Source organism: Sus scrofa, chromosome 13, assembly GCF_000003025.6.
Source record: "Sus scrofa isolate TJ Tabasco breed Duroc chromosome 13, Sscrofa11.1, whole genome shotgun sequence".
Lineage (NCBI taxonomy): Eukaryota > Metazoa > Chordata > Mammalia > Artiodactyla > Suidae > Sus > Sus scrofa.
The window spans coordinates 79,304,067-79,414,029 of NC_010455.5; the positions used below are offsets into that span (position 1 = coordinate 79,304,067).

General features: G+C 39.1%; 2 protein-coding genes across 11 annotated transcripts; one reads left to right on the forward strand and one right to left on the reverse strand.

The window, feature by feature from the left end:
* Positions 1,612-82,880, reverse strand: CEP70 (centrosomal protein 70). 4 transcript variants are annotated; one of them, XM_013982061.2, is made up of 19 exons: positions 82,718-82,874; positions 80,726-80,828; positions 55,896-56,021; positions 53,455-53,545; positions 53,207-53,330; positions 52,727-52,907; positions 43,571-43,740; positions 38,008-38,064; positions 28,735-28,816; positions 28,498-28,586; positions 26,718-26,792; positions 26,039-26,044; positions 19,187-19,292; positions 9,911-10,081; positions 7,311-7,457; positions 6,971-7,139; positions 6,695-6,809; positions 5,527-5,606; positions 1,612-2,348 (listed from the first exon to the last, which is right to left on the reverse strand). In XM_013982061.2, the coding sequence occupies exons 2-19, from the start codon at positions 80,732-80,734 to the stop codon at positions 2,287-2,289; spliced, it is 1,860 nt and encodes a 619-aa protein (XP_013837515.2). In that variant the 5' UTR covers positions 80,735-80,828; positions 82,718-82,874; the 3' UTR covers positions 1,612-2,286. The 4 variants fall into 4 exon arrangements, with proteins under 4 accessions (XP_013837515.2, XP_003358621.2, XP_003358620.2 ...); XM_003358572.5 differs by lacking the exon at positions 26,039-26,044 and having other exon boundaries at positions 1,622-2,348; positions 82,718-82,880; XM_013982062.2 differs by lacking the exons at positions 26,039-26,044; positions 26,718-26,792 and having other exon boundaries at positions 1,622-2,348.
* FAIM (Fas apoptotic inhibitory molecule) lies at positions 93,581-107,851 on the forward strand. Of its 7 annotated transcripts, XM_021068456.1 has the most exons (7): positions 94,105-94,159; positions 98,410-98,468; positions 100,180-100,273; positions 100,402-100,534; positions 100,892-101,120; positions 103,581-103,630; positions 107,402-107,851. In XM_021068456.1, the coding sequence occupies exons 4-7, from the start codon at positions 100,424-100,426 to the stop codon at positions 107,546-107,548; spliced, it is 537 nt and encodes a 178-aa protein (XP_020924115.1). In that variant the 5' UTR covers positions 94,105-94,159; positions 98,410-98,468; positions 100,180-100,273; positions 100,402-100,423; the 3' UTR covers positions 107,549-107,851.

Below are 109,963 nucleotides of genomic sequence, written 5' to 3' on the forward strand. Positions count from 1 at the left end.
AGGGAATTACATTCAATGTTCTGTAATAAACCATAATGGAAAAGAATATGAAAAATAACATATATATTATAACTGATTAACTTTGCTGTATAGCAGAAATTAACACAACATTGCAAATCAACGATACTTCAGTAAAATTAAAAAAAAAAAACTTATGCTTACCAAAGGGGAAAGAGAATCGGGGAGGGATAAATCGGGGAGTTTGGGATTAGCAGAGACAAACTACAATATATAAAATAGATAAACAAGGTCTACTGTATAGCACAGGGAACTATATACAATGTCCTATAATAAACCATAATGGAAAAGAATATGAGGAGTTACCATTGTGGCGCAGTGGTTAACAAATCTGACTGGGAACCATGAGGTTGCGGGTTCGGTCCCTGGCCTTGCTCAGGGGGTTAAGGATCCAGCGTTGCCCTGAGCTGTGGTGTAGGTTGCAGACGCAGCTCGGATCCCGTGTTGCTATGGCTCTGGCGTAGGCTGGGTGACTACAGCTCCAATTTGACCCCTAGCCTGGGAACCTCCATATGCCGCAGGAGCGGCCCTAGAAAAGGCAAAAAGACAAAAAAAAAGAAAAGAAAAGAATATGAAAAATAATATGTACATATGTATAACTGAACCAATTTTCTGTACACCAGAAACAATACTGTAAATCAACTATACTTCAATTTTAAAAAATTGTATTTCTTCCTTTCAAAAACTGTTGGATTTCCAAACTGGCTCATAATAATTTCTTGGAATAATCTAATCAACTAAGAGTATTTATATAATTGAATATGCAAAACTTTTTCTAACCAACCCTCAAAGACACAGGTTCTTTCATAAATTGTAGGCTAGTGTTCAGAAATGTAATTGCAGGCAAATAAAACAATTTTAAATCATCTAGAAGGAACTTAAGATACTACCTTATGTCTTATCCCTCAAAGGTCACCATACTTAGGATCTGGATCTTATTTACTGACATTCCACTATGCTGCTTCCTAGAAATTATTTACAATAGTCTACAAGACAATGAATAAGAATAAGGAAGAAGGGAGAAGTCTTCCTAGGCTTGCTACTTATAAAAGTGGGGGTAAAACGTGAGGAAATGGCAGTAACCCAGAGGTCTGTTCTCATGGATGTGAAGCAGAACACTTGACCTTTAAGAAAATCAGAATGGGAGTTCCTGTCGTGGCTCAGCAGTAATCCAACTAGTATGCATGAGGACATGGGTTCAAAACTTGGCCTCGCTCAGTGGGTTAAGGATCCAGCAGTGTGGGGAGCTGTGGTGTAGGTTGCAGACTCAACTCCGATCCTATGTTGCTGTGGCTGTGGTGTAGGCCAGCAATTCTGATGCTATGTTGCTGTGGCAGCGATACAGGCCAGCAGCTACATCTCTGATTCGACCCCTAACCAGGAACTTCCATATGCCATGGGCGTGGTCCTAAAAAGATAGAAAGAAAAAAAATCAGAATGAATATTGAGAATAGAGAGTAAGTAGAAAGCAACAGGAAAACTATTCTTATGAAAAATGCATCAAGGGTGAACACGTTGCCCAAGGAGGTCTCAGCCTAGTAAGAGAACATGACTCATTTGTGAAGAATACAAATAAATCACTGAGAACACTTATGCTTGGAAATTCTTTACAAAAATTTTATTTAAGATCTCATGCCTTTATAAAAAGTACATCACATCAAGATAGCAAAAAAGATACTTTTTTAATGAGAGACTTCTACCTACTCATCTATTTTATCTCATAATTCATTTCCTACCCTAACACAATCAAACACTTTTTCCTTCTTCCTTTTCTTCCTTCTGCTCTGAAAGGGCAAGTGTTATGAGAGATATCTAAATAAAAAGTGCCATTTCCTTTCCAGGAAAGCAATAGCTTCCTGCTGGCTGGACTACAGAGAGCCATTGGCATTCCTTGCTCCCAGAACCAAAAAGATTACTAATCTCAGAACTTAAATGCAACCTTTCTATACTTGCACTATCACTCCCTGAGTTTCTCTCTTATTCACACACTGTACTTTAAAACAATCTTAAATTGTAAGCACTGAAGAATTGCTTAAGGAATGATTAAAGGATCTAAAGTTAATTTACTACTTAAACTTAGCTACTGTTTCCTATAAAAGAATCTCAGAGTTAAAAATTGTATGGATGAAGAAGGATCCAATCCAAACAAGGGGGTGAATTCTGAGAGTAAATACATTTTATAACCCTTGTCTGAAAGTAAGATCAACCTTATAAAATACTTGGAATGTTAAGAATGCAATTTACACAGTAAAATGATTTGATTTGTTTTCAGTATGAAAGTATTTTTAATTTCCTTACTGCAGGTACAATGGCATCCAAGTCATCAATTTCTGTAACAAAAAAAAAAAAAAAAAAACAAGAATAATAAAAGTAGCTTTATCCAGTGTTAGGCTTAGATGAAATGAAAATCTCTATGCAAAGGTAAACCTCAAACACAAAGGCAACAACACTAGTGCTTTCATGAATGTGAAATTTTTCTCCAGTAGTGTTGATAGCAGTATCACTAATTCAGGTACAGATGCTTCTTCACAGGGCACCTATTTGTAAAAGCTACCACATACCTACAAAAGCACCCTCTGACTCTGATATTAGCAATGTGCTCTTATTAACAGATCCTACTAGCCACATTTATGATATTACGCTACTGCCTCTCTAATTACATGGGTGAGCCCACATGGTGAAATCCCCAACAGACGCCATCTCTCTCCTGAGCCCCCATCTAAAGATGCAGGGATTTCTCCTCTTGGAACACAGTCCTATCCTACTTCTGACAAAGATTTCACCTTAGTAGGATAGCTCTTAGGTCTACTTTTTAGGATGAAACCTATCTACCTAATGTAAGGTGTGAAGTGTCTCAGAGTACAGATCTCAGATGCAATGTATCATAGAGCTTAGCCTCGTCCAGCTTACCAGATAGTTCGGGTTCTTTCTGAATTTGATTTCTCTTCCTAAAACTATCTTCTTCCAACCAGACTATGTTAGAAATCACTGTCCAAAAGCTTCTGACCACTGAGGAAGGAAGGTCCTTCCTCTCTTTATCCAGACTCCAGCCCTACTTAAGGTAAGTCTCTGTGGCAGGTTCTCCAAATGCTCACCTACTTTTTTCTAGATTATTCTGCTAGGTCACCGTTCGTAAACTCAATTCTTTAACATAAAAACATGCTTCCTTAGATTCTATCTCTCTTCCTCTGTGTTTAGCTGGATTTTGGTTGTTCTTCCTCTAGCCTAAACACACGACCCATGCTGTTTAAGCTCCTGACTTCAGTCAGAATTCCTATCTGAATCTACTTATAAAGCATAAAAATATAGGAAAGGAAAAAAATATAAACAAAACTACAACAGAGAATTTGGTTCACACTGTATATTGTGGTAAGGTACGAGATCATGTTATTTCCTGACCTCTATTCTAAAAATCACACCTGTTTTTTCACTAAATGAGAAATCTGCCTTATAAATGAACCTCACAGAGAAGGATCTTGTCTGATACGAGAATTTTCTCAGCTGATCATACCACTTACATGAGAAAAAAGAAAGTCCTTCTCTATATCTGAACACCACTCTGGAGTTCTAGATGCTTAATATGACATCTAGTAATAATAAAAATAGCCATGGTTGCCAAAACAGATTTATCTTTCCAATGTTAAATAAAATATTTACTCCAGAATTTCAACTGTGACCAATATACAGAGTTATCTGGTGGATAGTGTAGATGAACTATCTACATTGAAGCAAATGATTCCACATGAACCTTGCTCAGAATCTTATCTGAGACAAAGTTTCTACAGAAAGATGCTGAAATAAGTGTTACCAGCATACCTATTAAAATATTCATTAATGACAAGAAACACATTAAGTTAGTTGCTACTCTAAAGCAAGTAAAATCACATTACTGCATGAAACAAGGCTCTTTGAGATACAAGGCAACACATTTCTACAATTTCACATCTCAAGTTAAACTTTCAAATTACATTGTCCCTTGCATGATCTTTTCAAATATATCAGCATAGCTAAAACATATTCACCCACTGTCTCTCTCGCTTTCAGTCTACATAAAATTGGCCACAAAAATTTATGTTCAACCTGGCTACATACTCCAGTCAGATACTTATTTCATTTATTCATCCTCTTACCAAATTTTAATGTACTCATTTCTTTATCTTCTACTAAACCTCATCTCCTCTTCTAATTTAATCTTGTAAGTCAAGGAAACATTCTTAAAAAAAAAAAAAACTTCCAATTTCTTTTTTTTTTTTTTTCCTCTTAGGATCACACACATAGCATATGGAAGTTCTGAGGCTAGGGGTCAAATCGGAGCTGCCAGCCTACGCCACAGCTACAGCAATGCCAGATCCAAGCTACATCTGTGACCTACACAGCAGCTCAAGGCCAGATCCTTAACCCACTGAGTAGGGTCAGGGATTGAACCCGCATCCTCATGGATACTAGTTGGGTTCGTTACCAATGAGCCATAAAGGGAACTCCAAAACTTTCAATTTCAAATGGGCTATTCAAAAGAAAAAGAAAAACCTGAATTCATTAATGAATAAATCAATTTAAACTTTTTTTTTAAAAAAAGAAGTCTTAACAGTAAGATAAATTACCGTTAGTCATATATAACCACATTTAAAGTAAGGACCTCGGTCTCTATTTTGCCTATGATTCCTAAGCAAATTACCTTTTTTCCCCTTTAAGAGATATTACTATTAATAAAGCCCTCAACCTGACCAAGAGTGTAAATGTATCTCTTTCCTTCTACAGATTTATAAATTTATCTCCTCCTCTCTACAGATATTTACTTTATATTACTTTTCATTACCAGAGAAGAAAAGTTAATTTGTATATTTAAAAAACAAGGTAGGGAGTTCCCGTCGTGGTGCAGTGGTTAATGAATCCGACTAGGAACCATGAGGCTGCGGTTTGATCCCTGGCCTTGCTCAGTGGGTTAAGGATCCGGCGTTGCCCTGAGCTGTGGTGAAGGTTGCAGATGCTCGGCTCGGATCCTGTGTTGCTGTGGCTCTGGTGTAGGCTGGGTGACTATAGCTCCGATTTGACCCCTAGCCTGGGAACCTCCATATGCCAAGGGAGCGGCCCAAGAAATGGCAAAAAAAGACAAAAAAAAAAAAAGAAGAAGAAGAAAAAGGAGGAGGAGGAAGAAGCAAAAAAAACCCCACATAGCTTCCAAGATCATAAATTCTGTGTACATTTCTCATTAGGCAATGACAGATTCAGGGTTAAATTGCACCTAGCCGGGGTAAGGCCATTTCTTATTTAAGTCCTAAAACGAAGGCAGCCTCCAGCTCTTTAAAGGATTATGTACTTCTCTGTTTTGTAAACTAACCCCAACCAACTTAAACTGCAAGTTAGAAGTTTGTTTCCAGAACTGTTAGTGGTTTCCGGGCACTTTCTACCACTCTAGGTAAAACACTAATCCAGTGACTAAGAAATACTCTTTCTTTAAACCCACTGACATCTTGAGACTCAAAATTTAACCACCACCACCAAGCTTACCTAAGATTTCAAGAAGATCATTAGTAAATGCCTGAAATGCTGGGAAAAATTCCTCATGTTCTTCCAATTTGTTGATAATGCTTAAAAAAAAAAATGCACAGTTTACACTGAATTTTCTTAGGGTTCTTGCATCAGATTGAACATAGAACATTTCAAGATGAAAAGAAAGTGTCCTGCTAATTTAAATATAAGTTTAATGATCATTTACTGCAATCCTTCCTTTTTGAGCTCTTTGTTCATCTAGTAACAATTTTCTAAAAAATTTCTATTATCAGTGTAATTATCTGTTCCAACGTTAAATCTATACAACATTTCTAATATAGGAACTTTCTATTTGGCTTGAGGATTCTTAAGAGACCATGCTTTTATAATATTTTCTAAAAATAACTGGCTTTTATATCCAATATTCTATTAAATATTAAGAATAAGTATCAGTAATAAGCAAAATCGCAGGAAGGAGAAAAAGACCAACAGTTCCTTTAAAAAGCATCAAGTATCAGAAAATTCAAGTTTCAGATTTGGTAAGGGCTCTTTGTGGAAAATATGCAGCATGTTTGTAATAAGTGTTATATGTATGCATTCCCTTCCCATATGCTGCAGTATAGAATCTCGGGGAGGAGGCAGAGGAAGAGTAGAGCTATAATGTTTTATTATTTTTTTTAAATCAGGTTTTAAATTAGAGATGCCTAGCTTTAAAAAAAAAATCCTTAATCCCTACTTCTTCTAATCAAATAATACACATACTGTTTGTGATTATTCACAGATACTCTATTAGACCTCTGTTTCTCTTTTTAAAGTTTTTATTAATGTACTAAAAATTACGGTAATGTACTAAAAATTGGACTTGCTCATATATTCTGTGCTCATGAAGTTGCTAACAAGGTTTGAATTTCTCCATATATATATATAAAATTTCCCTTGGGAACAAGCTTATAGCAATAATGCTGGAGTCCTGACCCACCCAATGTAAACTTACAGGCCCTAGAATCTATTTTTATCTTGAAAACACCTGACATTCCCCCCATCACAAAGGTCTTGAGATTATTTTAGATTGTCAAGTTACTTAAAAAATGCTGCTCCAAAAGGAAAGGTAAATAATTTATGAAGTTTTTAATTTCACCACTCCAAATATTCTGGATATTTTGCAACCTTTTTTTTAAATAAATACCTTTGGAGGTCTTCAGGTCCCAATACCTGCATAACCTTTTCAGTCACATCTTCATTAATCAGCCTACACAATTTTCCAACTGTGCTCACCAGTACACACAATGAGGATGAACTATCTGCAAAAGAGAAATAAAAGGATAGAATATTTTTAAAAAGAATTTTTAAAATCATTAAATCAAATATTTTATGCTTCAAATAGCCTCAATTTTTTAACCTACTTTTTCTTGATTTATTAATAATAATTCTTAGGGGGCCAAGAATGACAAAAGGTCATCACCTAGTTCTAAGAGTTCTTGGAGGTTTCTCACAGCATTGTTCATTTCTCCAAGCCTAGTATAAACTTCATTCATTCTTGGATACACTCCAGTTAAAGAAGGCACATCAAATAATTTTTGGAAGTGAGAAACAATTGCTTGCAAAATTTGAAAGTCTGGCATATTACTGTCCTGCCCAAAAGAGAAGAAAAAAAAGAAAGATAGCTTACATCTTTAAATTATTCCAAATCTTTAATAAAAACTTTAAAAAGAGAAACAGAGGTCTAATAGAGTATCTTTCTCATTATTATCAGTTTCCAAGATAACAGTACATTAAAATGTGAACATTTATATAAGTTTTACCTTTTCTTTATTTTCAAGTTCTTCTAACATGGTATCTACCATAAACAACAGATCTTCAACTTTGATACCTTCATTTTCATCCTGCTTCTTTAAATTATGCCAAGGCATCAGTTCTGCTGATAGTATTTTCAAGGACTTATACAAATCCTTCATAAAAAAAAAAGATATGCTATTATTGATTTTTAAAGTTTCCATAATAACACTAATGAAATATAATTATCCAGGCAGGTTTTATATATATAAACCATCATCAGTTGTTGTTGTTTTTTAAGTACCATTACCAGGTTTGTCTTGTTTTGTTTTGTTTTGTTTAGATGGCTGCACCTGTGGCATAGAGACGTTCCTGAGCCAAGGACTGAATCCAAGCCATAGCTGCAGCCTACATGGCAGCTCTGGCAGCACCAGCTCCTCTGACCCACTGCACCAGGCCAGGGATTGAACTCACATTTCTGCACCGACCTGAGCTGCTGCAGTCAAATTCTCAACCCATTACACCACAGCAGGAACTCCACCATTACCAGTTTAGAATCCAGATGCTTAAAGCAATTACATGTTATTTATTAGTAGCAGATATTTAATTATTCTGAATTATTGACAAAAAATAAGCTTATGCTTTCTATTCTGTGCTCGATATTTATTTATTTATTTTTCCCTTTTTTGGATGCACCCATGGCCTATGGATGCTCCCAGGCCAGGGATCAAATCCAAGCCACATTTCAGCCTGCACTACAGCTGTGGCAATGATGTATCCTTAACCCACTGCTCTAAGCTGGAGATTGAACCGGCAATGCCACAGAGACAGGCTGGATCATTAACCCACTGCACCACAGTGGGAATACCCATGTCCTTGATTTTTTTTAAATAACAGATTAATTGAGATGTAATTCACATACCATAAAATTCATCCTCTTTAAGGGTTCAATTCAGCAGTTTTTACTTATTTACAGAGATGTGCAACCATCACCAGTAACTAATTCTGGAACATTTCCATCACTCCAAAAAAAAAAAGAGAAAAAACCCTGTATCCATGAGCAGCTATTCTCTTCTGTTCCCAGCCCCTGGGTAACGACTAATCTACTTCTGTTTCTATGGATTTACCTATTCTGAGGATTTTACTTAAAAAAAAAAAAATAGAATCATACAGTAAGTGGCCTTTTGTGACTGGCTTCTTTCACTTAGGATAATATTTTCAAGATCCATCCATGTATCTCCAGGAAAGTTTTTAATTCAAGAGGAGGCCTAAAATAATTCTACTTAATCTTCATGACAGCCTACTTAGTTTTCTTGGCCTAGCCATTTTGTCCTATTTAAAACTGCACAAGCAAGGCTCCTAAAAGTGTGGAAGTCTAAGAATAGACAATCAATAAATATTTATAGAGCATCTACTATGCACATGGTACACTGTTTGGTCCTTTAGAACAATTTTGTCCAAAAGAAATGTATGTCACAGTAATATTGTCTAGTAGCCACATTTTAAAAAGTAAAAAGAGGAGTTCCCTTGTGGCTTGGTGGGTTAAGGATCTAGTGTTGTCACTGCTATGGCTCTGGTTACAGCTGTGGACCAGGTTTGATACCTGGCCACAACCTGAGAAGCTATGGAAGTCTGGGAATGTTTGTATGCCACAGGAGCAGCCAAAAAAATAAGTAACAAGAAACAGGTGACATTAATTTTAATATATTTGATTCAATATATCAAAATATTTTTACTTAAATAAGCAGAAATTAAATGCTGCTGCCTTTATCAATTAACCTATCCATGAACTACTTAACAAAAACTGGAAAAAAAAAACCTAGTTATACAATCAAGAATACAGAATATCTCTGTAAAGTGAAGAAATGTTAATCTTCCATGGATAGACAGTATACGTAATAGTAGATATCTGCTCTAGAGAACATATAGAGGTGGAGATAAGCTCAGTTTTGAGAGAAGGAAAATAATTTAAAATATGAAGAGAGAGAAAACATTCTCAAATAAAATGAAATAAAGGATAAGATATCATATGTGAAGAGGACTAAGAGCCAGGAGAATCTGTAGTACAGGGATACCAAAGAGAGGGAGATGGAGGGAGAACTGGGAAAGGCCTAGAAATACAAAGTGGGGAGTTCCCATCTTGGTGCAGTGGTTAACGAACCCAACTAGGAACCATGAGGTTGCGGGTTCAATACCTGGCCTTGCTCAGTGGGTTAAGGATCTGGCGTTGCCCTGAGCTGTGGTGTAGGTCACAGACGCAGCTCAGATCCTGCGTTGCTGTGGCTCTGGTGTAGGCCGGCAGCTACAGCTCCAATTAGACCCCTAGCCTGAGAACCTCCATATGCCGTGGGAGCGGTCCCAGAAAAGGCAAAAAGACAAAAAAAAAAAAAAAAAAAAGAAAGAAATACAAAGTGGATCCACTACAGATTTTCAACATGGCAATAGGCCTAAAAAATGTCTTGTTTGGTAGAACTTTATAGGAGGCAAAGATGAATAAGTAGCAAGATTCAAGTTTGAGATAAACTAAGCCTTTTTAATAAGCAAACAAAAAATTAAGGCTAGTCCTATTAATGAAGCCCATAGACTTCAAGAGATTTTCAAAGCATGTAAAGAATATTCAACCCCTTACCTTTAAGGAAGTCAGTTGATCTGCCCACATTTCTATGATAGGAACAAGATGCTCAAATCCACAATCTTGAACAATATCTTTACTAAAATGTTGGGCTCCACCTTTGCTCTGTTTATAAATTGTTACTGGAGCTCTTGGATTGTGAATTATTGAATTGATACTACTCAATACCTTTAAAAAAAAAAGCAAGTGTTTTTAGTTGAAATGTTTATCATGGTCCTAACAAAGTGACATGCGTTAAAGGAGAGTTTTACTTTATAAATGAAACATCATTTTCTGAGTTAATTTTAGGCATTAAGACGGTCTTTAGTTAAGACTGACACAAGTAATGTTTTGAAAATACAATCATCAACATGCTTAAATAAGAACCACAGACTTGGGAGTTTCCATGTGGCACAGAGGGTTAAGGATCCAGCATTGTCACTGCAGTGGCTTGGGTTGCTGCTGTGGCCCAGGTTTGATCTCTGGGGAACTTCCTCATGCCATGGGTAAGGCCGGGCAAGGGGGGCAAGAACCACCAACTTCACAGAAGAAAAAAAAAAAAAAGTGTTTTTGTTCTTTTTTGGCCACACCCACAGCATATGGAAGTTCCTGGGCCTGGGACTGAATCTGGGTTGCAGCTGCAACCTAAGCCACAGGTGTGGCAACACATGATCCTTAACCCACTGTGCCAGGGATCAAACCCGCACCACTTCAGAGACAATGCTGGATCCTTAACCCACTGCACCACAGTGAGAACATCCAAAAATGTATTTTTAAGTGATTTAGATTTGAAAGTCATTATGAATGGCCTATTTCAATCCTCATAAGGAAGAATAATCATCCAGACAGCCCTAGCTAGAGTCCCACATTTCCCTCTTTCCTTACATTTAAGCTAAATCAGATGTTAACTGGCATTTCCTGTTGTTTCATAGATGCAGTTAAAGTTCAAAGAAGGGACAATGAACGAAAGTCCAACACATTCTTTTTTTTTGCTTTTTAGGGCCACACCTGCAGCATATGGAGGTTCCCAGGCTAGGGGTCGAATTGGAGCTGTAGCCTCCAGCCTACGCCACAGCCACAGCAATGCTAGATCTGAGCCTCATGTGCAACCTACACCACAGCTCATGGCAATGCTGGATCCTTAACCCACTGAGCAAGGCCAGGGATCGAACCTGCAACCTCACGGTTCCTAGTCAGATTTGTTTCTGCTGTGCCACACCCGAAACTCCCAATACATTCTAAAGAGAACCATCATGCAAATCTTGCTAACAGATGATCCAACCGATCCTGGATAGTGACCAGCCTATCACTGGACAGGATTCACCAAGACAAGTGTCTTTCAAAGGGCTGTATAGAACAAGTGAGTGAAAAATGTTGTGTCATTTTTCTTTTCTCCCTATAGAAAGCTACAGGTTCCCTGAGAATTTGATTTCTGATGCTTTTTTACAAGATGTTTTGTTATTGTTTAGTTTAGAACATACATTTTGGGAGTTTCCACTGTGGCACAGCAGAAGCGAATCTGACTAGTATCCATGAGGATGTGGGTTCGATCCCAGGCCTCCTTCAGTGGGTTAAGGATCTGGCGTTTCTGTGAGCTGTGATGTAGGTCACAGACACGGCTCAGAGCCCACATTGCTGTGACTGTTGCATAGGCCAGCAGCTGTAGCTCTGATTCAACCCCTAGCCTGGGAACTTGCAAATGCCACGGGTATGGCCCTAAAAAGCAAAAAAAAAAAAAAAAAAAAAAGAAGCATTTCAGTGTATCACTTCTATTATGGTTAAACTATACTTTGAATACCATTTTAATGGAAAAAAACATTAATCCTCCTCTGTTAAATTATTAATAAAAACAGGTATTCCTTCTCCTCATGCCTTACATCTAAGGAGGGTAGTAGAACTCCTAAAAGAGATCAGGGAGCTGATATTAGCTGAGCTTCAGAAGTTCATAGCACATTTCTATCATATGAAGGTGGTGGTGAACCAAGGGAGATTACATATATGTCTAGAGTATCTATTCATACTTTGTAGTTGATTGTTTGCAAAAATTATTACAATTATTTCTGTTGGTTCTCCCATAAAGAAGTAGAGTCTAGGAGTTTCCTCGTGATTCAGGAGGTTAAGGATCTGATATTGTCACTGATGTGGCTTTAGATACAGCTGTGGCAGGTTCAACTCCTGGCCCAGTAACTTCTGCATGCTGTGGCCTCAATTGGGAAAAAAAAAGGAAGGAAGGAAGGGGGAAGGGAGGGAGGAGGAAGGAGGGAGGAAGGGAGAAAGGGAAGTAGAATCTATTTTCTACTCCTTGAATCTGGGGTGATCTTGGGTCTTGCATTGGCCAATAGAAAAGGAAGCAATGATATGCCAGCTTGAAGCCCAAGATTCAAAGGGCCTTGATTACTTCTACTCTCTCACATTAGCTCTGCTGCCACATGGACGAGCCCAGGCTAGATGGTGAATGGTCAAAGACACATGGCCCTGTCATCCCAATCACTCTGATATTCATCCAACTCCAGAGTCACTTGGCTGATTTGTATCTGATGGCAGATGCATGAGGGAGTCCAGCCACAATCAACAGAACTGCCCAAGCACAGTAATATTAAAGGGTTGTTATTTTAAGTCACTAAGTTTTAGGAGGGTTTGTTACACAGTAAAAATAAATACACATATAAAGACAAAGATGGAACAGAGCAGGAGAAGAGGCAGCAACATGAGAAGTCTGCCCTTTTACATTATGGTAGGGTCAGAAAATACCTTGTGAACTAGCGGACATTTTATAAGGCAGTCAAGCTTTGCTTTCACGAAGGAAAAAAAACTATCTATGGCTGGAGGAGCCTAGGAGAGTGTTATCTGAATAAGAGGAGGAAAGGGATCTGTAAGATATCAGTTGCAAAATATATGACCCACAGAATGAATGGTACATTGCCAAGGTCCCTAGTTGGTAGGGAGGAAATAAGTGCACACGTACGTGTGCACACACACACATGCACACTCATTTCATGAAAGAGAAAAACAGGTAGTATTTGGTCATCAACCACACAAAGGGCACCAATGCTAGACTATGGCAGGACCAGTCAAGAAAGATCCTACCAGGAGTTCCCGTGGTGGCGCAGTGGTTAACGAATCCGACTAGGAACCATGACATGGCAGGTCTGATCTCTGGCCTTGCTCAGTGGGTTAAGGATCCAGCGTTGCTGTGAGCTGTGGTGTAGGTTGCAGATGCAGCTCCGATCCCTTGTTGCTGTGGCTGTGGTGTAGGCCAGAGGCTGCAGCTCCAATTCGACCCCTAGCCTGGGAACCTCCATATGCTGCAGGAGCGGCTCTAGAAAAGGCAAAAAGACCAAAAAAAAAGAAAGAAAGATCCTACCATTCTGCTCTCTGTTCTCACTCAACATTCACCCTAACTGCCAACTCAGAAGAAGCCAGATACAGCAGAAGACTAGAAGAGAAGGGGAGAAGTAAAAATAAAGAAACAGACCACATTCCCTTGCCACACTGCTTATTTGGAGAAGTATAGGTCAGGCATGAGATAAAGTAAGCATAGGTAGGAGCTTTATACTAGATGAGAGACTGAAGTTTTTTTGTTTTTTGGGGTTTTTGTCTTTTTGTCTTGTTAGGGCTGCATCCGTGGCATATGGAGGTTCCCAGGCTAGGGGTCAATTGGAGCTGTAGCCGCCAGCCTACGCCACAGCCACAGCAATGCCAGATCCTTTAACCCACTGAGCGAGGCCAGGGATTGAACCTCCAACCTCATGGTTCCTAGTTGGTTTCGTTTCTGCCGCGCCTCAACAGCAACTCCAAGACTGAAGTTTTGATTGAGATTTAAACGGCTTTTTCTCCCAATTGTTCATCAAGAAAATGTTGAAACATACAGAAAATAAAAATATAAACAATAAATACTATACCTGTCAGTGTTCTCCAGAGAAAGAGAACCAACAGTATGCTTGTATGTGAATATGTGAGTGTATTTATTATAAGGAATTGGCTCACGCAACTATGGAAGCTGCTAAGTCTCGAGATCTGCAATCAGCAATCCTGGAGACCCAGAAAGAGCGAATGGTTCAGTTCAACATTTGAAGGCAAGGAACAAAACTGATGTCCCAGATCAAAGGAAGTTAAGCAGGGAAAAAGTTCCTTCTTCCTCTGCCTTTTTGTTGAACTCAGGCCTTCAACTGATTGGATGAGGCCCATTCATGGTAGGGAGGGCAATCTGCTTTACCAAGTCTACCAATTCAAAGGTTAAATGTTAATCTCATCCAGAAACACCCTCGCAGACACACCCAGAACAATGTTTAATCAAATATCTGGGCATCTTCTGGCCTAGATAAGTTGATACATAAAGATACATTCAGATCCCTCAGTAGATGATTAATTTTAATTTCTCAGGTCAGTCTTCAAAGCTATACGAAGACAAAAGAAATAAAAGCAAAAAAATAAACAAATGTGACCTCATCAAATTTATAAGCTTTTTTTTTCCACAGCAAAGAAAACCATAAACAAAACAAAAAGACAACCTATGTACTGGGAGAAAATATTTGCAAACAATGCAACCAACAGGGGCTTAATTTCCAAAATATACAAACAGCTCATACAACTCAGTAACAAAAAAGCAAACAACCCAAACAAAAATGGGCAGAAGACCTAAACAGACATTGCTCCAAAGATGACACACAGATGGCCAATAGGCACATGAAGAGATGTTCAACATTGCTACTTATTAGTGAAATGAAAATCAAAACTACAATGAAGTATCACCTCACACTGGTCAGAGTAGCCATCATTAAAAAGTTCACAAACAATAAATGCTACAGAGGGTGTGGAGAAAGGAAAGCCTTCTACATTGTTTTTGGGAATGTAAATTGGTGCAGCCACCATGCAAAATAGTACGGCGGTTCCTTAAACTAAAAACAGAGTTACCATACAGTCCAGCAATCCCACTTCCTGGGATATATCTGGAATATCTGGAAAAAGATGAAAACTCTAATTCAAAAAGATACATGTACCCCAAGTTCATAGCAGCACTATTTATAATAGCCAAGACATGGAGGCAACCTAAAAGTCCATCAACAGAGGAATGGATAAAGAAGATGTGCTGTATATATATATATTTACATATATGTATATATATGTACACACAAACACATATACACACAATCTGGAATATTATTCAGCCATAAAAAATAATGAAATAATGCCATTTGGACATGGGGATGGAACTAGAGATTATCATACTAAGTGAAGCATAGGAGTTCCCACTGTGGTTCGGCAGGTTAAGAACCTGGCAAGCATCCATGAGAATGTGGGTTCAATCCTTGACCTTGGGTTAAGGATCCATCATGGCTGTAAAGCTGCAGTGTAGGTCAGAGATGCAGCTCAGATCTGGCATTACTGTGGCTGTGGCATATGCTGGGAGCTACAGCTCAGATTTAACCCCTAACCTGGGAACTTCTGTATTTCATGGCTGTGGTCCTAAAAAAGACAAAACCAAACCAAATAAAGCAAAAATACTAAGTGAAGTAAGTCAGACAGAAAAAGACTAATATGTTATGATATCAATTATATGTGGAATCTAAAATATGATACAAATGAACTTGTTTACAAAACAGAAATAGACCCACAGACATAGAAAACAAACTTATGGTTACCAAAGGGAGAGATAAGTCAGGAGTTGGGGATTAGCAGATACAAACTATATATAAAATAACAATATATAAAATAACAAAGTCCTACTTTGCATAGGGAATTAGATTCAATATCTTATAATAACCTATAATGAAAAAGTACACACACATATGTATAAAGCTGTATCACTTTGCTGTACACCAGAAACTAATATAACGTTGTAAAACAACTATATTTCAATTAAAAATGAAATTAAAAATAATAATTCCTTAGTATCATCAATGCCTGGGCTGAATTTTAAATCTCTTAATATGTATGTGTCTTGGAGTTCCCATCGTGGTTCAGTGGTTAACAAACCCTACTATTATCCAGGAGGACGTGGGTTCAATCCCTGGCCTTGCTCAGTGGGTTAAGGATCCAACATTGCTGTGAGCTATGGTGTAGGTTGCAGACATGGCTTGGATCTGGCATTGCTGTGGTTGTGGCATAGGCCAGCAGCTGCAGCTCTGATTCAACCCCTAGCCTGGGAACCTCCATATGCCACAGGTATAGCCGTAAAAAGACAAAAGACAAAAATGTAAACATATATATATATGTATATGTCTGTATAAATCCCCTGCTTAAAGCTATGAGTTCTATATATTATTCAAGGAGAGGAAAGGGAAACCCAAAACAGCCAGCTTAAAGAGAGACAGTAAAGCCATTTCCCTATTTTCCACCATCAAGCCCAGATGATAAATAGTTATACAAGTATAAAGACAAGATACTATTTTGATATTAAATCTTCGTCCCTACTCATACTTCAAGCTTATAACTCACAGTCTCCTGGTAATATGACTTAAGATGTTTATTGCGTAGCTTTTTTTTTAGTTCAAAAGAATGTAACATTCAACATTTCACTTCTCTTATATTTAAACACATTCTTTTAATGGAAAAATTAATTCCCCTCCACTGAATTATTATTGATAACAGAGTATATTCTCCTTTATGATTTAACCATACTCGGCTGACTGGCAGCAAAAGATGTATTAACAAGGAATAAATGGGAGTTCCCTTGTTGCTCAGCAGGTGAAAGATCGGGCACTGTCACTGTTGTGGCTCAGGTGGCTGCTGTGGCATGGGTTTCATCCCTGATCTGGGGAACAGCCACATCCCATGGGTGTGGCCAAGAAAAAAAATATTTTTTTAAATGAACAAATGGAAAAATAATTTCCAGAGAGACTAGAATTTAAAAAAGAAAGCTCATAATATAGATCTTATCTTATTTAGAAAGAGTTTATAGGTACTAGACAAAATATTTTTTTTCCTTTCTTTTTCAACAAGCTCTTGGTATGGGTAAAAAAAATACATTTGTAAGGGCAATCATTACAAGAAAAGGAAAGAATTAAGATGATGACTGTCCTAAGTACTTGAGGAAAAAAAGAGCAAGGACATCTCAAACCTAGCAAATGTCAGGAAAAGAAAAGAACAGAACAAGAAACCATGTAAACAGAAAACTGAAAGTAAGACATCAGGAAAAAAAAACCAGGTATGTCCACGAATGGTATAATCCCCATTAAAAAGAACAAAGCCTCTCAAAGTAAACCTAAGAAACAAAATGAAATTCAGTTAGATACTGGATAAAAGAGAGTTATCTAAAACAAGACAGCTTTCATAAAGGTGCCTAGACATAAAATGCACACAGAGATATGTGAAAAGCCAACAATAATCAATTAGAAAATGTATGGGGGAGTTCCCGTCGTGGCGCAGTGGTTAACGAATCCAACTAGGAACCATGAGGTTGCGGGTTCGGTCCCTGCGCTTGCTCAGTGGATTAAGGATCCGGCGTTGCCGTGAGCTGTGGTGTGGGTTGCAGACGCGGCTCGGATCCCGCGTTGCTGTGGCTCTGGCGTAGGCCGGTGGCTACAGCTCCGATTGGACCCCTAGCCTGGGAACCTCCACATGCCGCAGGAGCGGCCCAAAGAAATAGCAAAAAAAAAAAAAAAAAAAGAAAGAAAATGTATGGGAAAAAAGACCCCATTCACAGTAGCAATTAAAGTTATAACTAGATAATCTAGGAAATAAACAGAAAATTTGCAAGAGCTAAATTTAAAAATATATAAAACTTCAATGAAAGCAAAAAGGAAGACGCAAATGAAATTATATATATTTCTGAGTGAGATGACTCAAAACTATAAATGTGTTATTTTTCCAAATAGTGATCTAAAAAGTTGTTCCATTTCAGTTCATCTCAATGGGATCTACTTTTGAATTTGACAAATTGTTCATACATAGGAATAAATGTGCCAAAAATATAGCCAAGGAAATATTTTAAAAGAACAGTAACAGAGTTCCCATCATGGCTCAGCACAAACAAATCTGACTAGTATCCATGAGGATGCAGGTTCTATCCCTGGCCTTGCTCAGTAGGTTAAGGATCCAGCATTGCTGTGAGCTGTGGTGTAGGTTGCAGACATGGCTTGGATCTGACGTTGCTATGGCTGTGGAATAGGCCAGTGGCTACAGCCCCGATTCAACCCCTAGCCTGGGAACCTCTATATGCTGTGGGTGTGGCCCTAAAAAGACAAAAAAGACTAAATAAATAAATAAAAGAACAATAACAAGATAGTAACCCTAAAATGCATTAAAACCTACTATAAAACTATAGAAATTAGTACAGAAATGGAAGACACTCGAAAGTCTAAGGAAAAAACCTATGTGTCTAAGGGAAAATGGTACGTGATAAAGGTTTCGTTTCAATAAAGTAGAGAAAAAATGGTCTATTAGAAACTGTAAACTCAGAAGTTCCCTTTGTGGCGCAGTGATTAACGAATCCGACTAGGAACCATGAAGTTGCGGTTCGGTCCCTGCCCTTGCTCAGTGGGTTGACGATCCGGCGTTGCTGTGAGCTGTGGTGTAGGTTGCAGACGTGGCTCGGATCCCGAGTTGCTGTGGCTCTGGCATAGGCCGGTGGCTACAGCTCCGATTCAACCCCTAGCCTGGGAACCTCCATATGCCGCGGGAGCAGCCCAAGAAACAGCAACAACAACAAAAGACAAAAGACAAAAAAAAAAGAGCATAAATGGGTGAAGCAAGGATGGGTTGGGACTGTGGCAGGAAAAAAGCCTAATTCTGCATGATAATGACTATATGAGAATCTGTTGCCAGATTTCCTGGCTTTTTTAAGAAAAACTAGTAGAAATAAGGACTTAAATAAAATTTCTTAAATAAAAAATTAGCAATTAATTCAAAGTTTAAAAAACCCTACATGGGCCCAATAAACATGACTGCAGGCCCAGTTCAGTCAATAAACTACCAGGCTTAATTACTCATTTATTTGATAATAAATGGTCTATAAATCAAGGAGTTATATCACTATATCACATCAACCACAAAATTAAATTTCAGATGAGCTAAATATCTAAATTTTAAAAAGCATACAAGGACCTTAAGAAATAGACTTACTCATCCTGCTCTGAACTAGGCCTAAGTCTCTTTTCAAGGGTAAGACAACTTTTAGCCAAGTAGGCATATCATGGCAAGACAGGACAGGCTAAGCACACAAACACAGGGTACAAGTATTTCTTTTGCTTTCTTTTTCTTTTTTTTTTTTTTAGTATTTCTTACCAAATGATAATTTGTTACACTATAATTGAAACCGAAGTTCACTGTAAACACCAGTCTTTTTGTCAATACCTGAAAGTATCTCTGGTCCATTAGAGCCTGATGCTGTTTATCTCTGCTGGGCTCATCTTTTTCCTCTTTGTCCTCAGCCTTTTTTTGACTGATAATATCTTGTAATCTAAAGGGGGAAAATACCAAGATAAAACAAAATGTTTTTACCAGACATTGGATTAAGATAACAAAATGAGCCAGTAATCCAGCTACCCTCCCAAAAGCTTTATGTCATTTTACACATACGTGTGTATGTTCATGCACACACATGCATATACTCATACACAATTTTTTTTTTAATTTTAAGCCATACTGTCCCTACAGAACAAGAAGTCCCTCTCAGTCAACACAAATTAGATGGAATTCCTGGAAAAAAAAAGAATCTGACTAATGAACAAAGTTCTAACCATTCCCCACCACTTGCAAAAAAATAGAAGAGGAAAGAACTATAGTAAAAGACGAAAGCAACTTCCAAGGTGCTCCAAGATTAGATGCTTTAATAAGGGGAGCAAGAAACAATGGGTAGGGCAAATGGTTTGGGCACTACAGCAGCAAGAGCTAGGCAGTTTGGTCCTTCCTTCTTCATACTCTACTTGTGTCAAAGAGCAGACAACAATAATACCTGGGCCAAGCAAGATGGCATGAAAACTCATTTCCCAGGTCGCTACTAGAACTCTGGGGGAGAGTCTCTTTGCCCAGAAACCTAACACACATGGGCGTATTCACCTAGAAGCAAATGCTTGCCCTTCTCCAAACATCTCTAAAGTCAGCTGTGGTAGACATTTCTCTCCTACCCATCATGCCTTTGAAAGAAATCCCTTATTCAACCCACTTCAAATCAACCATCTTAAATTTGAGTTGTCCTTCTAGTTTCTTGTGAAACCCTAACCCATTAAACTGATTTCATGACTCATTAATAAGCTTGACTTGTTATTTATAAAACAGAAAAGCAATACTGGAATCATGTTATTTGCCTACTAAAAAAACAAAGGCTTCTCACTTCTTTGTGAACTAAATATAATCTCCTTGGATTAGCAGTTGAATTTTTCCATGCTGTTAATCCTAACCCAATATTCCTCCCAACTCCCTTCTTAACTCATCTCTTACCCTACAATTATCTCCTCCACTCACATGTATTCCTCTTGATCTTCTATCAAGCCTTTCTCTGCTTTCTGGTGAGCATATACCAGAAACAAAATAGCTCTAGAAAAAAGGTCATCCTCCTTCCTCTAGTAGATGCAAAGACCTCAGAATCTATCTTCCACTTGACTTCCCACCTATTTACTATATTCACATACTTAACAGTTTTGCCTAGAGGTACTGCCAGGAGCATATAGCCTAGTATACAAAAGCGACATAAAGAAGCCAATGTACTCTCTAATAGGACTACAAGTAAACTGATACATCTGAATTTAAATGTTAGTTATTCTTTCATTCAGGTGAAAATGCAAGTCTGATTAATAAATATTATACAATGGATATTTAACATTATAGCTACCAGTATAGTTACTTAAACATATCATTGCATGTACTAGCTACAGTCACTCTAGGAAATGAAATGTGATTCAATTAACTAATGAATAAAGAGATACTTTTATTTAATAATGACAACATCATACACTTGGAGCCTGGTGATGATAATAATTAGTATTTATAGAATCTTCTTCTAAGCACTTCACATGTATTAATTTATTTAACCCCACTGCTTTTCTAAATTTGTAGAAGATTTGTAAAAACTAAGGACTCATGGGAAATTGACCTTTAGATCACCTAGTCTCACAGTAAGTATTTGCCATAGCATAATATCCTGAAAACCTTTGTATTCCATAAAATTACTCATGAAAAAATAACAGGGTTCAGGAGAAAAGTAAAATCAGAAACCAGACCATTTTAAAACTGATAAAGATTTGTAACTAGCCAAGTAACAAAAATAATAATTGGTGCTTCAGAAGGTGAGTTAGTTTAAGTATTTCTGGAGGTTGACTATTACAAAACTCTTATCCAACAGAGCAGAAATGCTGGCTTGAGGATGCTAAGACTATGAAGATGGAAGCAGAGCTCCTGGCCAAAGAAGCTAAGGTTAACTTAGGTGGGGGAAGAAATGCAACTTTCCCACAGCCTACAGTCTGTCTAATGCTGAGGCTCAGAAAGGGACGCCTAGGTGCAGTTTCTCATTTTAAATTTTCTTGAAACTGAACTGAAAGGGCAATTGCCTGTGTACAAGCAAAACTTACTCCCTCCCCAAAGTATAGTATACTGCCCTTCTAAATCCTTATACCTAAGTAAAAAGTGCATGTAAATAATATCAATTTCTATACTATTAATCATTCCCTTATTTTCCAATTGTATATGATTCAATTGGTGTTTAAGAAACTTGTGTCTGAACAGAATATGCTGTGCTGAGAAATATATCAGGGTGATTTCGTAGTCTCCAGAGGAGTAAGCAGAGCCTGAAAGCCATAAAAATCCCCTAAAATGGCTAAGGAATTCTTTACATACTTAGCAGATATCAATTCCTTGTAGCCGGCAGCAAGAGCTGTGTTTCTTTGTGGGATCTGGGAAATCCAGAAAAATGCACTTCCAGCTTAAAACACTGTGTTATATCTCCTGTTTTCTATAGCCATCTTCATAAGATAAGTTTCTACGTACAGACACTTCACAACTTTTAACTGTCTGTTCAGCTTTTCCATCTCATGGTGACTCCCATTACAGAGTTCTCTATAAGTCGTGGGGGCGCAGTAGGGCTTAACTAAAACTCTTCTTCCATTCTGACTCAGTATTTTTCCACTTCTGGCCCTTCCCCTAGGCCCATGAAACAACAGGAGTCATCTGTGCAGCATATCACTGACCTCTGCCTGGTGCCATTCCATGGGGAAAAATGGGAAACCGAGGAGCTAGCTAGCCCTTTTCTTTTTTGGTCTCTTCCTTATATTATTGCAGTAAGTAAATAAAGCCTTGATTGTTTATTTTTCAGTTTGCCTCATTTGTCTTAAATAACCACCTCAACTCCTGTCAGCTCAACACTAGGGTGATGATATTCTGATTTTGTTTTCTTCTAGCAAAATACAAATAGTACTGAAAAATTTAACAGAATTAAGAGTAGTACCACTGGTTACCTTTCACTGCCAGACCTACTGGATCATTTTCTAGCAAGAAAATTTTATAACCAACTTGTTTGTAATATTAACTCAAACAAGAGGTTTTCCCATGTTAAATTAATAGCCTCATTTGATACTGAAGATTGGTTAGTGAAAAGGTAACTGCAGATTTGAAGGAAAAAATTTAATTTTCTCTGCTTATAAAAGGGAAAAACTTTCCTGACCTTTTCTTGTAGTATTTCCTTTGGAAAACTTGTAGTTGTAAATCCTTTCTCTAAGAAGGTGAGCCTCCTGCCAATTTTATATCTTAGCAATGATTTGAGAGCCTTAGAACTATCTCTCTGAAATGTGGGCATCAGAGACAAGGGTGCCTTGTCTCCTTTTCCCTGTTGGAGTTTAGCCTAGGCTCCTGACTCTAAGTTGTAACTTCCTCTTTGTCATGAAGATACAAAAAGTTTTATTTTTCCTTTGGAAAAAGACAATTAACATGTATGTAATGGACTGTATCTGCCTGTAATGTACTGTATCTTATATCAAAGGGTGAGGTTTCTTTCTGTCTTTTCAATCTCTTTAGCAGATTGACTCTAATGAACACTGCAATCTAGTTAGATGTTTATTCCAACTGTTACATAAAACTGTTAATTTTTTTTCCCTAGAATGTGGAGAGGACTCACTGGGTTGACAGAATTTTATTTTTATCTTTGATTATTTCCCTAACATCAGTAGTTCTTTGAAAAAAAATATTCTACCTCTGCCTCTGCAGAAAATAAAAATTTGAAAAGTATTATATTGAAAAAGTTTTTTTCACTGGGTGTTTTGTTTGGTTCTAATTATTAGTGTGGTAGTTAAGAGTGTGCACTTGAGAGTCCAAATGCTTGGGTATGGTTCTGATTTCTTTCCAAGATCTTCCACGTACCACCTGTGCAATATGGGCAAGTTATCTAACAGTCCTAATTCTCTGTCTCACATCAAAATACTACAAAAGTTCCAAACTTAAAAACAAATTAACGATAGACTTGCTCTACATCTAAATTCCAAATGTAGGAGTTCCCGTCGTGGCGCAGTGGTTAACGAATCCGACTAGGAACCATGAAGTTGCGGGTTCGGTCCCTGCCCTTGCTCAGTGGGTTAACCATCCGGCGTTGCCGTGAGCTGTGGTGTAGGTTGCGGCTCGGATCCTGCGTTGCTGTGCCTCTGGCGTAGGCCGGTGGCTACAGCTCCGATTCAACCCCTAGCCTGGGAACCTCCATATGCCGCGGGAGCGGCCCAAGAAATAGCAACAACAACAACAACAACAAAAGACAAAAAGACAAAAAAAATAATAATAAAAAAAAATAAAAATAAATAAAAATAAATTCCAAATGTAAGTTTCCAAAAACACAAATCATTTCTTCGAAACAAAATAATGTCTTCAAAATTCAGCAGAAAAATATATCAAGGATTGGTTCTAAATCAACATTTTAAAGTCTAATAGTGAAAAGTCACTCCAAAAACCAAAGCCCAGGAGTTCCCACTGTGGCTCAGTGGATCAAGGACCCAACATTTTTTCTGTGAGGATGTGGGTTCAATCCCTGGCCTCACTCAGTGGCTTAAGTATATGGCACTGCTACAAGCTGTGATGTACACTGCAGATTTGGCTCAGATCCACTGTTGCCATAGCTATGGTGGAGGTCTCAGCTGCAGCTCCAATTCAACCCCTGGCCCAAGAAAAAAAAAACACAGAGCCCAATTGAACAATAAAAAATATATACAGCCAATTATTCATTAATTATTCTCATTATTCATGATAGTTATATTCTATAAAGTGGTCATATACACTGAATTAGTAAAGACTGAACCACTGCTACAGGGTCAGGTTCCTGTGCACCTCTGGTCACATTTTCCTCAATTGATCAACATATAACCCTTGTTTTATGTGTGATAATGTTTTAAGACATCTTATTTAATATCATTGTTTCATTAACACTGGACTTATGGCTAACAGCACCATATCACATGCCTAAATGAAGTTTCTTTTTTTTCTTTTTTCTTTTTGCTTTTTAAGGGCCTCATCCATGGTATATGGAAGTTCCCAGGCTAGGGGTTGAATTGGAGCTGCAGCTGCTGGCCTACACCACAGCCACAGCAACTCAGGATCCAAACTGTGTCTGCAACCTATACCCTAACTCACGGTAATGCTGGATCCACAACCCACTGAGTGAGGCCATGGATTGAACCCACATCCTCATGGATACTGGTATAATTCGTTTATACTGCGCCACAATAAGAACTCCCTAAATGAAGTTTTTTTAACACATGTATATTCTCTGTAAGGTACCTCACAGCCTTCTTATGTGCAGAACACTAGCACTTCAACATTATGCTTAGGGACCATCTTGGAGAAATCATCAACAAAAAGCATAAAATGAAAAAATAAAAGTGGCATATGACAACAAGAATGACTGTTTACATTATGAAAGCTGAAACAGGAGAGCAGAGCATGATCTTATTCAACACTTGGAAATAGTGTATTGTGCATGTCCAAGAATGATTATTAAAGTGCCACAACTAATGATTTGGAGATTAAAAACAAATTTTAGTAGGTAGGCAAATTCACAAATACACAATCTGTCAATAATGAGGAATGACTAGACATCTCTATGAATATAATAAGTATTTATGTGTGTATCTTCACTGACACATTTACACTGAAGCCAATAAGATCCCTTTGAAGGGGATTAGGATATGCCACTCTAAAAATATGTCACTTTGACATAAGAAATATTTTAAACTGAAAGAATTTGAGAAATGGCAGGTGCAGGAAGGAGCCTCTGACCTCCCTCTTCTCCCCTAAAGTAGGCTGTAAGACCACGTGACAGGAGCCCTTCCTGTACTCAGAGGAAAGAAGCATCTTTATCTCTGAAGACAGAGGAGCACCAAAAGGAATCCGAGTTTTCCCCAGTTTATTATCCTTAGCTTATACCTTTTTGTACTATCACATTTTCTCAAAACTTTCCATTCTTCATCAAATCTAGTATTAAAATGCTCAGGCTTAACTGTTTCTTTGAGTCTTCATTTCTTCTCATGTCATGTAAAACTTAGATTAAATAAATTTATAAACTTTTCTCACATTAATCTGTCCTTGTCAGTTTTTCAGGTCCAACCAGATATCCTAAGAGGGCTGAGAAGTTTCCCCCTCCTACACCTTCTCCTCTGACTTTTTAACTCCCTTACATCCTCCTTTTCTGAGTTGCTTGTGAACAATTTTCCTATCTCAGTTAACACTCCAATAATTACCTAGTTATTCGGGCCTAAAATTTAGGCATCTTGACTTTTCCACCCCCTCAGCTGCCTATATCCCCAAATCCATCACCAAGTCCTATCATAACACCATGTCCTCCAACATCCCAAACACTTCTTACCACATCCACTACTGCCACCTTTGACCATGTTACCACCACCTCTTGTCCAAACTCACACAATAGCAACTCTCATGCTATTTTACCTTTGGTACTTATGCTATATCACAATTATCTTCTTTTTTCATTGCCTTTCCCCCTTCATGTAACCTCCCTGAGAGCAGGGACATTTTTACCACTGTAATTTCGGTATCCAGAATGCCAAGCAGAGAGAAGAGATACTATAGTTATCCAAAATGTCAAGCAATAGGAGGAAGGACAAAAACAGTAATTGAATGAATGAATGCAACATTTTCGAACCTTCCACTTCTCTTTCTTTTTTTAGTTTCCCTACCCTACTATGAACTCAAAAATCCCTGGATGGCCAGAATACTTACCTTTCTCTGTGGCATGTGTTGCCATAAGAAGGAAAAAACATAGCTGTCACTGAAAATTCAATCAACATATGCTAATTTAACTGATTTAATACATTTAATGCACATATTAACTCATGCCATTTTAAAAATATTTCATCCCAATGCTTACCTCACTGCTTCAAGTCCCATTTCCTCAAATCAAAGAATACACATAGCTAATCTTCAGAAAATACTATTACTATTTGAGGACCAACTTTTGTAAACTCCTCTGAGTACGTGCCTTTCAAAGTCATAAAAGATAAAAGTAGGGGATATGAATGGCTCACTGTATCCACCCTGGTACCTTTAGTTTTAAAGTATGATAAGGCTATGTATTATTCAGGTCATGACTAATACTAATTTCACTGATTCTCTTAGAATTCCTCCATGACTTCCAAAGATAGTTTTCTAATTAAAATCTTTGGCTTTTATTATATCAGGCAATTAAATTTCCCTTGTTCTTATTTAAGATGAATATATAGTAAAATCCAATACAGTAGAAACTTTTAAAACTATGGAACCAGAAATGTCCCTTTTTAATGTTATTTTCCCCCTATTAATTTTAAGCCAAGGCCACCTTGACATAAGCTGACAGGTAATAAGAATAAATTATAAGATATAAAATACTAATAAATTCTTAACTTTAGTAAACTATAATTACTTGATGTTTTTCTTAAGAGCTTTCTCCAGCTTCTTCACCTGTTGTTTATAAAGTCTTAATTCATGCTGTGTGGGCCTGTAGAAAATAAATCATGTTGAAAGCATTCAATTTATTAACTATAAATGTGCTTAATAATAAACAATAGAGTATATCCTGCTACTTGTCACAAATATGCTTAAAAATTCTTAAAATATTTCATGACTGCTAACAAGGTATTTATTTATTTACTTACTTTGTGGCCGTCCTGTGGCCTATGGGACTTGCCAGGCCAGAGCTGTGACCTACACCACAGCTGCAGCAAGGCCAGATCCTTAACCCTCTGTGCCACAGTAGGAACTCCCACTAATGACGTATTTATTGGCCATTTGATTTCTTCTTCTGTGTATTCCCTGTTCAAAACTTTCTAAACATTTTTATTGTTATTAATCTATTACTTGCTTTTATAATGAGTTATCTCAAAAATACAGACAAGAAGAGAGAACAATAAAACAGTGGTCTGTCCACTCCTCAAGCTTTATCAAAGTTGAAAGTAATTTGTTTCAAATTGTTTCTTTTAACTAAAACATTATACATGTACTTGAAACTCCATGTGTCTGTGTCTCTTATTACTGTCATTGCTCTCCTTCCCATACCACAGGTAATTACCATCCTAAATTCACTGTTCTTTAAAGGTTTTTAAACTTTACATAAATGTTTATACTGTATAAATCAGTCTCCTCTCCATTAAAATAAAAGCTTTAAAAGAACAAAGTATTTGTTTTGGTCATTATATATATATATTTGGTCATTGTATACATAATATATTGCACACAGAACTTTAGACTGTTTCTAACTTAAAATACATATTCAACAAATACGTGTTGAATGTAAAAAGTGTCAACAATGTGTATTTCTCCTTACTTTCTGTCAATGTGTAGAGTGACATCCCTTTGTGGTAGTATTCTGTATGTAGATAACCTTTCTGTTGTACGCCATTTAAACTTTAAAATTTTTCTCTCTTCCCACAATACAGGCATATGATAAAATACTAAGACATTCTAAAGTAGCTTGGAAAAAAAATAAAGTGATTTAGGAATGGGGAACCTGCTGTCATAAGACAATCTATTCCAAGTTCCTGCCCAGTTTTACCTTCTTCCTATTTTACCACTTTCTTTACCTACCTACATATGTGTTTTTGTTATTTTCATCATGAGAGACAATTGACTAAAATAAGTGTAAGAGTATGAGGTTCCCAACATTAGTTTTAGAGTAAATGGAGATAGAATGATTTAACATTCAAAATTCCAGTACATGCTTAAATAAAAGTTAAAAATAAAGAGGAAAAAAAGGGAGTTCCCATTGTGGTTCAGTGGGTTAAGAACCCAATGTAGGGGTTTCCATTGTGGTGCAGTAGTTAACTAATCCGACTAGGAACCATGAGGTTGTGGGTTTGATTCCTGGCCTTGCTCAGTGGGTTAAAGATCTGGTGTTGCTGTGGGCTGTGGTGCAGGTGGAAAACGTGGCTCGGATCTGGCGTTGCTGTGGCTCTGGCGTAGGCCAGCAGCTGCAGCTCCGATTAGACCCCTAGCCTGGCCTCGCTCAATGGGTTAAGGATCCAGCATTGCCACAAAGCTGCAGCACAGCTTGCAGATGTGGCTCAGATCCCATATTGCTGGGGCTGTGGTGTAGGCCAGCAGCTGCAGCTCCAATTCAACCCCTTGCCCGGAACTTCCATATGCCACAGGTGTGGCTGTAAAAAGAAAAAAAAAAAAAAAAGAAGAAGAAGAAAAGTTTCTCTCACCTGGTTTCTAAATCTTGCTGGAGATTCAGCTTTTCACTTAAAAGTGCATCTATCTTACATTTCGATTCCCTGAGTTGATTCTGTAACGACTGCAACATATTTCATAGAAAAACAGTTAACTTCCCTAGGGGATTATTTAGATTATTATTTTACTTTATAAAAAAGTAAGTAGCCATAGAGTATATTATAGTCATATAGCCATATGGCATCTATAGTATAGTCATATAGTCCCCATACCATTAGAAGACCTTTATAAGTGGGTGAGGCACTCAGACTTATGTAGTCATCTTCTGACTGACTTTCATCATCTTTATATTGCCTATGAAAAGATACATGCGTGAAAAATTTTATCTTCAAAGAAAGAATCTAGCTTACAAAAATTAAATCAATAAGAGTCTGATAACCTAAACATGAGCTAAAACTTGAGCCAAATTTCCTATTTATTCTCACAGAAAATGGTATTAGAACATACTACTTACTAGCTGGCACTATAGTATACACTTGTTCATTAAGCCTTAATTGGAATGTAAGATCCAAACAGACAGAACTCTGTCTTGTTCACCACTGTATCTCACCGCCCAGAATGCAATGGGAGAAAATATTTGCAAATCTGATGAAGAACTTGTATCCAGAATTAATAAAGAACTATTATTCAAAAATAAAAAGACAAAAAACTCAATTTAAAAATGGGCAAAGGGTAGTCGCCCCTGTTGGCACAGGAGATCAAGGATCCGGCATTGTCTCCGCACCATAGAGGTTTGATCCCCAGCCCCTTGTAGTGGGTTAAGGATCTCGAGCTCAGATTCAGATCCCTGTCCTGGGAACTCCCATATGCCATGGATGAAGCCAAAAAAAAATGGGGTGGTGTGGGGGGAGAAGGACCTGAATAGGTAGTTCTCTAAAACAGATACGCAAATAGACAATAAACAAATAAAAAGACACTCATCATTAGTCCTTCAAGAAACACAAATCAAAACTACAATGAAATACCACTTTACAGTATTCACAAAGTTGTGTTACCACCTCCACTGTTAATTTTATTCCCCCCACAACTTTCTTTTTTTGCTCTTTAGGGCTGTACCCATGCCATATGGAGGTTCCCAGGCTAGGGGTCGAATCAGAGCTACAGCTGCTGGCCTACACCACAGCCACAGCAAAGAGGCATCTGAGCCATGTCTGCCACCTACACCACAGCTCATGCCAATGCCAGATCCCCGACCCACTAAGCAAGGCCAGGGATGGAACCCACATCCTCATGGATACTAGTTGGATTCGTTTCCAATGTGCCACAACAGGAACTCCTCCACTGTCAATTTTAGAACACACTCATCACCCCACTGAGAAACCTCATAACCAGTAGCAATCACTCCCGACCTCCTCTCTGCTCTGAGCCCCTTCTCCACTGCAATTCAACCCCTAGGTAAGCATTCATCTACTTTCTGTCTTATGGATTTGCATATTCTGGACATTCTGTGTAAATGGAATTGTGTGTTTTGTGATGTTGGGTTGCAGTGGAGTAGGGGCTCAAGACAGAAGTGACTGCTAATGGGTATGAGGTTTCCTGGTGGGGTGATAAGTATGTTCTAAAATTGACTGAAGACGGTGACACAATTTTGTAAATATCCTAAAACCACTGAATGGTGGTTTAAAATGGTAAATTTTATGGCAAGTGAATTATATCTCAATAAAGCTGTTATTAAAAAGTTGTTACAGGGGGTTCCCACTGTGGCTCAGTGATAACGAACCTGACTAGTATCCATGAGGATGTGGGTTCAATCCCTGGCCTCACTCAGTGGGTTAAAAATCCACGGTTGCTGTGGCTGTGTCACAGGCCAGCAGCTGCGCTCTGATTTGACTCCTAGCCTGGGAACTACCAAAAAAATTCTTATATAAAAAAAATCTTTTAAGATAATAAAGTAGGTAATGAAAGAAGCATTTTCAGCAAATATAAGGAATATAATGTTTCCTCTTAACAGTCAAGAAAGAATAGAAATCAGAGTTCCCTTGCAGCTCAGTGGGTTAAGGATCCAGCAGTGTCACTGCTGCGGCACAGGTATGATGCCTGGCCAGGAACTTCCACATGCCATAGACATGGTCCAAAAAAAAAAAAAAAAAAGTAGTTACTGAACTAAAAATTATCCATACAACAAAAACTTTAGGAGTTCCTGCTATGCTGCATTGGGTTAAGAATCCAAGTATAGCGGCTCAGGTCACTGCAGAGGCATGCATTTGATCCCTGTCCCAGGGCAGTGGGTTAAAGGATCCCACATTATCACAGCTGTACTGCAGATAGTAGCTGAGGCTCAGATTCAATCCCTAGCCCAGGAACTTCCATATATTGCAAAAGAAAAAAAAAAAAAAAAACTTTTAAAATAAATTTTTAGTAGAATCTGAGCCTTTAGCTTTGACAAGCTATAAATCATTTTGAAGTCTTGCACAAAAACAGAAACTATCCTTACATGTAAAGATGGTAAAATAAATTGTTATGGAAATTGTGTTGGGAAATTATGAGAAACAACAAAAACAGATTATTTTATAAAAAGTTTAAGATCTTCAATTAAGCCTACAAACAACTGCCTGGAGAATACAAGACCTTATAATATCAAAAGTCAATTGATTTAATTTGAAAAATTGCAAGTACTTTATCTTTGGATGAATCATATGCCCAATTAACACATGGAGGTTTTGTCTCAGAGGACTTTAAGATTTACTAAGAAATGCTGACAATTTGAGGCCTTAAAAAGAGAATTATATATAATATCTCAAACCTGGGAGTTCCCATTGTGGCTCAGTGGGTTAATAAGGACCCAACATTGTCTCTGAGGATGCAGGTTCAATCCCGGCCTTGCTCAGTGGGTTAAGGATCCAGCACTGCCACAAGTTTAGGCCTAGGTTGCAGATGCAGCTTGGACCTGACATTGCCATGGCTGTGGAGTAGGCCTGCAGCTGCAGCTCCAATTCAACCTCTAGCCCAGAAACTTCCATATGCTGCAGGTGCAGGCCTAAAAAGAAAAATAAAATAAATAAAAAAGATGAAGAGTTGCCATCACGGCTCAGCAAAAACTGTGTCCATCTGACTAGTATCCATGAGGATGTGGGTTTGATTCCTGGCCTCACTCAGTGGGTTAAGGATCTGGTGTTGTCATGAGCTGTGGTGTGGGTCGCAGAAGTGGCTCGGATCTGGTGTTGCTGTGGCTGTGGCTGTGACCAGAGGCTACAGCTCGATTTGACCCCTAGCCTTTAAAATTTTTTTTCCTTTAATATTTGTATTCATGTTTATAAAACTGGTCATCTTTTTTTGTCTTTTTAGGGCGCACGCATGGCATATGGAGGGTCCCAGGCTAGGAGTCAAATCAGAGCTGTAGCTGTTGGCCTACACCACAGCCACAGCAACGCTGGATCTGAGCCATGTCTGCAACCTACCCCACAGCTCACGGCAACACTGGATCCTTAAGCCACTGAGCAAAGCTAGGGATTGAACCTACGTCCTCACGGATGCTAGTCAAATTCGTTAACTGCTGAGCCACGACGGGAACTCTGGGAAATGCGAAATTATATATGTGGCTTGCATTACATTTCTATTTGAGAGAGCTGTACTAACATAAGGCTTAGATCTTCTAAAACACATGATAGTTTTAAATGACTATTTTAGGAAAGACAACAATGATGAGGATGACTGAGTAGCTTCTCTATAACAAGTAATAAGATAGATGTTTTATACAAACTATTTCACACTTAACAAGTGAGGAAGCAATGCTTAGAGAAGTTATTCAAAATCTCTCTGGCTTCAAAGCCTATGCACTCACATCATTCCCTATATATACTCTAAAATACCTGCCATTATGCCTATACTAGTTCTCAAGGGAAACCTAATATATGAATATAGTAGAAGAGACCACTTTTAAATGTATGCAGACCTAAAGGGAAATGAGTTTCAGTAAAGAATATAGTCCTTTATTTAGCATTGACAGATTTTGTGGTTTTCCTGAAGTAAAAAATTTCTAAGCATCCACAAACTCTCATTTGAACTTGGGATCCCCACAGTCAAATTCCTCCCCACCCCTTCTCCAATGGCTTCCAGAAGCCTTAGGAGGGACCAAGTGTTAAAGATCGTGCTTTTTAGGAGTAAAGAGAAAAGGGTAAAAATAAAGAAAAGAGCAAAAATAGAGAAATCCCGTGTTTCATTTTCTTCCCTAGTCCAAATCATGTCTGATCAGAGGTGAACCTTAAAGCCACCTGCTTCCATTTCCAAGATGGTTTTAAAAATTTCTATCTAAAGAGAAAGATGGAATTAGACAAGGGGACTTCCCTTTACTAATTCACTATAAAAATACTTTCCCTGAGGTAACTCCAAATGTCTCTGGCATCTCAGAAGAAATTCAATCCAAGCCTTGGAGGTTTTATTCCTATGTTACTTTCCTTGGCTGTTTAATCCTACCTATCAAGGTAGCCAGGGAATATTAATAAGAAAATCTAGCAATATATCCCATGTAATCTATACTGATATACTAACACTGGGTAAAGGGAAAAAGTAGGTAAAGTAACACATCTGAGAGCCTATCATTTTAAAACTTACTTTCCCTCATGTCTGCAGTTTTCTAAGACTTCAATTGCTTGACTTGTATTCAAATTTCTACTGCCTTGATTGCTGCTTCCTTTGCATTCCCTGAGTTTTCTCATGTACAGAGACAGAAAAGAAATACCAGTCCATAGTATTGAGAAATTGCCCTTTACAAGTCTCTCTGAAGGATTTCTCAAGCCTGCACCCTAAAATACAGGCCCCAGATGGTGTGCCACAGGTGTGCTGTGCCAAGATATTCATCTCCCTCAGCCTCAGGACAACTGGCCAGAGGTTTTCAGCCAGTGTGGTATACAAACATCACTTCCTGTGTTTCATGATGAAATAAACTTGGGACAATGCTGCCCTTAAAAAATGGGTGTCAAGTAGAGGGATTCTACCTCTGCAAGAGGCCCATGTCCCATCTGTCTTGCTCTGCTAGCTCCTTGGGTACATACGTCCTTTTCCTGAGCTTCCTGTTTATCACACTTAGGCCTCCAAATTGTAGCCCATCTTCCTTCTTTTTCTCTTTCACCTCTTTCATCTTTCAACTCTTCCATCTCCTTTTTTTTTTTAGTAATATATGTGTCAGTTAATTATTACACCCTCTTTTAAGTACTACTGTTTCTTCAGGTGATACTAATTTGCAGATCTCAAAATTTACCTTGAAGTGGCTATAATTGCTCTATCAAGTTAGTATTTACTCTTAGAGATGGATAAACTCAGCTCAGTCAACGAACCATGAAAAATTCCCTACTTAGGACAGACTGCAAAGTATAAATGCCTTCTAGTTTCTCATCTATGGGAACATTATGTATAATGCAGCTCCTATTTTCTTCCTACATCCTCCCTTAATGAGAGGCTGTCAATCCAAGTATCTGACCTGAGCATAATTTGTACAGGCCAAAGTATTTCAATTCAGCTAGACCAGTGCTAACAGGAATGCTAAGCAAAAAAGTAATTCCTTTCCCCCAAGATTCTTGCTCCCCAATCTCAGATTTTCACTACAAATTTATGACAAAGTCGATACCACCACCCCCAAAAGCCTCAATCCTTTTACTACATTTAGTCAGAGGACCCCAGTTTGCACAACCTCAGAGGGAACTTCTCACAGCATATTCTACATGAAAACTTTCAATGACGGCTATGGTAAATCTTCTCTAGTCTTATTACAAATCCCAAATTCTCTCTCTTCATCATCAAATCAGTTGTCAGCAAACTGCTGGTAGCATCTAGCAGGGTTTTTGCAACTAATGTTTTATGGAATACAGTCATATCCATTCATTGACACTGACAGTCTATGGCTGATTTTGTGCTCAATAGTAGAGAAGAGTAGCTGCAAAAATACTACATAGACTAAAATACCTAAAATATATACTCCCTGGCTCTTTAAAAAGTCAACCAGATCCCGTGGCCAGTTAACGAATCGACTAGAACATGAGGGGGTTCGTTGTGTCAGGGTAAGGATCGGCGTGGTGAGCTGTGGTAGGTGCAGACGCGGGATGGTTGTGGTTGGGGGGGTGGTACAGCTCGATTCAAAGCTGGAACTCATATGCAGCAAAAGTACAAAAAAAAAAAAAAAAAAAAAAAAAAAAAAAAACCAAATCCTGAACCTAGTCAGCAATTACTAAAGAAACAGACCAAAGATCTGGACCATAAAATATTTTTAGAGCATTGAGTTTTAATTACAAACATTAAAAACCTGATTTTATTTCTAAATCTAACCTTCTAGGTTCTCAAAAAAAACAGATTTAGCCTTAATAGGCTCACATTCCTGAATGGCATCACCTGGCTGAAGCGTACAGTAGTTGCCCCCTTAAGACAGATGGTACACAGTTCTCCAGTTTGCCCAAGTTCCCATCTAATCTGCTTCACTCGTTTTCATTATTTTCCTGATTTTGTAAGCATAACAGTTTGCAACCTCTCAAGCCATGTAATTCTTCATTGCCTTTCTCTTTACCCTTATATACTGTGATTGTTTAATGTCAACTTGGTTAGGCTATGGTGCCTAGCTACTTGGTCAAACACCAGTCTAGATATTGCCATGAGGTATTTTTTTAGATGTGACTAACATTCAAATCAATAGACTTTAGTAAAGCATATCATCCTTCATAATGTGGGTAGATGTGCCTCATGCAATTAGTTAAAGGTCTTAGGAGCAAAGACAGACATCCAAGAAGTGAGGTTTTCTGCCTCCAGAGTGCCTTCAGCCCCAACACTTCAAAATTAACTCTTCCCTGGGTATCTGGCCTACATGCCAGCCTCACAGATTTCAGACTCACCAGCCTCACAATCACATGAACCAATTCCTTTAAATCTCTCTCTATATAAAAATGTACATTCTATTGGTTATGTTTCTCTGTAGAACCCTAATATACATACCAACAGCCCCATCGCCCAGCTTTTCTGTATCAAAGGAAAAAGCACCTTTATTCTTTCTAAGGCAAATGATGTCATTTATTATAGCTTACTCTTGAATGATTGCTCTCCATAAGTTACTACCTCCATGAACATAATTAACAAATCCCTTGAAGTCCAACCAAAATGGTTTAATTACAGTGCCATAAAAAATTCCACTCTTTTGTATCTATGAACTTTTACTCACAGATAAGCAGTCTAAAATTGCTTTACCTTTTTTGGCCTTACTGCTTTCCCAAAATTTACTAATTTTCAAAGCTTAAGCACAAACCCCATCTGCTTTGTAAAGGCTTCCCTGGCTACACCATCCACAACAAATTCACTCCTGTTATCAACTCCTGTCTTACTTACTATTTGTATAGTTTTTTAGTAATTACTCTATTGTGACATTATGTATTAGAGGCTTTTAAGTCTCCTATTTTTCTCAATTATTAACGTGTTTACATTTAATCTCCCTTACTAGACTGCAAGTTCCTAGAAGGTTAAGAACCATGTCCAAAACGGTCTTATCTCTGCAGAATCCAACACCATGCCTACCATCTAATAGACAGCTTCATTTGGAAATCAGAAGGTCCCTGAGTTATCTGATATAACGTTTTATGAACAGAAAGAAGCAAGGAGTTGCTCTATCATTAGTTGTTCTTTTCTTGTCTTCCCTCCCTCCCTTTTTCACTTCTTTCTTCCCCCTCTTCCCTCCATCCTGCTTTTTTTTTTTAAGGGTCTCCAAGGTTCTAGAAGGAATCAGCAACCAGCACAGATCTGCCATTAGTCCTACTGGTTTGTGGAAAGTCATTATTCTTGGGGCAAGAGTACTAGACAATGTATGCTTGATAAAAGCAAAGAATTTATCTGCTTTATTCTAGTTTACCTATTCTATCTGTTTAGTACCTTAAAAAGAACATGTCTGGAAATAGGTGCTCAAATAAATATTTCTTCAAAGAACTGTTTCATTTCATTTATAAACAATGAAAACAAACAGCCACTGTTTTAATGACCTTATATTCAAGCAGTTTAGATTATTTGGCCTTGGATATCTCTCAGCTATTTTTGGTTAGTCAAAGACCAACACTTGATTCATTTTTTTTAATTTTGTTTTTATTAGGGCTACACCCACGCATATGGAAGTTCCCAGGCTAGGGGTTGAATCAGAGCTGCAGCTGCCAACCTACACCACAGCCATAGCAACATGGGATCCGAGCCATGTCTGCAACATGTGCCACAGCTCACAGCAACGCTGGATCCTTAACCCACTGAGCTAGGCCAGGAATCGACCCGCATCCTCATGGATACTAGTTGGGTTCGTTAACCACTGAGCCATGATAGGAACTCTGCAACAATATGTTTTAACATAAGTAGTAAAAAAAATCTCGAAGAGCTTTATAAAAAAGAAATTTGAACATGTATTAATGGCAATTTTTGGCATTAATTACAAAACCACTTTAGCTTACATGCAAGATCTACATTATTTTTATTCTTTTGAAATAAACTCAGCTACTGCAAGCTGTATTTATTCCCTTCTCTAAATATGATTGAAGTATCTAGAGACCTCTTTCACAAGGGCTCCATATTGCTTGAGACTATATTCTGGCTTGTCCTAGCCTCTTTCAAAATATTCTGAAGAACTACAGGCAAGAGTCCCAGTGCTGACTAATCAGATAGCAAAAGGCAAGACATGTTGGAAATGTAGTACTTGAACTATTCACTATCCTCAGTGTTATTGGTGCATCCTGTGTAAATGGGAGCTGAATTTGATACCAGGTGCTTTTAACTAGGCATAAATTAAAAGTCTTCACTGCAAGAATAGGATACCTATACCTCTAAAAGTATAATGCAGTGCTATTTTGCCCACTTGTGTCTTAGGTGTTTACTGAAGCTTTATTAAAACTAAAGTATCAAGAATATTGATACTTCCATAGTATCCTTAAAGTTATGTCCATGCTTTAAAGAGTTTCTCTGTAGGAGAGAAATGGCATCTATACCATGTTTTAAAATTCTGAGACATTTTAGCTGCTTTCCAGGCTTTTAAATTATTAAGCAATTCAGCTTGTTATTGGAAATACAAGTCTATGATGTCATCCAGGAAGCCCTTTTGGGGAAACTGCAAAGTCACAGTGTCACTGCCATATAGCTTCATTAGAATTCTTGCGCCACAGCTGAAACGAACCCCCTATTTTTTCAGTTCCCCCAGATACCATTTAGAACTTTAAAAGTGGTGGGTAAAAACTTAAGGAGCCTTTTCCATTATTTTAGGTTACAGAAAACTTTGTAGATTTAATACAGTGTGTATCTCTAATTTACATTAATCACTATGCTAATGAGTATGTAAAACATTCTTTTGCATTGATGCATTTTGTACCTCCCTCCATTAAAAGCATAATAGCAAAAAAGAAATTTGTAGTTACATATTAGGTAGATTATTCATATATCAGGTAGATTTCCAAAGCATATTTAATGTTTCAAAAGGTCATAAAATCTTTTGTTATAATTCTTACTATGCAGTAACTTTAATAACTGTAATATAGGACTAGTCATACCTTTGTCTACGAAGTTTTCTAATTTTAGATTCATAGTAATCAATTAGGCAAAGCAACCTAGAAAATAGATAAATTGAATTATTTTCAAAATGCTATATTGGAACATTTACTATTCTCTCTACACAATTTCAAATTAGTGATAAACATACAGGTTATCTAGCATATTCACTAAAAATTTAAGTGATGATTGTGGAAGCAAGTATCATACTATGCCACATATTTTTACTTTAATATATAGATTTTATAATAACCACAACTATTAAATCTCAACATATTAAACATATAGTCTTCTTATCCAAACAATTCTACCTCTAGCAATCACTCCCACGGAAATATTTTTCCAAGTCTGTAACCCAAGATGAACAAAGTTGTTCAATGCACCATTACTAATGAGTGAAAACTCAGAAACAACCTAAATATTCTTCAACAAGGGAAAAATTAAATAAATAATGGCATATCTAGGAGTTTCCATTGTGGCTTGGTGGGTTAAGAATCTGACTAGTATCCATGAGGATGCGGGTTCGATACCTGGCCCTGCTCAGTGGGTTAAGGATCTGGCATTGCCTTGAGCTGTGATGTAGGTCACAGACGTGGCTCAGATCCCATGTTGCTGTGGTTGTGGTGCAGGCTGGCAGCTGCAGCTCTAATTTGACCCCTAGCCTGGAACCTTCCATGTGCCACAAGTGTGTGGCCCTAAAAATAAATAAATAAATAATGGCACGTCCATACTATAGAAAATGATGATGCATCAGAAGAGAGAATGTAAATTTGTATATCCTAATGAAAACTGATAAGGGAAAAAAATTAATGTTGCATAGCCAAATGTATAGTATTACTCTTTTTTTTAAGGAAATAACTATATAAATCTGTATACGTATTGAAAAGAACATATACTTTTATGGGTTCTTAACTAGGGAAGAGTGTTGGTTGTCACAATGAATAGCTGGGAAGGAGGCAGGATGCTAAAAGCTCATCAATGAACATGAGAGCCCTATGCGATGGAGAATGGTCCACCCAAAAAGCCAACAGCACTCACATTGTGAAACACTCAAAAGGACATAAACCAAACTGTTAAAAGTGGTTATCTCTGGGACGTGAGAATCAGGAGGGGTAAGCAGGTCTATAACATTTTACTTTACATACTTCTATGTTGTTTGAATTTTTTCTAAGAATTTATTGCTTTCGTAATTTGAAAAAATCCTCAAAGAAAAATAACACTATACTTTCACATATTATTATCTTTAAAGCAAGAATTTATATTGCTTTCTAACTCCTATCTTGGGAAAATTACTTACCCGTCTCCTTTTTCAGAGCTAATTCAACCAACTGTTTTTTAAAAATACCATAACTTTCTGAATTATCCTTTCTCTTCAAACTTTCCCCATCCCAACACATAGCAGTTCTCATATTATCCCTCAAATATGCTTTAATTTCTTTTATATACTTCATAAGCCCCTTATTTCTCCCTATGCTACCATTCCATTTCTATCTTTTTCCTTTGTGGCAAACTTTATTCATTCTGAATGACTGTTACCTTCAGCAAACTTTTACAGAGGACTTAATGTATGTCAGGCCATGAATTTTGAACAAATAAGAGAGTGGGAAGGCACCATGTAACACCTCTCACTACCTTCTTCTGGAAACACTCTTGTTTCTTGGTTAGCCAGACACACAAATGTAACTCATCTTCTGCCTCTTTATCTAAAATTTAGAAGTTCTCTGGAGCTTGGCCCTTCTAATTGCAGGTCTGATACCTCTACGTGGCTAATAGAAGGTACTTAAGCACATGTCTGTAAAAGAAATCTATCATCCTCCTTTCCCATTCCCCAATCCTACCTTGAAATCTGACGATCTTTGATATTCTCCTTCTTTCATCATGTACAGCCTATCAATTCCTCCCCATCTCCTTTCTTTTGGCCCTAAAACTAACCTTCATTATCTCCCAACTAGATTATTAAAACTGATTACTAAGTTAACTGTCTCTGGGTTTAACTTCTTTTTACAATATTCTGTCAATTTCCTTTGTAAAGCAAAGCGACCCAGCTATTTATATACATACACACACACACACATTCTTTTTCTCACATTATCCATCTAGTTCCCTGTGCTATACAGCAGGACCTCATTGCTTAATTTCTCTCTCTCTCTTTTTTTTTTTTTTTTTTTTTTTTTTTTGCTTTTTAGGGCCACACATATGGCATATGGATGTTCCCAGGCTTGGAGTCAAATCAGAGCTGCAGCTGCCAGCCTACGCCAGAGCCACAGCCACTCCAGATCTGAGCCATGTCTGTGACCTACACTACAGCTCACAGCAATGCTGGATCCTTAGCCCATTGAGCAAGGCCGGAGATCGGTCCTGCATCCTCATGGATACTAGAAGGATTCGTTACTGTGGAGCCATAATGGGAACTCCTTCATTGTTTAATTTCCTTGCTCAGAAATCCTGAGGTTTTTTTATCCTGCTACACAGAAAGGAGAACCTAAACTCTTCAGCCTGGAGTTGAAGCCCCTCAAAGTTCCAGCACCTTTCCTTCCATATTGTCTCCTAAGATACCATCATCTCATGCACCCTGTGTTCCAGACCTCTTGGATTACCTGGCCTACTTGCCACTCCCAAATGCAGTTTTCCTGCCACCATATTTCTCTAACTAAAACACCCTTTTCCTCATTAATACTTATTAAAATTCTACAGTTCCTAATAATCTAGATTACAAATTGCCTCTTTCATGAAGCCTTTCTGGTCATCCCTATCTTCCTCAATGGAAACTAATCTCTCCTTATGCCACATCCAGTTAGTATCCTGTTTGCCTTTTTGTTACAGAACATACCACAATCTGTCCTTTATTTCACTTACCTAATAAGTATGTGTCTATCTACCCAACTAGACTATCAGATCTATAAACACAGAAAACATGACTTTACTCATCTGTGTATGTCCTATAAGGTTTTGCCCAATGCCTTTGAAACTTATGACAGGAGCTGCAGTGGCTGTAACTCATGCATTACTAATAAGGTTAATTCACAATTTTTATGTTCTTTACTCAGACTGAAAATTTATTAAAAACCAAGTAAAGTGGATAATCTATAGGCCGTTAATTTCATACCTCAATTAGCTTGACTTCATCTGGCACTTGGTAAGTTCTTTCAGTACTTCTCTCTTTCTTGTCCTCTCACTCACTCAAATTGGCTATTATTTTGTTTTTGTTTTCATTCTTTTTCCTCTCTCTTAGTAAGCTTATTCTCCCACTGTAATTATCTCTCTCCTTTTTGTTCTTCCGTACTCCTACCTTTTCTTTGCTTTTCTATTCATTCACACTTACTTCCAACTATATTTTGTTATTATTTATATTTTTATCCCTGTTCTTCCTTCAAAAAGATAAAAATTGTATATATATGTGTATATATGTTGCATATCTCTCAAATAATTATCAAAACAATCTATAGTTTTAACTTGTTTTTAACTTATATGTGACCTCACTTATTTTTATAGTAAAATAGGAATATCTAATTAGTAAAGATCACCAATTCTACTATGTAAACACATTAAGACTAATTAAAATGTAATTAGTATATACTATTACGTGAAAGTGGTGGTGCTACATTTATACAAAAAAGGAGAAGTATGAATGTAATATTCATACTGCCTGTATTTGCTAAAAAAAATAACACTAAGCATTTAAATTTCCTATAGGGAGAAGTAAGGAGTAGGGTTAATAGGACAGGAATGAAAACACAATTTCTTCAAATATAAGTAATTAGGGTTTTGACTTTAGAACTGTATAAATGTCTCACATATTCAAAAGTATATACATTTAAAAAGCCAACCCTAAAAGCTGAAAACAATCTGAGACAAATAAATGTAACTATATATAAATTTGGTGTAACAAACATATGGAAAATAAATATTTCAAGATATTTTAGAACACTGTAGAATATATTATTAATGTCAAAGATAATTGCAAATAAATTTAAATTTCATTCAGTAGGCTTATTGTTAGTAGCAATTCTGGTATTACTATTTTGAAACTAATTTTATATATTATAGGATAAAGCAAATAATTATGATAGTACTCTTAGGAATAAGGATTTTCAGTGTAGAAGAAAAGAGTTACAAATGTAAAATCAGAGTTTAAATAAAAGTCCTGTAATGTCAGTTTCCATTGGAAAAAAATCATTAGTGGTTTGTCTTTTTTCCCCAGAAAAGTTCCTAGTACTTGCTACTAAAAAGTCCTAAAATCAATGACAACACAAATAAAGGTAAGCAACCTAAACACCCAAACTGTGGTATCTAAAAACCATTCCTGACTAAAAGGAACCAGAGCTCTTTTGAGAAATATTGAATTAATTAACTTTAAATTAGCTGATATTAAAATGTTTAGTGTTAGTCTTAACAAATACATAACTCCATTCCTCAAAAGAACTCTTAGAGCAAAAACATACAGGATGTGCATTCTGCCTAATAAGAAATCTAACCAGATTAACGGAGCTGGGTCAAAAGGATATAGTACCAACATGAAAAAGTTCCCACTGGACAATGACAGAATAATCTGATTATTAAATCCCATGAGTTAATAACATTTGAAAAAAAGAGATCAACAAATAAAAAATCTTATCACTTATCATTGGAGATCATTAGGACACCAATTCCTTACTCTAAAAAGTGAAAATTAAAATAAAAGAACTGAGCATTGCTCGGTGGTTAACGAACTTGACTAGTATCCATGAGGATGCAGGTTCAATCCCTGGCCTTGTTCAGGGGGTTGGGGATTCGGCATCGCCATGAGCTGTGGTGTAGGTTGCAGACGTGGCTCAGATCCCACATTGCTGTGGCTGTGGTGTAGGCCAGCAGCTATAGTTCCGATTTGACCCCTAGCCTAGGAACCTCCATATGCCGCAGGTACAGCCCTAAAAAGACAAAAGACAAAAAAACAAAAACAAAAAACTGAGCATTGCTCTCACCTTCCCTGTAACAAATCAACTAATACAACTAAATAGCCCTACTCAACAGGAAAAATTATTTCTTATGGAAGAATTCCAGGAAAAAAGAAAAGAGAAAAAAAGAGCAGAATTGAAAACAATCTTGCAAGATCATCAATGGGTGAGACAATTAGTTGAAAGAATGATGGGAAACTTTACAGTGGAAGGATCAGATTATTATTTGAACCCCCTCAACAATCTTAACATCCCTAAAACAATCTTAGCATCCCTAAAATTATGTGCCTCCTGATATAATTAGAAGCATACATCACCACCTTAAATATTTCATCAAAAATACTTGCATCTGAATTTAGTTCTAACTTCCTATTTAGAGGAAAAACAGGATATAGAAGGATAAATTAATCACATGGCAAGAAAGCAATAGATAAATCTAGCATGTACTTCTCCAAAGACAAATGACCATTTTCTTCAAGTTAATGACATAGAAAAGAAAAAAAAAAAAATGCAGAGAAGAGGGAGAGGAAGACTTCTCCAGTTTAAAAGAGATATAACCACATCCAAGATGAAATCTGTTTTTAAAAAATTATGAATCTAGCTACATATCAATTTATGTAGCAAACATTACTGTCTATCCAAGATGGTATGAGGAACTCTTTTGCAGAGATAGGAAAACACTCTGTTTTGAGTGACAATGCGCTCTTCTTCCTCCTTTGTTAATCTATAGATATCCTTTTGCAAAGAAGCAATAGTCTCTTGTTGCTCCATTCGTTTTTTCTTATAATGCTGACATTTTGCCTGTAAGAAATTTTTCAAAAAATATAAATTATGATTAGATACAATTAGGACATACTATCTTAACAATATTGTATACACCTATCTTCACAGTTTCTATCAAGCTGCTTCATTTAAGAACATCAGAACTGAGGCTGTTTCAAATGGATGCCAGCTCCAAGAACACTGAGAAGTCATAAATGCAAAAATTGTAACAAAATCAGAGTAAAAATGGGAAAATACAGCTTATACTTGCATGCATTCAAGGTTTCATAATAAGTAAAAGGACTCAACTTCTAAAACTGATATAATTTTATATATAGGTTTAGATGAAAATAATAATCAGGAAGGGATCAATATTAGGAATGTTAAAAAGAATCAAAAATTAAAATTAAGTTATAAATGATCATTCAGGATCTCAGGTGTTTTAATCAACTTAGGGATTCATGTATTATGGGAGGCTGAAAATTCCGAGTAAGTCCCTAACCAGTAATTTTTGTTTTTTAAATGGCCACACTTGTGGCACATGGAAGTTCCCAGGCTAGTGGATGAAATGCAACTGCAGCTGACAGCCTACCATAGCCACAGCCATGCTGGAACCAGGCCACATCTGTGACCTACACTGAAGCTTTGCAGCAATGGGATCCTTAGCCCACTAAGTGAGACCAGGGATAGAATCTACTTCCTCATGTTTACTAGTTGGATTCTTAACCCGCTGAGCCACAACAGGAACTCCCTAACCAATAATTTATTAATAAATAATATGTTCCCCAAGATTTATATGAGGGAATATAAATTTTATTTTATTTTATTTTTTTGTCTTTTTAGGGCCATACTCATGGCATATGGAAATTCCCAGACTAGAGGTTGAATCTTATACCACAGCCACAGCAACACAGGATCCAAGCCATGTCTGCAACCTGCACCACAGCTCACAGCAACATCAGATCCTCAACCCACTGAGCAAGGCAGGGACCAAAGCCACGTCCTCATGGATAATAGTTGGGTTTGTTACTGCTAAGTCACAACGGGCACTCTGGAATATAAATCTTGAATACTCTCTTGTCTTCAGTGAAATATCACTGGTCTGGTTTTCCTTTATTCCATAGCTTTCATCCCTCAGTGTCTTTTGAAAGCTCATTATCAACAGCACAATCACTGTTACTATTAATACACTTTTTATAAAGCTCAGGAGAAAACTCTATCCCTATCTGGCCTGAATAATACTAAGATATACCACTTTCAGAAGAGGATGCCATATCTAAGCACAGTTTATCTGCTGTGTCAAGTGTCAAGTTTGTGGAGACTTTGGGGGGTAGAGGGGAGACTCAGCTTCAGGTCCTATACCATCTCCCAGTAACTACCAGCTATACCCAGAACTGATCCTCGGCCTCAGCCCCACCCTGAAAGCCAGGAAGTAGCTCAACAGCCAAGTGACATAGGTCCCAGTTCCACCTCTATCTACAAATTAGCCATGAAACTAGAATAAGTAAATTTTGCAAGGTTTCGAGATGTAAAAGATATAGGAATCAATTGTATTTCTCCTGAGTCATTCTATGAGGCCAGTATTCCCTACTACCAAAATCAGACAACACAAGAAAAGAGAACCACAAATCAACATCCTTTAAACGTTGATGCAAAATCTCAACAAGTTACTAGCAAACCAAATTTAGCAGCATAGCAAACCAAATTGAGCAGCATAATTAAAAGGATTATATGCCATGTCCAAGTGGGATTTATTCCTGGAATGCAGGAATGGTTCAACATATGAAAAAACCAATGTAATACACTACATTAACAAAATAAAAGGGAAAAAAAAAAGCCATCTCAACTAACGCAGAGGCAGTATTTAACAAAATCCAACACCCTTTCATGATAAAAACAGTCAGCAAACTAGGTAGGAAACTACCTCAACATAACATTAGCCATCTATTTGAACATCATACTCAACACTAAAAAACTGAAAGCCTTTCCTCTAATATCAGGAAGCAGACAAAGATGCTTGCATTCACCATTTCTATTCCACATAGTACTGGAGGTCCTAGCCAGAGAGTCAGAGCAATAAATAAATAAATAAATAAATAAAGGCATCCAAATTGGAAAGGAAGAAGTAAAATTATCTCTGTTCACAGATGATAAGATTATTGAATCACTGTGCTGTGATTCATTCTAAAGAATGGAACATGGAATATTCCATATGGACTATCGAGGGACCCCACATAGCCAAAACGATCTTGAAAAAGAACAAAGTTAAAGCTCTCACACTCCCTGATTTCAAAGTTTACTACAAAGCCAAAGTAATCAAAACAATGTAGTACTGGCAGAAAAAACTAATGGGGTAGAACAGAGACCCCAAAATAATCTGGCAGATATATGGTCAAGACCATTCAGTGTGAGAAAGAACAGGATTTGCCCAACAATTGCTGGTGGGAAAACTAGGTATCTACATGTAAAAAATGAAACTGGACCCTTATCTTACACATATACAAAAATTAACAAAATGGACCAAAGGTCTAAATGTACAGGCTAAAACTATAAAACTCTTAGAAGAAAACATAAGGCAAAAGCTTCATGACACTGGATTGGGCAATCATATCTTAGTTATGACACCAAAAGCACAAGCAACAGAAGAAAAAATAGGTAAATTTGACTTCATAAAAATTTAAAACTTTTGTGCAATCAAAAGGATACTATTGGAGTTCCCGATGCAGCATAGCAGGTTAAATATCCTGCTTTGTTTCTATAGCAGAGTGGGTTTGATCCCTGACCCAGAACAGTGGGTTAGGGATCTGCTATTGCTGCAGCTGTGACTCAGATTTGATCCCTGGCCCAGGAACTTCCATACACCATGGGTGCAGCCAGCAAAAATAATAAATAAATAAATAGGATGTTATTAACAGAGCAAAATGGCAATCAACAGAATGAGAGAAAATATTTGCAAATAATATATGTGATAAGGAATCAATACCCAGAATAAACAAAGAACTCCAAGTCAATAAAAACATAAGTCTGATTTTAAAATGGGCAAAGGGGAGTCCGCATTGTGGCTCAGCTGTAAGGAACCCGACTAGTATGAATGAGGACGTAGGTTCTGTCCCTGGCCTCGCTCAGTGGGTTAAGGGTCCAGCGTTGTTGTGGCTGGGGGGCAGGTTGGCAGCTGCAGCTCTAATTCGACCACTAGCCTGGGAATTTCCACATGCCGTGGTGCAGCCCTAAAAAGACAATAAATAAATAAATAATAAAATGGGCATTGAATAGACATTTCTTTAAAAAAAGATACACAATGGCCAATAAGCACATCACTAACCATCAGGGAAATACAAATTAAAATCACAATGAGGGGAGTTCCCACTGAGTCTCAACAGGTTACAAACCCGACTAGTATCCATGAGGATGTAGGTTTGATCCCTGGCCTCACTCAGTGGGTTAAAGATCCAGAGTTGCCACAAGTTGTGGTGTAGGTTGCAAATGGGGCTCAGATCTGGCGTTGCTGTTTGGCTTTGGGGTAGGATGGCAGCTGCAGCTCCAATCCAACCCCTAGCCTGGAAACTTCCATATGCCCCAGGTGCAGCCCTAAAAAGCAAAAAACAAAAAAATCCACAATGAGATACCACTTCATAACCATTAGGACAAGCACTATTAACAAGAACAGAAAATAGCAAGTATGGCTAAGAAGTATTTGGAGAAATTAGAATCCTTGTGCATTGCTGCTGGGAATATAAATGGTATAGCCTCTCTGGAAAATAGCATGGCAGTTCCTCCAAAAATTAAGCACAAAACTACCATATAACCCAGCAATCCCACTTCTGGGTATACACCAAAAAAGAATTGAAAGCAAGCACTTGAGCAGATATCCATACATCCACATTGAAAGCAACATTCACCATAGCCAAAAGGTGGAAACAACCCAAGTGTCTATTGACAACTAGTATTATTCTATAATGAATAAACAAAATAACATGTGAATTAATGAATATACAAAATAAACAGGTGACCTCTGAATAATTTGGGAGTTGAGGCACCAATAATCAGTACAGTTGGAAATTCATGTATAACTTATAGTCAACCCTCAGTATCCACAGTTCCTCCACATCTGTGGATTCAACCAACTGCAATTATGAAGTACTGCAGTATTTATTACTTTAAAAAAATCTGCATATAAGTAGATATGCACAGTTCAAACCCATGCTGTTCAAGGGTCAACTGTACATACAAGGGAATATTATCCACCCTTAAAAAGGAAGAAAATTCTGACACATGCTACAACATGGATGAATCTTGAACACATTATGCTAAATGAAATAAGCCAGTCATAAAAGGACAAATATTGTATGATTCTACTTCTGAGGTAGAGTAGTCAAATTAAAAGAGACATAAAGTAGAATGGTGGTTGCCAGAAGCTATAGGGAATGAGGAACGGAGAGTTACCGTTTAATGAGTATGGAGTTTTAGTTGAGAAGATTAAGAAAGTTCTGCATGAATGGTGAGAATGGTTGTATAACAATGTGAATATATTTAATACCACTGAAATGAAACAGGAAATACAAACATTTACACTACCATCCAAAAATGTTAAACCCTTAAGAGGTAAATCTGGTAAAACATATAGAAGACCAGTACACTCCCAATTATTAAACACTGATGAGCAAAGTTAAGGAAGACCTAAACAAATGGAGAGACATATCATGTTCATGGACCAGAACATTCGATATTATTGAGATGCCAATTCTTTCCAAATGGATCTACATATACAATAAAATCCCAGCAGGCTTTTTTTCCTTTTTTTTTTTTTTTTTTTGGTAGAAATCAACAAGCGGGAGTTCTCTGTGGCACAGCAAGTTAAGGATCTAGCACTATCACTGCAGCAACTTGGGTCACTGCTCTGGCACAGGTTTGACCCCTGTCCTGGGAACTTTTGCATGGCATGGGTACTGCCAAAAAGAAAAAAAGCTAACACAATATTGAAAAAGAACAAAAGTAAAAGACTTAGAGTGCCTGATTTCAACATTAACAGTAATCGAAGCAATATAGTTCTGGTGTAAAAGCAGATACGTACATCAATGGAACAAGACAGTCCAGAAATAGACTCACACACATACATAACTGGATTTCCACCAAAGATACAAAGATAATCTGGTGGAGAAAGCATAGTCTTTTTAAAAATAGTAGTGGAATAATAGGCATGGTAACCTTGGGCTACGCAAAGTTTTTTTTTAGACACAAATCTAAAAAACAATCTATTAAAATAAAAATAAGTTGGAACTTCATACAAATTTAAGAACTCCTTGAAAAGACCACTGAGACAGAAATGAAGTGACAGCAATTTAAAAAGTTAAACATATACTTATCATACAACTCAGCAACTCTAGTCTTAGTCTACCAAAGAAAAATGAAAGCACATGTTCACAGAAAGACTAACAGAAATGTTGTAAGAGCTTTATTTGTAATAGACAGAAACTGGAAACGTCAAATGTCCATCAACAAGTAAATCAATAAACTACAGTATATCCATACAATGGAATAAACTGTTAATACATCCAGCAACATGAAGGAATCTTGAAATAATTACATTGAGTAAAAGATGATCAATGATTTTGATACAGGAAGACAAGAATATAGCCATTTTGGAAAAGGACTGTGAGGAAACAACCTTGAGCAAATGGCTTTGACAGACCTGGTAAAAGAAAATGTCTCAAGGCTTGGGCCTCTGAGACAATACCCAGGGACCCAGAAGAATAAAAGATTATCTCTGTTCCACTGATATATGAACATAGTTTCCAAAGGACAACAGTAGAACCATAAATCCACCACAAAGTAAAATCACCGAACTCCCAGTTCCCTGAAAGATACAGATAAGGCCTAACACACATTCCTAAGTTGTTTTTGCAGGAAGCAGAACCCCACCAGATGTAAGCTGATGAATGCAAGCATGTAGACCCTAAACTGGCTGAAATTAGAATGTTGATGATACTCAGACTCAAAACTTCACCTCGATGGCAATCAATCTGAGAATTGAGCTGACCAGGCACCCTGCACCCCCCTCATTTACACTGCCTTTCAAACCTCTTCTCTGAAAGTCCTCTAGAATTTGGTACTCTTTTCTACCTTCTCCCTGTGTATAAGCTATCCTTTCAATAAAAATCTCTGCTTGCCTAAGAATCTTGTTGGAGCAATATTCATTTCTATGATATTATTGTCCAAGAATCTGGAGAAGGCCCAGTAACAATTTAATAGGCTATATCATCCTTCCTGTATTTCCTTCCTCCTACACCTAGGTATCAATTATTTCTAAGATAGTCATGTATTAGGAATATCTTCCTTACTTTAATATACTTTAGATCTATTTTCTCATTTGGTCCTAAGAAACTCAGTCTCATTTTTTCCATGAGTTTTTTTTTTTTTTTTTTTTTTTTGGTCTTTTGTCTTTTTAGGGCTGCACCCGCAGCATAAGGAGGTTCCCAGGCTCGGGGTGTAATCGGAGCTACAGCTGCCGGCCTACACCACAGCTATAGCAATGAGGGATCCAAGCTGTGTCTGCGATCTACACCACAGCTCACGGCAACACTGGATCCTTAACCCACTGAGTGAGGCCAGGGATCAAACCCGCAACCTCATGGTTCCTAGTGGGATTTGTTTCCTCTGTGTCACTATGGGAACTCTTTCCACAAGTATTTTGGAAAGCTAAAGTCAAGAGAAGAATTCAACGCAAAGTAAAAAAAAAAAAAAAAAATTGAAGCTAAAGAATTTGTGGAGAAGTGTATAAAAGAGCTTTGTGGCTTTACCCTGGGTGATTTGGATAACACATAATAATTAGAGCAGAGAGTATAGCACTGGAATTTTTTTCCTGCTTTTTAAAAGTTTTAATAATAAGGAAATATTTTGTGTTATTTCAACTTTCAATAGTAAATAAATATATAGAGAAAGAATAAAAATAAACATGGAATTGAATTACTTTATGATTGTTACACTGCCATGGATAAGGTTAAAATTATAAAGTAGCATTAGATTTTGGCAAGAAAAGAATGCTTATTTTAATATTTGAGGTAAACACTAAAAGAACAGTAAAAATCAGTTTCCTGATCCATATATTCCCTATGAAGAAAGAAGAAAGACAGACATTCTGATCTGATTACACTGACTTAAAACTAAAATTAGCTGCTTAGAACTTTAGAGGGCCCAAAAGTTTATCAAACTATATCCAAAGAAATTAACACATTGGTCTAAGTACAGAAAAAGGAAAACTGCACTGCAGAACATAGAAACTGCAAATACAAGTTGTCTTTTAGTTTCTGCATTTTCCCAGCAATCTCTCAATAACAATCTTTTTATGGTCAAACATGTTATTTTTCTTGATCTCTTAGCCACATATATACAAAAATCAATGTTTCCTTTCTCTCAACTGCAAAATATGCAGCACTAAACCACTCTAAAATTGGAAGAAGCATATGCCAAAAAAAAAAAAAAAAAAGAAGAATATGGAGTTCCCATCGTGGCTCAGTGGAAACAAATCTGACTAGGAACCATGAGGTTCGATCCCTGGCCTCGCTCAGTGGGTTAAGGATCCAGAGTTACCATGACCTGTGGTGTAAGTCGCAAACGAGGCTCAGATCTGGCACTGCTGTGGGTCTGGCATAGGCCAGTGACTACAGCTCCGATTAGACCCCTAGCACGGGAACCTCCCATATGCTGCTGATATGGTCCTAAAAAGCAAAAAAAAAACAAAAACAAAAACAAAAAAAAAAGGAAAGAGAATATGCTTCAAGCTGTACCATAATTGTTTTCCAGGAGCACTTTCATCTTCAAGAAAGCACAGATTGACTGGTATAGAACGGAATACATGACTAGTCTGCAAAAGAGTTCCCATTGTGACTCAGTGGGTTAGGAGCCTGACATAGTGTCTGTGAGTATGCAGGTTTGATCCCTGGCCTCATTCAGTGGGTTAAGGACCTGGTGTTGCCACAAGCTGTGGTGTAGGTCACAGATGCAGCTGATATGAGTGCCAAATGTAAGTAGAGTAGTCAAAAAAGGAATCCCTGAGAGATGGTGATCTAACACCTCAGTAAGAAATTACAAACCATGCAGCAATTGTTAAAAAAGCATACACTGGGGTTCCCACTGTAGCTCAGTGGTAACAAACCCAACTAGGATCCATGAGGATGCAGATTTGATCCCTGGCCTTGCTCAACGGGTTAAGGATCTGGTGTTGCCGTGAGCTGTGATGTAGGTCGCAGACAAGGCTCAGATCCTGCATTGCTGTGGCTGTAGTGTAGGCTGGCAGCTGCAGCTCCAATTGGACCCCTAGCCTGGGAACTTCCATATACTGCCCTAAAAAGCAAAAAACAAAAGCCAAAAACAAAAACAAAAAAACACCCCACAAATTCCCTGAGGTGAGAATGCTAAAAAAAAGCAAGAATGTCAATGTGGTTGGAGCAGAATAAGCAAGAGGTACAGTATTAAAGTCAGAAGGTAACATGATGCCAAATCGTATTAAGACCAAAATAGGAGAAAAATGAAGGTGACTTGGACCAGAGTGGAGACCAAAAGAAGAAAGTTTGAGGAGGAAATTCAGGAACTCGGTTTCAGACATGTAAGTTCTAGGTGCCTGTTAAACATCCAATAGAGATATCAAATATGATGAAGGATGTGACTCTAATTAAGACAAGAAGTCTGGGCTATAGATTTAAAGGTGCTGTGAGTTAGACTGAGCATCACCAAAGGAGTTAGAATTTATAGAAAAGAGAGAAGGTCTAAGGAATGAATTGTGAAATCTCAACACTAAGAGGTTAGGAAGATGAGAAGAATCAGCAAAGAAGGTGAAGAATAACCAGTGAGGTCAGACGAAAACCAGAAGAGAGGATGTTCTGGAAACCAAGCAAAGAAAGAATTTCAAGGCAACGACAATGATAGGTCAAGTAAGATAAGGACCACTGAATTAAGCAACATAGAAGTCATCTATGACCTTGACAAGCTGTTTCAACACAATCCTGTAAGAAAATGCGTAACTCAGTACCTGCAAAGCTTTATGCTCCTTCTGAAGCTCTCCTATTTTATTCTGTTGCTGGCAAACCCTATTTAGAGATTCATCCTCCATTTCACCAATTTTTGATTTCACACTCTCCATAATTTGTTCCAAATCATTAGCTCGTTGTTCCTGATCTGCTGCTCGGCTCTGTTCTAGCTGAAGTTCATTTCTAATAACAGACAAACAATTCCTTCTCTTAGTAATAAAAATAAATCATTCCAACAAACATATCCATCTAACAACATAATGAGTTTATAAAATTTCTTATAACACAAACCAACAGAAGAAATATAGGGAACCATTACATATCTAAGCTAAGTAAAAGACCTACTTACCTTTCAAAAATACTTTTTAACTTAATATTTAACCAAAGTGGAAAATTAAATTTCAAGATTCTTTTCAAGGGTTTAGAATGCATACCACTTGAACAGAAACAATTCAAGAGATTTTTTTTTTCCATTTTCTTACTTAAGCTGCGTATTAGTTTCTATGAGCTCCCGGATCATGTTCTGTTGACGTGATGTTTCTTCCATCAAAGTTTTTAAATTCTCTCTCATCCTTTGTGATGACTGTTTGTCAAAAATGATGAGATCTACATTTTTTGAAATGTAATACACATAGTAAAGATAAAGGTGAGGAAAAAAATTTTAAGATCAAAAATTTTTAAAGCAAAGAGAAATGTTTTTAATCTTAAAAAACAGTTAAGATCTGATTACCTTTCATATCTGTTCTTTTAACTAGAGATAACGGTTTCAAGCCATGTGTCATCAACAGCACATTTATGCTTTCCCATTCTTCTTCTTCCCGCTACAATTACAAGGAGAGAGAAATGAATCAACCTTAAAGTGAAGAAATACTCTCTTATATATAATTTCCTTTGTTTTCAGAATAACAGACTTTTTCTCCAAAAGCTTTAGTATGAACGTTTATACACATATAATGACTAAAATTAAAACAAAATTGGCAAACAAAAAGGATGCAAATAAGCACACATAATTACATTATGTAATTCCAGAATACTTATATATAGGCTTTGGTGGATAAATTAAACAAAAAAACTGGTAATTTCAATGAACCAAACAGACCTTAGGTTTTTGACTTAACTGAACCAGACCAGGCCCCACTCAAAATAATACAATCTAATTTGCAGTTTTAGTTTAACTGAATAGTAAAGGAAGGGTGAGTCACTCAGAAACAAGTGTCACCTCAACAATGACTAGGGTCCAAGAAAATCAAACTGTAACTGACTGGTCAGAGCCAATAATTTAAACAGTTCCTTGTAGAGTAGACAAGGTCTAACTTATGAAAAGGAACCTCACCATCTAGGTAATGATTATAGTAGAATCATTCTGAAAGACACTCAAGATTTGTATTTCTGATTCTAAATGTGTATTTATACCATAAACCTGAGAGGGGAACTCTAACTCTCTAGATTAAGTAAATAAAAACCTAAAAATGGGAAAAAAAAATAAGAATATGATATACAGCTGAAAACAGAAACAGAAATGACTTTTTAAAATGACACACTTAGGAGTTCCCGTCATGGCTCAGTGGTTAATGAATCCAACTAGGAACCATGAGGTTGCAGGTTTGATTCCTGGTCTTGCTCAGTGGGTTAAGGATCCGGTGTTGCTGTGAGCTGTGGTGTAGGGCGCAGATGTGGCTAGGATCTGGTGTTGCTGTGGTTCTGGCGTAGGCCAGCGGCTATAGCTCCGATTAGACCCCTAGCCTGGGAACCTCCATATGCCGCGGGAGCGACCCTAGAAAAAGGCAAAAAGACAAAAAATAAATAAATAAAAATAAAATAAAATGACACATTTAAATCCATGATATTAATACTTTTATAATGGGCTCTTTAAGTATAAAGCTCAATTTTGAAATCACTGTGTGAAGTATTTTGTGTGCTTTTTAAAATACCTTAACTATCTTATGTAGTATAGGTATAACATAAGTACATTTGTGAAAAGGTAATTTGAGTGAATTTTCAATCTATTTAAATGCCTAAAGATACATTTTATACACTTTTACTAGTGTATAGTATATAAATATTACAATAGCTTTAAGTTTAAAAATTTAGATAATTCTTGAAAGTACAAATAAAAGTATTACAACTCTCCACATCCATATGCCCCTCAGACATTAAAAGTGTACCAAGATAGATAAGCAACAAGGATATATCATATAGCAATGGAATTATAGCTATTATCTTATAATAACTTTTAATGAAGTATAATCTATAAAAACACTAATTCATGAGTTCCCGTTGTGGCTCAGTGGTAATGAACCTGACTAGTATCCACAAGGATGCAGGTTCAATCCCCAGCCTCGCTTAGCGGGTTAAGGATCCAGCATTGCCGTGAGCTGTGGTGTAGGTCACAGATGAGGCTCGGATCTGGAGTTGCTATGGCTGTGGTGTAGGCTGGCAGCTGCAGCTCTAAGGACCTCTAGCCTGGGAACTTCCATATGCCGTGCACACAGCTTAAAAGACAAACAAACAAACAAAAAAAACGGATTCACTACATTGTACACCTGAAACTAACATAATACTGTAAATCAACTATACTTCAATTTAAAAAATTATTCTGATGACTCTCTGATAGCACTATGACTCACAGTGCCAAACAACATTTTCCCTTATTTATATCTTCTAATCATAAAGATTAATGACACACAACTACAATTACTGCTGCTATATGTTTAGGAGCCAAAAGCTCTGTGTGGATATACAAGTAGATGTCTACTATGACTCGTAAGAACAAAATGTTCTATAAATAATGTTGTGCACTGTGAATGACCAAATTACACATATTGTTCCCTGATAGCTCTTTAAATAGAAAGAATAACATAACTGTTGCCAAATTCTGAAAGTAGTTGAGAATGGCATTTTCCAAAGTATGTGCTACATAACATCAGTCTACAGAAATATTCATCAGATTAGTGTTAAGTAAGTAGGAAATACTATATACTAAAGCCTGCTTTTGGAGACTGATGGTATTGTGAAATCTTAGAATATTGCTATCATGTAATAGTCTTTAACCCATCATTTCCCAAGATGATTTTATTAAAGAAGGCTTTATTAAGTTTTTTCACATTTGTAAATGTGGGATTCTTTGACATATACTATGAAAAACACTGGTTTCAAATATTTCAAGTTTACCTGTTTTTCAGTCATGACACTGGTTGATGATTTGCTGGATTCCTGGGCTTTAGGGGCTGCTGTAGATACAGTTTCTTTTGTAGAATCAAAAGACATAAAGACTGGCAATAAAAAATTGTGAGTTGCCTAAATTAAAAAAGAAAAAAGAGCATTAAAAGAAAAAGGTATTGAAAAGAACCTACTACTCATAGGCAATTTAAGCATTCCCGTGTCAAACTCTTATAACTTCTAAGAAACCGATTTTTAAGAATTTTATAATGGAGTTCCCACTGCGGCTCAGTGGTAACAAATCCAACTAGTATCCATGAGGATGTGGGTTCAATCCCTGGTCTTGCTTAGTGGGTTAAGGATCCAGTGTTGCCATGAGCTGTGATGTAGATCACAGACATGGCTCAGATCTGGCATGGCTGTGGCTGTGGCTGTGGCTATGGCTGGCAGCTGCAGCTCCAATTGGATCCCAGCCTGGGAACTTCCATGTGCCACAGGTGTGGCCCTAAAAAAAAAAAAAAAAGAGAGAGAGAGAATTTTGTAATTTTATAATGTTCTCTTCTAGAAATAAAACATAGAGTTTTACACATACACACAAAGAAAACTATTTGTTTTAAATAGATAACGTGAAAAGCAAGCAATGCTAACAAATAAACTTATTTTTTTGGAAGCTGCTTCCCAAAAAACTAAAAGAACTGTATCTGATCCAAGGTTACAGGCCAGTCTAACAATTCACTAGATTAACTCTAGGGCAAATGAAGTGCCACATTCTTAGGTGGTCTCTTTTTATAAGTGGATCAAAAGCTAGCAACAGAGGATGCTGTTTGGCACACATAAAATTTATACTCGGTCTACCCTCTCATCAGTACTCTTGCTGCCTAAGACTCTGCCATTCTATAGGAAAAAGTTTTTTTGGATTCTTTGATATCTAATTCCTCCTTTCCAAAGGTACAATCACATACGCTTTCATTAGCATGATGGAATCTTAAGAGTTTGAAAGAACTTTGGTAAATCTCTAGCTGTACATAGCTGGCAGGACAGAGTGTTGGGAGAACTGTACCAATATATCAGGTGCTTTAACTATCTGAGACCGAGAGAAATAAAATGATCTTCCCAGGACTCACTAGAAGTAGGCTTCCCTGCCTCAGTTCCATATTTCTTGCAAAGCATCCTCTGTACTCCTATGACTTCTTCAGATATTGAAATCCAACTAAACAATTTTCTAGTCACCAATAATTCATTTTAAGCTAAACCTAGTAACATGTTACAAATTATCAAATTCTGCCATTTTTGCTGCTTGACATCATAGAGTACTCTCTCTCCTTAAACTGTGGCTTCCTTCAACAACTCAATCACCCACTATTTTCATTCTCCACCCCCCCAAACTTTTTTTTTTTTTCAGCCTTTTCAAGGGCCGCACCCACGGCATATGGAGGTTCCCAGGCTAGGGGTCTAGTCAGAGTTGTTGCTGCCAGCCTACGCCAGAGCCACAGCAATGTGGGGTCCGTGCTGCGTCTGCAACTACACCACAGCTCACGGCAGTGCCGGATCCTTTGTCTTTTTAGCTATTTCTTGGGCCACTTCCGAGGCATATGGCGGTTCCCAGGCTAGGGGTCAAATCGGAGCTGTAGCCACCGGCCTACGCCAGAGCCACAGCAACGTGGGATCTGAGCCGCGTCTGCGACCTACACCACAGCTCATGGCAATGCCAGATCCTTAACCCACTGAGCAAGGCCAGGGATTGAACCTACAACCTCATGGTTCCTAGTTGGATTCGTTAACCACTGAGCCATGACGGGAACTCCCCAAACTTTGTTTTAAATATACTTTTGCAAAATATCAGCCAACTTACTACCTTTTGGCTAGTTTTTAAACTTTTTATCAGAACTTTTCAAAAATACATAGGAGTAGAGAAAGAGTACAATGACCTCTTAATGAAATAAGAGTATTTCATTAATCCAACTTCAGTGATAACCAATATTCTTCCATACTTATTTCTTCTTCACTCATAGTTCAATATACATCTCTAATAAATATACTCTTTTAAAACATAATACCATTGTCACAACCAACTATATTAAAATAATTCCTTACTATCACTTAATATCTATTCCGTGTTCAATTTTCCCCCCAAATGTCTTAAAAAGTCTTGATGTTTGTTTGTTTTTTCAAATCAAGTCCACATACAGCACTCCTAATTTTCTCTTTATCTGTAACAGTCTCACTCATCTTCTTCCACTCTCTCTTTTTTTAAAAAAACCTGCCATATTTGTTGAAAAAATACGCCATTTGTCTTACACAATTAGCCACATTTCAGATTGGGCTTGTTGTATCCATATCATTTAACATACTTCTTCATTCCATATGTTTCTTGTAAAATGGTTACATGTAGAGGTTTTATTATATTAGGTTCAGTATTTTTTGGCAAGAATGCCTCAGAGGTAATGCTGTGTTCTTTCTACTGCACCACCATCAGGACTCACCGAGTTTTAAAGTAGGAAGAATATGTCTGTAGACCAGACATAAGGGAGGCGAATATCAATGTAAGAGAATCCCCAAAGTGTGAGAAGCTACATATTCTGATAATCTTCCCAACAGCCACACCAGATCTCTTTCAGATCTTCAAAGTGTCAGCCCCCTCTAGGTTCAAAGCCCTAGGCGCTCTTATCCTCTTCACTTGGTTAACTCATACTTGACCTTCAGATCTCGATTTAAATTTCCTTCAGGGAAATCCCCCCTGATCCCATGACTAGATTGGGTCCTCTTGTTATATGCTCTTGTAGCACTATAAAGAGTAAAGTATAAAGGCTTAGACTTCACAGTCCAATGGCTTGAGTGACTATTACCTTAATCATTTATTAAACTGTGTGATATGGCCAAACTCATTAACATCTTTGAGCTTTGATTTCTATCTTCGTAAAAGAGAAAACAGAGTACTACCTGTATCTCATAGGTAGACAACATATAGGATTAAGTTAAAAAACATATAGAAAGTATTTAGAATAACTACCTGGAACATAGAAACTTACGAGATAACTGGTAGTCATTGTCATATATATATATGCACACATACAAGTACACTGAATGAAATATATCTTACCTAATCATACCATTATATATATATATATCTTGGACTTTTCCTACAAATCACAGAACTAATTATGTGATATAAGTTATTTTACAAGAATACATTCACATAAGACTAAATTCTATAACCTAACTAGTCTACTTTTTGGTAATAGTGTAGGCAACTCTGCCTCTAAAGACAACGAAGAAAGCTGAATAAAATGTGTTAAAGATGTTTCTTTCTTACAAGGCTTAAACAACTAACAAATAATGATGAATTACCAAGAGGGGAAGAAAAAAAATCAAGAAGATGAAAACTGTTTCCATAATGGCAAATCCAAAGCTGTGAAAATGAATGCTAAAAATCAAAATCATGCCCCTATTTAAAGTTGTTGCCTAGAAGGGCAATAACTCAGGATAAGGGTGAACTAGAAGTAGATGAACTCTCCCATGAACTGAAACCTGTCTTTCTCTCCTCTCGGTCATTTCAGTATCTCAAGAAGATCTCAAATTAACAGTGCTTCCATTTTTTACCAATTTTCAAGAAAATGAATTGGCTCCATATCTTCTGAAGATAATTCTTTCTAAAAAATCTATTGGGAGTTCCCGATGTGGCATAGCAGAAATGAATCCGACTAGTATACATGAGGATGCAGGTTCAATCCCTCACTTTGCTTAGCAGGTCAGGGATCTGGCATTGCTGTGAGCTGTGGTGTAGGTTGCAGATGTGGCTCAGATCCCACATTGCTGTGCTGTGGCATAGGCTAGCAGCTGTAGCTCCAATTTGACCCCTAACCTGGGAACTTTTATATGCCACGGGTGTGGCCCTAAAAAGCAAAAAATCAAAAATTTAAACTAATTTTAAAAATCTATTATCAGTATAAGGTCATGAATTTAAACATTTAATGGATTTCAGTTCATTGCAATTACTATTCATACTATTATTATTGAAGCTCATATGGTCTCATCTTTTGCTGGGAGGAACTTTTTCAAGCCTATCCTTTTGATATGACCCTACTAGTCATTAGTAGCTTCCTTGCTGTCTGATATCTTGAGCCAGTTACATTCCAAATCTGAAATCATCCATTTCTTCAAGATCAGAAGGAAAAGATTCTGGGAAGATGACAGACAGGGGAGATTCATTCCTCGTTCTTCCTATTCTGTCATCTTCCCAGACAAAGAGAGAATCTTAAAAATAGCAAGTGAAAAGTGACATATCACTTAACCAGCAGATTTCTCTTCAGAAACTAACAGAAGGTGCCCAAATGATTAAGTGCTAAAAGAAAAAAACTGTCAATCAAGAATGCCATATGTGGAATTCCCGTTGTGGCACATCAGAAATGGATCTGACTAGGAACCATGAGGTTGCGGGTTCGATCCCTGGCCTTGCTCAGTGGGTTAAGGATCTGGCATTGCCATGAACTGTGGTATAGGTTACAGAAGCGGCTCAGATCCCACGTTGCTATGGCTGTGGTGTAGGCCGGTAGCTGCAGCTCTGATTTGACCTCTAGCCTGGGAACTTCTTTATGCTGTGGGTACGGCCCTAAAAAAAGGACAAAAAGACCAAAAAAAAAAAAAAAAAAGAAATCCCATATATGAAAAAAGATTTTTAAAAATCCGTATCTGGCACAACTGTCTTTCAAAAGGGAGAAAAAAACTAAGACATTCGCAGATAAACAAAAACTGAAGGAGTCCATTACCATTAGACCATTTCTTTAACAAGAAATGTTAAAGGGAGTCCTGCAGTTTAAAATGAATGGACACTAGACAGTAAATCAAAGTGATATGAAAAACTAAAGATCTAAGAAGAGGTAAACGGTATGGTAAATACATGGGCAATTATATGACCTTCTGTTATTAAACAAAGATCTGTAACTCAATTTTGTGTTTTCTACATGATTTAATAAACAATTTAGAAAACAACAATTATTAATCTAAAAACCAAAACTACTCTAACTTTGGTTTGTAAGTTCACATCTCAGTTTCCACCTAATTTAAGAAAATTCAGGAGTACCCATTGTGGCTCAGCATAAAATGAATCTGACTAGTATCCATGAGGATGCAGGTTCAATCCCTGGCCCCGCTCAGTGGGTTAATGATCTGGCATTGAGTGAACTGCAGTGTAGGTTGCAAACATGGCTCAGATCCCGAGGTGCTGTGGCTGTGGGGTAGGCTGAGGGCTATAGCTCCTATTCAGCCCCTAGCCTGGGAACCTCCATATGCCGCAGGTATGGCCCTAAAAAGATTAAAAAAAAAGAAAAAAACCTAAATTCATTTAAAGTAGTTACTAATTTATGTTTGGAGGCACACATGTATAAAGATATAATTGTGGGAGTTCCTGTTGGGGCTCAGCAGGTTAAGTACCCAAACTCCAAGAGGCTGCACATTTGATCTGTGGCTTCACTAAGCAGGTTAAGCATATGCATTCCTACAATCTGCAGGATAGGTCTCAGATGTAGCTTGGATCTGCATGTTGCCATGGCTATGGCATAGGCCTGCAGCTGCAGCTCTGATTTGACTGCTACCCCAGGAATTTCCATATGCCACAGATATAGCTATAAAGAGAAAAAAAAAAAGGATGTAATTGTGTAACATCAACAACTGAAAAAGGTGAGGATGAAGCTATAAAGGAACAGAGTTTCTATACGTTATTTAAATTAAGCTGTTATAAATTCAAATTATAGTGTTACAATTTTATGTTAAATGTAATCCCCATGGTAACCACAAAGAAAACAGTGACGAGTTAATCCTGAGACGGGATTAAGATGGCAGAATAGAAGGACTAGAGCTCAACTTCTCCCCTAAAAACAGCAAAATTCACAACTAAAGACTGAGCACTCTTCACCCTAATGGACCAGAAACCTTAAAAAAGATACCCTACTCCAGAAGAAAAAGAGGAAGACACATCAAGAGGTAGGAGGGGCGATTGTGCAATATAAACAACCCCATACCTCCTGGGTGGGAAGCCCCACAGACTGGAAACTAACGGGTTCCCAGAGACTCACCTACAGGAGTGAGAGCTCTGAGCCCCACATCAAACTCTCATGCGTGGGGATCTGGCACTGGGAGAAAGAGACACTGAAGCATCTGGCATTGATGGCCAGTGGGGCTTGTGCACAGGAGCTCCACGGGACTGGGAGAAACAGAGACCCCTTTCTTAAAAGGCGCACACAGACTTTCATGTGCACTAGGTCCCAGGGCAAAGTCTCCGTAGGACTCTGGGTCAAACCTGACTGCAGTTCTTGGAGGACATCCTGGGAAAACAGAGGTGAACATAGCTTGTTGTGAGGGAAGGACACTGGAAGCAAAGCTCTCGGGAATATTCAGCGGCTGTGCCTTTCTCTGGAGGGGGCCATTTTGGGAAAATTTGGCCCCACCTGTCAGTCAGTGCTGAGAAGCCTGAGGGCAAACAACAATCCAAGTGGGATCACAGGCCCCCCCCATCAGTAAACAGACTACCTAAAGACCCCTCAGGCACAGAGCTGCCTCTAATCCCATCCAGGGACTAAGCCCCACCCACCAGAGGGATTAGAATCAGCTCCACCTACCAGGGGGCAGGCATCAGTCTCTCTCATGAGGAAGCCTACAGCAAGCCCCCATACTGACCTCAGCCACAAGGGGGGCAGATACCAGAAGTAAGAGAGGCTACAACTCTCTTATCTGTAAAAAGGTCACCACACCAAAAACCTATAAAAATGAAAAGACAGAGAACTATAACTCAGATGAGGGAGAAAGGAAAAACCCCAGAAAATCAGCTAAGTGAGGAGGAGATTCTCAGCCTCCAGGAAAAAGACTTTAGACTGTTGATGCTGAAGATGATGCAAGACATTGGAAATAAACTGGAGGCAAAGATGGACAATTTATAGGAAACACTGAGCAAAGAGATACAGATATAAAACTTAAACAAGAAGAGATGCAAAATACAATAACTGAAATACAAAATTCACTAGAAGCAGCTAACAGCAGAATACAGGAGGCAGAAGAACAAATAAGCGGGGGTGGGGGAGGACAGATTAGTGGAAATTACGGATGCAGAACAGAAAAGAGAAAAAAAAATTGAAAACAAATGAAGAAGAGTCTCAGAGAACTCTGGGACAAGGTGAAACGCACCAGCATCCATATTATAGGGGTGCCAGAAGGAGAAGAGAGAGAGGAGATAGAAAAAATATTCCAAGAGATAATAGCTGAAAACTTCCCTAATATGGGAAAGGAATCACTCACTCAAATCCAGGAAGCACAACGAGTACCATATAAAATAAACCCAAAGAAGAATACACCAAGACACATATTAATCAAACTGACCGCAATTAAAGACAAAGAGAAAATCTTGAAAGCAGCTAGGGCAAAAAAGCAAATAACATACAACGGAACCCCAATAAGATTATCAGCAGATTTTTCAGCAGAAACTGCAGGCCTGAAGGGAGTGGCATGATATACTTAACATGATGAAAGGAAAAACCCTCCAACCGAGACTACTTTACCCAGCAAGGCACTCATTAAGATTTGAAGGAGAGGAGTTCCCATCATGGCGCAGTAGTTAACGAATCCGACTAGGAACCATGAGGTTGCGGGTTCAGTCCCTGCCCTTGCTCAGTGGGTTAACGATCCGGCGTTGCCGTGAGCTGTGGTGTAGGTTGCAGACGCGGCTCGGATCCTGCGTTGCTGTGCCTCTGGCGTAGGCCGGTGACTACAGCTCCGATCTGACCCCTAGCCTGGGAACCTCCATATGCCGCGGGAGCGGCCAAGAAATAGCAACAACAACAACAACAAAAGACAAAAAGACAAAAGACAAAAAAAAAAAAAAAAAAGATTTGAGGGAGAAATCAAAACCTTCAGAGATAAGCAAAAGCTGAGAGAATTCAGCAACACTAAACCAGCTTTACAACAAATACTAAAGGAACTTCTACAGGCAGAAAAGAACAAGAGAAGAAGGAAAGGAAAAAGAGCAGCAAAAACGAATCCAAAGCAATTAATAAAATGGCAATAAGAACATACATACTTACCTTAAATGTGAATGGACTAAACGCCCCAGCCAAAAGACACAGACTGGCTGAATGGATACAAAAACAAGATCCGGAGTTCCCGTTGTGGCGCAGTGGTTAACGAATCCAACTGGGAACCATGAGGTTGCGGGTTCGGTCCCTGCCCTTGCTCAGTGGGTTAACCATCCGGCGTTGCCGTGAGCTGTGGTGTAGGTTGCAGACGCAGCTCGGATCCCGCGTAGCTGTGGCTCTGGCTTGGGCCGGTGGCTCCAGCTCCGATTCAACCCCTAGCCTGGGAACCTCCATATGCGGCGGGAGCGGCCCAAGAAATAGCAACAACAACAACAACAAAAGACAAAAAAAAAAAAAAAAAAAAAAACAAGATCCATACATATGCTGTCTTCAAGAGACCCACTTCACTTCTAGGGACACATACAAAATGAAAGTGAGAGGATGGCAGAAAATATTTCATGCAAATGGGGATCAAAAGAAAGCTGGAGTAGCAATACTCATATCAGATAAAATAGACTTTAAAATGAAGACTATTTTAAGGGACAAAGAAGGACATTACATAATGATCAAAGGATCAATCCAAGAAAAAGATATAACAATTGTAAATATCTACGCAGCCAACTTAGGTTCACCACAACATATACGGCAACTGCTAACAACCTTAAAAGGACATATCGACAATAACACAATCATAGTGGGGGACTTTAACACCCCACTTGCAGCGATGGACAGATCAACCAGACAGAAAATCAATAAGGAAACACAGGTCCTGAATGATGCATTAAACCAGATGGACTTAATAGAAATTCATAGGACATTCCATCCAAAAGCAGCAGAATACACATACTTCTCAAGTGCACATGGAACATTCTCTTGATCACATCCTGGGCTACAAATCCAACCTCGGTAACTTTAAGAAAATTGAAATCATATCAAGCATCTTTTCCGACCACAACACTATACAACTACAAATAAACAAGAAAAAAACTGCAAAAAATACAAACACGTGGAGACTAAACAACATGCTACTAAACAACCAATGGATCACTGAAGAAATCAAAGAGGAAATTAAAAAATACCTAGAAGGAAATGACAACAAAGATACAACACTCCAAAACCTATGGGATGCAGCAAAAGCCTTTCTAAGAGGAAAGTTTATAGCAATACATGCCTACCTCAGGAAACAAGAAAAAGCTGAAATAAACAAGCTAACTCTACATATAAAGTGGCTCAAGAGAGAACAGACAAGACCTAAAGTTAGTAGAAGGAAAGAAATCATAAAGATCAGAGCAGAAATCAATGAAATAGAAACAAAGAAAACCATAGAAAAGATCAATGAAACGAAAAGCTGGTTCTGTGAAAAGATCAACAAAATTGATAAACCCCTAGCCAGACTAAAATCAAGCAAAAAAGAGAGAGGACTCAAATCAATAAAATTAGAAATGAAAAAGGAGAAGTACCAACAGACATCACAGAAATACAAAGGATCATAAGAGACTACTGTATGCAACTATATGCCAATAAATCGGAAAACCTAGAAGAAATGGACAAATTCTTAGAAAAGTACTATCTTCCAAGAGTAAACCAAGATGAAACAGAAGAGATGAATGGATCCATCACAAGAACTGAAATTGAAACAGTGATTAAAAAAACTTCCAACAAACACAAGTCCAGGACCAGATGGCTTCACAGGTGAATTCTATTAAACATTTAGAGACGAGCTAACACCTATCCTTATGAAACTATTCCAAGAAGTTGCAGAGGAAGAGATACTCCCAAACTCATTCTATGAGGCCACCAACACCCTGATACCAAAGCCAAAGATACCACAAAAAAAGAAAACTACAGGCCAATTTCACTGATGAATATCAATGCAAAAATCCTCAACAAAACACTAGCAAACCACATCCAACAATACATTAAAAGGATTGTACATCATGATCAAGTGGGATTTATCCCAGGGATGCAAGGATTCTTCAATATCCACAAATCCATCAGTGTGATACACCACATTAACAAACTGAAGACTAAAAACCATACGATCCTCTCAATAGATGCAGAAAAAGCCTTTGACAAAATCCAACACCCATTTCTAATAAAAACCCTTCAGAAAGTGGGCATAGCGGGAACCTACCTCAACATAATAAAGGCCATATATGACAAACCCACAGCTAACATCATTCTCAATGGTGAAAAGCTGAAAGAATTCCCCCTGAGATCAGGAACAAGACAAGGATGCCCACTCACACCACGACTCTTCAATATAGTTTTGGAAGTCCTAGCCACAGCAATCAGAGAAGTAAAAGAAATAAAAGGAATCTAAATTGGAAAAGAAGAAGTAAAACTATCACTATTTGCAGATGACAGGATACTTTACATAGAGAATCCTAAAGACTCCACCGGAAAACTGTTAGAGCCCATCCATGAATTTGGCAAAGTTGCAGGACACAAAATCAATACAATACACAGAAATCAACGGCATTTCTACACACTAACAATGAAAGAGCAGAAAAAGAAATTAGGGAAGCAATCCCGTTTACCATTACATCCAAAAGAATAAAATACCTAGGAGTAAACCTACCTAAAGAGACAAAAGACCTGTACTCTGAAAACTGCAAAACACTGATGAAAGAAATCAAAGATGACACAAATAGATGGAAAGATATACCATGCTCATGGATTGGAAGAGTTAATATTATCAAAATGACTATACTACCTAAGGCAATCTACAGATTCAATGCAATCCCTATCAAATTACCAAGGACATTTTTCACAGAACTCAAACAAAATATTTTAAAGTTTGTTTGGAAGCACAAAAGAACCAGAATAGCCAAAGACATCCTGAAAAAGAAAAATGGAGCTGGAGGAATCAGGCTGCCGGACTTCACACTATACTACAAAGCAACAGTCATCAAAACTGCATGGTACTGGCACAAAGACAGACATATAGATCAGTGGAACAGGATAGAAAGCTCAGAATTAAACCCATGCACCTACAGCCAACTAATCTATGACAAAGGAGGCAAGAATATACAATGGAGAAAGGACAGCTTGTTCAATAAGTGGTGCTGGGAAAACTGGACAGCCACATGGAAAAGAATGAAATTAGAACACTCCCTAACACCATACACAAAAATAAACTCCAAATGGATTAAAGACCTAGATATAAGACCAGACACTATCAAACTCCTAGAGGAAAACAGAGGCCAAACACCCTCTGACATAAACCACAGCAACATCTTCTCAGGTCCACCTCTTAGAGTAATATGTAAAAACAAAAACAAACAAATGGGACCTCATCAAACTTCAAAGTTTCTGCACAGCAAAGGAAACCCTAAACAACACAAAAAGACAACCCACAGAATGGGAGAAAATCTTTGCAAGTGAATCCACTGACAAGGGATTCAGCTCCAAAATTTATAAACACCTTCTGCAGCTCCATACCCAAAAAACAAACAACCCCATCCAAAAATGGGCTGAAGATCTAAACAGACACTTCTCCAAAGAAGACAAACAGATGGCCGAGAAACACACGAAAAGATGTTCAACATCACTCATCATTAGAGAAATGCAAATCAAAACCACTCTGAGGTACCATCTTACACCAGCCAGAATGGCCATCATCCAAAAGTCTACAAACAAAAAGCGCTGGAGAGGGTGTGGAGAAAAAGGAACCCTATTACACTGTTGGTGGGATTGTACATTGGTGCAACCACTGTGGAAAACAGTATTGAGATGCCTCAGAAAACTCAACATAGAACTACCATTTGATCCAGCAATCCCATTCCTGGGCATATACCCAGAGAAAACCATGCCTCGAAAAGACACATGTACTCTGATGTTCATCGCAGCACTATTTACAATAGCCAAGACATGGAAACAACCTAAATGTCCATTGACAGAGGCGTGGATCAAGAAGATGTGGTACATATACAGAATGGAATATGACTCAGCCATTAAAAAGAACGAAATACCGGCATTTTTAGCAACATAGATGGACCTAGAAATTATCATGCTAAGTCAGTCATACAATGAGACACCAGCATCAAATGCTTTCACTGACATGTGGAATCTGAAAAAAGGACTGACTGAACTTCTTTGCAGAACAGATGGTGACTCACAGCCATTGAAAAACTTATGGTATCCGGAGGAGACAGTTTGGGGGGGTGAGGGGACGTGCTTGGGCTGTGGGATGGAAATGCTGTGAAATCAGATTGTTATGATCATTATACAACTACAGATGTGATAAATTCATTTGGTAATAAAAAAAAAGAAAGAAAAACAGAAAACAGTGACAACACATACAAAAAGAAATAAGAAGGGAGTTACCATTGTGGCTCAGTGGGTAAAGAATCTGACGAGCATCCATGAAGATTTGGCTTCGATTCCCTGGCCCTGTTCAATGGGTTAAAGGATCCCGCATTACCTCAAGCTTTGGTGTAGGTTGTGGATACAGCTTGGAACTGGTGTTGCTGTGGCTGTGGTGGAGGCCTATGGCTAGGGCTCTAATTCAACCCTAGCCTGGGAAACTCCATATGCCACGAGTGTGGCCCACTTAAAGCAAGAAAGAAAGAAGAAAAATGAAAATTTTTATAAACATTTCACACACAAAAAAATAACCAAAGATGACAGTAATACAAGAAATGAACAAAAAAGCCGTAAGATGTTATGGAAAATAGCAAAATGACAGAAATAATCCCCATCCATCAGAAATCACTTTAAATATAAATGGATTAAACTCTTGACAAATAGCCAAAATGAATTTTTTTAAAATATGATACGACTACATGTGTCTAAAACAGACCCACTTTATATCCAAAGATAAAAAGACATTGAAAATAAAAGGATGGCAGAATTCCCACTGTGGCACAACAGAAACAAATCTCACTTGAAACCATAAGGTTGCGGGTTCAATCCCTTGCCTTGCTCAGTGGGTTACAGATCTGGCATTGCCTTGAGCTGTGATGTAGGTCACAGACTTGGCTGGGATCTGGCATTGCTGTGGCATAGGCTGGCAGCTGTAGCTCCTATTGAACCCCTATCCTGGGAACCTCCATATGCTGCAGGTGTGGCCCTAAAAAGCAAAGGAAAAAGATGGTAAAAGATTCTCTACGAAAATAATAATCAAAAGAAAGTACAGTAGTCAAGACAGTGTGGTACTGGTACCAAAACAGACATATAAACCAGTGGAACAGAACAGAGAACCCAGAAATAAACCCGGACACCTAACAGTCAATTAATCTTCGATAAAGAAGGCAAGAATATAAAATGGGGAAAAGGCAGTCTTTTCAGCAAGTATTGCTGGGAAAACTGTACAGCTGCATGTAAATTAACGAAACTAGAACACACCCTCACACCATGCACAAAAATAAACTCAAAATGGGAGGTCCCGTCGTGGCAGAGTGGTTAACGAATCCAACTAGGAACCATGCGGTTGCAGGTTCAATCCTTGGCCTTGCTCAGTGGGCTAACAATCTGGCGTTGCTGTGAGCTGTGGTGTAGGTCGCAGACACAGCTTGGATCCTGCGTTGCTGTGGCTCTGGCGTAGGCCTGTGGCTACAGCTCCGATTAGACCCCTAGCCTGGGAACCTCCATATGCCACAGAAGCAGCCTCAGAAAAGGCAAAAAAAACAAATAAATAAATAAATAAATAAACTCAAAATGGCTTAAAGACTTAAACGTAAGACAAGACACCATCCCACTCCTAGAAAAGAACATAGGCAAAACATTCTCTGACATCAACCTTACAAATGTTTTCTTAGGTCAGTCTCCCAAGGCAACAGAAATAAAAGTAAAAATAAACCAAAGGGCCCTAATCAAACGGACCTTTTGCACAGCCAAGGAAACCATAAAAAGAAAACAAAAGACAACATACGGAATGGGTGAAAATAGTTTTAAACAATGCATCTGGTATTGAAGGCCAGTGGGGCTTGTGCACAGGAGTTCCACAGGACTGGGGGAAATAGAGACCCCATTCTTGAAAGGCTCACACAGGCTTTTACATGCACTGGGTCCAGGGCGAACTAGAGACTCCATAGGAATTTGGGTCGGACCTGACTGCAGTTCTTGGGATCTCCTGGGAAAACAGGGGGTGACTGTGGCTCATTGTGGAGGAAGGACATCAGAAGAAAAGGTCTAGGGAATATTCATCAGCTTGCCTTCCTCTAGATGTGGCATGGCCGTGTTTTTTGGGGAAAATCTGGCCCCATCCACTAGCAGGGAAAAGCCCCAGGCCAAACAATAATCCAGGTGGGATCACAGCCCCACCCATCAGTAAACAGACTGCCTCAAGACCCCCTAGGCACACAGCCACCTCTGATCTTACCCAGAGACAAAGCCCCACCCACCAAAGGGTTAGGAATCGGCCCCACCTACCAGTGGGAAGGCACCAGTCCCTCTCATCAGGAAGCCTACAGCAAGCCCCTCTAATGAATTCAGCCACAAGGGGGGCAGACATCAGAAGCAAGAGAGGCTACAACACTACTGTCTGCAAAAAGGAGACCACACCAAAAACCTACAAAAATGAAAAGGGAGAAAACTATAACTCAAATAAGAAAGAAAGAAAAAACTCCAGAAAAACAGCTAAGTGATCTGGAGGTTATCAGCTTCCAGGAAAAAGACTTTAGACTGATGATGCTGAAGATGATGCAAGACACTGGGAACAAACTGGAGGAAAAGATCGACAATTTACAGCAAACATTGGACAAAGAAATACAAGATTTAAAACTTAAGCAAGCAGAGATGCAAAATACAATAACGAAAATTAAAAATTCATCAGACGCTACCAACAAGCAAATACAAGAGGCAGAAGAACGAATAAGTGAGGTGGAGGACAGACTAATGGAAACCACTGATGTGGAACAGAAAAGAGAAAAAAGACTGAAAAGAAATGAAGACAGCCTCAGAGAACTCTGGGACAACGTTAAACACACCAACATCCATGTTATTGGGGTGCCAGGAGGAGAAGAGAAGAGACAAAGGGACAGAAAAAATATTTGAAGAGATAATAGCCAAAAATTTCCTTAACATGGGAAAGGAACCACTCAATCAAATCCAGGAAGACAATGAGTACTATATTAAAAAAAAAAAAAAAACCCAAGCAGGAACAGCACAAGACACATATTAATTGAAATGACCAAAATGAAAGACAAAAAGAAAACACTGAAAGCAGCTGGGGAAAAGAAACAAATAACATGCAAAGTAACCCCAATAAGGTTATCAGTAGACTTTTTAGCAAAAACTGCAGGCCAGAAGGGAGTGGCACAATATACTTAAAGTGATGAAAGGAAAAAACCTCCAACCAAGATTACTTTACCCAGCAAGGCACTCATTCAGATTTGAAGGAGAAATCAAAAGCTTTACAGAGAAGCAAAAGCTAAGAGAATTCAGCAGCACTAAACCAGCATTACAACAAATACTAAAGGAACTTCTCTAGGCAGAAAAGACCAAGACTAGAAACAAAAATACCACAAATGACAAGGCTCAACAGTAAAGGCATATATACAGTAAAGGTAGGAAATCATCCATGCGCAAATATGCACCAAAATCAGAAATTGTGAGAAGAGGAGGGTACACATGCAGGTCACTGGAGATGCACTTGCAATTAAGAGACCAACAACTTAAAACAATCTCATAAACATATAGATTCCTATACCAAAACTTCAGGGTAACTGCAAACCAAAAATCTACAATTGATACACACACAAATAAGAAAAATCAATTCAAATACAATGCTAAAGATAGTCTTCAAACCACAAGAGGAGAGAACAAGAGAAGGGAAGAAAAAAGAGCAACAAAAGCAAATCCAAAACAGTTAATAAAATGGCAACAAGAAAATACATATCAATAATTACCTTAAATGTTAATGGACTAAATGTCTCAACCAAAAGACACAGACTGGCTGAATGGATTAAAAAAAAACCAAGACCCATATATATGCTGTCTTCAAGAGGCCCACTTCACTTCTAAGGACACATACAAATTAAAAGTGAGAGGATGGAAGAAAATATTTCATGCAAACAGGGATCTAAAGAAAGCTGGAGTATCGATACTCATATCGGACAAAATAGACCTTTAAAATAAAGAATAGTATAAGAGACAAAGAAGGACATTACATAATGATCAAGGGATAAATCCAAGAAGAAGATATAACAATTATAAATATACATGCACCCAACATAGGATCACCTCAATGTATAAGACAACTGCTAACAACCTTAAAAGGAGAAATTGACAATAACACAATAATAGCGGGGGACTTTAGCACCCCTCTTACAGCAATAGACAGATCATCTAGACAGAAAATCAACAAGGAAACACAGGCCGTAAATGATGCATTAGACCAGAGGGATTTAATAGATATTTATAGGACATTCCATTCAAAAGCAGCAGAATACACATTCTTCTCAAGTGCACAAAGAACATTCTCTAGGATTGATCACATTCTGGGCCACAAATCAAGCCTCAGTAACTTTAAGAAAACTGAAATCATATCAAGCATCTTTTCTGACCACAACACTATAGGACTGGAAATCACCAAGAAAACAACTGCAAGAATTACAAACACATGGAGACTAAACAACATGCTACTAAACAACCAATGGATCACTGAAGAAATCAAAGAGGAAATTAAAAAATACCTAGAAGGAAATGACAACAAAGATATGACACTCCAAAACCTATGAGATGCAGCAAAAGCAGTTCTAAGAGAAAAGTTTATAGCAATACAAGCCCACTTCAGGAAAGAAGAAAAAACTCAAATAAACAACCTTTTACAGCTAAAGCAGTAGACAGAGAAGAACAGATACGACCTAAAGTTAGCAGAAGGGAAGAAATCCTAAAGATCAGAGCAGAAATCAATGAAATAGAAATGAAGAAAACCATACAGAAGATCAATGAAACGAAAAGCTGGTTCTGTGAAAAGATCAACAAAATTGATAAACCCTTAGCCAGACTTAACAAGAAAAAAAGAGGACTCAAATCAATAAAATTAGAAATGAAAAAGGAGAAGTTATAATGGATGTCACAGATACAAAGGATTATAAGAGACTACTACATGCCAACTCTAAGCCAATAAAATAGAAAACCTAGAAGCAATGGACAAATTCTTAGAAAAGTACAATCTTGCAAGACTAAACCAAGATGAAATAGAAAAGATGAATGGACCCATCACAAGTACTAAAATTGGAACTGTGATTAAAAAACTTCCAAAAAATATGGAGTTCCCTCCAAAAAACATGGAGTTCCCGTCGTGGCGCAGTGGTTAACGAATCCGACTAGGAACCATGAGGCTGCGGGTTCGATTCCTGGCCTTGCTCAGTGGGTTAACGATCCAGCGTTGCCATGAGCTGTAGTGTAGGTTGCAGACGCGGCTTGGATCCCGCGTTGCTGTGGCTCTGGCATAGGCTGGCAGCTACAGCTCCGATTCGACCCCTAGCCTGGGAACCTCCATATGCCGCGGGAGCAGCCCAAGAAATGGCAAAAAGACCAAAAAAAAAACTTCCAAAAAATAAAAGTCCAGGACCAGATGGCCCCACAAGTGAATTCTATCAAACATTTAGAGAAGAGGTAACACCTATCCTTATGAAACTTCTTCAAAAAACTGCAGAGGAAGGAACATTCCCAAACTCATTCTACGAGGCCACCATCACCCTGATAGCAAAACCAGACAAAGACGCCACAAAAAAAAGGAAATTACAGGCCAATTTCACTGATGAACATCGATGCAGAAATACTCAACAAATTACTAGCAAACCACATCCAACAATACATTAAAAGGATTGTACATCATGATCAAGTGGGATTTATCCCAGGGATACAAGGATTGTTCTATATCTGCAAATCAATCAGTATGATACACCACATTAACAAACTCAAGAGTAAAAACAGTATGATCCTCTCAATAGATGCAGAAAAAGCCTTTGACAAAATCCAACACTCATTTCTGATTAAAAACCCTCCAGAAAGTGGGCATAGGAGGAAGCTACCTCAACATAATAAAGGCCACATATGACAAACCCACAGCTAACATCGTTCTCAATGGTGAAAAGCTGAAAGAATTCCCCCTGAGATCAGGAACAAGACAAGGATGTCCACTCTCACCGCTATTATTCAACATAGTTTTGGAAGTCCTAGCCACAGCAATCAGAGAAGTAAAAGAAATAAAAGGACTCCAAACTGGAAAGGAAGAAGTAAAACTACCACTATTTGCAGATGACATGATACTATACCTAGAAAATCCTAGACGCTACCAGAAAACTGTTAGAGCTCATCAATTTGGCAAAGTTGTAGGATACAAAATTAATACACAGAAATCGACTGCATTTCTATATACGGACAACAAAAGATCAGAAAGAGAAATTAACAAAACAACCCCATTTACTATTACATCAAAAAAAATAAAATACTTAGGAATAAACCTACCTAAAGAGACAAAAGACCTGTACTCTGAAAAATGTAAGATGCTAATGAAAGAAATCAACAGATGAATGGATAAGCAAAATATGGTATAGCTATACAATGGAATATTATTCAGCCTTAAACAGAAAGGAAATGTTTATATTAAAGATACAACACTAAGGACATTAGCCAGTCCCCAAAAGAGAAATGTTGTACGATTCCACTTGTATAAAAAGCAGCATCGTGGTTGCCTTGGGGGAATGGTGAGTTACTGTTTAATGAGTATAGAGTTTCAGCTTTACAAGATGAAGAGTTCTATAGATAAATGGCGGGGATGGTAGCATATTATGATTGTATTTAACACCACTGAATTATATAAACACTTAAAAATGGTTAAGACATTAAAAGTGTGTATATTTTACCACAATTTTTTAAATTGGGGGGGGGGGGATGCTGATGGTTTAACATCAAAGTATTGAAGGGTTAGTGAATAAATGAATAAAAACCCAGCAGCATTCACCCAAAGTTTAACTATCCCAACTCATGAACCTGTAAAAATTCTGGTGAAATCACTGAAAAGGACCAGGTTCTTCCATGAGATTCCTTAGCACTTTCTGCTTCTGCTTAGAATAGAAATACCATGACAGTAATTTTTTTTGCCACCCCCATGGCATGAATAAGCTCTCAGGCCAGAGATCAAACCCATGTCACAGCAGTGAACTGAGACACTACAGTGACAACACTGGATCCTTAACCCACAGATCTACAAAAGAACTGCAGTATCATTTATTTTTGTCCTGCAACATTTCAACACTCCTGGTGCCATCTGGAAATGAAGAACAGAGGGAAAAGAAATGGAAAAAAGAAAGACATGGCTTAACTTTTCTTAACCTACAAGTTACTTCAGCTTTTATATGAAATTTAAAGTGGTTGAAGCCAATGCCTACGCCTGGGAAACCTACGATGACAGAAGTTCCCTCCACTGAGGTTCTGGTAGAAGATGGCTATTGAAAATAAAAGTTCAGGGTGTACCAGAAGTAGAATTTTTTTTTTTTAAAGGGCTGCATTTGTGGCATATGGAGGTTCCCAGGCTAGGGGTCTGATTGGAGCTACAGCTGCTGGCCTATACCACAGCTGCAGCAATGCCAGATCTGAGCCATGTTTGTGACCTACACCACAGCTCACAGCAATGCCAGATCCTTAACCCACTGAGGGAGGCCAGGGATTGAACCCACAACCTCTTGGTTCCTAGTCAGATTCATTTCCACTGTGCCACAATGGGAACTCCCAGAGGCAGAATTTAAATCATTTATTCAATGAGATGAGTATTCTCTTGTTCATAGTATAGTATATTTCATATCAGTCCTTTACAAGATGTGTGAGTAGATCAACTACAGAAATAGCCACATCCTCAAATCTATAAATGAAAGATTAGTACTTTCCTGGGAGAGGTGGGGAGTAAAATAGAGAGAAATGGGGAATGATGGCTAATGGGTACAGGGTTTCTTTTAACAGTTAAGAAAATACTCTAAAATTGATTGTGGTAATGTGTGGCTATACCAAAAACCACTGAATTTAAATGGGTGAATTCTGCGTTATGTGAATTACATCTTTAAAAGATATAATTGCTCTATCGATTTCAGGAAAATTAATTTTACACAGAAATAAGAAAAACATTGAGGTCTAATCCCATCAAAAGTTAATATAAAAAAGGAGAGTAACATCCCTACAGACAAGAAGAACATGATTCATAAGCCTGCAAAGAGATCAAACTATAGCCTGTTATTTTAAAGCAAGCTATAAAATTAGGAAAAGTCTATAAAGACATGAAAGAATAATATAAGTCAAAATTAGAAAAGCTTGGAAATGAGGAGTTCCCATCATGGTTCAGTGGTTAGCAAACCCAACTAGCATCCATGAAGACACGGGTTCGATCCCTGGCCTTGCTCAGTGGGTTAAGGATCCAGCGTTGCCATGAACTGTGGTGTAGGTCATAGATGAGGCTCGAATCCCGAGTTGCAATGGCGTAGGCTGGCAGCTGCAGCTCCAATTGGACTTCTAGCCTGGAAACCTCCATATGCCACAGGTGCAGCCCTAAAAGACAAAAGGAAAGAAATAAAGAAAAGAAAGAAAGAAAAAGAAAGCAAGCAAGCAAGCAAAGCAAAGCAAAGCTTTGAAATAAGGTTGACAGAATCCAGGAAAGAACAAATAATTTTAGAAATGAAGAGTAAGCAAGAAGGAACACAAAAGTGAATAAACACACAGGTAATGTCTTAAGGGAAACAGAAGTTAAAGGAAAACAATTTTCAAAAATTAAGTTGGGCTTCATAAAAATAAGAACTGTTCTTTAAAAGATACTATTATGAGCAGGAAAAGAAAAATTACAGAGAAAATACTGCAATTCAAAAGAACCCATATCCAAAATAAAGAACTCTCAAAACACAATAAGAAATCAAAGAACCCAACTTAAAAATGGGCACAAATTTGAATAGACATTTCACCAAAGAAGATATACAGATGGCAAATAAGCACATGAAAAGATGCTTATTTGAATGTCTTGGACCAAGGGTCTAGGATGTAAAGGAACTGGAACTCTGATACACTGCTGATGGGAATGTAGTACAGGACAGCCACTGTGGAAAACACTTCGGCAATTTCTTAAAAAGTTTAAAATACACCTACCATAAGATCTAGTCATTCCATCCCTAGGTTCTCAAGAGTAACAAAAGCATATGTCCACACAAAAACTTGTACATAAAGTTCCTGAATGCTGTATTTGTAATAGCCAGAAACTGGAAACAACTCAAATGTCTATCAGTGGGTGAATGGCTACACAAAGTGTGGTATACACATACAATAGAATATTTCTCAGCAGTAAAAAGGAATACACATGTAGCAACATGGATGAACCTCAAAATACTCAAGTAAACGAAGCCAAAGAGTACATACTATATGACTCCATTTATGTAAAACTATAGAAAACAAAAAACAAATCTACAGTGACAGAAAGATCAGTGGTTGGGGAATGGGAGGCTGGAATGATGGATTACCAAGCAGAACAAGGAAATTTGGGTAGTGTTGAATATGTTCACAATCTTGAATATGGTAACAGTTTCACAAGTATATATGTACACCAAAATTATCAAATAGTTCATTTTAAATATGTTCAATTTATTGTATATCACATATAGGCTCAAAAAAGTTGTTTAAAAAATAAAGCTTTCTTTGGAGTTCCCACTGTGGCAATGGAATTTGTGGCATCTTGGGAGCGCTGGGACAGCAGGTTCAATCCCCAGCCATACACAGTGGGTTAAGGATCGAGCGTTGCCACAGGTAGCTTAGGTCAAAACTGTGGCTGGGATCTTGATTCCTGGCTCAGGAACTCCATATGTCACGGGGTAGCCAAAAAAGGAAAACATTTACAAATAAATAAATAAATAAATAAAGTTTTACTGAAATTAAAAAAACAAAAAAGACCTGAAACTGAAAGAATATATCAAGTACTGGAGAATACTGATCCAGAACAACCAAGACACATTCTAATAAAATTACTGAACTTTAATAAAAGGAAAAAAAAATTTTTTTAGGGCCACACCAATGGCATATGGAAGTTCCCAAGCTAGGGGTTGAATCAGAGCTGTAGCTGCTGGCCTACACCACAGCCACAGCAACATGGGATCCAAGCAACATCTTCGACCTACACCACAGCTTAGGGCAATGCCAGATCCTTAAACAACTGAGCGATTCCAGGGGTCGAACCCACATCCTCATGGATACTAGTTAGGTTCCTTTCCACTGTGCCACAATAGCAAGCCCAAAAGAAAAAATTGGTCATCTATAAAAAAAAGGGAAAAAATGACTTATAAAGAGAAAAAATTAGATTATCATCTGGCTTTTGATACCAAAGAAAAATAAAACACTTAAGAAACTCAAGGAAAAGAAGTGTGAGCAAAGATTTTATATAAGCAAATGTGACTTTCATGTATAAAGGGCACAAACTTTTATTAACATGCAAGAATTCAGGGAATATTTTTTTCAGACGAATCTAACAGACACATCAGGTAAATAAAATGCCTAGAAAGACATCAACATAAACACTGGCGGTAAACATTACATACACCTGTTGAACTAAGGATGGATAAATGAAGGCTAAGAGGAAAAGCAGTGTATATAATGACTATATGCTCTGACAATATAGATCTAATAAAATGATTTTCTTTAAAGGAGGAAAGAATGGGAAAAACAAAAAAAAGTTCAATGTTTTCGGTAATCATATTGGCGGTGACATCGGTAATTTATGTCTAATACTGTGATGTGTGTAATATGAGATAAAACAATCTGGATATAGTGGTGGTGGTTATACAACACTATGAATGTACTTACTGACACCAAATTATAAAAGTGTTATGGTTTTTTTTGTTTGTTTGTTTGTTTGTTTTTAGGGCCACACCTGCGGCATATGGAAGTTCCCAGGCTAGGGGTCCAATTGGAGCTACAGCTGCTGGCCTACACCACAGCCGCAGCAGCCCAGGATCCGAACCTCATCTTCAACCTGCACCGCAGCTCACGGCAATGCTGGATGCTCAACCCACTGAGTGAGGCCAGGAAGCAAACCTGCATTCTCATGGATACCACTAGTCAGGTTCAAAACCTGCTAAGCAAGAACAGGAACTCTGAAATGTAAGTTTAAAAGGGTTAAAATGGTGGTGGGGGGGAACCACCAAGTGAAATGAGTAATTATGGGACATTCTAATTCTATCATCTCCTAAATTCATAAAAACCAATATTTTTGACAAGGAAAAAAGAGATTACAGGTATAATAGAGAAAGTAAGTAAAAACTCGGAGTCCCAATTCGAACTGAGAGTATTCGTATGAACTCATGAGATATTTTATCTATAATGTGTGTGCCTATAGAAAGGGCTAAGATACCTATGTCTAGCTGTCTACTGAAAAGCCTACAAACAGTGACTGACTCAGGATCCCTAGTATATAGATGATGATCTTGAAGTGCCATTTCCTTCTAAAAGAAACCAGAGTTTCTTGAAGAAATGACAATTTCAGATTTGGAATAGAATTTTTTCAAGGTATCAGACAACAAGAAAACTATGAAGGACTAGTTGGGTCATAACAAAAGGACAGGATTGAATAATGATAATAACAACTGCAATGAAATGAAACCCATCAAATGTTTAAATTCATGACCTCTTGCTCATATTAGATTTTAAAACATAGTTGTCTTCAGAAGGAACCAATTCACTTTCTCAAAAATTGGTATATAGATGGAAAGAATCCAATATTGAAACTGCCTTTCTTAAAGGAATTGTACTGCTGTGTATACAAATGATAGATAAGGGACTAATATTCCAACTAATAAGTAAAAAAGACATTATCAAATTAGAATACCATGCAACCTTCAATAAACATAAATAGGCATCAAGTATCAACAAGTGCTGAAAACATAAAGAGGAACAAAGAGACATTCCACCCTTCCTATGGTCTTGCCAAATATCACCTAGAGAATTATCCTCTCCAGCCATATCACCCTGAACAAGTGCCTGATCTCCTCTGATCACGTAAAGTGAGCATTAGGGTCGGGCCTGGTTAGTACTTGGATGGGAGAATCACCAAAGGGATTGAATGTGATTTTGATCCAGTCTTGGATACAGATACCACTGTACAGGAATTAATTACCCAGGGCAGAGGAACATAACAAACTGTAGATGAGTATGCGATCTGCAAAATCCAGACTATAGGACATATAGGTCAAATGACCAAGTTCTTCATTAGATAAATTATAAGGAAAAGAAAGGAATAGGGAAACAATCTACAAGAGATTTTTTAAAAATTTTAGTGAGCAAGACTACATTATAGTGTCAAAGAATATGGATTTATGAAAAAACTAACACAAGGAGGCGACTAGTATAAAAGTCAGAAAAATAGCTACTAATGAGAGGACAAAAGCAGTTGTGATTGGGATAAGCAAATTCTTGGCATGGCTAGCTAGCATAGTTCTCCACCCTACCCTGGGTGGTATCAGATTTTAATAATTCATTAAGCTATACATTTGGTATATGTGTTCTTTTCTGTTTGATTTCATAATAAAAAGTCATTTTTTAATAAAAACATTTTGTTAAATAACAATAAAAGCAAAAGGAACAGTGCCTGGCACACAGCAAGACAGGTGGTGATCAGAGTTGGTGACCAGCTACTTGTACTATCTTAAATAGTTACTTAACCTCTTCAGTTTCCTTGATTGGGTTTAAAATATCTGATAGGATTATGAAGAGGTCAAAAGGAAATAAATACATAGTATTCCATAATTAGTAGATCCTTTCCACAGCCTCTCAACATCCAGAGGGAGTTATTTATTGCGTCAGACATACCTCAGTCATAGCACGTTCCTCTTACACTTTTCACCTGGTCATTCAAGTTGATCAGAATGAAATGATCACCCAGTGAGCCTCACGTCTGAAACTGCATCTTCATCTAGGTTTCAAAAAGATAAACAGGCCCACATCTTAAACATTCATCTCCTATTAAGAATGATTTGTGTTATCCTCAGAGCAGGTATTCTTGGTGTTAATGACTGACTACAGGGAGCTGCATCTACTGAATCAACTGCTAATGGACTCCAGTGCTCACCACCACGTGCCTTCACCCTTGCCTTCTCTCCCCTTGTCTTTCTTTGTTTTGTTGAAACATATACCTGAGAGCCCAACTCTATTATCATCTAGCATCAAATCTGATTCTGACTTCAAAGGTATTCAAACAATATTCTCATTGGCAAGGGTACTCTCAGACAACTGGTACTGAAACACAAAGACAAGGAGAACAACTATCAATTTCACCTGTGACAAAGCCCTTCTTTTCAGAGGTCTATGCTGTGAAATTAATGTTACAGATAGTTTGCAGCAGCATTTTCCCCACTACGGGCTATGCCAGGACACAGGTCTGTGAGTCACCAGAAGAGACCCAGTGCTTCCCAGGACCAAAGCAGATGGTGTGGCTTGCTTTAAGCAGTGTCATAAGATACCTAAAGTAAAACTGTGGGAAAAGGAGTTGCGGGGTAGGAGTTGGTTCATACACACCACAGAAAACCAAGCACAGAGAAGCCAAACATAGTTCTGTTTGCACTGTCTAGGTTTCCCAAGAGCCCTTTGGTAACTTACCCCTTATAGGTTTGGAGCCCCTGGCTCATGCCCCATACATTAAAATGTAGTTGCTTTTCACTACTTTTTTGGGGACAAGCTGGGAATAAAGCATGGCTGGTAGCTGTTCTTTTTTGAGTCACCTCAAAACCTGTAATTAGCTTTCTCAAAAGCACATATTTCACTTTACTGCAATAAATGGAATGTGCAATGCTTTCAAAGTCTCTATTGTCTGTTAAATGCAAAAGCGCCATCCCAAAAATATACCAATACACTGTTTAACGTTCCTAAGAAGCGAATCTAAGGAAACAGAATTAGGATCGGATCTTACCTCGATTAAATCATCCTGCCCCAGGAGAGGTTACATAAAAGGTTAGAATAGGCCACTAAGCAGAAGCTGCGGGCAAAACCCTAGCCAGCCAGCCACCTTTTTCCCAAGGTGAGGTGGGGAAGGCCCGGGTCTACTTGACAATACCAAAAGTAAAAACAAAACAAAACCTCATGCAGAAGAAGATTGAGGCCAAAAGAGGTAATGCCCGCACAGTCTTTACCATTATTATGTATAGAAAATAAAGTGGTACAGAAACCCTTCTACATTTCAACATTTCCATCTCACTGATTTTCTTAATAAAATCATATTAGATTCCACATAAAGAGACTCTCCAACTCTGCAAAGATTACTTAAACCAGAGAAGGGATTACTCACCTACCCCTTTGTGTATCCCCCACCTTCTGCTACGAGCCTTCACTCGCCAAGTTACCTTCCCAGGCACCTAGATTCTGAAACGTGGGGCGAGACCCCCCGGCCAGCGCATGGGGACGGAGTAACTACCAACAACTATCCAGAATCCAGGCTGCGCCAGGTATCCGTCCAAGCTTCACACTCACTACCTCAATTAACCTTCTCAACCACCTTGTAAGGAAAGATTTACCAGCTGTCGTCTACAACTGAAGAAACTGATGCGCTGAGATGTTAAATGAGGAGCCAAAGATCACAAGGGGCGAGGAGCCAGGACTAGGACCAGGTCGATCAGGTTCCCCCCACCCGCCCCCAAACTCCTTATCCAGGGATTTTTAACTGGCGCCAACCCGTCCCAGGCAGCTCCTCTCTGGGGACCCCAGTAAGGGTCAGTATGACCACTCGCATTGCGCAGACGAGACCATTTCCGGTGGAAGCTCAAGCAGGGGCTCCAGGCAAAGCCTCTGTGAACCCCGAAGGCCGCTTACCTTCCTCAGCTGCCGCCTCTCTACAGCAGCTCGCCCAGCCCGGCCGGCTCAGCCGCCTCCCGCCCCGCCTCTACGACCGTTACTCCACCGTGGGAGGCCAGCCAATCGAGCCCGAGCTCATCGACGAGCCCGATTCTGCTCCGGCTCTGAAAGCCCTAGCGACTTTCTCAGACCGCCCAGGAAGGCTGGGATTGCTCCGTGCCCTCTGGTTGGCTCTGCTGCTGGGGGCGGGGCTTACCATTAAAGTGAGCGATAGTTTGCTGTTGCGGCTTTGCCGTCTGTGCTCCACAGCTGCTGGACCCCTTCTCCTCGCAACTGCTGTTCGCTTACCTGGGTCCTCATTTGCCAGGAAAACTTCAGAAATCCACATTTGAGGCGGTCGGCGCGCGAGCGCGTGCGTACACACACACACACACACACACACACACACACACACACACACACGGAAATAAGTATGTCTTGAGGACATTTTACCTTCCCATTCAGCATTTGCCAAATTTCCGCCAAATGTCAGGCCATAAATCGCGTTCCAGAAATGCAAAAGTGGCTGACTGGGGATATTCAGAGGCTAGTTAGGGAGCTAGATATACACCCTGAAAAGAAGGTGCAATGTGATAAGACATGATCAGGAAAGGTATGCAGGGCACGGAAGGGAAAGAAAGATTATTTACATCCGTCGCTAAAGTCTTCACCCCAGCTGTATATTAGAATCACCTGAGGAGCTTCGAAAATGATGCTCAAGCCCAAAACAAATTAAATCAGAATCTGCAGGGCGGAACCCCAGCTTCAATAGGTGATTTCCAAGGCAGAAAACTACAAACCTAGAAATATGCATAAGAATGATTTGGAATTATTTCCCCAGTAATACAGATAGGAGAAGGTATTTGGAGAAACCTCATGTGCAAATTAATAACTCCAAACCACTTTATTACAATGCCTAGCTCACAAGTGCTCAGTAAATCTCACTTTTTTTTTTTTCTGTAATTAAACCTGAGCTCCTTGGTACAGGTCATATCTGCCCTCCCCAAAAGCCTAGCTCCCAAAACATTGGCAAATATAATGGGCTTCTTAAGGAAGCTAAGGAGTGTGTTGCATATTGGAGAATAAGAGGAAGGTCTTAGCAAATGTGCTGAAGAGCTGGGACTTTATCTTGGAGATGATGGGGAAACATAGATCAATTTTCAAATGGAATATAAAATGGAAAGGGTTTAATTTGGGTATCTTCAAACACAGCTTTCATGCATAATTTGTTTTATATATATGTAAAAACTATATATGTGTTATATAGTAAACCAGTAAAAACTATTTACAAAACTGGGTTTAAAAAAAAAAGTCTCCACAGTGCACAAATATGATCACTGATCTTTTTTCCCACAAAAAGAAATCAACTAAATCCTCTATTTATCACTTTAATAAATTCATCATCTACAAATAGGGCCCCTGCCCAAAATTTTCAAAAATTCATAGCTGGTTAAGTGACCCAAAAATTCTCAGGGGAAAATCCAGCTGCCACATACCTAAGGCGAAGGTCTGGCGGCCATTGTCATTGCATCTTATAGCCACACGGTGTCGCTGTTGACAACCCGTAGTTTCCAAATAGTCAAAAGATGAAGGTCTACAGCATAGCAGGTGGCACAATGGTCTACAGGGATCTCACACAAAAGGCATTAGCTAAGGTGTCTCTTACAAGGCGGTCTTAGGGGCCGCAGCTTTTACAATTCAACTTCAAGTCCATACTCAGCTTCTAGGCAGCTGGAGCCACTGTGCATTTGATGCCTGTGTTTGTTTGCCCCATGCAAATGTGTCCTTACCCCACTGCCACCCCCTGCCTTTTCCATAGTTATTCACACTAGCAATGGCTGTTAGATTTTTATTTATTTATTTATTTATTTGGCTTTTTGCCATTTCTTGGGCCGCTCCCGCGGCATATGGAGGTTCCCAGGCTAGGGGTTGAATCGGAGCTGTAGCCACTGGCCTACGCCAGAGCCACAGCAACGCGGGATCCGAGCCGCGTCTGCAACCTACACCACAGCTCACGGCAACGCCGGATCGTTAACCCACTGAGCAGGGGCAGGGATCGAACCCGCAACCTCATGGTTCCTAGTCGGATTCGTTAACTGCTCGCCACGACGGGAACTCCTATCGTTATACTTTTTATTTTTTCCATTATTGTTGGTTTATAGCGTTCTGTCCGTTTCTACTGTATAGTAAAGTGACCCAGTCACACATACGCTTTTTCTCACTTTATCCTACATCATGTTCCATCACAAGTGACTAGATATAGTTCCCTGTGCTATACAGCAGGATCTCATTGCTTATCCACTCCAGATGCAATAGTTTACATCTACTAACCCCAAACTCCCAGTCCATCCCACTCTCTCCCCCTCCGCCTCCCTCTTGGCAACCACAAGTCTGTTCTCCAAGTCCATGATTTTCTTTTCTGTGGGAAGGTTCCTTTGTGCCATAAATGAGATTCCAGATATAAGTGATATCATATGGCATTTGTCTTTCTCTTTCTGACTTACTTCACTTAGTATGAGAGTCTCCAGTTCCATCCAGGTTGCTGCAAATGGCATTATTTTGTTCCTTTATATGGCTGAGTAGTATTCCTTTGTGTATATATACCACATCTTCTTAATCCATTCATCTGTCGATGGACATTTAGGTTGTTCCCATGTCTTGGCTATTGTGAATAGTGCTACAATGCACATACAGGTGCATGTATCTTTTTTTAAGGAAAGCTTTGTCAGGATATATGTCTAAAAGTGGGACTTCTGGGTCATATGATAGTTTTATCAGATTTTCACTTTTAACTCTTGGAACACAAAAAGTCTCACTGCTCGCCTTTTCTAGGAAAATAGAGTGATTTGCTCACTCTTCTGAGTGTAGCTGCCCTAATTACGGCCTGGAGGTTAAACATCACTGGTCAATTAAGATTATTTTGGGAGTTCCCTTCATGGTTTAGTGGTTAACGAACCCACTAGGAGCCATGAGAATGCAGGTTCGATCCCTGGCCTCACTCAGTGTGTTAAGGATCTGGTGTTGCAGTGGTTCTGGCATAGGCTGGCGTCTGTAGCTCCAATTTGACCCCTAGCCTGGGGAACTTCCATATGCTGCGAGTGCGGCCCTAAAAAGCAAAAAAAAAAAAAAAAAGATTATTTTCACTGGAGTTCCTGCTGTGGTGCAGTGGGTTAAGAATCCCTCTTATCCCTGCAGCAGCTCAGGTCACTGCAAGGCAAGGGTTGGATCCCCAGCCCAGTGCAGTGGGTTAAGGATCCAGCATTGCCACAACTGTGGCATAGGTAACTACTGCGGCTCAGACTCAACCCCTCGCCCAGGAACTTCTGTATGCTTTGGGTGTAGGGGAAAAAAAATTATTTAGGGGGCAAATAGAATAGAAAACCAGATTCAAAATGATTTGGGGAGTTCCTGTCATGGCTCAGTGGTTAACGAACCTGACTGGCATCCTTGAGGATGCAGGTTCGATCCCTGGCCTCACTCAGTGGGTTAAGGATCCGGCATTGCTGTGAGCTATGGTGTAGGCAGGCAGCTACAGCTTCAATTGGACCCCTAGCCTGGGAATATCCATGTGCTTCGGGTGCAGCCCTAAAAAGACCAAAAAAAAAAAGTTTTTGTAAACAATAAGGAAATTATCTCACATAATAATAAGTCCAGAGGCAAGATAGGCTTTGGACTATGTTGATGCAGTGGCTCAACAAGTTATCAAGGACCCAGTTTTCTCTCTGTTCTGCTGTGACATAGTAGGTTTCAAATTCAAATGAGGGTGATTTTCTAGATGTCTACCAGGAGCAATCAGGACCACATGCTTTCCTTTCCATCTAAAATCTTTACTTCTGGTTTTTCTTTTGAGCCAATTAGGTCACACAGGCACATATTCTCCCTCCAGTCAGTAACTGCCTGGAAGATGTACAGATGACTTAAGCCTGGGTTCCAGAATGGAAAGGGTTACCATAATTGGAATTAGTGGTGGGATGGGTACAACTCGAGTCACATGGATTGCAAGGTGGAAGCATGACTACTTGGATAAAATTGGAGTCCTGTAGGGGCAGGAGGACAATGGATGCTGGATGGATAATCACCAGTATCCAGTATCCTTCACAATCCTGAAAGTACAAAAAGGCTGATTATCTCTATTTCTGAACAATGGAGCCTCCTTGACATCACTCCTGTGTTTTGCATGTAGCAAGAGAGCAAACTTTATAGCGCTGTCCTCTGAAGGGTCCCTTATTATGAACCCTAAGTTCTTCCTAGCACCTCTCTTTGCTTGAAAACAAAAGGACACCAAAAAAAAAAAAAAAAAAAAAGCACATTTCAGTCTTTAGCTCATCATCCTGCTACACTGGTCTCAAGAGTTTTCTATGGGCCTCATCTACCCACCAAGATTCTAATGGTTCTAACGCTCATTTACTAGTCATTCATTTACAAACATTTATTCAGCTGTCATGAACCAGGGACTGAGCTAGACACTGTTTAGAGTCTGAGTAAATCAGCTGTGGTTCCTGCCCTTATGGAGCTTATAATGTAGTTGAGGAGAGAAATATGGAATAAATACAAATAAATAATAATTACAATAAGCGCTTAGAAGAGAACAGGGTATGTGGCTGTGCAGGAGTCTCTATGAGGAAGTGACATTTAAGTTGAGATCCGAAGCCTGTCTTCATGTTGGCTTACTGCTTTCCTCTGTGTTTTGACTTCCCAGTATAAATTATAGCCTACCTTAGCAATTAAAACAGATCTTCTAATTTCTAAACTTCTAAATTGATTCTCAAATTTCCTCTTGGGTATATACAACTGTGAGGTCTCCCCACAACAAGGAGTATACCAAATATCAATGGCATTTGGTGATGAATTCTTGAAGACTCTTCCACTCACACATCCTTTATTTTATTTGTCTTTTTTTTTTTTAGGCCTACACCCAAGGCATATGGAAGTTCCCAGGCTAGGGGTCGATCAGAGCTGCAGCTGCCAGCCTACACGCCACAGACACAGCAACACCAAATCTGAGCCACGTCTATGACCTACACTGTAGCTTGCGGCAACACCAGATCCTTAATCCATTGAATAGGGCCAGAGGTCACACCCGAGTCCTCACGATACTAGTTGGGTTTGTTACTGCCGAACTATAACAGGAACTCCTCACAAGTCTTTTAGACTTAGAATCCTTTATTACACTAATACCTTTACTTTGCCTCTCCCACAAGAATCTGAACTCCGGAGGACATGGATCATACCTCACTAAACTTTTTCCAGCGCCTAGCTTAGTCCGTGGCACATAATAGGTGCTCAATACAGTGTTGAATTGTATTGCTCCATTTGAGTCAGATGTATATAGGGGAATTCACTTCAGTAGCCATTTTTCAGTATGAAAGATAAGCCAATAGCTCAAATATATTAATAATAAATGCTTAAGAATCCATACAGGGAGTTCCCATCATGGCTCAGAGGAAACGAATTTGACTAGCATTCATGAGGACGCAGATTGGATCCCTGGCCTCACTCAGTGGGTTAAGGATCTGGCGTTTCCGTGAGCTATGGTGTAAGTCACAGACGTGGCTCGGATCTGGCTTTGCTGTGGCTGTGGTGCAGGCTGGTGGCTAGAGCTCCGATTTGACCCCTAGCCTGGGAACCTCCATATGCTATGGGTGCAGCCCTAAAAGACAAAAAAATAATAATAATAATAATTCACACAGTATAACAATCGTTATACGCATTGAGCCCTTAAACATGTGTCAGGGAGTTCCTGATGTGGCACAGTGGCTTAAGAATCTGACAGTGGTAGCTTGGGTCACTGTGGAGATGTGGGTTCAATCCCCAGCAAGGTGCAGTGGGTTAAAGGATCTGGTATTGCCACGGCTGTGGCTCAGATTCAGTCCCGGGCAATTGAACTTCCACATGCCACGGGTGTGGCCACTAAAAAAGAAAATTATCAGGCTCTGGGCTAAGTACTTTCATTTTCTAACCTGTCAACTCTTCACAAGTTTAACATAAGTACTGTTATTATCTTTATTTGACAAATGATCTAATTAGAAAATAGACATTTTGGAGTTAATGTTGTGGCTCAGCAAGTTAAAACCCAACTAGTATCCGTAAGGATGCAGGTTCCATCCCTGGTCTCGCTCAGTGGGTTAAAAGATCCAGGGTTGCTGTGAGCTGTGGTGTAGGTTGCAGACTCTGCTCGAACCTGACATTGCTGTGGCTGTGGTATAAGCTGGCAGCTGCAGCTCTGATTCAATCCCTAGCCTGGGAACTTCCATATACCACAGTTGCAGCCCTAAAAAGAAATTTTTTTTAATTAAGAAAAAAAAAAAAAAAAAGACTTGCTAAGGTCACACCACTAGTATGTGGCAGAGCCAGGATCCAGGATCTAAAACCAGCATGCAGGCTCCATTAACCACTGCCCATACTACTTCTCATGATGGGCATCTCTCTACCATAAGACTAGTATATGCACATGTTCCAATTTGCAATTATTTCATCTGTCTGTGTATTAGTTACCTATTTATGCATAACAAATTACCTCTACCCACAGCAGCTTAAAGCAAACATTTATTATCTCGAAGTGTCTGTGGGTGAGGAATACAGGAATGGCTTAGCTGGATGGTCTGGACGAAATCTTTCATGCAGTCAACCTGTTGCCAGGGCTATAGACATCTCCAGTTTCAAGTGGACTGAAGGATCCATTTCCAGACTCACTCATGAGGTTGTTGGCCAGCCCTCAATTTGTTCCTTGTCAAGCGGACCTCTCCACAGGCTGCCTGAGTCTACACACACACACAGCAGCTTCCCACAGGGGGAGTGATAAAGAGAATGTGTGCGCACCTAAGACGGAAGCTGAGGTCTTTTTTATACCTGATCTTGGATGTAACGAAGCATTATTTCTGCTGTATGCTACTGAGCACACACATCAACCCTGCAAAAAGGTGGGCTCGGATGACGCAAGAATTTGAGTACTAGGAAGTGGGGCTCTTAGGGAGCCATCTTGGAGGCAACCTACCTCAGTCCATGCTCATTTTTGTGACTGCCTTCTCTGCTAGAATGTAAAAAAAAAAAAACAACATTGTTATCTCCCCTCACACTGTGCATGCCATATAAGATTGTCAATAAAGACTGAATAGGTGTTCCTGCTGTGGTACAGTGGGTTAAGAATCCGGCTGCAGTGGCTTGGGTCACCTCAGAAGCAAGGGCTCAATCCCAGCTCATCACAGTGGGTTAAAGGATCAGGCACTGATGCAGCTACGGTGTAGGTCACATTCATTCCTTGGCCTGGGAACTTCTGTATGCCATGAATGCAGCCATAAAATTTTTAAAAATAAAAAATGACAAATAAAGACTGAATAGGTGTAATGATGATGGTGATATGAATTCCAAAGGATGAGTGTCCTTGAATCCTTTCTTCTCTCACACAAATTCCAAGTTGCCACTTACGGTACTGTGTAAATATTTTTTTTTCTTTTTAGGGCCGCACCTGCAGCATATGGAAGTTCCCAGGCTAGGGGTCGAATCACAGCTGCAGCTGCCAGCCTACGCTACAGCCACAGCAATGCCAGATCCAAGCCATATCTGTGACCTACACCAGAGCTCACGGCAATGCCAGATCCTTTAATCCACTAAGCAAGGCCAGGGATCGAACTCGCTTCCTCATGGATACTCGTCAGCTTTGTAACCCACTGAACCACAACAGAAATTCCAATAATTTCTAAAACCAGAACTAGGAGTTCCCATTGTGGCTCAGTGGAAACGAATCTGACTAGTATCCACGAGAACACGCGTTCAATCCCTGGCCTAGATCAGAGGGTTAAGGATCTGGCATTGCCGTGAGCTGTGGTGTAGGTTGCAGACGCGTCTCGGATCTGGTGTGGCTGTGGCTGTGGCTATAGTGTAGGCCAGCAGATGCAGCTCAGATTCAACCCATAGCCAGGGAACCTGCATATGCCAAGGGTGCAGCCCTAAAAAGACAAAAAAAAAGCAGAACTATATCAAGCCCAAGAACATTTACTCCTATATATAGTTTCTATATAGCTATAGAAGGTGGACTTGAAAGCAAACACACCAAATTCATAAGAATGTTGGCCTTTTGGGGAGGAAAAGAAAGTAATAATGTTGGGGATGAAAGTCAAATAGGGCTTTATCTGCAACGTTTTCTTCTACTGGGATTTTTTTTTATTGAGCCAGTATCTACTGATGGTCAATTATGGGTAGTGAGAATATGGGTATTTTTCTATGTATTTTCCATCTTTTAAAAATTTCTCCAAATAAACTAGATACAAAATTTTAAGTCTTAACCAATTGGAATATGTGCCTTGGAATGGTCCTTAGGATCTGCTCTAATTCAGGATATATCTACAAACTCCACTCTCCAGAGGACTCAGACCAAAACCTGTTTTCTCCTGAAACGGTCAAACTTTTCTAATTTGACGTTCCACAGAATCACCTTGGTTCGCTGCTTCTCCACTTTCTGTTTGTGTAGCTAGGGCCAGAGCCTCCCTGTATTGACGGAAAGAGGCCCAGGCAGCAGTAGCCCAGCTGGCAGCAGGAGACTGTGGTTTCTGGCACTGGTGCAGATACACAATCCTTTGAGCCAGAATCCTGGGCCCTTGGCTCATTTGAAAAGCACTGGTGCCTTTTCCTTTAACACACAGCCAATGGTCATGCTAGAAGGACACACTGGAAAGTTTTAAACCGGTAGGTATCAGATTATGTAACTTTTCCCTTTTATTTTGATGCCCACTCATGTATAAGAAGTTCAGAAAATCAGTCAACTCATCAACAATTGCCTTTTCCAACAGTCCAATGAAACCATAAACTATAGTGAATGAAAGCAGTTTTAGCTGCCTTCTTAAAATAAATCACTAATGTCTATAGGCAGGTTGATGAGAGGCAGCTTAAGAGGTTAGAGCAGCATCTAGGTACTTCCTGGGAAATAAGGAAAAAATCTGAGAGTGGAAATAAAGTCAAAAGCAGGGTCAGCCCAGATGAGTACATTTTACATTTAGTTCAATACCTTTCAATGTTTTGTTCAGACTTTATTTCTTCCCATAACAATCCTGTTTGATAACAAGTGACCATTCCTACCTCCAGTGCCCTGGGCCCAGGGAATGAGTAGGCAGAAAAGATAGGCAAAATTGGTAGGTTCCTTAATTCCAGGAATCCCAGAAACCATACACAAGGAGGATATATTGGCACAGAACCAGCCAGTGGAGGAATCAGACTGCCTTGCTTATTCTGGAGGCAGACTTGGGCACGCTTCATGAGTGGGCTGAACCCCACTGCACTCTGGGGCCCCTGGGCAGAGGGGCTCCCCAGGCCTTTAAGACAGGACCTATATTTTTCTTCAAACATATTGAATACTTTTCTAATAACAGGCCCTGTTAATATGAACTTTGCAAATCCCACAGGCCTGGCTCTGCATGCTGGCCCTGTAACTTCTGAAGGGCTTTGGGTCTCCCTGTAAAAAGAGTGCAAGTATAATCACTGGACTGTTGCGACAACAACAGGCAATGATACAGGAAACAAAAAGCAAGCATTCAGTAAATTACAATGTATTGGTCTTATAAAAGATATTCTGAGTCTCAAAGTTTTACAAGAAAATATGATTCTTCATTAAAAAATATTTTGAGTTGCTGCCCAACCAGGGTTTCCTGGTCCTAGCCCCAAAACTCACAACTGTTTCTCAGAAGAAGCAAGGACTAGGAAAAAGGAATTAGGGAGGTGTCTTTAACTAGCTCTGTCCCATATCTGGAAATTTCGACTCTGAGGCCTTATACCTTTCCCCCCTCATTCATTCTTCTGACAAGCATTTATTGAAAAACCTTCAGGACAGTGGCACAGAAGAAAATACATATATGAAAAGTCTTGGTCTTCGGGGAGTTTTCAACATAGGATAGCCAATAAGAAATCAGTGCTCTCGGAGGGGTTACAAACCCCACTAGTATCCACAAGGATGAGGGTTCAATCCTTAGCCTTCTTCAGTGGGTTAAGGATCCAGCATTTCTGTGAGCTGTGGTATAGGTTGCAGATGTGGTTCTGATCCCGAGATGCTGTGGCTATGGCACAGGCCAGCAGCTGCAGCTCTGATTTGCCACCTAGCTTGGGAACTTTCATACGCCGCAGGTGTGGCCCTAAAAAAGTGAAAGAAAAAAAAAAAGAAATCACTCTGTAAGCAGAATCCCTGTAACATAATCTATTCAGGAATTCAGTCATTACTACTTTGCAGACCAGTTAACCCAAGCAATAGATTTGTTTCTTATTCTCAACTCCTCTTCTCTGACATACTTGCTCAGCATCCGTGCTACCAATCCCAGAAGTCAAACTAGGCTTCTTTACATTAACATCAAGGGCAGGAAGAAATTACACAATGGGGCCTGTATGCTGCTGTGCCCTCCAAATCTTCAGGGCTCTCAGGACCCCTGGAGAATCCTTTCACATGTCCTATTTTGTTGCTGGGCCTACTCTCTAGCAGATGTGGGGAGGCACAAGAGCTGGAGAGACCATGGTCCCTGCTTTTGGGGATCTAGGTCTAAGTTGCACCTTTAGCAAAGATCACACAAACACTTGCACACCTCAAAGGGAACTGAGGAGAATTACAGGTATTGCAAGTCTTCGGGGCCAGGACAATTTTCCTTAAGAAACGATATTTGAAGACCAATCTCAACAACAAAATGGAGGTTAATTAAGGGAAGAAGCGGGCAAGAATGGGCAAAGAGCATCTGCAGAGGCCCTGGGACGAGAAGGGCCTTGCATCATTTAGGGGTTAAATGAAGCCAGGTGAAGCAAGAGCAAGATCATATATAGGGCCTCATTCCCCCCACCCGCCAGGAGTTCTGCTCTTTAAAGGAGTAACCAGAAGCCTTACTGAGTTTCAAGGAGGGAATGCCATGATCAGATTTCCCAGCCCGGCGGCTTCAGAGCAGGCAGGGTCTGTTTTCTGCCCACCTAGTTAACTAACCCCAGCGTCCGGCCATTGCCGGCTATCAGCTGGTTCTTGCCGCTGAGTCTCGGGAGAGGGTGAGGGCGCTAAGCCGGCCGCGGGGCCAGCGGGCGGGGGTTGGGTCGCTGCGCGGGGAGGCGGGCAACGGCCTGCGCGAGGCACCCCCGGGGACCTGAAGCGCGACAGAGTCGGCGCTCTCGGGACTCTGGCCTGCCGAGCTCTCGCTCGCTTCTGCGGAGGCTGCGTCGGGTTCTTGGCGAAGGGACAAAGCCCCGCGGCCTAAGTGGCCGAGTCGGAGAAACCCACGGGTACCCGCGGCCCTCGGAGCACAGGTGAGCCCCGCGGCCCAGGTGGGGCGACCCGGGCGGACCGGAAGCCCCCGCGCGCACCCCCCGCGGCCCCGGCTGCGTCGCGGGCGGTCGCCATCTCCAGGCGGCGGCGGGAGCCAGCGCGCCGAGCGGTGGGTGGTGTCTCCGTGGCGGTGCGATCCCGCGGTGAGACCCGGGCCCTGGCGTCTCGCGGTGGGTGGCGGGGAGACCCGGGCAGGCGGCGGGGCGCCCGGTCCTCGCCAGGCCTTGAGAACCGCGACTCCGGCCTCTTCCCGACTATAAATTCATATTTCTTGCCGTCGGGAAAGTGGAGCCGAAAAGCACAAGGAAGGAAGTGCAGGAACCAAGTCCCCACTCCTGGAAGTCACCGGGTTAACATTAAGGTGTATTTCTTTCCAGTCCCTTTCCTCTTATAAACATGAGCAGGCTGTATTTTTGCAGAACCTGTATCATAAAGGGCTGCAGATAGGCTTCTTTGTCCTAGTACATCCCATGCGTCTGCCTGTGGCTTTTAATGTTTTCCTCCATCCTTTTTATTGGCCGCGCAAGACAGCCTGGTGTGAGCCAGGTTGACCGCTCCTGGCCCCGGCCCCGAGTGGCAGGACCATGATTTACTTAATGGATTATCTTCCTGATGGCCAACATACAGGTGGTTTTCAGTTCTTAGCTATTTTGAAAAGCAGTTCATTGAGTACAGTTCCATCTAGGGGTTTAGAGCATGATTATTTGTTTAGAGTGAATCCCTTGTAATGCTTGTCCGTGGCTCAGAAAAGTTTTTCTCCTTTGGGGGCCTTGCATTTGGGAATAGTGGTTCACACCTTGCTGGACTTCACAGTGCCTCACAAGGGATCAAGGGGACAGCTTCAACACATCTTTGTTTTGCCTTGTGGCGGCCTCATGTAGAGCTTTTGCTGGGAAGGGAACTCTGAGTACATTAGCAATTTTAAAAATGATTTAGGTTTAACTTGGATAAACCACTACAGTCTCCAATATGATTAAACCTAAGTTAAAGCAAAATTCAAGCTGGCGTTAGACAGTGGAAATGTTTTAATGTTTAAGTCATACTCGGAAACATGGATGTTGTGTTGCTAGGGAAGGGATTTCGATACTGCACTGATATGTCACTCAGAAAGCTTCTTTGAGGAGTTCCAGTCAGGGTGCAGCAGAAATTAATCCAACTAGGAACCATGGGTTAAGGATCTGGCATTGCTGTGAACTGTGGTGTAGTTTGCAGACACGGCTTGGAGCTGGCATTGCTATGGCTGTGGTGTAGGCTGGCAGTTGTCACTCTGATTTGACCCCTAGCCTGGGAACCTCCATATGCCACAGGTGCAGACCTAAAAAGCAAAAGCTTTCTTTGAAACAAAGTTTCAAGTGAGTGACATAGTCCTTATCAGTGAAAATAAATGGCATTTGTGTTTCCATTCTTTTCATTTACATTTTTCAAAGTTCGTGTTGAAATAGAGGGAATTTTTCTTTGTAATGATCATTTTCCAGTTTGGTCACATGATCCTGATAATTAAATGTACATGTAAGAGTTTAAAAATGACAGTGGCTTAATTCCTTTCTCCCAAGCTGTAAAGCAGGGCCTTCCCTGGCCTTCCCACCCATTTGGATCCTTTCTCTGAGGGCCCATTGTGTTTTTAACTGTGTCTCTTTCCAAGGACAATCCCATGGCTGTGCTGTAATCTTCTTTTGGTCTCTCCAGAGTCTCTCACTTTGAGCTTAGTGCCCAGGTCACTGCCTGGCGTGTATGCAGCTGATGACTATGAGCATGGTGGATACATCTAGAATATGACATGTGTTTATTAAGTCCAATTTGTAACTTGGGGATCTGTGTGTGATAGATATTTCTCATTATTCAAATGACTGAGGTAGAAATCAGGGACAGAGACAGCTGTGATCATCTCTTATAGGTTTAATCATATTTCAGGAAACACTACTAGCCCGGCACCGGGGTCTTTTTTTTTTTTTTTTTTAATAATAACTGTCTAGGTATTAATCATATACTATACAATTCACCATTTAAAGGGTACAATCTAATGGTGGTTTGTGGTGTTTTTGTGTATTACAATATTAGTTTAAGTTGTAAAATATAAATGACAAAATTTGCCATTCTTAAATGTAAAATTCAGTGGCAGTAAGTACATTCATGATGTGGAATCACCAGTATTTCCAAAACTTTTGCAACACCTTAAACTGACACTCCATAAATAAATGTTGAATGTACGAATAAATGTTTAATAGTTGAGGGGAAAATTTTTTTACATGATCTTGATTTCTAACCTCCTTTCTAATTTGTTTTATACTTTATATGAAATATTATTATGATTAAGATGGACCATGCCTGGGAGTTCCTATCGTGGCTTAGCAGAAACAAATCTGACTATTATCTATAAGAATGAAGGTTCCGTCACTGGCCTTGCTCAGTAGGTTAAGGATCTGGCATTGCCATGAGTTGTGGCGTAGGTTGCAGACATGGCTCAGATCTAGTGTTGCTATGGCTGTGTCATAGGCCAGCGGCTACAGCTCCAATTCGAATCCTAGCCTGGGAACCTCTATATGCCGCCAGTGTGGTCCTAAAAAGACAAAACAAAACAAAACAAACCACACAGATGGTACCATGCCTTATCTTAGTACGATAATATTTAAGGTTCCTTTTAATGTGAAACTGGATAATTCTTTCAAGTTTAAATGCTGAAATACTGAACTTCCTGGAGTCTCTAAAAGTTGTAGAGCAAAATTTGAGTATTATCCAAAGTCTACTCTGATTTGCAAAGGATGCTTATCCAAGTTTATATTATGCTATTGGCTTCCTCTATTGCTGTCTATTCTCTTTGCTTTTATAGTTGCAGGATACCCTCCACTTTCCTGGGAGATACCCTAGGAGATATTTTTAAAACTAGAAAAATCCACAGATATATAAGGTATTAAAAAAAGAAGAGATTTATTTTAGATACAAAGTGTTTTGAACCTAGTTTTAATTCTAAAATTGTTAGTTTTCCTTTGCCCATTGCATTGCTTTTATGGATGCTAAGCTCTTCTTTAATGTCTTTTTAAAAACAGTTTGTGGGAGTTCCCATTGTGGCTCAGCAGGTTATGAACCTGACTAGTATCCATGAGGATGTGGGTTTGATCCCTGGTCTGGCTCAGTGGGTTAAACATTCAGTGTTGTTCCAAGTTGCCGTGTAGGCCGCAAATACAGCTCAGACCTGGTGTTGCTGTAGCTGTGGCATAGGCCAGCTGTATAGCTGTGAGCTGTGGTGTAGGTCACAGACGAGGCTTGAATCCCACATTGCTGTGGCTGTGCTTTAGGTCGGCAGCTGCAGCTCCGGTTTGCCCCCAGCCTGGGAACTTCCATATGCTGCAGGTATGGCCCTAAAAAAAAACAAAAACAAAAAGAAAAAGCAGTTTGTGGCTTCTAGCTGTTTCCAGTTTAAAAAAATTGACAATCTCCCATTTTTACAAGGAGAAAGCATCCTTGAACATTTATAAGGCGAAGGCTAGACGAGAGTAGATCTTAGGAGCAAAAGATATTTGAACTTTATTTTTCAATAGGTTTGACAGAGGTACAACTGCTACTCCCAAATTCTTAAATGTGGAGGGTTTCCTATGCATGTGAGTATTGTGTGTGCTTCTAATTGCAGTAAAACTTAATCAGCATTACAGCCCAGATTCTGTTTAGTTAATTACACAGGAGTTTTGAACTCTAGTTGGGCACCTCTAGTGACCTGAGCAAACCATGTAACTTGTGTGGATTCATTATTGGCAATAGTAAAATAAGTGGGCTTGAGTAAGTGGGCAAATTAAGTTTATTCTAGCTAACTAGCTTCGTAAAGCAAACTAACATATCCCTGGCTGCTTCCTGCAAGCTCAACATTTCTCTGAAGTTATCCTAAAAAAATTTTTAAACTTACATATTCCTCAATAATATAGCTTTCTAAAATTTAATATGAAGATTGCATTTTAAATTTGTTATCACCCTGTAACATTGATGCTTCCAGAGGATGCATTCTGTTTATCTTGGAGTTTTATGTATTCCCTGACCTACTGCCTCATACCCTTGGGGCTTCTTCTCAGTTTGAGAAGCACGGGACCCAGAGGAGCTCTAGGTCTCTTTCAGCTCTGACGTGGTATGATCCTTGAAGTAAACTAGAGTCTACTCTCTAGTTTTAGGAAATTATAAATCCATAACAGGAAAAATGTGGCTAATTTGCATGATTTAACTTCTTTCCCTGAAAATTAGAGATTGCAATTCTATTGTATGTAAAAGCTGTTTCATCAGAAACTGCATGCAATTTAAGAAAAGGATTGCAAAGTTAGAAAAATCCTTTGCACATGTCATCTTTGTTGCTCTCAATCTTTCTTTGCTGCAATTCTGCTTTTTTCTTTCCTGGCCGCTAATTGGATTAAAGACTGTTTTGCCAGCCATGGCATCTGGAGATGACAGTCCTATCTTTGAAGATGACGAAAGGTAAATGTTTTATTTTACAATAAAACTGGCTTATGAATCTTCCAAGATGGTTTTAATCCTTCAGAAGAGTATTTATCCTGGCTACTTTTTAAGGACATGTTTTATAATATTGCAGAATGCATAGTTTTGCTTTTCTGTGATTTTTGAGCAAGGGTGGCATGCTGGTGGTCACCACTACCCTGGCATCCTTTCCCACAGAACTGGATATAAGGTCTCCAGATCTCTCTCAGGACAAAGTTCTTGGCAGTCACTTTAAAATGATATAAAACCTGTTTCCCATCTCTGATTTAGAGCATACAAGGGAGATTCAAGTGAATGAAGTGTAGGATGTAGTGAAGAGAACAGACTCTGGAGCCAAGAGTGCTAAGTTTAAATCCCACCTGCCTGGAGTTCCTTTCATGGCTTACTGGTTAACGAACCCAATTACCTGCGTTGCTGTGGCTGTGGTATAGTCTGGCAGCTGTAGCTCCAATTCAACCCCTAGCCTGGGAACTTCCATATGCCTCAGGTGTGGCCCTAAAAAGCAAAAAAATAAATAAATAAAGTAAATCCCATCTGCCACATACTGTCGTTGTGACCTTAGACAAACAGTCTCTCTGATCCTCAGTTTCCTCATTTATAAACAGAGATGATAATAGCAGCCCTCTCATGGTGAGAATTCTTTGAGTTAATGTGTCAAGCCCTTAGAAGAGTGACTGGCACACAGTAAGGACTGAATAACCGTTAGCTATGATCATTACTGTAAGAAATGTTACTTCTCCCAAAGCAAAAAATCTCTATCAATATCAAAATATTGCTTATATATTATATATAATATATAATAGGTGAGTCATGTAGGATACATATATGATATATTTTATATGAAAATATCAATATAGGAAGTTCCCATATGGTGGATTAAGGAAGGATCCAGTGTTGCTGCAGCTACGGCTCAGGTCGCACCTACTATTCAGGTTGAGTCCCTGCTCTGGGAACTTCTACATGCTGAAGGTGCAGCCAAAAAAAAAAAAAAATACATATAAAAATATTGTTTAGGAGTTCCTGTTGTGGCTCAGCAGGTTATGAAACTGACTAGTATCCATAAGGATGCAGGTTCAATCCCTGGCTTCACTCAGTGGGTTAAGGATCCAGCATCACCATGAGCTGTCGTGTGGTTTGCAGATGCAGCTAGGATCTGGCGTTGCTGTGGCTGTGGTATAGGCCAGCAGATGCAGCTCTAATTCGACCCCTAGCCCAGGAACTTCCATATGCTGCAGGTGCGGCCCTAAAAAGGAGGAAAAAAAAAATATATATATATATATATTTATATATATATAAATTGTGCCAGAAACTTGACAAAACAGAAATCCTTTACATTTTAAATAAGATTTCTTGTAATAATAACAAGTGTATTATCTTCCATAACATTTTAATCTCTATTATAGGACATTTCTTCCATGACTTTTCTTTTTCTCAGTCTTTGTATTACAAATTAGAACCTTTTTTGTTAAAACAAATCCCTAGTTATTGGTTTAAGTATGAAAGGTTTTGAAAATTCTTGCTTTAGAATGATTGGATCTGAAAAAGAGAAACTAAAATTAAATACTTATTTTATAAGTGACAGGAGGGAGAATTAGAAACTTTTCCTGACCTTTCCAAGCATTATTCTGTGGCTTAGCTTAGACTACTATTGTGGATCAACTAATTGATTCTTAATCCTATTAATATTAAGGTGACTTTGTTTGGAATTATCCGACCATACCCATATATAGTAATTTCATCTTAAAAGAAGAATGCGTAAGATGGAGAAGATAGTTACATGTATTGTAAGTAGACTTTCTTAGGTAATATCACTTAAATATTTTAAAAATCTGATGTTTTCTTCTTGGAAGGATTAATTGGTTATTCTGTTACTGCATTGCCCTATTGTAATTGCTTAATTTTATTTCCTTAGCCCTCCTTATAGCCTGGAAAAAATGACAGATCTCGTAGCCGTTTGGGATGTTGCTTTAAGTGATGGAGTTCATAAGATTGAATTTGAACATGGGACCACATCAGGCAAAAGAGTGGTATATGTAGATGGGAAGGTAGGGGAAAAAATGTTACTTTGTAAATGTAATGTACAGAGAAGCCTGATTTTGCTAATGTAGATTCTTCATATGTGAATTTAAGGCTTTTCTCCTACAGTGGTTATCTTTTTTATATTTTGGCCTATATCACTTTGATGTACAAAGAAAACTAATAATAGTTATGGAATTTATAGTCTGTAACACATAATATTTAAACTTGAAAATGCCTTTATTTTCTAAAACCCTTGCATCATGAAGTAATAAAATTACATATAAATAGCATTATCATTTGTTCCCTTTAATTATATTATTTCTAAAGTTAAATATTAAATTTTTTCCACTTGTGTATTTTAACTTTTGTATTTTATTACTTAGGAAGAGATAAGAAAAGAATGGATGTTCAAATTAGTGGGCAAAGAAACCTTCTGTGTTGGAGCCGCAAAGACAAAAGCAACCATAAATATAGATGCTGTCAGTGGTTTTGCTTATGAATATACTCTGGAAATTAATGGGAAGAGTCTCAAGAAGTATATGGAGAGCAGATCAAAAACCACCAACACTTGGGTACTGCAGTTGGATAATGAGGACTTTAGAGTTGTGTTGGGTAAGTAAGAGCAGTTTCTGCAGAATTTATTGGCTTTTTTTATGGTGGCCATTTAAGTAGTTCCTCTAACTGTCCAGACCTTTGATGGGAACTTTGAATAGGAGAGAGTGTAAGTGCAGGTGTATTTCTCATATGTCCTGTGGGAATGAAGTATTCATTGAATCGACTGATTAATATATAAAATATATGAAAGCCAGCTTTTATAGTGGTGGATTTGAGGATGGTTAAAAAAAAGAAATGTGACCTAGACATTTGTTGTTATTTGATATTTCTCTTTAAAGCATGTCTAAGGGCCATCGGAAATTTAAAATCCATCATTGGGAAGGGGATTTTTCTCTAGGTGGCGGTAGGTTTAGGACTTTGCAGATCATAATCATCAAAGTAAATTCCACATAAAGTAAATCAAAAATAAAAATTAGGGAGTTCCCATTGTGGCGCAGTGGACACGAATCTGACTAATAACCATGAGGATACAGGTTTGATCCCTGGCCTTGCTCAGTGGGTTAAGGATCCGGTGTTGCTGTAGCTGCAGTGTAGGTCACAGACGTGGCTTGGGTCCTGCCTTGCTGTGGCTGTGGCTGTGGGCAGCAGTTCAACCCCTAGCCTGGGAACCTCCATATTCTGCAGGTGTGGTCCTAAAAAAAAACAAAAAATAAAATAAAATAAAAAGTAGGTCATTGGTCTTTCGGCTAAGTTCTGTTGTCACAGATTGGTCTGTGTTCTGTTTCTATTGGGTTTACAAAACTTGCAAGACAAATATTTACTAGTTACTACCTTTTCTCTCTTCTGGTTTACTCCTTGTATTTCCTGCTTCTCATATTACTGAGTTAAGACTATTTAGATAATCTTGTTGATTCATTGATTCATTTATTTAGATAATATTGAGTGCCTCCTAAGCGGCAGTTAATGTACCTGAGGATACACAGATAAAGACACTTTGCCGATGCCTTTAAAGTGGCTACAGTCTTGGGGGCTGTCGGGACAGTCTGCAGTCTAAATGAATGCTAGCAAATAGCTTTAAAAAAATGTTTTTAAAGAATGAAATATGTTTATCAAGTATTAAATGCACATAGTTGAAAAAAGAAGAAACCAATAACTCTCGTATAGTTTATTAACTGAGGAAGCTGGGTCAGTTTTTCTTGAGTTTGCTGTGGTCTGGATTTTATCGATTGCATTCCTCTGTTTTTCTGACTTTAATATTTCCTGTAAATTGGTAGTTGACTCTACAGAACTGGTTGAATGTAGATGTATTGGAAGGGAGCTTTGGCTGCTTCCATCTGAGGGGTCCTGGGGCCCAGACTGCTGTAGCCCTTTCAGACCCCTCCATGCTTCTCCCACACTCCATCCACTGTCAGGATGTGGAAAACCCCCTTCTGGTCCAGATGCTCTTCACATCTGCCCCCCCCTCCCCCCGCAGATGTTTGGTTAGAACTGGGGCTGCTGTTTGGGGATTCTTTAGTCTGTTTTGTTGCTTCCTTCTGCACAGTTGCCTGTGGTTTCATTTATGGCTTCTGGATTAGTGATGATGTTGAGAGGCATGTAAATAATAGCTATTATAGAAAATCTGAGTACATGCACATACATGCTCAGTAGGCCTACTAAACAGAATTCTACTTGTCACCACCATTGGGGTTTATTTTAGCATGGTGTGCCCTGATCGTGTCTGGATGAGCTGGGTTTCCCATCAACTGGTCGAGGATGCTTCCTAGACAGGATGCCATTGGGGTGATCCCTCCCATATCACGTGGACCCCTCTGGCTCAGCTCCAAGTCCTCTCTGGACTTTTTTTTTTTTTTTTGTCTTTTTTGCTATTTCTTGGGCCGCTCCCGCGGCATATGGAGGTTCCCAGGCTAGGGGTTGAATCGGAGCTGTAGCCACCGGCCTACGCCAGAGCCACAGCAGCGCAGGATCCGAGCCTTGTCTGCAACCTACACCACAGCTCACGGCAACGCTGGATCATTAACCCACTGAACAAGGGCAGGGACCGAACCCACAACCTCATGGTTCCTAGTCGGATTCGTTAACCACTGCGCCACGACGGGAACTCCTGAACTTTCTAAATAATGCTCCCATCTCGAGGTGCAGGGAGAAAAAAATCCTGTTCCTGGTGTCGACAGCTTGTCAGCATACAGGCTTCTCGGCCTTGACCTCTAGGCACATTTGACCCCTGGACCCCTCATGCATACCCAGGTCCCTCTTCTCTGTCTCCATTATGACACCCAAAGCTCGTATGACACCCAAATTTTTATTGGGATCACAATTTTCTCTTAAAAGACTGGTTTCATTTTGATTTTGTCTGTGAATGAAGAATAAACACAATTGCTTCAAAGTTAGAAGAGTTTCAAAGCCATGAAAGTTAATGGAATTTTCGAAATCCAAGTTTTCAATCTTTTAAAATAATAGAGTTAACTTTATCTTTAAATCATAGATAGTAATTTTTTCAATCTGTTACTTTTACAGAAAAAGACACTATGGATGTCTGGTGCAATGGTAAAAAAATGGAGACGGCAGTAAGTTGACCTTTTGACTTACTCTCCGCACGTGCAAAAAAAAGAGTTGAAACATTGCTGTGTTTCCTTATTATGGAGATTTTATAATTAATGAAGATCCTCTTGGTTAAAAACAAAGAAGAGATGAAGTTACTGTCCAAAATCTGAAGACCTTTCCTGGGCAGTGCCTGGGGCGGTGGGAGTTTGTCATGACTGGTACCAACCTCACGTTCTACCTTTCCTCTCCTGGACCGGGCTCTGTCCTACAAAGAGTTCTCACATTTAAAAAATTCCTCCCCAGAGGTTGCATCCTCCTGTGTTTATCCATGTGAAAGTGGTGCTTTATACACCACTGTTTCTCAAACTTGCCTGCATAGAATCAGCTGGGATCTTGTTAAAATGCATATACTAACATGTCCTTGGCTGATGCCAGAGCTGTGGGTCTACAGGTTGCACCTCTGAATAGAAAGCCTCTACAGCATACCCTCAAAGAAGATAGTACTTTTCTAAAAGCGAAAGTGGTGAAAAGAAGTGATGCACACAACATCAGATGACACCCAGACAGACAGGAAGGGGCACTGTCACAAACCCCAGAAGACAAGTGGAATTTGTAGACTAGCAGTGCCAGGAGGCTCCCCCACTCTGTAGCTGAGCACAAAGAAATCCCCAGTGTGTTGGGCTTTAGCTGCCAACTGTTTGCACTGCTATGACTGTGGTGGGGTGAAGACGGGTGAATTTTTCAAGTGGGAAGGAAGCACAGCATAGGGAGGAAGTGAAGCAGAGACAGTCTTGGACAGCAGGGGGTGTGGGACTAGGAGCTGAAATCACTGAGTGGAAACTCCCCTGTTTATGAGGTCAGCTGGCAAGCTGGGGGTGTACCATCACTTGGGATCTCCTCTCATGCTGGCTTTGGACATGAACTCCAGGGCTGGAGATCTAGGCTCTTTTTCCCTGGCACGTTTTAGCTAGTTTGCACGTAGTTGCTGTCGTAATCTCCCTTATCTGTTACGAGTCTGGGAAGGTCAGGAGATGTGCTTGGAGGGAAGGTCTAGGATGAATTTCTTCAGCAGACTAGAGAGAACCCTCTTGGTCTTGTAGCTAGCTGCTTCTAAGGAAGTGCCCAAGCCAGAAATCCAAAGTTAGAAAGATGAATGCTTTTCTGTTTCTTAATCCTGTATTAATTTTTTTGACTTTTTAGGGCCGCACCCACGGCATATGGAGGTTTCCAGGCTAGGGGTCCAATTGGAGCTTTAGCTGCCGGCCTACACCACAGCCACAGCAACAGCAGTGCCAGATCCAAGGCGTGTCTGCAACCTACACTGCAGCTCATGGCAATTCAGGATCCTTAACCCACTGAGTGAGGCCAGGAATTGAACCCGAGTCCTCAGGGATAGCAGGTTCATTAACCACTGAACCATGACGGGAACTCCCTGGTATTAATTTTTGAAAGGAAGTTTAACCAAGGCTTGCTCAAACTTGATCCTCAGAGCTCAAGCCACCCTCCGAGTTAAATCCACCCATGGAGACTTTTATGTAGAGAGGCTTGGAGAGCTCTTCAGTATTTTATGGCCCCTTTTCACCAGTTTCAGTTACCACTAACACGGATGGGGTACCTACTGTGTGCCCAATGCCACACCTGGTGGGCCTTCCCGTGCTTTCTTTCCTACCCTGAAATTCTCTAGCTGGAGACTCAGCAGTTTGGGATCACATTCCTTCCCATCCTCCAGGAATTCTGCAGTGCAAATGAAAAGAGAATGTTATTTTAAGAATGTAGTTGTAAATAAGTTGAAAATAATATCCATTTACAAGGTCATTGCACCTTGGTAATTGATGAAGAAACACAAATGTTTGGACACTAGCTCTTTCTCAGCCAGTTGCCTCCTCATTGTAACTATAACCTAGTTTGCAGGGTGGTTTTGGCAGCTGCATATCTGGGCAGCCTTCCCCAGCACAGTGCACACCTGCTCATTGTGCCTGTGCATTACTGTTTATTTTCTCCATTTCCTTTTCATCTCAAAGCATCATGACCAAGATGATTATATATCTGTCAAATTGCTATGAAGCTACTTACAGGGATTGCCTTATTCAACCCTCGCTCTCCCCTCTAAATTGATTTTGACGGAAGTATGATCTGAAGGCTTTTTCAAAGCTCAGTGTAAAAAAAAAGGTGAAAAGAACACACTGGACTCTAGGAAAGCACCCCCGGTCCTTATGGTGGTCAGTACACCTCAGTGTTGGCCAGATTCCTTGCCTGACGCCTCCTGTGCCTTCTTTGGTTAGAAAATGTTACCTACAAGGCCTTGCTCTGTCTGCTTTGGCTGCCAGGAAGCTCAGAGCCAAGTTGTAGGTCTGAAGGTGCTTCCTTTGCTTTCTGGCATAATTTCTTTTTATCCCTATCTAAGCCTCCTGTTCTTCCTTCTCTGTACTATCTTGGCCTGTCTTTTTACTTTAGATCAGTATCGTTCAATGGAAATATAATATGAGCCACAGATGGGAGCTTCATATGTAACTTTTCTAGTAGCCAGATTTTAAAAGTTTTAAGGTGAAGTTTATCTTAATAAAAATTTGATTTAAACCAGTAATAATAGTATTTAACATGTAATAAATATAAAGTTTCTAGTTATTTACACTCTTTAAAATTTTTTTATGGCTGCACCCACGGCACATGGAAGTTCCCAGACTAGGGATTGAATCCGAGCTGCAGCTGCCACCTATAGCACAGCTGCAGCAATGTTGGATCTTTAACCCACTGTGCAGAACCGGGGATCAAACCCGTGCCTCTGCAGTGACCCAAGCCACTGCAGTCAGATTCTTAACACACTGTGCCACAGAGGGAGCTCCTTGTTTTACTTGTTTCATTCTAAGTCTTCCAAATCCAATGTTTATTTTATACTTAAACAATATATCTCACTTCAGATTCACCAGGTTTTATGCGTAATTGCCATGTGCAGCTACTGTACTGGACAGAGCAAGTCTAGACTTAGTAGTGTTTGGTATTTATTATAAGCAACCTATACCCTGGAGAATCAGATTTTCAGGATGGTTACATCCCTTACTGAAGGGGGCCTTCAGCAAGTTATTTAACCACTCTGTGCCTCAATTTCCTCATATATAAAATGTGGATAATAATCATACTGCAGTCAGGAGTTCCCATTGTGGAACAGCAGAAAGGAATCCAATTGGGAACCATTAGGTTGCAGAATTGATCCCTGACCTTGCTCAGTGGGTTAAGGATCCGGTGTTGCTGTGAGCTGTGGTGTAGGTCACAGATGCGGCTCGGATCTGGTGTTGCTGTGGCTGTGGTGTAGGCCGGCAGCAACAGCTTTGATTTGACCCCTAGCCTGGGAACCTCCATATGCTGCGGGTGCAGCCCTAAAAAGCAAAAATAAATAAATAAATAACCATACTGCAGTCAGCTTATTATGAAGATACAATGAAATAATGCATGTAAATCATTTTCATATAGAATAAATCACAGTTAATGCTATCAGGTTTATCATTTTTACTTTTGAAAAGTCTATATTGTCTACATAGAATATGTTATAGACAGCCATGTGTCCTTTTTTTCCCCTCTGAAACTGAAGATTCTTGAAGGTTATACAAAGTAAGAAACTTTCATTTCTTAACACAGATATTAAAGTATCTAAATACAGGCATCTAACTTTAATTTTGCAAAGCTTAACATTGAACTAGTATGTGCTTCATTATACTACCCTTTTTAGGTGGTGTTAATGCTCTAGACAGAGATAAATGTTTCTGGAACACTAACTCCTCCTTCTTTTGTTTGCCTAGGGCGAGTTTGTAGATGATGGGACTGAAACTCACTTCAGTATTGGGAACCATGACTGTTACATAAAAGCCGTCAGTAGTGGGAAGCGGAAAGAAGGGATTATTCATACACTCATTGTGGATAATAGAGAAATCGCAGAAATTCCTTAATGACTTCACATTAATGAATTTTAATCTTAAGAAGTAAAGATCAAGACTTTTAAATTACTGTGGTAATTAAATATGTCCAGTATGTACTTTTCAGTACATTTAGTTGCCATGTTTTTATTTTTTAATTACTTGAAACTGTAGTGTTCCAAGGGTCAGGAAAAAAAATTATGTATCATAAGAATTGCAGTTTATTTTATAAATAATGTAAAATGTTCTAAAGTTAAATGGAAAATAAGTTGTGGACCAAAATCACTAATGTTTTACAAGAGCAACTTTTACTATAATAAATACTATAAAACAAAATTGGTATGGCTTGATTAGTGTTTCTAAAAATGGTGGCTTTGTATATTTTTAACCTACGCAGATAGGTTATCTCTCTAGTTTAAAGCAGGTGGTATATAAGGTGCTCTTCTCTGAAGGTCTTTCAAGGCAGGATATAGTTTAATAGTAGAGCCTTCTGGAGTTCCCTGGTGACCTAGCAGTGAAAGGATCCAGGGTTGTTATCGCTGTGATGCCGGTTCAGTCCCTGGCCTGGGAACTTTTACATGCCACAGATGTGGCCACACACACACACACACACACACACAAAGGTAGCATCTTTTATCAGGGTATTTCATGTCCATTATCACAGGGGGATCCTCCATAAGAGGAGGAATTCTCTATTTTGTAGACTTGTTCTGTCCACTATGGTAGCCATTAGCCATGTTGCTATTCAAGTTAAATTAAAACAAAATACAATTAAGAAATCAATTTCTCTATCATACTAGCCTCACTTCAGGTCCTCAGCAGTCACAGGAGGCTGTGGCTACCACCCTGGACAGCACAGACACAGAACATTTCCATCATCACACCATGTTCTGTTGGACCGCACTGGCCTAGAGACACTGTCTCAAGTCTAGTGAGCTGTTTAGTACTGGTACAGCTAGGATTGAAACTAAGGTTTCTCTGACACTAAATCCATGAGCTTTACTACTCTCTCCCTGCTGCTCACATATTTCTAAGAGATTTGGGACAGATCAGAGGCACAACCATATTCTAACATCAGGACAGAGGAACTAAGTGGCAGGAGAGCAGTGAGGGGAGGTGGCCCAGGCAGGCAACATGGCGTGGTGGCAGAGTGAGCATGTTAAAATCAAACTTTGGGAGTTCCTACTGCGGTGCAGTGGATTAAGAATCTAACTGCAGCAGCTTGGGTCACTGCAGAGGACCCAAGCAACAGGTTAAAGGATTTGATGTTGCCATAGCTCTGCTGTAGGTCACAGCTGCAGCTCGGATTCAACTCATGCTTCCATACGCATGAGTACAACCATAATACATAAAATAAAACAAGTCTTTGACTTCCTCCTGTGGCATTTGTCTTATCTGAAGTCTTTTTTTTTTTTTTTTGTCTTTTTTTGCTATTTCTTTGGGCCGCTCCCGCAGCATACGGAGGTTCCCAGGCTAGGGGTCTAATGAGAGCTGTAGCCACCAGCCTACCCCAGAGCCACAGCAACACGGGACCCGAGCCGTGTCTGCAACCTACACCACAGCTCACGGCAACGCCAGATCGTTAACCCACTGAGCAAGGGCAGGGACCGAACTGCAACCTCATGGTTCCTAGTTGGATTTGTTAACCACTGCGCCACGATGGGAACTCCTATCTGAAGTCTTAATGACTGGCAGGTCAGCATGCCACCTTTACAAAAATTATCCCCTAATCTCCCAACTCCACCCACAAATTTTCCTTCACTGCCATGAAGTGAACTAAGAGGGACTCTTCTGAGGCTTATTAAACTTGTTTTTGGGTTTGCTTTCAAGTGTTTGGGTTTTGTGGTTTTCTTTTTCCTTGAATAAAGGGCTTCTTTTAATGGCCATATTTTATCTGGTGCCGAAAATGTCTTGTTCCACGTCTGCAAGCAAAGCAATTACTTTTAGGCCCTTTTACATGTCAAAACTGTGCTTTGCAGTATGTACTGTGTACCTCAGCAAACATGGGGATCCAGTTTGAGTAAGTCTTTTGGAGATCCAGCCTTGGGAACGTAGTTTGCCTTTGACTTGGTGAGCCCATGTTTTTTGTTTTGTTCATTCAAAGCAGCATGGTAATGAGGAAGGAGTACAGCCTAGGTTTGAAGTTTGGCATGCAAGGTTAAGTTCTTGAGCCTCAGTTTCTCCAACCTAAAAAATACGGCTATTTGTTTTGTTAATGAGATATTTTAGATGTACAGAAAACAGAAAATAACAAGGTGTATTTTTTAGCTGGGTATACCTATCACCCAGTTTAATAACTAAAGCCCTACAGCTGAAGAATCATGTGCCCCCCCTATTCCCACACCCCTCCCATGCCCAAGTAACCACTATCAGGGACTTACTCTTTTATCTTTCCCATGCACTATGTAGACATATTTCCCTGAAAAATAGTTATTTTAAATTTTAAAT

What these genes read in the sequence shown, in the direction of transcription:
- CEP70 (XM_013982061.2), bottom strand. An exon ending in TAAAAGAACAGATATGAAAG is followed by an intron (nt 53,331 to 53,454) that starts GTAATCAGATCT and finishes CAAAAAATGTAG; the next exon opens with ATCTCATCATTTTTGACAAA. An exon ending in GGACCTGAAGACCTCCAAAG is followed by an intron (nt 5,607 to 6,694) that starts GTATTTATTTAA and finishes TTTTTTTTTAAG; the next exon opens with CATTATCAACAAATTGGAAG.
- FAIM (XM_021068454.1), top strand. Translation starts at nt 98,425, where the DNA reads ATGGCATCTGGAGATGACAGTCCTATCTTTGAAGATGACGAAAG. An exon ending in GGACTTTAGAGTTGTGTTGG is followed by an intron (nt 101,121 to 103,580) that starts GTAAGTAAGAGC and finishes TTACTTTTACAG; the next exon opens with AAAAAGACACTATGGATGTC. An exon ending in GTAAAAAAATGGAGACGGCA is followed by an intron (nt 103,631 to 107,401) that starts GTAAGTTGACCT and finishes TTGTTTGCCTAG; the next exon opens with GGCGAGTTTGTAGATGATGG.